At 46.1% G+C, this 144179-nt stretch overlaps 6 protein-coding genes and 2 long non-coding RNA genes across 17 annotated transcripts in view; 2 read left to right on the top strand and 6 right to left on the bottom strand.

The window, feature by feature from the left end:
- cerk (ceramide kinase) overlaps positions 1–18871 on the top strand; it is a 37913-nt gene extending 19042 nt beyond the window's left edge. The window contains exons 7-13 of the mRNA XM_030342266.1: positions 1763–1837; positions 2618–2770; positions 3025–3130; positions 3661–3743; positions 8914–9119; positions 13079–13296; positions 16666–18871. Coding sequence (XP_030198126.1) covers positions 1763–1837; positions 2618–2770; positions 3025–3130; positions 3661–3743; positions 8914–9119; positions 13079–13296; positions 16666–16717 — 893 coding nt within the window. The 3' untranslated portion in view covers positions 16718–18871. The remainder of the gene's footprint in view (positions 1–1762; positions 1838–2617; positions 2771–3024; positions 3131–3660; positions 3744–8913; positions 9120–13078; positions 13297–16665) is intronic.
- Positions 18872–38610: 19739 nt separating this feature from the next.
- On the bottom strand, positions 38611–42825 carry LOC115532471 (selection and upkeep of intraepithelial T-cells protein 3-like). Of its 3 annotated transcripts, none has more exons than XM_030342259.1 (5): positions 42715–42825; positions 40245–40607; positions 40084–40125; positions 39269–39559; positions 38611–39184 (listed from the first exon to the last, which is right to left on the bottom strand). In XM_030342259.1, the coding sequence occupies exons 1-5, from the start codon at positions 42803–42805 to the stop codon at positions 39024–39026; spliced, it is 948 nt and encodes a 315-aa protein (XP_030198119.1). In that variant the 5' UTR covers positions 42806–42825; the 3' UTR covers positions 38611–39023. The 3 variants fall into 3 exon arrangements, with proteins under 3 accessions (XP_030198119.1, XP_030198120.1, XP_030198121.1); XM_030342260.1 differs by having other exon boundaries at positions 40245–40604; XM_030342261.1 differs by lacking the exon at positions 40084–40125.
- A 17982-nt stretch (positions 42826–60807) lies between these two features.
- Positions 60808–111815, bottom strand: LOC115532652 (uncharacterized). The gene is made up of 6 exons (XM_030342524.1): positions 111752–111815; positions 109374–109736; positions 84910–85200; positions 63795–64130; positions 62589–62879; positions 60808–62485 (listed from the first exon to the last, which is right to left on the bottom strand). Exons 1-6 carry the CDS (start codon positions 111813–111815, stop codon positions 62232–62234), a joined length of 1599 nt encoding a protein of 532 aa, XP_030198384.1. The 3' UTR covers positions 60808–62231.
- Positions 67374–82077, bottom strand: LOC115532474 (uncharacterized). 7 transcript variants are annotated; one of them, XR_003974042.1, is made up of 4 exons: positions 81875–82077; positions 75236–75288; positions 69528–69837; positions 67374–68488 (listed from the first exon to the last, which is right to left on the bottom strand). XR_003974042.1 is itself a non-coding variant. In XM_030342265.1 (3 exons), the coding sequence occupies exons 1-3, from the start codon at positions 70072–70074 to the stop codon at positions 68271–68273; spliced, it is 639 nt and encodes a 212-aa protein (XP_030198125.1). In that variant the 5' UTR covers positions 70075–70565; the 3' UTR covers positions 67374–68270. The 7 variants fall into 7 exon arrangements, 1 of the variants encoding a protein (XP_030198125.1); XR_003974043.1 differs by having other exon boundaries at positions 75236–75285; XR_003974044.1 differs by lacking the exons at positions 75236–75288; positions 81875–82077 and adding an exon at positions 72040–72348 and having other exon boundaries at positions 69528–69881.
- LOC115532476 (uncharacterized) lies at positions 93288–94497 on the bottom strand. 2 transcript variants are annotated; one of them, XR_003974051.1, is made up of 4 exons: positions 94276–94497; positions 94105–94198; positions 93944–94018; positions 93288–93868 (listed from the first exon to the last, which is right to left on the bottom strand). It is a non-coding gene; the product is annotated as an uncharacterized LOC115532476 (long non-coding RNA). The 2 variants fall into 2 exon arrangements; XR_003974050.1 differs by having other exon boundaries at positions 93288–93434.
- Positions 111816–114130: 2315 nt separating the features above from the next.
- LOC115532651 (selection and upkeep of intraepithelial T-cells protein 3) lies at positions 114131–117358 on the bottom strand. The gene is made up of 4 exons (XM_030342523.1): positions 117346–117358; positions 115155–115619; positions 114705–114995; positions 114131–114601 (listed from the first exon to the last, which is right to left on the bottom strand). Exons 1-4 carry the CDS (start codon positions 117356–117358, stop codon positions 114348–114350), a joined length of 1023 nt encoding a protein of 340 aa, XP_030198383.1. The 3' UTR covers positions 114131–114347.
- A 2340-nt stretch (positions 117359–119698) lies between these two features.
- Positions 119699–121253, bottom strand: LOC115532472 (uncharacterized). Its single transcript, XM_030342263.1, has 3 exons — positions 120642–121253; positions 120466–120507; positions 119699–119986 (listed from the first exon to the last, which is right to left on the bottom strand). The coding sequence occupies exons 1-3, from the start codon at positions 121159–121161 to the stop codon at positions 119802–119804; spliced, it is 747 nt and encodes a 248-aa protein (XP_030198123.1). The 5' UTR covers positions 121162–121253; the 3' UTR covers positions 119699–119801.
- Positions 121254–121709: 456 nt separating this feature from the next.
- LOC115532478 (uncharacterized) lies at positions 121710–122132 on the top strand. The gene is made up of 2 exons (XR_003974053.1): positions 121710–121774; positions 122030–122132. It is a non-coding gene; the product is annotated as an uncharacterized LOC115532478 (long non-coding RNA).
- Positions 122133–144179: the final 22047 nt, after the last annotated feature.

Here is a 144179-nt window from a genome sequence, read left to right as displayed (position 1 = left end):
CTCTCCATCTCTGTTTGCACATCTGTCTCTCCATGTCTCTCTTTCCTTTCTGTTTATCGGTCAATCTCTAGCCTTCCCCCTCTGGATGAGCATGATAGAGGCTGAGGAGATAAAGAGAGGCTGAGGAGAGAGAGAGAGAGGCTGAGGAGAGAGAGAGAGAGAGAGAGAGAGAGAGAGAGAGAGGCTGAGGAGAGAGAGAGAGAGAGAGAGAGAGAGGCTGAGAGAGAGAGAGGCTGAGAGAGAGAGAGAGAGAGAGAGAGAGAGAGAGAGAGAGAGAGAGAGAGAGAGAGAGAGAGAGAGAGAGAGAGAGAGAGAGAGAGAGAGAGAGAGAGAGAGAGAGAGAGAGAGAGAGAGAGAGAGAGAGAGAGAGAGAGAGAGAGAGATCATTGGATGGACAGATTGATTAATATCTACCTCAGCTTTTTGTTGCAACACCGGACTTACCCAGGAGATTTGTCCCCGTCCTTTTAGGAGATGCAACACCAAAAGAAACCACAAAAGAAAAAACACATAATATCTCCTTCCCTATTCAGTTTTGACTTTCAGAAAGCGTCCAGCTCCATTCACCGCGGAGCCGTCACACTTGAATGGATGTTGTGAGGAGCAGAGATGTGCATTCTGAGAGACACGGCTCTCAGACCGCTCAGCGAGATCACTCACACACTCTCACCCCGCCTGAGGGGTCCTGGCGAATCCATTCTCCCAGCCGCCCGCTGTCGTGCATTCACCGTACACCAGGGGGAGGACGGAGATAATAGAGGCCGTCTCAGGGACCCAAGGACAGAACCGCTCCAACGGAGAAGTTGGGACAATTGTACCTTTTTTCTCTCTGTTTTGGCCTTCTGTCCACACCGATTCGTTCCAAGGGGATTTCTTCACGACTGAAAGTTTTAAGCGGGATTCGCTACAGGACGCTATCGACTAGAGATCCATGTAACTGTGAGTTGCATGGGTTTATAGGGGAGTGGGCGGGACTTTAAGTTACATGGGTTAGAGGTGAGGGAGGGCAGGACTATAAATGACATGGGTTTAGAGGTGAGAGAGAGGGCGGGACTTCTGGTAGTGGAATATCTGTTTCCATTACAAGGATATTTATTTGGGTAATGATTGGTAAATAACTCAACTGCTACTTAACTTTGTCTTCGTTGTTGTTCTTCCTGTCACGTTCCGTTAATTGAGGTCCACAGCTCATAGGAAGTAAGAGAATGGAAAGGACATTGTGGTAGTCTGGGATAACGTCTCTCAGCCCAGTCCACAGTAAAACAGTGTTTTACTCAACACGAAACACAGGTTTTTAAATAGACTCCTCAATGGAAGGATCTGATTCCGCCAGCATCGCTTCGGCTGAACTTTTATTTATTCAAAGAATGATGTGTGATGGTTACGGGTTCCACGCCTCACTGAGCCCCCAGCTCAAGGGCTCTGAGGAAACGACACGCTTCAAACGATTTAGTCTGGATGGAAGGCGGTCACCAAACCCCGGGGAAGACGTCAAAAGAACAAATGGAAAACTCTCAGAACAAAAACATTTGTTTTGTAGCCCTCATCCATCCTCGGTGGCTGTGGCCGTAAAAAAAACCGTCCCGAAACAAATCGCAGGAGCATCCAGCCTTCAGACTCTAAAGCACATGTTTGACCCGGTCAAAGAAAACCCCAGCCGGTTGTTTTACTTTGAATTGAATGAATAAGAGATGAGACGTCTTCAAAGGGTCTTTTAAGGTCTTCTTCTAACCCTAACGCTTTTAAAACGTGTTTGTTGTAGGCTCCACCGACTGCGTCTGCTACAGCACCACGGGCACCAACGACCCCGTGACCTCCGCCCTGCACATCATCCTGGGTGAGCGTCTCCACTCAGTCACAGAGCACTCTGGTTGTGAGGATGCTCGACTCCCAGCCTAAAGGTTCAGGGTTCGATCCCCGATGTACGCATCCTCCAACAGGATCGTCGTCCCCCCTATCTAATGACATGTACTCTCTGGGAATCGCTTTGGATTCAAGCATCAGCTAAATTACCAAGTAGTTTAACAAACTACTGCGTTAGTTCACAGGAACTATCTTCTAGTTTTTGGTGATGAAGTGGACCTCATATTGTCATCCAAAGGGTGTAGCGCATAGAAACACACACACAAATAAACATACACACACAGACGCAAAAACACGGACACTTAACACCAAGACACTTTACATACACACACACACACACACACACACACACACACACACACACACACACACACACACACACACACACACACACACACACACACACACACACACACACACACACACACACACACACACACACACACACGTCCGACCTGTCACCTGTGCTCTCCGAAGCCGTATCCCACCCCACCGGGTAGTGTGTTGAGACTGCCATCCAGTGTCTGATTGGTCGCTCTGACAGTGTTGAGACTCCAGTGTCTGATTGGTCGCTCTGACAGTGTTGAGACTGCCATCCGGTGTCAGATTGGTCGCTCTGACAGTGTTGAGACTCCAGTGTCTGATTGGTCGCTCTGACAGTGTTGAGACTGCCATCCAGTGTCTGATTGGTCGCTCTGACAGTGTTGAGAATGCCATCCGGTGTCTGATTGGTCGCTCTGACGGCGCCCCACAGGAGACTCCCAGCCCATGGACGTGTGCTCCGTCCACAGCGACGCCACCTTCCTGAGATACTCCGTCTCCCTGCTCGGCTACGGTTTCTATGGCGACGTGCTGGCCAACAGCGAGAGGAACCGATGGATGGGCCCGCTGAGATACGACCTGGCAGGTGAGCTTCGGTTTTAGGATTTGTTTCCCGCTGCCGTATCATCGAGCGGCCCTGACCTGTAGTTCACCACCGGGGTCAAAGGTCAAAGGGTCAGCGCATCGCCAGAGACGGAAGGAAAACGTTTTTCTGGAGGCGCTATAAGCCCTTCCCGTGAACCCTCTCTGCCCGCAGGGCTCTAGAGCCGCCTGGTACGATCTGGTACGAACGTCGGGCCCACGGGCGAATTAACACAGGCAGGTGTGTTCTTCTTCCAGGGGTGAGAACCTTCCTGAGCCATCAATACTATGAGGGAAGCGTCTGGTTTGTTCCAGCCCCAGAGACACAGCGACTGCCCGGGGTGCGGGAGCAATGCGTGGCCCGGTAAATACACACTCAATACATGGATCACGTGGAATAGGATTCACACCTGGGGCTCTGATGGGCCGATACAGCAGTGATTCCCGACCTTGGCTTCCCCTGAATGTATGGACCACCATCACTAAGAGCGACCAAAAGTCGAACAACAAAGTCACAACTCACAACTCTGAGTCGCTCACCAGTTACCCGAGACTCAAGACGTACCTGTTCAGAGTTCACCTGGACTCTGCGTAGCCTCACTCCCTTCCCCAACATCGCCCCCGCTCCTCCTTTACCTTCCTAAAGCCACCTCTCTTACGCCCTTATCGTATCGTTGTTCGTCCTGGCACTGAAAGAAACAGTACTGAACATTGTGTAGCATCTTATCCTAGCTATCTTTGTTGCATACAGGGAACCTAACAAATGCACTTCTTGTAAATCGCTTTGGTTGAAAGTGTCTGCTAAATTCCCTAAACGTAATATAGGTAGACATAAGATATGAAGTCTGTGTTGATGCACTTATTAACACCAAGGTGCTTTTGCTGATCTTACAGGTGTCACGTGTGCCAGCAGGGGTCCTGCTCAGAGAAGATGGAACTAAAACATTTATCAGACGATGAGGACAAGTTTATCAAAGGTGAGCTCTACGTTACATCTCTCGGCCTGAAATCAACCGCTTGGTACAGATACTTTTTCCCGTAGATTGAGTTTCTACCTCCTACACGTTTTTTTATGTGCAAGTTAAAAAAAAGGCGCAAAAATCATTGTTGGAATAGCGAGAGAGTGGCTGTGGCCTGGGGATGCCTCACCTATGGCCAACTCATTTACTCTGGGTCGCAGTCGCAGTCATACGTGAAAATTACATTGAAAATACAATTTTGAGGCAACAGTGGCGGAACGGGCCAAGCAATTCCTCCAGTATTGCCGCCCAGATCTTTGACCCGACCACAATCACCCAATCCTAACGCATCTCTCCAACAATACCTTAACTTAACCATATCTACCCTAATACCTTAACTTAACAATCTAAGACCCAACACCTTAACTTAATCTCAGCCCCAACACCTTAACTTAACCATCTCAGACCCAACACCTTAAGTTAACAGTCTCAGCCCCAACACCTTAACTTAACCATCTCAGACCCAACACCCTAACCATCTCAGCCCAAACACCTTAACTTAACCGTCTCAGACCCAACACCTTAACCATCTCAGACCCAACACCTTAACCATCTCAGAACCAACACCTTAACCATCTCAGAACCAACTCCTTAAACGTCTCAGAACCAACTCCTTAAACATCTCAGAACCAACTCCTTAACCATCTCAGACCCAGGACCTTAATTTAACCATCTCAGCCCCAACACCTTAACTTAAACCATCTCAGACCAAACACCTTAACCTAACCATATCTAACCTATTATCTTAACCTAGCAATCTAGGACCCAAAACCTTAACTTAATCTCAGGCCCAACACCTTAACTTAACCATCTCAGACCCAACACCTTAACTTAACCATCTCAGACCAAACACCTTAATTTAACCATTTTAGACCAAAACCTTAACTTAATCTCAGGCCCAACACCTTAATTTAACCATCTCAGACCCAGGACCTTAACTTAACCATCTCAGAGACCCACTCCCTTAACTGTTCTCTGAAGTGGGGGGCGGGCCTCCCTGAGGAGGTGAAGAGGTACACTGCAGGAGGAGGAGCTGAGAGGAGGAGTAGGGAGGAGGAGTAGGGAGGAGGAGTAGGGAGGAGGAGCAGGGAGGAGGAGCAGGTGGGAGGAGTAGGGAGGAGGAGCAGGGGGGAGGAGGTGCAGGGGGAGGAGAAGGGAGGAGGAGGTGCAGGGAGGAGTAGTGAGGAGGAGTCGGGAGGAGGTGCAGGGAGGATGAGGAGGGAGGAGGAGCAGGGAGGAGGAGGAGTAGGGAGGAGGAGTAGGGAGGAGGTGCAGGGAGGAGGAGCAGGGAGGAGGAGTAGGGGGGAGGAGGAGTAGGGGGGAGGAGCAGGGAGGAGGAGTAGGGGGGAGGAGGAGTAGGGGGGAGGAGCAGGGAGGAGGAGTAGGGAGGAGGAGTAGGGAGGAGGAGGAGTAGGGAGGAGGAGGCACAGGGAGGATGAGTAGGGAGGAGGAGGCACAGGGGGGAGGAGCAGGGAGGAGGAGGATTTAATATAACGTAGTGCGGGGCAAGGTTCACAGACTGTACTAAAACCCCACTGGGGGAACCAACTATTAGAAACGGTTCAGGCACAGGAGCTGTCAACAAACACATTAACCGCTGATCCAATATAAATGACTGACAGCGAGGTGCGCACCCAAGTGTCACGCTTTATAGGAACCGTGCGCGCGAGGCACGCGCCGGCGTGGAGAACAACGATATAATCACGTCCCGTTGTGCAGGTTTGCGGTGGAACGCACAACCGAGACACAGAGATAAAAACACAAACGCACTATTCTGGATTCGTGGATGACGAATCGCCAAAAATACTTTCGGCATTTCTGTTATTGGTAAGTGATTCCTATAGTTCTCTAAGGAATTCACAGTTCCCGTTTTGAAGTCGCTGAGAACACCCCCCCTCCTCTGCCAAACCAGCAGGGATGGGGGGGGGGGGGGGGGGATGATTATATCTGCCACCAGAAACCATTTAGCAGCGTCTGGGTGTCGGTTCGTCTCCCAGCAGGGTGGCGGGGGTGAACCCGGGACTGTCTGTGCTCCATCAAAGCGTCCGTCCTTGGGTATTTATCTCGCAGTCCATCTGTTTGTCTGAGCGCTTCTGTCACAGCTAATGAGCAGGATTCAGTGAACTAGAAGTCTCAGAATCATGGATTGTGTATACACGTGTACACATGGTCGTGAATCCTTTATACACGCACGCACACACATATTCAGAAGAGATAGAAATGGCAAGACATAGTTCGAGAGTGGACAGCCTTCCGATAACAATTGTTTTCGTCATCTGTCGTACAGCAACTTGGGGTTAAGGAGAGGTAGTTCCACTTCTGCAGACAGGAAGTTGTTGGGATACAAGGTTGTCTCTATCACTCAAACATAAACCTACTGAAGGATTTTCACTAACTAATGCTGCCGACCCCAGGATGTTTTTATTCTGAAATACGGTTCAGCAAATACACTGTTGAGTGTTCCTTTGAAAATATGTTTTAAAAGGGCATATTTTTGCTTGTTAATTTGTTTGCTTTTTAAATGATTTAACGTGACTTTATAGTGACAGTAGTTCGTTTTTGACCCTTGTACCGAGTGCTTTGTAAAAGGGCCTTCAAGTGTCTACAAAAGCGCAAGTATTGAGGATCCATCGTTTTACAAGCGGGGTTGTGGTTGTGGACGACCTAGTTGTATCCTCAGACTGACCCGTTGTTAACGCACACTACAGTGAGATGCAGAATCACTCTTTCCTCCGCTAGTTTTCTGACGAGCGTTCTCGTTGGATGTTGTTGTTTGTTAAAATGTAGCGTTAAGCTAACATTTTAATATGTCGGGCTGGTACTGTTGACCCAGTTGGGATGACTACCTGTCTTTCCACCTGTCTATCTGCACGTCCACCCGTCTCCCGATCTGTCTACCTGCCAGGTTCATCAGACAATGACAGATTCATGACTCTGACAAACATATTGAATCCACTGACAAGAACGTATGCACACACACACACACACACACACACACACACACACACACACACACACACACACACACACACACACACACACACACACACACACACACACACACACACACACACACACACACACACACACACACAATCAAAAGACCACTGTCAGTACCTCAGAGAGAGTGAACATTTCATTTTGTTTGTGTGTCTCTATGTGTGAGTTTGTGTGTGTGTGTGTCTGTCTGTGCGGTTGTATGTGTGTTTATGTACGTTTGTGTGAGTGTGTGTATTTGTATACTTGTCTCTATTTGTGTGTATACGTGTATCTTTGTGTGTGTGCGTGTGTGTGTGTGTCTGTCTGTCTGTGTCTCTATGAATGTGAGTGTGAGTGTTTGTGTGTATACGTCTCTCTATGTGTGTCTATGCGTGTGTATGTGTGTGTGACTGTGTGTGTCTGTGTGTGTGACGTGTGTGTGTGTGTGACGTGTGTGTGTGTTTATGTGTTTGACGTGTGTGCGCGGGCGCGTTTGACTGTGGTTTGCCGGTGCTTCTGACCGTGCGTCTTGGCCTCAAACGAACCGTTAAGCCGTCGAGGCGCGACGCTCTCCCGCCGCTAACGACCCCGCCGCGCGGCTAATGTACAGCTAGCTGGTCGCCGCTCGCCAATTAGCATGTTGTTGTTTTAAAGTAGCCTCCGTGGGCCCGTTATCATCGCCTCCACTTACCGCCTCCCTGCGTTTGTTTAGCGAGTCGGGGGAGACTGGGGGGAGGGGGGGGGGGGAGACAGGATCATTATAACGCATCCAGAACCTTTTTCCCGCAAGCCCCCCCGTAATCCCGTAATGTTCCCACCGCGGTGCTCACGGGAAACGCGGAGATGCTAATGCCGACCTCCGCGGTCGTGTTCCGTCGCTCATCGTCGTGGCGGCGTTGTCACCCGTGTCGCCGTGGCGACGGGCTCCGCTAGTCGTCGTCGTCGTCGTCCCCCCCCCCCCCCCCCCCCCCGCAGGAGGAGCTGCCATTTTGAAGCGCGGCAGTCGGGGAGAATCAAAACAAACAGCGTCGGCTCGGGGGACCGTCTCAGGCGGCGGGTACGCGACCGCGGAATCGGAAATAGAAGATATTCAGAGGCATTAAAAGCGGGATAAATAAAGCGACAGTCAGGCCTCGTCGCGCTCCAAACCACCGCGCTCGGCCCGGGAATCGCATCCCAAATGTTCCTCATTAGAGGAGCGCTGTTTATGGTAATGCCGTCGTGTGCAGAAGGGTTTTCGTTTACATTAATCCTGGGGTCGGCACGGCGGCGGTTTGTTTCTGGTGAGGGTGTCGTTCTGACGTGCAGGTTGTGGGTTCGATCCCCAGTGTGTGCGGTCTACCATAGGCCTCCTTGGACGAGATGCTCTCACCTCTACCTGCTCGGTACCGACGTGACGTGTGATGGGTTAACGCCCTGTATTTTTCCTTTGTTTATCTGTTGACTGGAGTGACAGGATGTAGAGTGGTAGAGTGGCGCTTGGTAATGAGGTTGTCTGAATGCCAATCAAGCCTTTCACCTGCTGAATAATTTTCACTCAAAATGATTCAGACTTCAGGACGCTTTTATTCTGAAATACGGTTCATTGTAAAACACTGTTGAGTGTTTCTTTGAGAATTTGTTTTAAAAGGCATATTTTTGGCTTATTCATTTGTTGCTTTTTAAATGATTTTGACGTGACTTTCTAATGACGGTAGTCAGTTTTCTACCCTTGTAGTGAGTGCTTTGTAAAAGGGCCTTCAAGTGTCTACAAAAGCGCAATATGAATAAAGGATTGAGGATCCTTCGCGTTACAAGTGTCTTTGTGTGTGTGTGTATATGTGTGTGTGTTTTTCTGAAAAAGTGTCTGCAAAAGCGCAATACGAATAAAGGATTGAGGATCCATCGTGTTACAAGTGTCTGTGTGTGTGTGTGTGTGTGTGTGTGTGTGTGTGTGTGTGTGTGTGTGTGTGTGTGTGTGTGTGTGTGTGTGTGTGTGTGTGTGTGTGTGTGTGTGTGTGTGTGTGTGTGTTTTTCTGAAAAAGTGTCTGCAAAAGCGCAATATGAATAAAAGATTGAGGATCCATCGTCTTACAAGCGGGGAACAGGATGTAGAATGCATCTGAACACTGACATCTCACCGTCTGTCCGTCTGCCCCTCCCCCGACAGGAAGTGGCGGTGAGTGGCGCGTGGTGCAGGGGAAGTTCCTGGCGATCAACATGGCCACCATGAGCTGCGCCTGCCCCAGGAGCCCTCAGGGCCTGTCCCCCTCCGCCCACCTGGCCGACGGCACCGCCGACCTCATCCTGGTCCGTGGGTGCTCGCGCTTCGGCTTCTTCCGCCACCTCCTCCGCCACACCAATGCAGACGACCAGGTAGGGAGACGCCACGCACCGAGGGAAGAGGCAGGGAGGGGAGAGGCAGGGAGGGCAGAGGCACGGAGGGTAGAGGCACGGAGGGTAGAGGCACGGAGGGTAGAGGCAGGGAGGGTAGAGGCAGGGAGGGGAGTGGCAGGGAGGGTAGAGGCAGGGAGGGAAGAGGCACGGAGGGTAGAGGCACGGAGGGTAGAGGCATCCACACGGAGGGTAGGAGAACGCACGGAGGGTAGGATACCTACAGGGAGGGTAGTGGGACTACAAGGAGGGTAGGAACCCTACAAGGAGGGTAGGAACCCTACAAGGAGGGTAGGCGTCAAACACCCTCTCTACCCAACTCTCCTGGCTGGCTTGCGGTGCCATCAAAACACCGAAGATTTTGACACTAAAACAAAAAGTGACCGAATTCCAATTAAAGTTGACTGAAACCCAATGCTGCTCCCAGGTTTTACATCTCAATAGAGTCCATATCCAACTCACCTCTTCCTCCGTCATAACTCAGATCAGATCATGTCCCGTACAGGTAATCACTCCACGGGTAAAAACAATACAAAATGGTTCCCCCAGAGATTGGATGGGAGCGTTGTGTGAACCCAACAGCGGAGATGGCTCCGGAGTGCGTTCTGAATCCTGCTGCGTTGGCACCCAGCTAACTGCTGACTGAGATCTTTCAACCGTCCTGCCGGCGGATTTAAAGTCCTGGCCCGGGAGCCGCCAACACAGGTGTCATAAATCCCTTGTACGCCTCCTCTCTGGGAGCCCACCCGCTCAGATGGATAGGTCAAGGTGAGGCTTTAATAAAGCTAATGGCCGCTAACTTTAACTTCCTCGGTCTGTCCTCACACCTTAATGTATAGCCGGTCTGCGTCGTTGTGCGAGAGGGACGGTTCTCGATTTACTCTCGTCCTAACGCGACTCAGCCACCTTTATGAACAAGTGGTTCGTAAATTAGCGACGGCGAATGAATCGCTCACCCCCTGACCATGGGGTGGTGAGCGCTGCCGTGGTTACGACCCGGCGACACGAGGAAGCGGTCGGCCAACGGCCAAGGTGGAGCGGAGTTTGTTGCATGAGGAGACTTTATGGGGGGGGGGGGGGGGGGGGGGGGGGAGGGAGAGAGAGAGAGAGAGAGAGAGAGAGAGAGAGAGAGAGAGAGAGAGAGAGAGAGAGAGAGAGAGAGAGAGAGAGAATTGATAGTGCTGCCCGGGGCCTGCTGGGCCAGGCAGGAGACGGGCGGCCCGGGGTGAGGAGAGACAAGTAGGAGAGGACAGGAAGGAGAGGACCGGGGGAGAGAAGTGATGGAGAGAGGCAAGGGAGCGGAGGAAAGAGAAAGGGACAACGGAGAGAAAGAGAAAGGGACAACGGAGAGAGAGAGAGAGAGAGAGAGAAAGAGAAAGGGACAACGGAGAGAGAGAGAGAGAGAGAGAGAGAGAGAGAGAGAGAGAGAGAGAGAGAGAGAGAGAGAGAGAGAGAGAGAGAGAGAGAGAGAGAGAGAGAGAGAGAGAGAGAGAGAGAGAGAGAGAGAGAGAGAGAGAGAGAGAGAGAGAGAGCAAAGTAGAGACCTTGAGAGAGAGAGAGTGAGGTGGGAGAGAGAAAGAAAGAGCGATAGAGTGGGGACTCAGGGAGGGAGTAAGAGTAAGAGAGACAGCGTGAGATAGAGAGAGGGAATCCGAACGACAGAGCGAGGCGGTGGACTAGAACAAAGCAGCCTCTGTGACAGTGAGAGCGAGACGAAAGGGGCTTTTGACAAAATCATCTCTTTTCTCCTTTTTCCTCCTCAAACCTCCATCGGCTCTCTGCTACCCCCCCCCCCCCCCCCCCCCCCATCCTCCTCCTCTCATCGCCTCTCCCTCTACCCCCCTTCCTCTTCCTCACTTCCCCTCCTCGTCCTCCTCCATGCTCCCCACTCGTCCTCCCTCTCTCCCCCTCGGCAGCCCCCTCCCCCTCCTCTCCATCGCCCTCCCCCCACCCCCTAATCCTCCCCTCCTCCCCTGCTCTCATCTCCTCTCCCTTTTCTTCCCTCCTCCCCCGAAATCAACCTCTGCTGTGAATGCCTTTCTGCATCTCTGCTCTCTCCTTTGCGACACTGTCCCCCCCCCCTCTCTCTCTCTCCCCCTCCCTCCCTCCTTAACTCCCTAGCCTCAGTAGAGAAAAAGGTAACACCCTGATTTAAATTCAATGGAAAAATAAAAGAAATACAAAATTGAGTTCTCAGTCTTAAGTATTTAGCACTTAGGGTGCGGAGAGGGATGCATGATGGGAAGGGCAGGAGTAAGACAGAGAAAGAGAGAGAGAGCTTGCGATACGACTTCAGAAACATTAAGAAGGGATTTCACTTCAACACCACAGAAGAGGCCACTGTGGTGAAAAAAACCTTAAACTATGACACAAATCTGATGGAAATTGTTCTTGCTCCGTTACCTTCTCCCTTTTTCTCCACTCTCTCTGATTCTCCTTTCACCTCTTCTCTATCTTCTCTCTCCTCCTTTCAAGGAAGAGGTCATGCGAGGCAGTCAGTGTATCTGACCTTCAGCCTGTGAGACGCCGTGTTAGCAATAATGAACATTTAATGCACCGTCTGAAACTCTCTCTATCCTTCTCCTCCTCTCTCCCTTCCTCCCTGCTCTTCATCAATATACTTCAAAATAGCTTTATTGGCATGGAAAATGAACATTTACATTGCCAAAGCATTTTTCTAAATTAAAGCAAAGGGAAAAAACAACAGAGTACCACAGAAACGTTAAGAAGTGAAGTGAAATATCGATTATCCGTGCAGTGCAAAACATGAGGTCATGGTGAGTGAGAGAGTGAAACCCATCCCTGGAGCCGGGCCAAGAATGGGTCCTCCCCCCCTCTCTCCGTAGGCCTGGTGGGGCTTCAGGCGGTAGGTGTTGGGTCTGGTTAGGGTTAGGTGGTCTGTGGGGATAGGGAGTGGGTTAGGGTTAGGTGGTCTGTGGGGTTAGGGAGTGGGTTAGGGTTAGGTGGTCTGTGGGGATAGGGAGTGGGTTAGGGTTAGGTGGTCTGTGGGGATAGGGAGTGGGTTGGGGTTAGGTGGTCTGTGGGGATAGAGAGTGGGTTAGGGTTAGGTGGTCTCTGGGGATAGAGAGTGGGTTAGGGTTAGGTGGTCTGTGGGAATAGGGAGTGGGTTAGGGTTAGGTGGTCGGTGGGGATAGGGAGTGGGTTGGGGTTAGGTGGTCTGTGGGGATAGAGAGTGGGTTAGGGTTAGGTGGTCTCTGGGGATAGAGAGTGTGTTAGGGTTAGGTGGTCTGTGGGGATAGGGAGTGGGTTAGGGTTAGGTGGTCTGTGGGGATAGGGAGTGGGTTAGGGTTAGGTGGTCGGTGGGGATAGCGAGTGGGTTAGGGTTAGGTGGTCTGTGGGGATAGCGAGTGGGTTAGGGTTAGGTGGTCTGTGGGGATAGGGAGTGGGTTAGGGTTAGGTGGTCGGTGGGGATAGCGAGTGGGTTAGGGTTAGGTGGTCTGTGGGGATAGCGAGTGGGTTAGGGCTAGGTGGTCTGTGGGGTTAGAGAGTGGGTTAGGGGGAGAGTTAGGGGGTCCAGTTAGGGTTAGGTGGTCTTTGGGGTTAGGGATTGGGATAGGGCTAGAGTTGATTGGTCTGTGGGGTTAAGGAGTAGGTTAAGAGGAGAGTTGATTGGTCTGTGGGGTTAGGGAGTGGGTTAAGAGGAGAGTTAGTTGGTCTGTGGGGTCTGGTTGGGTTAGGTGGTCCGTGGAGTTAGGGACTGGTTGAGTTAGGGGGTCTTTGGGGTCTGGTTGGGTTAGGGGGTCCGTGGAGTTAGGGACTGGTTGAGTTAGGGGGTCTTTGGGGTCTGGTTGGGTTAGGGGGTCCGTGGAGTTAGGGACTGGTTGAGTTAGGGGGTCTTTGGGGTCTGGTTGGGTTAGGGGGTCTGTGGGGTTGGATGACAGTCTCATCTCCCCTCCCTCCTCCGCCCCCCCCCCCCCCAGTTCGACCACTCCTTCGTGGAGGTCCACCGCGTCAGGAGGTTCCGCTTCCAGCCCAAGAACCAGCAGCTCTGCGTGGCCCCCGAGGACCCGAGTGGCGCGGAGAAGGGGACGAAGACCCATACCTTCAGCCCCATCTGCCGCGCCGGGGACGAGGTCCCGGCCCAGAGCACCTGGACGTGTGACGGCGAGATGCTGCCCCACGCCGCCATCCAAGTCAGGTACGAGTCGGGTACGAGTCGGGTCCGAGTCAGGTCCGAGTCAGGTCCGAGTCAGGTACGAGTCAGGTAGAAGTGAGGTCCAAGTCAGGCCCAAGTCAGGTCCAAGTCAGGTCCGAGTCAAGTCCGAGTCAAGTCCGAGTCAGGTCCGAGTCAGGTCCGAGTCAGGTACGAGTCAGGTCCGAGTCAGGTCCGAGTCAGGTCCGAGTCAGGTACGAGTCAGGCCCGAGTCAGGTAGAAGTCAGGTAGAAGTGAGGTCCAAGTCAGGTCCGAGTCAGGTCCGAGTCAGGTCCGAGTCAGGTACGAGTCAGGTCCGAGTCAGGTCCGAGTCAGGTACGAGTCAGGTCCGAGTCAGGTCCGAGTCAGGTCCGAGTCAGGTCCGAGTCAGGTACGAGTCAGGCCCGAGTCAGGTAGAAGTCAGGTAGAAGTGAGGTCCAAGTCAGGCCCAAGTCAGGTCCAAGTCAGGTCCAAGTCAGGTAGAAGTCAGGTTAGCTCACGGACGCACGCTTGGAGCGTCGCAAGATTATGTTACATTTTGAAATGTGTGAAATGTTTGGCCGCACTAAACGCTTGAATGCTAAATATGAAAATGTATAAAATATATAGTTCTTGCTTTATTCATGAATTTGATTTGTCAGGGGTGTTGTCTTTTTTGTACTTCAGATATTGAATGACATCATCCTACATTACCAAGTCAAACAGACACGTAGATCATCACGGCCGTTACCATGTTGAAGCTGTCAGTGGACCTCAGTATAGGGCTGGGCGATTTCATTGAATTTTTGATCACGATTTCGTTTTTAGAGTCAAACGATCACAAAACTAATATAATCGTGTTTTTCATTTATTTATTTTTTGATGTTTTATAGAAAGGGCAAAACAGCTGGATACATATCTGAACATTATTTTAGATTGGAACATTTTCTTTTGACCATTTTGTGTGAAATTTCCGAGTCCTCAGTTACAAAGTGCTTTTTTGGGAGAGACATGCTGAATAAATGCATCATGTTTTCAAACTCAAAATAACCGTTTGAATAATCGTGAATTCAATATTGACCAAAATAATCGTGATTATGATTTTTTCCATAATTGAGCAGCAATACCTCAGTGTTGATGGAACAACTATCAATTATGGGCTGTTTACACACACAAACAAATACACACACACACAACAGCACAAAGCTATCTGTGCTGTTGACCATATGGGTTTCCTGGTCGAGTTGTTTGTTAGCCCACCATGCTCTTGTAAATGTCCCTTTGCTCATGAAACGGTTTGAGAAAGGAAGCGAAACAAAGCTGTGAAGCAGACGTATCAATTAGAGAAGCAGAAATCCTAAATGCCAGGTCACACGCGAGTATCGTATCACAGCGAATACATAATTCTAGAGAACACAGCCAACTTTCATTCACAATGTCAATTTAATTGTTTTAAAAAGATTCAGTGAAAAACAACTATGTTCAGCTCGATCCAAGAGCATTACGATGAAAAATGGACTTGATTCCAATCGTTCCCTCGTATTTATTCAAACAATTATAGCCACGGCGATCCATTACAGAAACGAGTGCGGCCTCTGAATGCGGGCGAACAGTGGAATACATTATTGGCATTCGATATTGAGTTAGAGTGTGAAATATAAACTCTATCAAAACCTTGTAGGGGGGCAGAGAGAGTCAGTGGCAAGGGTGATCTGACACCCAGCAGAAATAATCTGGGTTCGATCCCCCACGTTCACAGCCTGCTCACTAGTGACACCTAAACCCATTCCCTCCAAGTCATTTGGATACAAGCTCCTGCTAAATGAAAAAACAGACCTAAACCGACGCTATACAACTATTCGATCCCTTTAAGTAAAATGCAGAAACCGACACTTTATATATACATCAAACCATGTCAACCAATTAGAGGCAGTTCAGCATACGCAGCACACGCACGACGTCCGCCGTCGCTCTCCAAACGTCGCTTGGCACACACTTTATTACACGGCCCATTGTACCTTGTCAATGAGCCGTGCCGCTGTAACACTGCTAATTGAATAGGCTCCCTGTGTTAAAGGGCTACTCCCCTTGCATTAAAACACCAGGCCAGCCCCTCCGCGAACCGGCCTCTCGGCTAATCGCTTCTGGAACTCGTCGGACGGCCGCGGGCTCGCTAATGAACAGCCAAGCAGACGCTCTATAAAGAGACTCGGAAGGAGAGGCGCAGGGAGGAGGGGAGGAGAGGACGAGGGGACGAGGGGAGGAGGGGAGGAGGGGAGGAGGAGAGGAGGATGAGTAGGGAGTTGTAGGGAATGAACGGGTGATCGGCGGTATGGAGAGATGCTAATTATGGTGTTTGGGAAAAAACGTCCAGAATGGAGTTACAACCCTTTGCTGACGTTAACTGATCCTTTTAGTTGGATTGAATCATTCAGCAGGTGCTCTACCATTGCCTCCAACCCCATGAACCATCCCAACATATGAATATGAAATGATCCTTTAGCAAACAAAGCCATTATAGCTCTCTAATACTAAATGCTTCACCGTGATTGCCATTGAGGATCTTTTATCCAAAGCGCCGTACGATACAAATGACAATATATGTACACCTGCGTCTATCCTCAGTGGTTCGTGATCATCTAACCCCTGACCTTGTCAGTCTTAGAGGGGCTTAAATGGGTAGATCAAAGAGCTGTCCTTGGAGGGTAATTAGTTTGAAATGCCAAAGACATCCATCAGCGAGGTGTGAAGGCCATGCACCACGAGACCATCCTTTTGGAGTCTTTTTCGATTCAAGACCTCTCCCGTCTCCTTTCTGACCAATCAGGGGATCTCTTCCCCGATTGGTCCGGTGGAATCCAGCCTGCCTGTCAATCAATCCCAGTAGTGTGAAACCCAACGGCTCTGAATGGCGGGGAGAGAGAGGAAGGGAGCAGCATGTGTCTCTCCTCCGCTCTCTCTTTACTACTCCCTCATCTTGCCTTAAGGGCAATAAATAAACATCAAAATGATGAGACTACGGAGAAATAAAATAGTAATGTGCCAGGCTGGAAATTATTTTCAGCTGAGATTGGGGAGAACATTTCTTGGAAAGGCGACGTGCCAGGGAGGTATTTTACTGTACTAGTGCTGTAAAATAATTATTTATCAGCCTGTTTAACTCTAAAGCTATAAAGTGTGCAGTTTATTTCTGTGTTTGTGCGCGTGTGCGCACCACAGTGGGTCTGCCACAGTGAAGCACAGTCATTAACGCAATGGTGTATTAATCACTACTAATGAGGCAGGTGTCTGTGTGTGTACGTGTCTGTGTGTGTGTCTGTGTGTGTGTGTCTCTGTGTGTGTGTGTGTGTGTGTGTGTGTGTGTGGTCTGTATGTGTGTGTTTGTTTTCTCCACAGAGTCCAGGGCAAGTTGATTCGACTATTTGCCCGAGGAATTGAGCACCAGTAGCAGATGTGTGTCTGTCTGTCTGTCTGTGTCTGTCTGTCTGTCTATGTCTGTCTGCAGGACTGAACCAGGGGTCCAGACTGAAACAAACTGAGCCTGAAGATGAACTGTGAACTGGGTTTAATTAATCTATATTGCCATTAGCGGGGCTGAGGTTATGTTCTTAAAATGTGCCCGTGAATGTGAGCTTTAGTATATACATCATACAATTAGAGTTGTTCCGATACCGATGCCAGTATCGGAAATTCCTCCGATACGGAAAACGTTTCTTTGTTCAATATACGTGGTCCATTTTGTTTTGCCTTGCCTTTACCTTTTTGGTTGGGTTCGATGTGTTTATATTGATAATGTTACTTATCATTTCCATTTCCATTAAGGTGTGGAGATTTATTGACCTGTACAGAATCACCCAATTTAAACTCTATTGGAAAATCCTTCCATCAGTAATAATGATCGATGAGAAAAGAGGTGGCTGAATTCTTTACTGTTACAATCACTACATTTGAACTATGACCTCAATGGCTGAGAAAATGCTCTTAATATCGTAACCTTTAGGCCTGCTTGTTTCACCGATACCTACTTTACTACCCATGAGCCTCCTTGATTCTCGACCAGTCACAGTAGAGCACAACGATCGACGTTTGCAACAGCAGACGTTACCGTGGCGATAGCAGCTTCATGGAATGCCGTGGGACTGGCCCGAGCCAATCAGATAAGCTTTGGATTCAGTCCCTAAAAAAAATGCACCCTGGCTACTTCGACTGTCTCGGTGAATCATGGGTTGAATGCTAGGGTAGAAGTGAACTGCACCATGGGAATAGTAGTTTGACGTGATTATGGACACATCCCTGTACATGTTATTTTTCTCTTGTTTTTCCTAGTTTTCAAAAGTCAAATCTAGTTTAATTTCCCTTTACTATGCCCATGTGATATATCAGGTTTGTAATGGTCAATTTGATGCACATTTAGATTAAGGGCATTTAGCAGACATTTAGCAAAGCGACTTAAAATAAGTCGATTTGTCAGAAGAAGAAGGAGGCTCATAGAACAAGGTGCCAAGCACTAACCATCATTAGGTACTACGGTTAATACGGCTATGTTAAGACATTGTGATTCTAGAACCACCGCTTAATTTGAAATAATCTAACGATTTAGAACCGGCCTAATCCGGAATCATGAAGTAGCTTGGGAGAAGGAAGAAGGAGGTATTCGTCAAAGTATTTATTTGAAGAAGACAGCGACTCCGATAACGGCGGGGCCCACATTAAACGGGAATGGTCGTGCTCAGAGCGAGGCGGCGGCCGTTCCGCGGCGATGGAGGTGAGAGATCAGCCCAGCCGGGGGATAACGGGCCGTGATGGCTTCATAATGCACTAACAGGGCCCCAGTGGCTCATGGGTAATGGAGCAAAGTGGTTGCTAAGTGACTCGGCGCCGTCGCACCTGTGACTATGTGCCGGGCTCCGCTCCGTTAAGACCAACCGGCGTGTGGCCGTCCATCCGTCCGGCCACCGGCTGGAACCGGTCAGGAACGCAGCGGTTAAAAGGAGCGCTGTTGACGGTTTAGCAAGAGGCGTCTCGCGGAACAGACTGGGAACGGAGTATGATATTAATAAGTATGTTTTAATCAGTGTATCATATCATACGAGAGTCATAATGTTTCATACAAGCGAGAGAGAGAGAGACATATCATACCTACGACATATCATACGATATTAGGTTTTTATTCGCCGATATTCATAATTTTTCAATTTGATTATTTTTATGAGGTTGACAAGCTGGTCTTGAAAGTTATATTTTCTGAATGATTGATATTGTATAGAATAGTAATACTAATTATTTTATATTATATACATTTATTTTAAATGATTAAGCATACACCGACAATCTATGGCTGGAACTGTGATTTATTTTTGTATGATATGTATATTGTTATGTTATACCAAATTAATAATAAGGATGGCTGATGAACTGGGGATGTTAGCTATTTCTTTAGTCACTTTACTGTCAGGTGTTTTTGTAACAGACTACGTGTAGAAATGTCACGTACCGTAATATCACAAATCAAATCGAATATGATTACATAATGTCACAGGATCTAATCTAACTCAATAAATAAAATAAATATTAATAATGTAATAAAACGATTTTGTTGACGTCTGGATTGTTTAAAATAGCCCAACGTTAAAGGTCATCGGAATTAATTCATTTGTAGAATGCTTGCTTAATCTGATGACAAATCAAGGTATTCTCTCTCTCTCTTTATATCTCTTTCAACTATAAACACACATGGAGATAAAGTCATCGTCCTTTTCATTGCATTCCTCTCTCTATCACTGTCTCTCTTTATGATGAGTGTCTCTCAATTGTTGAGTCTTTCTTTTTAAGTCCCTGTCTCCCTGTCTCTGCCTGGATGGCAGTGTCTCTCTCGGGTCCGAACAAACCCGGATCCGAACAAACCCGGGTCCGAACAAACCCGGGTCCGAACAAACCCTGGTCCGAACAAACCCGGATCCGAACAAACCCGGGTCCGAACAAACCCGGATCCGAACAAACCCGGGTCCGAACAAACCCGGGTCCGAACAAACCCGGGTCCGAACAAACCCGGGTCCGAACAAACCCTGGTCCGAACAAACCCGGGACTGTACAAACATGGGACAAATCTTTAAATAGCGCGGTTTCCATGTGAGAAATATTAGAAAGTAGGCAAATTTTGTTGTAGCATTTGGCCTTCACGACTGCTCAGTTGAATGTCCCAACATAATAACACACACACCCACACACACTGTCTCTCTGACACACACACACACACACACACTTTAACTTGTTAGACAGATACACCCGCACATGCGCACCACACCAACATAATAACGGGTAGAGATGCATGGAGCCACCAGTGCTGTGTGGAGGCCGTCTGTTGTTGTATCGGATGGCAGTGTCTCTCTCTCTCTCTCTCTCTCTCTCTCTCGATGGCAGTGTCTCTCTCTCTCTCTTTCTCTCTCGATGGCAGTGTCTCTCTCTCTCTCTCTCTCTCTCTCTCGATGGCAGTGTCTCTCTCTCTCTCTCTCTCTCTCTCTCTCGATGGCAGTGTCTCTCTCTCTCTCTCTCTCTCTCTCGATGGCAGTGTCTCTCTCTCTCTCTCGATGGCAGTGTCTCTCTCTCTCTCTCTCTCGATGGCAGTGTCTCTCTCTCTCTCTCTCTCTCTCGATGGCTGTGTCTCTCTCTCTCTCTCTCTCTCTCTCTCTCTCTCTCTCTCTCGATGGCAGTGTCTCTCTCTCTCTCTCTCTCTCTCTCTCTCTCTCTCTCGATGGCAGTGTCTCTCTCTCTCTCGATGGCAGTGTCTCTCTCTCTCTCTCTCGATGGCTGTGTCTCTCTCTCTCTCTCTCTCTCTCTCTCTCTCGATGGCAGTGTCTCTCTCTCTCACTCGATGGCAGTGTCTCTCTCTCTCTCTCTCTCTCTCTCTCGATGGCAGTGTCTCTCTCTCTTTCTCATCGATTTACCCTGCAGTTCATTCATTGGCACTCTGCCCGATCCCTCCAAATAAAGTGTATCAAAACACACCACCAAAAAACACGCACACAAATGCACACAGACACACACACACACAATTTAGTTCTCATGTATGTTATGTGGCATCTATCTGGTAGGAATAAAAAAGTTAAAGTTTTTTTACTCTTTTATCTTACATGTACATATAAGTGCCCCAATCAATTTGAATTCTCGTTTTTTTTGCAAGCAAAAAAAATCCCAAAGTCAAAGTCCAGCTCTCTCAACTATAGATCTTGTTTTGCCCTGTATAAAGTAATCCTCTGCTGTACCCTGGGTGGACAGGTCAGTGAGAACACGACACGATGGCCCATGTAGTCCTGCACGCTTAATTCTGACACAGGACAGTGGGTCATCACCTCATATGCCACTGGTTCCTTCGGTTGCCAGGTCAACGACTCGTCAACCTCCGTGTTTGGAACGCATCAGAACCACGAGAGGGGTTTTGGTGAGGAGGAATCACAGCTGGTTTACATCTGGATACAGCAAACCTGGGTCCGAACAAACCCGGGTCCGAACAAACCCGGATCCGAACAAACCCGGGTCCGAACAAACCCGGGTCCGAACAAACCCGGATCCGAACAAACCCGGGTCCGAACAAACCCGGGTCCGAACAAACCCTGGTCCGAACAAACCCGGATCCGAACAAACCCGGATCCGAACAAACCCGGGTCCGAACAAACCCGGGTCCGAACAAACCCGGGTCCGAACAAACCCGGATCCGAACAAACCCGGGTCCGAACAAACCCGGGTCCGAACAAACCCGGGTCCGAACAAACCCTGGTCCGAACAAACCCGGGTCCGAACAAACCCGGGACTGTACAAACATGGGACAAATCTTTAAATAGCGCGGTTTCCATGTGAGAAATATTAGAAAGTAGGCAAATTTTGTTGTAGCATTTGGCCTTCACGACTGCTCAGTTGAATGTCCCAACATAATAACACACACACCCACACACACTGTCTCTCTGACACACACACACACACACACTTTAACTTGTTAGACAGATACACCCGCACATGCGCACCACACCAACATAATAACGGGTAGAGATGCATGGAGCCACCAGTGCTGTGTGGAGGCCGTCTGTTGTTGTATCTATTCTATATCTCACGCTGCACACAGCGAGACGAATGCATCATGTTCAGAGACGCTTCAGCATCCTTCACATGAAGACCATGAGAAGAGATTACTGGGTTACTGATGTGCACAGCAGCAAAACACACACACACACACACACAAAGTCTTGTATTCAAACACACACACACACACACACACACACACACACACAACCAAACCCTTGTTTTCAAACATGAACACACACAAACACCACCCAAATCCTCAACAAATGCGTATCCATCTATGAAACGTGATTGGTTGGGTCTCTGCTGAAGACACAAGGTCATCCATACCCTCCGTCAACACCCTATTACCACAGCGTGCACACACACACACACACTCACACAAGCACACACAAACATTAACTTGTTGGACAGATAAACACGCACATGCACACAGACATGCATTTTGTTCATCTCATAAACCCACACCACACACACACTTTGTCTCTCCAACACGCATACACACACACCCGCACGTACACAATCACACACTTTAACTTGTTAGACAGATTCACGTGCACATGCACACATGCACTTTATCTCTCTCGCAATCACACACAAACTTTGCTTCTCCGAAACACACACACTCACTCCAAGCTTTTCAGCTGATGGTTTTGTGTGGAGTGGCGAGGTTGTTGTGCTGCTAATGGTGCTTGAAGTAATTACATCTGCTAATGTTGGCTCCCCTCCCCCCCCCCCCCACCCCCCGGCCCACCAGCCGAGGAGCCCAGTAGACGCTCCATCAACGAACAAAACACATCTTCTTTGTTTAACTTCACTCCGACGAATGCATGAGGCTTCTTCTCCGTTTAATTGTACTGTGCCGCGAATCTCAGTGGTTCAGAGTATCACACTTACACCCCACGTTAAGAATCTCTTTCTGCCGTTTGCCACGGAAAGCGCCAGAAATAGAGTTTGACTGATGGATGAGCGGGCCGCCGTAACCTTACGAACCACGGAGAGGACCCGCGGTATAATGACAGAACGAAACACGACGCGGCTACGCTAACACGTAGCATGTGATTGGACGCTTCAGTTAGCGATCGGTGATGGATGGTGAGGCCACAGGACCTTCTGCTCATGCATAATGAGCAGCGACGGCGGGGTCAGCGGTGCTTGCTTCTCCGCCCCCCCCGCTTTTATCCAAAGCGACTTACAATAGGTACATAGTCTATGTCAGGAGAAAGAGAAACAATATATCCCTCACGGTACAGTGAGGATGTTCCTAGAAAAAAAATCATCGGCAGCTGTCGGAAATTCCTCCGATACTGCCTAAAATGCAGTATCAGCGAGTCAGCAAGTCTAAGCGCGTTGTTACGCTGCGTTCGTTAACGGTCGGAGATGGAACGTCGGAGTGGGAAAAGCGTCAACTACGAACTACGTGCATTTGAGCTAACAAGTCGGAAAAGCATTGCTTTGCAAGAATAAAGAAATACTATTATAATTATCGATTATATAAATGTAAATGATCCACATTGCCGTCATCCTAAGAGAACCCTTCAATGAGAACAAATGCTATTAGCAGTTACAATGCTAAATGCCGTATCGGTAAATACAAAGTATCGGCTGATAACCGGTATCGTTATCGGGAGGGAAATAAATGGTATCGCTACATCTCCAGTACCGAACGGGTTAACGAGGACCGGAGACTCTGGACGGGTTCCAGGTTGTGGACGGGGTCCAGAGAGAGTCACTGTGTTAGTCAAACAAAGCACTCAGCCGCTCTGAAGACACTCTAAACCGCGTATTTCTGTTGCTTTAAAATTACGAGCTGGGGAGGGACTCCTTCGAATGAGAACCGGGGATTTAACTGCTCTTAAAATGCTAAAACGCAACACTTTCATCATTAATATTAAACACGGGTTTAACTTTTAATCCGCTTATCCGGCAGAGCGCGGATTCAGACTGCATAGCACAATGTTTATTAGATGACAGACATTACTGAATGCATGCTGCACACACAAACATCTCTCCCCACCACCGTGCTCCAGCAACCTCTTAATCCATGTGTACACGTCCCTTCCGTCCTGATCGCATGGTTCAAGAGCAGGATGGGGTTGGATAGAGCTGTGGAGCAGGTCGTTGTCTCCCTGGTTATGAGGTTTGAATCCCGATGTCCAGTGCCGAGTGCAGTACACACACAAACACCCACACACACACAAACACACACACACAGCCTGTTTTCAAACACGAACACGCACGCAGTCTGCGGTCTAGCTGTAGGTATCCTGGTGCGAGGTGCCCTAGCTACTACCTGCTCCTTAAAAATATGTAAAACTATTTACTTTAAGGTGCTTTGGATACAAGATCGGCCAAATAGCAAGAAGCAATCACTTACAAAATATTTCAAACTGGATTGAGGGAAAACAGAATGACAAATGCAGTGCTGGAGGAATGCTAGGTAGATGATTCCACGACAATGTTCAGTGAGTGGCCTCCAGTCTAGGATTCATCCACAGGTGAGGCCTGGGGTTTGAACCCAGGACCATAAGGCTGGGATCCAACACCCTAACCGACTACACTATCCTACCAGACCGGGTGCCTTGTAGACAGCTGAAGTCACCCGACTCAGGTCTCTCTAGTTCAGAAGAGAGTGATGGAGGTGAAGGAGAGGATGAGAAGAGAGAAATGGAGAGAGAGAGGAGGAGGAGGTGAATGTGCGGAGAAGCGAGCGATGGAGAGAAGAAAAAGAAGGAGAGAAAGAGAAGAGAGAGAGGAGAGGAGAACTAACCCAACTCAGGTCTCTCTAGAAGCAGCTGGGAGGACGACAGAGGGCCAACAGCGACCCCCTGTGGACAGTCTGCCGGGCGCCGACTCATTGGACCTTCACTGGTTTGGTTATAAAACGGTGCAGGAGGAGATTAGGTCTTCCCTTGACTCCTCCTACCTGCATGTCAAATACACCACCTTTTCTGTGCTCCTAAACACTGCTGAGCATGCATTTGTGTGAGTGTGTGTATGTGTTTGTGTGTGTGTGTGTTTGCACATGCATGCGTGCACACCTGTGTGTGTGTGTGTGTGTGTGTGTGTGTGTGTGTGTGTGTGTGTGTGTGTGTGTGTGTGTGTGTGTGTGTGTGTGTGTGTGTGTGTGTGTGCGCACACGCATGCGTGGGTACATTTGTGTGTGTGTGTGAGCTCGACATAGAGAAACTGCAGAAAAGACAAAAGGGAAAGAGCAAGAGAGTGAAGAAGGGAGCGAGGAGGGGAAGAGGAGGAGGTGAATGAGAAGCGAGGGATGGAGAGAGAGGAGAGGAGAAGGAGAGGATGAGAGAGCGTTGGACGTGGACGGTCCTTGCGTCCGTCCTTGTGATGGAAGCCTGGGGTCCAGAGAGAGCCCGCCATCCGCAGCCCGGCTGGCCGTGCGGTACACACACACACACGCACACACACGAGCTGGCTGCGCCCGACGGCCTGGTTTGCCCGCCACGACCTAGCGTAAGCACGTGTGTGTGTGTGTGTGTGTGTGTGTGTGTGTGTGTGTGTGTGTGTGTGTGTGTGTGTGTGTGTGTGTGTGTGTGTGTGTGTGTGTGTGTGTGTGTGTGTGTGTGTGTGTGCAGAGAGGGTAATGACTGCATTGATCAGCGGTGTCCCCATTGGGCGGGAGAAAGGGAGAGCGAGGGGGACAGAGGGTAAGGGAGTGAGAGAACAAGTGCGTGATGTCCCGCCTCGTCGCGTTAGCCAATCAGATATCCATCTCACCCGTCGCCTCTCAGCGCTGAGCAGACGATCATAAAAACAAATCTGCCGCCTATCTCTCTCTCCATCATCTCTCTCTTCCTCTCTGTCCATATCTCTCTCTCACACTCTCTCTCCATCGTCTACCACCTCTCCCTCTCTATTGTCCGCCTATGTCTCTCCCTCTCCCCCTCTCTCTCTCTCCCCCACTCTCTCTCTAGTAGTATATACTAGTATAGTACTGTTTAGTCATCGTCTACCAGCTCTCTCTCCCCCCCTCTCTCTCTAGTAGTATATACTAGTATAGTACTGGGTAGTATTGTTTAGTCATCGTCTACCACCTCTCTCTCTCTCTCTCTCTAGTAGTATATACTAGTATAGTACTGGGTAGTATTGTTTAGTCATCGTCTACCAGCTCTCTCTCTCTCTCTCTCTAGTAGTATATACTAGTATAGTACTGGGTAGTATTGTTTAGTCATCGTCTACCACCTCTCTCTCTCTCTCTCTCTCTCTAGTAGTATATACTAGTATAGTACTGGGTAGTATTGTTTAGTCATCGTCTACCAGCTCTCTCTCCCCCCCTCTCTCTCTAGTAGTATATACTAGTATAGTACTGTTTATTCATCGTCTACCACCTCTCTCTCCCCCTCTCTCTCTCTAGTAGTATATACTAGTATAGTACTGGGTAGTATTGTTTATTTCTAATGCAGCAGGCTGTTGAGGGAACGCCTGCTCTTTATTTCCAACCTGCAAAACCTTTACTCTGAAGTCCCACCTGAGCGTGTTTTACTTTGAGGGGCCAAAAAGTGCATCTCTGTGAGACAGGAGGCAGATGAGGGGGTTCCTCAGGGTTTAGGGGGGGGGGTTCTGCGAGAGGTTATCTCAGCTTCTGAGCGTCTGGCCTCGACGGTGCTCCTCTGTTTGGTCTGGAGCGGCGAGTGAAAGTCAAAACGTGTGAAAGGAAACACTCCCACCACCACCACCAACACCACCAGCACCACAGCAGATGGACGTTTCAACGTTGTTCTCTGGGTTCTGGGATACATAACCAAGTTACGTGTTTACCCGGACAGCCGGCTCCCGTACCTCAGGTAGTTGTGGATGTATAAATAAATAAGATGAAGGAAACAAGCTTAGTGGATTGCAGGGGGGGTCTGACAGCTCTGGGCTCCATTAGTAATCCTTGGGAGTTCAGGGAGAGAGGCCGCTGCTCGGAGCGCAAAGACACACACACACACACACACACACACACACACACACACACACGAGATTTAACTGGCAAGTTCTTGTTTGTTTCCTACTCTCACTGTCTGACCAATGACAGCTGGCCGCCTTTCACCAGCGAGTGTGTGGAACTTGAGTGGAATTTTGTGAGGCACAAAACGACATTTTAACATGACACAGACGTAAAGGGAGGTGGAGGTCACTGGGGGGCCACACACACACACACACACACACACACACACACACACACACACACACAGGTTCCTCTCTACCTCTCTTTACTCCTCATGCTCCATCGTTCTCCCCCCGTCTCTATTCCTACCCCACCCCCTCTCTATACTCCTCCACCTCTTGCTCCACCTCTGTACTTATCCATTTCCTTTATACCACTCTTTACTCTGTCCTCAACCTGTCCCTCCACCTCCCTCCTCCACCTCTCTCCTCCTCCTCCTCTCTCCTCCCTCCTCTCTCCAACTCCCACCTCTCTCCTCCCTCCTCCACCTCTCTCCTCCCTCCTCCACCTCTCTCCTCCCTCCTCCTCCTCCACCTCTCTCCTCCACCCTCCTCCTCCTCACCCCTCCTCTCTCCATGGCAGGAATGGAGAACGGCGGGGAGAGAAGGAGGAAGAGGGAGAGGAAGAGAGAGTGTGTGTGTGAGTGTGAGTGTGAGTGTGTGTGTGTGTGTGTGTTCCCAGGACTCTGAGGCCTGCCGCAGGCCGGCGACGTTGTCAACAGCCTGATTCATTGCGTTCCTCTGCTTTCTAATCTGATAATACAATAGATAACAGATAATGATAGATAATACAATAACTAAAGCGCTCACTCATCTTCTTTGGTGAACAGGCTTTACACGTCCCATCACAGGCTCTTCCATCTCTCTCTTCATGTCAATGCGACTCTTACTACCTTCTTCATCTCTCCACCTTCCAGGCTTTCCCTTTTCCACCCTCCTACTGCCTCTCTCTCTGTATCTGTCTTCGCCATCTTTGTTCACCTCGCCTCATTTGCTCTCTCTCTCTCTCTCTCTCCCAATTTCCATCTGCGTCTTCCTCGCTTTTCTCTCTTCCCTATCCTAACTGTTCTCCTCTCTCTCTCTCTCTATATATATATATATGTCCCTCTCTGAGGTTTCTCACACACACACACACACACACACACACACACACACACACACACACACACACACACACACACAGCAGGAAGAGGAGCTGAGCTCTGCCATGACACCCAGAGGTGATGACAGTGGAGGAATTTACACCCTGATTCAGGTGTGTAATCCCTGACGAGCGCGACACACAAACACAGAGTCAGCAGGTGCACGTGCACGCGTGCGTAAGTGCGTGTGCACGTCTGTCTGTGTGTCTTTGAGACTGTGTGTGTGAAAACGTTGCTTTTTCAAAATTGAAAGATTTCAAGCTTGCCTTGAAAAATAATGCAGGAAAAGATTGCAGTTTAGGAAGCGAGCTGTAGAGAATAAGACAAAACAAAAGTGATAAAACAAGGTGACAAACACAACGTTGAAAGTTTCCACTTAATAAAGACACATGCTCTTTTCTTATGCAAAGATCTTAATCATCTTCACTGTATTAGTGTTTTTGATTTGATTACCCAGAGTATTGTGTATATTGTGATACTAATCCAGGGAAACATGAGGTAGGAGATATTTCAACTCATTAGAGAGCTACTTCAGTAGAAGTACTCAATTAGGCGTTTATTTTATAAAACGCTATAATGGTTCATCTTGCAATATCCAAGTTTTGCTCAATAACCCTTCAAAAGTTTTGTTTTGCCGTCTCATGTTGTGCTTTTGGGAGATTTGGGGAGTCGGCCGACTATGAACCGATTGGTTAAACCCAGTCACGTGACCTGACTGTGGTCCAACGACACCAAGAAGAGAGGGGGGTGAACGATGAGGAGAGGTAGAAGAAGAGTAACGGCCACACACCCCCGTTCAGCGAGGGTCTCGCCAAGTTGGCAGCGTCTCTCAAGGTCCGCCGTCGGCTCTGCATCAGAACAAATGTACAGTGTTCCAGACAAACTCTCAGAACTTGCAAAACCACTTAGATGCAATATCCCTTGTCATCGATTTGTTCTCGTTATAGATGTATTACTAATTGTTATCGATCACGCCCTGAACGTGATAAATACAGAATAAAACCTTTCAAATACCTACGATGATGTTTGAGTGTGCTCGACTCATCTTGCAGAAATGTAATTGTATGCAGATGACGCTTGACGCGCACCACAATAAAAGTGCCACACAACATGCATTATATATGCACACACATACAGACACAGATTACCTTATTGATCCCGGGGGAAATTATTTGTTCCGTTTTTTCAGCTCAAGCAGACACATCAAAGTAAACACAAAGTGGAATAAACACAAATAGAAATATAAACACAAAACTCACCATGCACATAGCTGTTCTAATTATGGATCAAATATCCATCTAACAAAACAGCAGGATCAAATAAGCATGTATGTAGCCTCAAAGTATGTAACTGAATCCTACTACAGTAAAGTGTGTCACGTGCATTGCACAGGTCATCAGGATATGATGACTAGTCAAACGAGTTCAAAGGGAGAGCTCAGAGGCCACGCTGAGCCACTCACTGACGGCAGTGTGGAGATGTCTCTAGACTCACGGCGGTAAGTGAGTGGTTAGGAGTCGAGAGTAAGTAGGCGGTGAGGAGTTTGATGGCCTGTATGAATCCCCACAGCAGGGGGGGGGGGGGGGGGGGCTGGGGGTCACCGGACCTTAGCATCCTGGGGCTAATGCGGTCAGAGGCCGCAGCCGGGGATGGATGGAGTCCAGTCAGCCTCCTCAGGACTTGATCAGCCGAGAGGGCGAAGGGGGAGAGGGGAGGGCGAAGGGGGAGAGGGGAGGGCAAAGGGGGAGAGGGGAGGGCAAAGGGGGAGAGGGGAGGGCGAAGGGGGAGAGGGGAGGGCGAAGGGGGAGAGAAGTACAAGGGCGCTGTAAGCCTCCTTAACGTTGGCATACTGCAGCTCCACAGTCTACCCTCTCTGAGGAGGCCACAGACTGGGACAGGATTGGGGGAGGATTGCTGTGCATGTACGCATGGTTGAAGTACCAGAAATGGGCAAAATTAAAAATAATAGAAAGCTAACTAGCTTTTTTTTTTGGACAAGTGATTGAAACTTAAACCTGAAAACAAGGAGAAGGGAGAATCGAGCTGAGGGCCAAGGTGTCCCTGCGAAAGACACCTTCACTTAACTGCTCTCTCTGCCGGTGTCAACCTTGCATGGTGTGTGCCTGAATGGTTGAATGCTAGGCGATATTTTAAAGCGCTCTGAGGGGCCACTGGTTAGAAGCGCTTTATAAATGCAGTCCATTGAGTGCATAATGTATGCAATGGAGACGTCTCTGGATAGAGGATTTCCGGACAGCCAGAATTTCAAAAGGCTTAACCAAACGTTTATCAAACGCGAATGCGCATGTAAGAGAAGAAAAAAACTAAGCAAAAGCAGAGAAATGTTTTGAGGCAGTTGGGGACGACGGAGGCGTTGGGTAGAGGTTCCACAGAAGAGAGGAACGGCTTGTCGGCTTGTTTTGGCGTCACAACGCGTCGGGCAAACCTCTTGTCACGTATCACATCACACATCACAACCCGTCTTGGCAGGAGGATAAATCAACAGTCTTTTGAGTCGACGCAGCCCGTCGGGTGGAATTTAGGACCTGGAAACCTCCCCAGTTTTAGGGAGAGCCTCCATCCTCCCCTGCGTTCCTGTCGGCCCGGGTGACCTTGGGGTTTACCGCGTATTTATTTGTATTTTTTTTTTTTTCATGTCCTGCCAACATGAGCAGACTCACTGAGCCGCAGCACCACAGAACAGTTATGTCCTTTTTACAATCATCAGCTTTTATCTTTAGGGAGATTTGAATGGTTCTCGTGCTTAAATTGTGTACTTTCGTTATTGTTTTGAGCAGAGGCACACACACTCACGCACGCATACACACACACACACACACTAGGGCATAGCGTAGCATGGGGCAGCTGTTGTGTGTAGTTCAGTGCTGTGAGGGACCCAACAGGCTGTGACCATACCGTAATTATGAGCAGTTTTCTAATTATTAAGCACTTTGGAGCACTAAACCCATACACCACTAACCACTAGCCAACAATACCGCTAACGGCTAGCCAACCATACCGCTAACTGCTAGCAAAACGTACCACTAACGGCTAGCCAAGCGTACGGCTAACAGCTAGCCAACAATACCGCTAACGGTTAGCCAACAATACCGCTAACCACTAGCCTCAGACAGACAAAAACACATGGCCGCATTGTAGCATATGTGAACGCACACACACACACACAGAAACCCACACAGTGAGAGATTCAGAGAGATGGAGTTAGTCAAAGAGACAGGTCAGACGCTGAGAGACAGAGAGAAGACAGCATGAAGGCTTACAGTGTCGCAGAAAGACAGCGGGAGAACGACATGACGACAGAGGAGAGAGGAAACAGAGAAAGACGGAGAGGGAGAGGACGTAGGGGTTAAAGAGGAGAGAAGGAGAGAGAAACATACGAGGAGAGATGGACGTAAAGGAGAGACAAACCAAACAGACAGACAGACAGAGACAGAGACAGAGCTCCGGTCCCTGGCCTCTGTGGCGGCGGCGGCGGCGGCAGGATGAAGACGGATGCTAGGCTGCAGGTGAGCCAGCCGCCACTCCCCACACCACCACCACCACCACACCACCACCACTCCCCACACCACCACCACCACCACCACCACCACCACCACCACCACCACTCCCCACACCACCACCACCACCACCACCACCACCACCACCACCACCACTCCCCACACCACCACCACCACCACCCCCACCCCCCAGATCAGCACCACCCCCACCCCCCAGATCAGCACCATCCCCACCCCCCAGATCAGCACCATCACCACCACCCCCACCCCCCAGATCAGCACCACCCCTACCCCCCAGATCAGCACCATCACCACCACCACCAGCTCTGGAGCTCTCTGATGGAGAGGGGTCGCTCTGCTGAGCAGCGCCCCACCTACGTGACCCTGAGACGGGCCACGGCGCAGCGGCCAGCCCCCTCTCTGGATGGGGGTCCAGGGGGGAGGAGGGGGGTTCATGTGGAGGCGGGGGGGTCAGGTGGGAGAAGATGGACTCCAGGAGCGAGTGGAGGAGACTCTCTCTCTCCCTCTCCCCCTCCCTCTCTCTCTCTCTCTCTCCCTCTCCCTCTCTCCCTCTCCCTCCCTCTCTCTCTCTCCCTCTGCCTCTCTCTCTCCCTCTCCCCCTCTCTCTCTCCCTCTCCCCCTCTCTCTCTCCCCCTCTCCCATGAGCCTGGTCCATAGTGACAGACAGCTCTAGAGACAGACAGACAGGCAGATATAGCAACAGACAGGCAGCGATAGATGGAGTCAGATAGACACAGAGAGAGTTGATGACATAACTTGTGGTTCATCCAGAAGAAGATCTGGAATCTCTCCATGGAACACATTCAGTAATTAAAGGTATTGGGCTAGAAACTACAAAAAAATTCACGACGATTAATTGATTTGATTAATGATTAAACAGAACCAAAAGCTTTTCACTAGTTTTTGTCAACCACCTAAATAGTCAATGTGCAATTTATAAATTGAATCTCAAAAGCACTTACTTAGTCAACACTTGATAATCAATACATAGTAATTTACTTGATTAATTACTGAAACGATTATCAAAATGATAGTCAATTAGCGCGCACACACACGATCCCACACTGCCATCTAGTGGCAAACTACAGCACTGAAAAATGACTTCTCAAAAAGTTAGAGTGATGATTGGCTGATTACATAAGCAGACTGTAATTACCAGATGATTAAAGCCGCTGGATGTAAACACGCCTAATGGCTACTCATATTCATAACGCTCTCATCAGAGAATTACACGGTAATGGCTTTAAACCCAAATTCAAATAGAGAAGCTTTCTCCAGGATTCTGTGACTTAAATTAAATGAGAAGAATTGAGCGATGTGGAAATGAGAAGCGTGGAGCGAATAACTGAATAACGAATAACCGAAGAGACCAAAAAAAGATTTTCGCAGCAGGCTGACATTTGTATTTTTTTGGTTTGTTACCCACGATGCATTAAACAGTATGAGGAATCTCAGCACACTTCACATACAGCAGTACAACTTTAACTCTGTTAGATGAGACAAAGGGTAGAGAGAGATGGTTAGAGAGACCCAGAAGAGAGGGATACTGAAATGAGATGGACCAGACATTAACTGGTGTATCAGACCCACAAACAGGCAGCCTTAAGGCACGGACTGCGCCAGACAGTCAAGGGGAACCGACACATGGGCATCCTGGTCAACGTGAGAAGATCCTTAAAGGTTGGGTAGGGAATTCTCTTTTTTTGGCCATTTTTGCAAAATTACTTGAAATCCTTATCATAACCCACTTACAGCCACTGAGTTAGAAGTACTGACGTAAAAAATAAACAAGTCAATCATCTGTGGAAAGGGCAGTGCTCGAAAAACTCCAGCCAATGATTTCCAGAACCACCGAGTGGCATTGGACAGTAAGTACGTCAAACGGTCGTACTGCACTCCCCCTCCACCGCTCCCTGCGCGTGACCCCTTCGTGCACGTACTCAAAGCTCGTCGTGACCCAGAGCAAGCTTCTGTTTGTTGTTATCCTGCGGTAGCTACTGGAGCTAGCTGACTAGCTAATCCACATTTGGACCTAGCACTAGAAGACAACCCTAAACTCGCACATCTGTGTTCGCGCTCGTGCGTGATTGCGCGCCCATGTACTTGGAATGGGAGGAGTCAAAGTCAGCGTTGAAGGAGAGGGGGTAGGACAATTTGAGTTGTGTGTTTTCAAAATCTGCTGGCGTTTCGCAAATCCCATACCCAACCTTTAATAGAAAAACTACAGGCCTAATGACGGCCATCTCCCCTTCCATCCGACCTCTGACCCGGATCAATACAACACCAGACGCAGGCCTGCCCAATCTGAAGAGAACGATGCATTAGACCAGGGAAGAAGACTTTTTGGGCCACACCTGGATCCACAGGAAGTGAGACCGAGGCAGACCCACACCCCTAATGTATGGAAATGTGGAAGTGAGAAGCGTAGAGCTTGATAACGAATGACAGGCCTGACAAACGTAAACAAGAGGAAAATACCAAAACTATACAAATCTCAGCCTCAGGCTGAGATTTGTGTTCATTTCTTGGTTACCCACGATACAATACACCTGTTATAGCCACAATGCCTCATACCAGCGTCATACTTCTGACAAATAACCGGCTGAAGACGGACCGAACGGCGCGGAGAGTGAAATCCGCCGTGCCAAATTGGATCACCACGGCGATCACAGGGAAGAGAGACTCACGGTTACGCTGGCGTCCCCGGTGGCGCCTGGCGACCCCGCTCGGCGTGTTATCATCACAGGAGGCAGGGGGAGGTGGCGGCAACGGCGCTCTGCCTGAACGGGCCGCAGCGATTGGCTGTCCCCAGCGTCTCCCAACATCTGCCAATCAGTCAGCGTTCGCCCACGCTAAACCGAGCGACTGGCAAATAAACATCATTAAAACCCGCCGTCGCTGGCCCCGGCGCTGCGCGCTCCATGCGTGACGGGTAAACACCACTACAGCTCATTAGCATGGCTCTTCTGGTGTGTGTGTGTGTGTGTGTGTGTGTGTGTGTGTGTGTGTGTGTGTGTGTGTGTGTGTGTGTGTGTGTGTGTGTGTGTGTGTGTGTGTGTGTGTGTGTGTGTGTGTGTGTGTGTGTGTGTGTGTGTGTGTGTGTGTGTGTGTGTGTGTGTAAGATAATTTGTGGAGGACGTCTATTTGGTTGAGTCTTCTTGGCCTACAACTCCACGAAGTATTATCCAACAGTGTGTCGGATCAACACACTGTAGGCTATAGGCCTACATAAATATAGGACCATTTGTTAGGCCTAGTAAACGTAAATAGGAAATAACGGTATCCAACTCGGAAGCAAATGTCTCTAAATGATGCGTGCATGAGAAGAGAGGCCTATGGTTTTGTTTCTCATGAACGTCAGGGTTCCCCACAGCACTTTACAGCTTAGGCGGCCCTCTAAGCAACACGCGTATAAAATAATGGAAACTTCATTCACTCTGTGTAAAGATCAGGCTGCACGGCAGCATTCTGACCGCTTGCATGAAAATAAGCATGATACATATATAATGCCACCTGTATAAAAGGGTTGGGCAAACCCCACCACCTTAACTAACACATATTTTCTGCGGGAAACCCTGAGCGTGTTTATGTTTCAAAGGGCTAAGCCTTCTTCTTGGAGAAGTTACATTGCTCACAGGGTAACCACGCACATGCTACTGATGCTAATGGCCATCGGTGTTAATGGTGATGCCAGCACACAATATGGGCTAGGATTTCTCTTGGCCCTGGTTTTCTTCCTCCCTGGGATTCTCCCTGCTTCTCCACTGTGCGGACATCTCCCCCATTAGCATGGACTTCAAAAACAACATCCTCATCGACTTTAGCGTTACTTTTTACTTCCCTTGTTTCATTAGAAACTGTTCACTCATGTCCTGTCCTTCTGTCTCTTCACTTTTTCACAGCTAAAAACAGTTCTTATCCTCAGATATCACAAATAGAACGACGTATTCAAAATCATCCACTCTGAATTTAAACCTGTGAGAGTGAGACAAATGTCTAAGTAGGGGTTGCATATTATGGCAAACTACTTGTCCATGTCCAGCTAGTTCTCTTAACAGTAAATCATCACTGATAAAAGGGGGGAGGTTTTTCACGTTTCGATACAAAACTATCGTCAATAGTGACACAGCGCATGACCCGGACAGACAAGACAGAATATATTTGATCTACAGCTAATATACAACGAAATCTTGCAGTACACTATAGTATCCATACGGTGGTGCTGTCGTCCAATGTGAGTCGGGAAGGTAAAAATAGTTTTCATTGCGATAATAGTCTCAGTGAACTAACTAAGAAAACTTTTATTCCTCGACATTTCAATACAGTCGAATGATTTCTCAAATATAGGCGGTCAACTTTAAAAGCATACTCAAATGTGCAGATATTATCACATTGATGTATTTTTTAAGGAACAATATCTATTGCTCTTTCATGGATTAATTATTCGACTATAGCCGTGGGAAGTGCATGTGAGGGGAGGGGGGGTTGTGGGGATGACGCAAGATGTGCGAGATATAAATGATGCTGAAAAATGTACATTGATGTGCATGTTTTCTTACATGATTGTGGCCTTTAAAAACAAGTTGCATACTTGATGAACAACTCGGCTCCGGGCCCCGTCTTATGTTACTCAACACCTTACAACAGGGATGCCAGGGTGAAATTGGTCAGGGGGCCAGATTTTTTTCAAGTGAGACCTCAGGGGGCCGGATTACACTTTCGGACTGAAAAGGCCAAACACTGACTCAACGCATGGAGAGGTAGGCTATTTTAAATTATGTTTGAAGGCCTGGACATCAAAAATAAATTGCATTGGCCCCAAAATAGCCTCACAATGAGGCTTACAATTATATAGCCTAAAGCAGGAGCCAGCTCCCCTCTAAAAACGTAACATTTTCCTATCCATGCAAGTAGCCTTCATTTATAAATGAGAAATGCAAAAAAATAGACTAGGTGCCAACAAAACACATTTCCTATAAATAACACAAGTGTAAACTGTTAATTACTTTTAATTTATTTATTGAAGGCTTGCATAGGTGAACTAGGCGATCGCCTAGGGCGGCAAATGCGTTGGGGGCAGCAAAAGTGTTGGGGGCTCCCCCTGGTGGCGGCCTTAATTAATTAATACATTTTAATGAAACAAGCGTGTATTCTAAACACGTTTCGAAATGGAATGGAGAATGGGGGGTGAAGTTATTGAATCGTAACAGACCAGCAGCAATAACAGCCAACTGACGGATTGCAAAAAAAAAAAATATAATACATTTCATAACAATTAAATACATATATTCTCCCCTTATCACCCGCGGGCCGGATGTGACATACAGTCGGGCCGTGTCCGGCCCCCCGGCCGTAACCCTGGCATGAGAGATATATATATATATATATATATATATATATATATATATATATATATATATATATATATATATATATATATATATATATATATATATATATATATATATATATATATATATATATATATATATATATATATATATATATATATATATATATATATATATATATATATATATATATATATATATATATATATATATATGAACTATGATCATGACAATGAGAAACCTTAAACAAACAAACCTTCAATGGAAAAATGTATTTGGATAAATTTGTAGTGGTTGCCGGCCGCAGTGATCAGTAGGCCTAGCCCCTCCCATTGTATTCAACTTCCTGTTCTGGGTGGCGGAGGGATACGGGGCCATTGGTGGTAATGATTTGAAGAAAGAATAGGTTTTATTCTAAAGTCCAGCCAGAGCCATCACCTTAAGTGTTATGTAATTGTCAACAGCAGCTGGTCAGTTGATGGGTGGAGCAAGCTGGCTCCGTCTCTCCAAATTGGCAAAATATGCTTGGAGATTATCATCTCCACACAAACTGTTTGTAGGTGGCAGAAGGTATTTGAACTCCTGTAACACTTGGGGATCACCAAGTTGGAATCCACAATCCCTTCAATCAAACCTAAGGCTGGACAGAAAACACCAGTGAACTCATTACGAATAGTATTATTGAAATCTCAAAGGCTAGGGTAAAGGTGTGCAACACCCTGAAAAGTGGAGAAGTAAATAATGACGCTCGACACGGTGCACTGTCGTGGCTTCAACAAGAATGAATTACTATTTCAAAAGTATTTACCTAGGTAGGCCTATAATGTTCCTCAAAAAGGCAGTAAATATATTTCTTCGCATTCAAATAGCCTACTAACTTCGCAGTCTGGTTGTCTTCTTTACATTAATATTTTCTCAGTTATTAAGTAAATTAAATTAAATATTTTACGGTTGTAGTCATTCCACTCATTAAAAACAAGCTCGACACAGCGCTCTCTCCGTCGTGGCTTCGACAAGAATGAAGCATCGTGGCCGATAGCTTCCCGTTCAGGACTGGGTAGGCAAAGCTAACCAATCAAAGGTAGGCTAATCGAAATGGATTAGCGAGTCGATAAGAGATCTAATCTTTTCTGGCAGGCAAGTATATAATAGATTTCTTATAAAAAAAAAAAATCAATCTATTACATAGGCAGTCAATCATGTTGGCTTGGTATCCAATCGCTGTCAAAATCGAGAAACTAGTTTAATCTTTCAGAGAATGATGTGTGAACACAATACTCACCTCGTAGACCGAGTCTGACACCAACAATGCCCCAGTCCGCCTTGCGGTTCCCGTGCTCATGGATGTGTCTTACTTGGCTCAGATGTCCCCATATTTGTAAGGCCGGCCGCCGCCCCCATGAAATGGGATTGGCCACCTCGGGTACGTGGTCATTTCATGGGGGCGGCCCTACAAATGTCTGAAAGCTACACGCGGGAAAAAGGAATAAAACACACACAGTGGCTCCGTCACTGTGTGTTTTTGGGCCACCCTAGACTTAATCCCGGCCACCCCATTGGCCACCCTTGTCGCATTTCCTTTTTTTCAGAGACTTTATACATTTACTCAAAGATCATTGAACCATTCAAAGAGGTTTATGCAAAGGGACCATTGCCATACCTGTGAGTACAGCTACCTGTGAACGAAGCATTTCCACACTCAAACTGGCCAAGACCTACCTTAAATCTACCATGGATGATGTTCGACTCAGCAATCTAGGAATTGTGTAAATGTAAAGTCAAGCCGAACAAAAGCCCTGGATTTGTTATTTTGTGAATTGCTGTGAAAAGCTGAGACCAACTTGTACTTGTGTTAGAAGAATCTGAGTTCGATCTATACGCGAGGCCTTTAGAAGTGTGACTTAAAATGAGTCAGCAATTAAATTCTGATGTTTTTTGTTCAGAAAAAAAATTAACTCATAGGCAACTGCATAAATTGATCAAGTAAAATGTATTTGACAATTACACCACAGTTTGAATTAATATTATGATGTAGAGGTACAGCGTGTACCTGCCTTAAATATTCCCTACATTTCAAGATGCCTCATATTCAGGCCTTGACATTAAGCTTGCCGAAAAGGGCAAGTGGCTGATATGTTTTACTTGCCCAATAGCAAAACACACTTGCCCAATAGCAAAACATACTTGCACAAAATGGAAAATGCAGGCCTATTAAGAAAATGTATGAAACCAACAAGTATTTGTTGAAATATAATTTATTCAAATACAAAACATAACAGTTATGTCTGCAAAGCTGTCAAACCAGCTAAACCAACACGAAGGCCTCAAAATTAATTATAATAATATATTCATATAGGGTCTACTACAGCAATCAGAATGAAAAGATTTTTGATTTTTGGTGAATATTTCAAACTATTAATTGCATCCCGATTCGCTATAATGCAAAATTATCAGCAAATAATCACCTGTAGTAAGTAACAGCCCACCATTGGCAACTACTACAGCAATCAGAATGACAAAATATATTGTCATTCGCAAAATGTATTGTCATCCACTTATTGACTCCAGAGAGATAACTTCCTCAGGGGTCACCCTAGGACCGGCTCTGATCTCAATCAGAAGGTTAGGGGCACCTGCCAGAGCGCTATCAGGAGGTGTCATGAGGTGTCATCCCTTGGAGGCCCTTTGTTGGTTGTATTTTACACTATACCTTCCTTACTGTTTTTCTTTTTGGCACAACATTTGTACATTTTAGCTCCAAATGATAACATAATAGAGAGAATAGACAAAACACAAAGGGCGTTGTTGGTACCATTCCAGAAGACCTCTTCATGATCGCCGGTCAACGACTGCCAATTGACTGAACCAAAGGAGAGAGGAGTGTTATTCTCAGTATGATTCTGATTCAACAGTCCCATCAAAACAGCTGACTGGAAACACTCACCAAACACTTGGATGGTGCCTCTGACCGCAGGGTGGACGCCTTGCTGCCGGGCCAGACAGGTGTAGTTGCCTGGCTCGGTCACCTTCACCGTCTGACTGATGGAGTAGCAGCCGTCGCTGTCTGAGGAGGCGGCCGGCGGTGCTTCTTCTGCAGGGATCACAGTTCCGTTGGGGGTCTGCCACTCCAGACCGCTGGGCTGTTGCTGGCCTCCTCTGGAGAAGCAGGACAGCCGCACCGAGCCGGAGGACGGGGGAGCCTCTACCACCTCCAGCCTCAACCGCGGCTCCACCACTGTGGGCAGGAGGGCGTTAAGTCGTTTACATTCAGGGCGTTTAGCAGATAATTTAATTAATTTTAAGTGCAAGGACATACAACATACATAAATGCATACATGAAGTGCCAGGATGTACATGACATACAGCATACAATAAGTGGGCAAACACGTGTAACATACTGTACTAACCCAACGTTTTCTGAAGCCCAGCTTACTATTCGACCCACCTGGACCCTACCCCTAGACTCTTACCCCTCAGTCTAACTCTACACCCTACCCCTAGACCCTTACCCCTCAGTCCAACCCTACACCCTACCCCTAGACTCTTACCCCTCAGTCTAACTCTACACCCTACCCCTAGACCCTTACCCCTCAGTCCAACCCTACACCCTACCCCTAGACTCTTACCCCTCAGTCTAACTACACCCTACCCCTAGACCCTTACCCCTCAGTCTAACCCTACACCCTACCCCTAGACCCAGCCCTCGACCTCGTGGTACACAGAGGGAGGGGTGCGGTAATCAGCAGAAATCTAACTCACCCGCATTCCTGATATTTGGGGGAGCGTCATCGGGGACGCGCTCTAAAAAGATAAACAGGTCAGTTTCCTTTTTATAATCTTTTTTACAAAGAACTCTTGGTGTCAAATTAAACTTAAAAGGTGCTGCAGGTGAGAGCTGAGAGCTGAGACCATTCACTCACCTACAGTCAGCCGGATCAATCTCGTCGGTCCCAAAGGTGGGAAGATGCACTTATACACTCCGCCGTCGGCCTCGGTCACACTGGACAGGACCACAGAGGCGTTACCGGCCTGCAGGCCCCCTGGGAGAAGGCCCACCCTGCCCCCGAACTGGGGGTCTTGTCCACGCTTGCCGTTGTTGTAGTCCATGCCCTTTTCATAGAAGAACACCTCCTGCTGCTCCTTCTTCCAGTCAAACACCTCATCCTTCAGGTTCACCGGGGAACCCAGACCACACGGTAAGATGGCATCTTCTCCTTCTCTGGTGAACACCTCAGTGTCAGTGTCCTCCAGATTGGTGACCACCTCAGGGATGCCAGCACCTGCTTGAAAACACAATTGATGCAACAAGTGTCTCAATACACCTCTGTATTTAGGCTCAGGGAACACCATCTGGGCACTTTTCGATTCAGCGGTCGTTTCTGGGGCCGGTGATAACATTAAGAACAGTTCATTATCGTACCGTCTTTGATCTGGTTACGATGTTACAAAAAGGACCAACAAAACAAGACTACTTGGTATAGTACGCACTACAGATACACGTGTGTAGGTATGGAAATGAACACTGGACAGACACAGAGTAGCTGGATAGACAGACATGTAGATGGACCAGGGATGGAAATTAACACCCGCCACCCGCCATTTGCGGGTGGATTTGTATGGTGGCGGGTGAATTGTGTCACTTCACCCGCCACTGTGTCGGGTAATACTTTCCAGTAAGGTCAGATCAAATTTTCATATTTAATACATTCGTTATACGGCGCTGTGCAGTTCCACAACCATTACTGTCAACATCCGGCCCCCTTCTTCTTCTACGCCTCTTTTGCTGAACTGCAACTGTCCGGCATCCGGGATAATATACCAGTAACAGGGCTCTCAAGTCTCACGCATTCGGCGTTTGACACACGCAATTCAACCCATGCACACGCTCACACGCCACACTTCGTATTTCTCACGCAGAGAAATTACCAGGATAGCGCCCACCAATTTGGGCCGCTATTAAACAGTGTTACTGGTAGGAATCTAATGGGTTTCCCGTACATAGGGTAACCAGAAGTCGTCTTTTGCCCGGACATGCCCTCCTTTTGAGACACTTTTAAAAAAATGTGTGGCGGAATTTAAAAATCGTCCGGGATTTCATTAAAGCCTCATACATGTTCTCATTGAATTTGCGTTGCGTTGCGTTTCTTTGGGTCGTTCGCAAACTAGTTAGGCTACGTCCTCCCCTACTAAGTTCTGTTCGATTTGCATTGGTGGAAGTGAGTAGGGGGCGTGGTTAAGTAGAGCCTTCAGATTGGACAGTTTGACTTACGCAGTTAGCGTTGTGTATTTATTTTTTTACCATTATTGTTTTCTAGGGACAAACATTAACAAATTTCTCCCACAGGGGATTGATAACTTTCTATCTATTGAACAGAAAGAAACACTTGGTCATACTTTACACATTTAACCACAGCATTGGCCTACTGAATGCCACAGATATATTTCCAGCATGGACTGAATGCCACATAAATATATAATTATGTTTTTGCACGTTTGCAGCGTTTAAAAGTTCAGGGTATAAAGTTCAAGTATATGCCTCTACTTGTATTGTTTAAGCCAATAGCCTTTTGAGGCAGTGTTTTTTCTGAATATTAGTGTTAAGGGCCAATAATGCTTACTATCATACGTTAGTTACCATGTCTGTGGACACATTTGTATTCAGGCACTAATTAGATCGACTTATGAGGGTGTAGCCATGCATGTTGTTTTATTGTTAATATGTAAATTTGTTTTTTATTGAAAATACTTTGTATAGATGCATTATCCCCAAACTTGTCATCGTAACACCTTTGACATTAACATGGCAGATACCTGTGTATTGTTTATCATATGCGGTAAGAGTGTAACATTTTCAACTCAGTTCCTTGGTAGCACCTCCTTACAGTAAGATTCACTTCTGATGGAAAAAGTTATGTGTATGAAAAACACTTTTCTTATCTATTGTTACTATTATATTGTTTAAAATGTGCGCATATATTAATAAAAAATATATAGCGCATAAAAAGTGGCTGGTAAAAAAGATGAGTGGCTGGTAGATTTTTAAATCTACCTGCCACAGTGGCTGGTGGGCAAAAAAGTTAATTTCCATCTCTGAGATGGACCTTGGAAGGCAGTGATGTAAATTATTTTAGTCTATGCTACTTCTGATGACATGTTTCAAGCTAATAACAGTTATGAATAGCTTCTCCACATAATGGACAACAACATATAAAGGTTGTAGGATTTCATCTCACATTTCAGGACATTTCATCTCTTTATCATACAAAACATATCCCAAAACCATTTCACACCGGAATTACCCTTTAAAGAAATCTTGAAGGACCTCTTTCTATTTTAGTTGAATACCCCTGATATAGAGCATGCCATAAACTTAATTAATATGATACTCACAGGACAGCATAACAGAGGAACGAAAAGCCAACAGGACAAGAGTGAGTTTAGTAGAGTAGACCATTGTCGTGGTTTTAGTTGAAATCCACATGAACTACTGCTTATATATGCTCTGGAAGGAAGACACTCCCCTTTCTGTCTGAACTAAAAGGGGAGTGTCTACTGTCTACTTTTTCCCCTTTCAGTTTGACTTTTTGCTCTCTTACTCACACACTGCTCCCTCTCTTACTCACAGCGCACCCATGCTCCCTCTCTTACTCACACACTGCACGGGCACACACTGCTCTCTCTCTCTCTCTCTCTCTCTCTCTCTCTCTCTCTCTCTCTCTCTCTCTCTCTCTCTCTCTCTCTCTCTCTCTCTCTCTCTCTCTCTCTCTCTCTCTCTCTCTCTCTCTCTCTCTCTCTCTCTCTCTCTCTCTCTCCAGCAGGAAAGCCCTGCAGCGCTAGTTAACACAGCTGCAAAAGATCATCGGCGCCCCAGTCCCCTCCATGCAACACACATACAGCACTCGCCTCACCCGCAAAAATCACCCACAGTCTGTTTACCCTCCTGACCTCTGGAAGAAGGTATCGGAGCCTGCATGTCTTTGCACTATTACTAGTTTAAATACACACCATACAGACTGAAATTGCTGCTATTATTTATTTATCTATTTAAAAAATGCACTACTACATGACTTTTTGCTGCCAGTATTGACTGCCTCTTTGCACAAATATGTTTACTTATTTTATTCAGACAGAACTCCTATATTTTATATGTCATTGTCTATCTTGTCTATTTTTAGTGTTGTCTCGTATATTTGTGTTTGTGGCTGTGCACTTTTTATATGTTCACCGCGGGATAGGGGGATAGGGGGAAACGTTTTCTCGATTCCCTCACATGTCTTGTACATGTGAAGTGTTGACAATAAAGCTGACTTTGACTTTGACTTTTGACTAGACGCAGGTCTGTGATCAGCTGGGAGAGACAGTGCACACGCTCTGTGTGGGGGACCAAGTTGCTTACAACAAATCTTTATCAAACCAACTCAGGTTTTGCTATTACTTCCGTGCAAGTGATAATAAAGTATTTATCTTTCAAACCTTGACCCCTCGTATTTTGTTAAAGTTATAGAATGTGTTGTGAATTTAAAAGTTAGTTCGGCAGCCTTTCAACAGAGTCAGAGTATCTGAATTTCATTCAGACTATTCCATAACAGATTAGACACTGGAAAGGGTTTAATATACTACTTAAAAAGAGAGACAGTTCGGACCCGTCCGAGGAGACACAACACAAACGCGGTTAGTAGAGCAAACTAGATTAAACTCAACTTATTAAAATTATACTCAGAACAGCTCAATCGGAATAGAAAAGTATCATATACATACGCCTCAATCGGTTCGGAATACAATACAACAATTGTATGCGGAATAGAATAGGTGGTATAGTCCGCTATAAATACTTCCGATTAGTTTGGGGTTTAACTTGGAGCAGCTGCAGTAGTTCGCAATTGGTCCACTCCGTCTGTACTTTAATGCACACCGAACATTACCTCTGTCAAGGAAATTGGATTTATTGCCTGATTCACGTCTTTGATATTATCACTCCGTAGTAGTTACAGTAGTCCGGTAACTTATCAACCCCAGCGTGTCCGGTTGCTAAGCGACGGGTGACATCGGTGGGTTCATGTGTTAGCATCGTCGCCCTCGCTCCGTGTGTGTGTGTGTGTGTGAATGACAGGGAGAACGAGTGCTATGCAGAGATTTTTAGATTTCCAAATCGCGTTATTGAAAAAAAAAAAAACGTTTTTTTTTTAATAAAAAAAAAAAAAATAAAAAAAATAAAAAGGACAGAATCAATTCGTGGCGCTCGATGTTGATTCTGTGGCGCCGCGCCACACAATGGTCTATTTATGGGAAACACTGAGGGGTGTAAGATTACACTGTAATTCATATAATTGACTAGTGGACAGAACACCTACCGTATAGCTGATAGAGAGAGATAGAGAGCCGGAAGATAGAGAGCCAGAAACCAGACAGAGGACCACCGCGTCCGAATACTAGAAACGCAGCAACGTAATTCTACATTAAGCAACCTTGCTAATTAATCCATATCCTGATCAAACGAAAGGCTTCAACAGCCTACCTGAATGCGAGGTCAACAAGTAGGCTACACGCTCACAATGTTGATGAGCCAACAAGTATAGCCTACGGCTGACCGGCATTAAGTTAGTTTAATATTCAACATTCATTTAACATTCAAAATACAAACCTATAATGCGCTTCAACCATTTGAGTGAATGATGTCAAACAAACTGTGCAACATACTGATTAATGTCCCTCATGTGCCACAAGGCTTATTTTTCAAATATATATTTTCATAGATTTTTTACAATTAATATAAAATTTATAAATAAACGTATCATGCTCCTTGACCTTTTGACCTCAAGATATCAAACCAACTTTATAACACAGATAATAATAACCCCCATGTGCCACAAGGCTTGTTTTTCAAATATATCATTTCAGCATTTTTTTTTACAATTAATATAAAATGTATAAATAAACGTATTATGCTCCTTGACCTTTTGACCTCAAGATATCAAACCAACTGTATAACACAGATAATAATAACCCCATGTGCCACAAGGCTTATTTTTCAAAGTAAAACATATTTTGGATGATGGAGAGGGTGTAAATGTTGTAACTCCGGGAGTGAGCAAGGCGATGGAGAGACTAACGAAAGCTTAGGCACATGGCGAGTGAACTGCTCCATAGGATAAATTGCCGGCGAACCGCTCTATCGGAGCCTTCTCTCGGAGGGACGCTAAAGTGTGTTGCATAGCGACCGTCGATGCATAGCGGCAGCCAGGAGGGACTACTTTTTTGTATTCTTTAATAAAACGGCTACCTTGACTTTCTTGGTTTGTTTTTAAATGTAGTGTGTCTATGACTTTCGTTTCGCCATTACAGTAACCGTTGTATAAAAGCAATAGATCACTTCAGTCAGTGGCATGATGTGCTCATTATACCAGTGTGAAGGGGGTCGCCGGCCCTCCGCTGCGCGTCGGCGCCGGACAACGCCCCTTAACAGTGGTATAATGAGCACTAGGGCTGTAACGATACACAAATTCACGATTCGGTTTGTATCACGATTTTTGACCCACGGTTCGATACATCCCACGATTCTTTTAAATTTAAAAAGCATTTTATTTAAACAACACTTAAATACCAATTATCTTAATGTAACATTTAATAACAAATAATTTGGAACACTGAACAGATTTGAACCGAAAGAATACTATTAAAGTCTAGCTAAATTAATAAAGAAATAACCAAAGATTGCAGTTGGAGGATGCTTTTTGCTGGTAGGCATAATAGGGCCACTTTAACTGTTTGGTTGGTTTATTCAAATATCCTTATTAGCGCTTCTTATTAGGCTATGTAGCTTAAATAATGACATAATCAGGCCGTATAGAATGCAACATGTTTAATAGCCTAACTTTCAATAGATGAGGAAAAACATGAACGTCGCAATAACGAGACATAGTGTTACGAGCATATGTGTGTGCGCGAGAATGGCAGTGTGCGTATGCGTGTGTGAGTGACGTCAGCGAGTGAGTGGACGAGCGAGGAGAGCGAGCGGTAGCGCGTGTGTCTAGTGAAGAAGCGAACGAGTCCGGTAGAATAAAGTAGGCTACCCATCCTGTCAATAATCGGTGGCCGCTTCATTCCGACCTATAAGCAGACAAACTGCCAGTCAAATCACACAAAACAATAGAGACAGGATCACACAGGCAATTTTTTTCGCGCTTGGCCCACTCTGGATAAATGTCGTTCATATCGCATATGAGGACTTCGACGGCTGTGGAGAAATGCAATCCTCCGTAGCCACGGAGAGCTGTGATCACAGAGAGGGCATCTCGTCACATATTTACGGCATCGATAGGAGGGGGCGCTGTCAGCAGACTATTATTTAGACAAATTATTAGCAAATTTCAATCGGACAATTTGACCGAAGAGTTAGAAAGGGCATATCGCGCTTCTGCCTTCTCACACCGCGAGACAGATCGTGGCTTTGAGTATCGCGATTTTCGGTTTGATACGCGTATCGTTACAGCCCTAATGAGCACATACCACAGCCTGGCGTGGTATGTTTGACCTCTCGATGTCAAACCAACTGTATAACACAGATAATAATAACCCCAATGTGCCACAAGGCTTATTTTTCAAATATATCTTTTCACTTGTGTCCTTTGCTACTGTAGAACCAAGAGATGAGTATTGCTCAATCTGTGGACTCAAAGATGTCCCAAAAACTGCAACAACTGAAGCAGTTGTTATTGACTGGGTAACTACTCCTGCTGTCTTTTGTGTAACATCAGGTCACATTATATCAGACACATAATATTAGATGTTTGCACTGACTGAAACATATGTGGATTGCATAGTGCAACTTAAAAACCCAAACATGCCACTCAGTTCAATTGTACTACTCACGCACACAAACATGTACAAAGGCACATAAGCAAACATTATCAGATTGTCTCAAGTTATTTTGGACCCCTAAGGCAGAAATTATTTGACCAAACATACATGCCTTCAAAAAAACTCAATAAACGTAACTGGTGTTCAATGTTTTATTTTCTAGACCCAATGTGAGACATGTAAGCGGTGGTTTCACGATATCTGCATTACCCTAAATAAAAGTAACTCCCCAGACACTGACTTGCCATGGCACTGTCTCTTATGTTAAGACAGAATGAAAAAGGTACGTGAAATAATGAAAATAAAATCTGTGACTACATTATTGTGTTCATTAAAAATTATTTTGAGTCAATCCCAACTTTTTAATGCTTTAAAATGAGTAATTAAAATGTTCTATCTATAGGCACCAGGGCACAAGGACAGTAAGAAGACGGTAAGAAAACTAAATATAGAGTTACGATAGAGATCGTCAATGTTAGTTTTTGATGTGATTTTGAAGAAAATAATAAATTAAGAGAAAGAAATGTCTGATTTCTTAGCCATTTATCGGATCTCAGGACAATCAGCCCAAATAGAAAAGGATACTTTTAAAGCCATGTGAAGAGGATGGATAATCGGTTATTCAACTGCAAGAAATAAGAAAATGCTGGACAAAAATCTTAGGACTGAATTAAAGATTTTAGTAACTCAACCAATGTTTCCAAAAACGTGCTACGCTTAAGATTTCGTGATTTCTGACAAGATCCGCCTTGCAAGCAGTTATACATGAGAAGTGAAAATTTACTGTTTCAACTTGGCATGTTCCATACTACCCACATATTAAAATATATATTTATAAAATATATATTTGAAAAGAAAGCCTTGTGGCACATGGGGGTTATTACTATTATCTGTGTTATACAGTTGGTTTGAGATCTTGAGGTCAAAAGGTCAAGGAGCATAATAAGTTTATGTATTTATTTTATATTAATTGTAGAAAATTGCTAAAATGATATATTTGAAAAATAGGCCTTGTGGCATATGAAGGTTATTATTATCTGTCTTATACAGTTGGTTTGATATCTTGAGGTCAAATGGTCAAGGAGCATAATACGTTTATTAATAAATTGTATATTAATTGTAAAAAATTGCTACAATGATATATATTTTAAAAATAAGCCTTGTCGCACATGGGGGTTATTATTATCTGTGTTATACAGTTGGTTTGATATCTTGAGGTCAAAAGGTCTAGGAGCATAATAAGTTTATGCATTTATTTTATGTTAATTGTTGGAAATTGCTTAAATTATATATTTGAAAAATAAGCCTTGTGGCACATGGAGGTTATTATTATCTGTGTTATACAGTTGGTTTGATATCTTGAGGTCAAAAGGTCAAGGAGCATAATAAGTTTATTTATTATTTTATATTAATTGTAAAAAAAATGCTTAAGTGTTATATTTGAAAAATAAGCCTTGTGGCACATGGGGGTTATTATTATCTGTGTTATACAGTTGGTTTGATATCTTGAGGTCAAAAGGTCAAGGAGCATAATACGTTTATTTATACATTTTATATTAATTGTAAAAAAATGCTGAAAAAATATATTTGAAAAACAAGCCTTGTGGCACATGGGGGTTATTATTGTCTGTATTATACAGTTTGTTTGACATCATTCACTCAAATGGTTGAAGCGCATTATAGGTTTGTATTTTGAATGTTAAATGAATGTTGAATATTAAACTAACTTAATGCCGGTATACGGCCGTGTTACAATCCCGGAAGAGCAGTACGCCACCGTGGCTAGAAGATAAACAGAACATTCTAACTTCTCCAACTCAGAGAACCAACAGCGTTAGTAGAGGAATCAGAGCGCATACCTGTAACGTTCTGCAACACGGTGCAGGGGGGACAAGAGACAAGAAATCCCCACGAGTGGTCCCAGCAAGACAGGCGAGTGCCTCCCGTGAAACCTGTGCCCTATTTATTCAGCACCGCTGCTAATCTCCCACTTAGAGTAGACGGGGCGGAGGAAGGGTCGGTCACCCAGTCGGCGAACGCTCTCCCTGTTACACCCAGTTATGACAGCCAGATTTACTAAATATCTTAATGATAAGAGCATCGACCACCGGCATAGTTCGTATTCAAAGGCAAAGCAAGGGCATGGCCATCAAACCAACAGCTACTAGTAGGCTAATGTGCATTTCAAAAGTGGTCTTACCTGAAGTTGATACTCCCGAGTGTTCTTGCGCTCGGGGTTCAGCCTGATAAAACTTTTCATCATGTCGTGAATATACAATATCTCAGCTTCTCCTCGTCCCAGATAAACGTTAGCTTGAAAACCTGAGCTTGATACACATTTACTTGGGTGCAGTTTGCCCTATAGCCTCATCGTCTCCTGGTCCTCGTCTACCTTTACGTTATCAGTGCGTGTGCTGCTGTCAGTTTATTCGGTTCCTAATGCTTTTTTAACGGGTTAATTCTGCTATTTTTAACGGTTAAATTCTGCACTTGAGGGGTTCATCATGAAATCCGGAATCCGGATTTCAGGAATTCGGCCATTTCTGTCGCGTGCCTGTTGACACAATGTGGGTGGACCGAACGTGGTGCTGTGGACCTGTGGTGATTGACGTGAGAGCTAGACCCTTACCCTTACCCCTGGTCTAACCCTACACCCTACCCCTAGACCCTTACCCCTGGTCTAACCCTACACCCTACCCCTAGACCCTTACCCCTCAGTCTAACTCTACACCCTACCCCTAGACCCAGCCCTCGACCTCGTGGTACACAGAGGGAGGGGTGCGGTAATCAGCAGAAATCTAACTCACCCGCCTTCCTGATTTTTGGGGGAGTGTGATCAGGGACGCGCTCTAAAAAGATAAACAGGTCTGTTTCCTTTTTATAATCTTTTTGACAAAGAACCCATACGGTCAAATTAAACTTAAAGGTGCTGTAGGTGAGAGCTGAGAGCGAGAGACTTGAACGAACCGGAACCATTCACTCACCTACAGTCAGCCGGATCCATCTCGTCAGTTTCCGACGTGGGAAGTAGCAAGAATACACTCCGCCGTCGGCCTGGGTCACACTGGACAGGATCACAGAGGCGTTACCGGCCTGCAGCGCCCCTGGGAGAAGGTGCACCCTGCCCCCGAACTGGAGGTCTTGTCCACGCTTGCCGTTGTCGTAATGCTTGCCCTTTTCATAGAAGAACACCTCCTGCTGCTCCTTCTTCCAGTCAAACACTCATCCTTCAGGTTCACAGGGGCACCCAGACCACACGGTAAGATGGCATCTTCTCCTTCTCTGGTGAACACCTCAGTGTCAGTGTCCCCCAGATTGGTGACCACCTCAGGAATGCCAGCACCTGCTTGAAAACACAATTGATGCAACAAGTGTCTCAATACACCTCTGTATTTAGGCTCAGGGAACGCCATCTGGGCACTGTTATATTCAGTGGTTGTTTCTGAGGCCGGTGGTAACATTAAGAACACAGTTAATCATCGTACCATTTTTGATCTGGTTACGATGCTACAAAAAGGACCAACAAGACCTTACAAGGGCAAACAAGCCGTTTAGGTAAGCTTACTGGGTATAATACACACTACAGATACACGTGTGTATGTATGGAAACATAAACACTGGACAGACAGAGTAGATACGTAGATAGACAGACAGAATGCCTATTTGTAGATGGGCCTGGGCAGGCAGGCAGGTGGGTAGGTACTGTGGCGAGTGGCGACTGTGGATTTTTAGGGTGGTGGGATAAGCAAGCCCTGTGTTGGTTGTGTGTTCTGTGGGGTTCAATAAAGGCAGTTCTCGTGGTCGTGCGGTGTAATCTGACTGCCGTGTGGTTCCTTCGCCGACCCTACAGCACACTGGAGTGCACCATGATGTGGCATATTTTTAGTGGACAAAGCAACAGTGAACCAAATAAAAACCTTTGGGTGGAGGTTTGTCTCTTACTTCCCGGGATCGCAAGGGGTTTATAAAGTCTTTATCTTTCAAACCTTCTCGACGTCTCGTATATTGATAAAGTGTTAGAATGTGTTGTTTAAATCCACAACATCACCAGGCCGTGAACACAGAACTATCATGCGTCTTAATTCAAGACGGGGATCCCAATAAAAACCTTTGGGTGGAGATTTGCCTCTCACTTTCCGGGAATGCATCGGGTTTATAAAGAACTCACTGTAGGCTTACTCACACGAGTCCTCATGGAAAAACACATTGAATCTTTGAGAACCCGCTGAAGAGAGAGCACCAGTGAATTTAAAAGTTCGTTTTGCAGCCTTTCAACAGAGTATTTGCCCGTTTTTCATTCCGACTATTCCATAACAGATTCGACACTGGAAAGGTTTTAAAACACTTAAAAATAGAGACAGTTCGGACCCGTCCGAGAGGGGGACGGAGCGGAGCCGGAGGAGACGCATCACTAACTAGATGTTAACTTAATTAACCTGATACTCACAGGTCAACACAACACAGGTCCAAATAGCACACAGGCCGAGGGACAGATACGCCACAGACATGTTCAGCTACACACTGCTGATAGTACGCGACAACAGTCGCGTACTATCAGCAGTGTGTAGCTGAAGATGTCTGTCTGGGAAGCGCCGCTGGTGCTCGCTCTCTCTGCGCACACGCGCTCTGTCTTTGTGCACACTCTCACTCTCGCCCTTTCTCTCTCTATATGTGCTCTTACTACCCGGGGTCACAACAGGTAAGACCTAAAAAGAGAGACAGTTCGGACCCGTCCGAGGAGACAACACAAACGCGGTTAGTAGAGCAAACTAGATGTTAACTGATTAAAATGATACTCACAGGTCAACAAAACCCAGGTTAAGGGCTGGGTATCACTAGGTACCCCACGATACGATACTATCACGATATTTTACCCACGATAACGATAATATCACGATACAGCGATTCTGCGATTATCGATATATTGCAAGAAATTTCACCCACGATACATCACGATATCTGTGTCACTGAAGAAATTCAGAATTTATTACAAAAATATTTTATGCAAAGTAACAGAAAATTAGAAAACAAAATAACTGCAGAAAACATTTCATTGCTTAGTTTCATTCGCTCTGTTTACAGTGGATGTATCGCAATGGCGAGGCGCACACAGCCTTTAGCCGTGTTCTGTAAATATTCTAGAACACACGGGAGTCCTGGAGCTCTATATCAAAATATTATCATATAGCCTACATAGATATCTATATAATATATATTATATCCGCCAAAAGATGTGTGATCCGATATTATGAATCTCAAACGACCGCGTTGGGTTCTCCGACGTTCCTGGTTCTTCAACGTCCTCATCAATGTGAAGTAGACCGAACCACGACAAGGAGGAGAAAGGGATTGTTCCCGGGCAGCGCTTAGGCACCTCCGCCTCCGGCGGTGGTCCCTCAGCGGGTCTCAAGCTGGAGACATTCGCCGCCAACAATCCCTTTCTCCTCCATGTCGTAGTTCATGTTCTTGAGGGAGTCAAAGCCAAAGTTCCTTCCCCCCAATTCATTCTCAACCTTGGCTGAGATAACCCCCAATACGAGTCTCGTTGTAGAAATACCAGAGACGAGAGTCCGACAGAACGGTTATCCAAATAACAAGGAAGTGTACAACACTTGCGATACAGTCCTGGAGCTATATATCTAAATAATATCATATAATACATAGAAATCTATATCATTTAATACATATTATCACGGCCAAAAGCGGTGTGCGCCTCCAGACGATATAATGAATCACAAACGACTTTGTCGGGTTCTGCGACGTCTCTGGTTCTTCCACTTTCACATCAACCTGAAGTCGACTGAACCGCGCGCTGCCGGCTGCCGGCTGCCCGCTGCCGGGCGATGGTGCCTCGCGGCAACCGGCGGCATGACGCAGTTCATGTACTTCAGCCAGTCAAAGCCAAAGTTCCTTTCTCCCAATTCCTTCTCAACCATGGCTGAGATAACATAACCCCCACAACAGTCTCGTTGTGGAAATACAAGACACGTCAAAGAACCGACAAGAAACACTTGCGTTACAGTGTGTGTAATCACACAAACACACACACATGTGGCGCTCGCACGGTCGAGTCTCATTGGCGGGCCAACGTCTCTGGGCGGGCCAGGCAGAGTAAGGGGAGGAGCTGAGATTCCTGATGACGTCAAGAATACAGACATTCCAAATCAGCGCACTTGAGCCTCCGTTTTTTCAAAGGCGAGCAGAACAGCTAGTGCTCGTTTTACACCAAACGCAAGTTTTAGCAATTGGGGGACCATAGGCAGGCTAGGGGAACTCATATTTATGTTAGAAAACCTCATATTTTCATGTCATGGGACCTTTGAATATCGATATTTGGCGTCAGCATATGATAACGTCCCGCAAGACGAAATATCGCGATATGTCGCAGTATCGATATTTTGGCACACCCCTGGGTATCACTAGGTACCCCACGATACGATACTATCACGATATTTTACCCACGATAACGATAATATCACGATACAGCGATTATCGATATATTGCAAGAAATTTCACCCACGATACATCACGATATCTGTGTCACTGAAGAAATTCAGAATTTATTACAAAAACATTTTATGCAAAGTAACAGAAAATTAGAAAACAAAATAAATGCAGAAAACATTTCATTGCTTAGTTTCATTCGCTCTGTTTACAGTGGATGTATCGCAATGGCGAGGCGCACACAGCCTTTAGCCGTGTTCTGTAAATATTCTAGAACACACGGGAGTCCTGGAGCTCTATATCAAAATATTATCATATAGCCTACATAGATATCTATATCATATAATATATATTATAACCGCCAAAAGATGTGTGAGCCGATATTATGAATCTCAAACGACCGCGTTGGGTTCTCCAACGTTCCTGGTTCTTCAACGTCCTCATCAATGTGAAGTAGACTGAACCACGACAAGGAGGAGAAAGGGATTGTTCCCGGGCAGCGCATAGGCACCTCCGCCTCCGGCGGTGGTCCCTCAGCGCCGCGGGTCTCAAGCTGGAAACATTCGCCGCCAACAATCCCTTTCTCCTCCATGTCGTGGTTCTTGTTCTTGAGGGAGTCAAAGCCAAAGTTCCTTCCCCCCAATTCATTCTCAACCTTGGCTGAGATAACCCCCAATACGAGTCTCGTTGTAGAAATACCAGAGACGAGAGTCCGACAGAACGGTTATCCAAATAACAAGGAAGTGTACAACACTTGCGATACAGTCCTGGAGCTCTATATCTAAATAATATCATATAATACATAGAAATCTATATCATTTAATACATATTATCATGGCCAAAAGCGGTGTGCGCCTCCAGACGATATAATGAATCACAAACGACTTTGTCGGGTTCTGCGACGTCTCTGGTTCTTCCACTTTCACATCAACCTGAAGTCGACTGAACCGCGCGCTGCCTGCTGCCGGCTGCCCGCTGCCGGGCGATGGTGCCTCGCGGCAACCGGCGGCATGACGCAGTTCATGTACTTCAGCCAGTCAAAGCCAAAGTTCCTTTCTCCCAATTCCTTCTCAACCATGGCTGAGATAACATAACCCCCACAACAGTCTCGTTGTGGAAATACAAGACACGTCAAAGAACCGACAAGAAACACTTGCGTTACAGTGTGTGTATTCACACAAACACACACACATGTGGCGCTCGCACGGTCGAGTCTCATTGGTGGGCCAACGTCTCTGGGCGGGCCAGGCAGAGTAAGGGGAGGAGCTGAGATTCCTGATGACGTCAAGAATACAGACATTCCAAATCAGCGCACTTGAGCCTCCGTTTTTTCAAAGGCGAGCAGAACAGCTAGTGCTCGTTTTACACCAAACGCAAGTTTTAGCAATTGGGGGACCATAGGCAGGCTAGGGGAACTCATATTTATGTTAGAAAACCTCATAAAGTGAGATTTTCATGTCATGGGACCTTTAAATATCGATATTTGGCGTCAGCATATCGATAACGTCCCGCAAGACGAAATATCGCGATATGTCGCAGTATCGATATTTTGGCACACCCCTAGTTAACAGAGCACACAGGCCGAGGGGGGAACACGCCGCAGACATCTCCAGCTGAGAAAGAGGCGCCCGACTAGCGCTTTAAAGGAGCGAGAGGCTCCCCGCCCGAGCCGCTGAACCTCTCTCCCCCTCCCACACAACCTGAATCCCTTCTCTCTCTCCCCCTCCCACACAACCTGAATCCTCTCTCTCTCTCTCCCTCTCCCTCCCTCTCCCCCTCCCACACAACCTGAATCCTCCCTCTCCCCCCCTCTCTCTCTCCCCCTCTCTCTCTCCCCCTCCCACACAACCTGAATCCTCTCTCTCTCTCTCTCCCTCTCCCTCCCTCTCCCCCTCCCACACAACCTGAATCCTCCCTCTCCCCCCCTCTCCCTCTCCCCCTCCCACACAACCTGAATCCTCCCTCTCTCCCCCTCTCTCTCTCCCCCTCCCACACAACCTGAATCCTCTCTCTCTCTCCCTCTCCCTCTCTCTCTCCCCCTCCCACACAACCTGAATCCTCTCTCTCTCTCCCTCTCCCTCTCTCTCTCCCCCTCCCACACAACCTGAATCCTCTCTCTCTCTCCCTCTCCCTCTCTCTCTCCCACACAACCTGAATCCTCTCTCCCCCTCCCCCTCCCACACAACCTGAATCCTCCCTCTCTCCCCCTCTCTCTCTCCCCCTCCCACACAACCTGAATCCTCTCTCTCTCTCTCCCTCCCCCCTCTCTCTCTCCCCCTCCCACACAACCTGAATCCTCTCTCTCTCTCCCTCTCCCTCTCCCTCTCCCTCTCCCTCTCCCACACAACCTGAATCCCTTCTCCCTCTCCCCCACCCACACAACCTGAATCCTCTCTCTCTCTCCCCCTCCCACACAACCTGAATCCTCTCTCTCTCTCCCTCTCCCTTCTCTCTCTCCCCCTCCCACACAACCTGAATCCTCTCTCTCTCTCCCTCTCCCTTCTCTCTCTCCCCCTCCCACACAACCTGAATCCTCTCTCTCTCCCTCCTCCCTCTCCCTCTCCCTCTCTCTCTCCCCCTCCCACACAACCTGAATTCTCTCTCTCTCTCTCTCTCTCTCTCTCTCTCTCTCGCTCTCTCGGAGCTCTCGCGGAGCTCCTCTCTCTCTCTCTCTCTCTCTCTCTCTCTCTCTCTCTCTCTCTCTCTCTCTCTCTCTCTCTCTCTCTCTCTCTCTCTCTCTCTCTCTCTCTCTCTCTCTCTCTCTCTCTCTCTCTCTCTCTCTCTCTCTCTCGTCCCTACAGTTTGGCCCAGCTCAAAGGAACTAATACAGTATCAAACATTTAACCCCCAGTTGGTTCAATAAACCCAAAATATTGTAATCACGAACCTACGAAAATGAACGACAATGGAGTTAACCCAACAATGTATTCAAAAATCATCCACTACGACTTTAAACCAGTAAGAGTGAGACACATGTCTAAGTATTGGTCTCAAACAAGGGTTGCCAACTCTCATTCATCTGGCGTGGTGACACTAACGCTTTCAGCATCAATCTCACGGAAGAAATATCACGCCAGAAATAGCCCATCTTTTTAAAGATGATATTAATCAACTTTTGTTTGCCAAATCACTCACTACTAGACCACAGAATATACAGAAAACATGCATGTTAGATCCATCTCCCGATCTATCGATTCGGACCAACCGCATTGACTGTAGTGCAGCATGATCTACAACATCCTCCGTGCACCGTTCTCTGTTGATCGCTGCTCCCTTGCGTCTTTTAGTTGGGCGTGAAAAGTTTAGTGAAATGCACGCGTTTGGGAAGAGGAAAATGAAGTGGTTGCAATGCATTCTTTGTGTCTACACGAGATAAATATTTAGTTTTCTTTTATCACAGACACATATATTGGTAGATGTTATTTTCTTTACCTTAATAATAATAATAATAAATAAAATTGATATAGCGCTTAATATGGTACTCTAAGACGCTTTGCATATTGCCCTATCAAAACTAGCTAACTAACCTTGACATGTTTCGAAGGATATATTTCCGTCTTCACATCAGCTGATAAGAACGCGTCGAAAAATGTCAAGGTAAATAAAATAACATCTACCAATATATGTGTCTGTGATAAAAGAAAACTATAAATATTTAGGAAGATAAAGTTTTGGTTAAGGTCTGACAAAGCAAATAAATACCTCAAACTAGTGCTGTCATTTTAAAATAACGTTACGTTTGTTTTATTACTGTTTCTTTAACGCAATTAATGCAGATACTCCGCTATTTAGTTTCATTGGCTTATTAGAGCTTGTACTGCTCAATACTTAACCTAAAATTACGGCCAGGGTATCAAAATGAACGAGAACATCTAATGTGCATTTGTATGGGATTTTCAACATCTGAACAAGGAGAAAGATGGCGGAAAGATACCTCAACGAGCTTTTCAGAGAACTTCTCTCTTCCATGATCCTTTCCAGAAACTCTTCTAGTCTCTCTCCCTCCTACCATTTGTCTACCGTCTCTCTGCCTCTCTGTGTGGACTGTGGACCTTGTTGGAATCCAACTAGAACTTAGTTAGTTTGGTGTTGCTTAACCTATATTTGATTTATATTACAAGTGCCTTTCAAGCTAAGCACGGCAAGAACCAGTCAATATCAATTTACTGAATCTCTTGGCTTATAGGCTACATAATCCATAGGCTATGTTACAGTTTAAAGTATTTCATTCTGAGTCATTAATATCGTTGTTACTTTAATATCTGTCATTAGGCCAAATAAAATCACATTTGGCATTGAGCGGGGTCCAAGTAAGCTATTCCCGCGATATAGACCCTAAAGGTTTTCTCATGGTTTGGAAGCCATCCTCAAACAAAATTACAAGGTGTCTTATGTAGCCTAGGCTATCAACCAATAACCAAATGACTGAACTAATTAAAGAGTATGACACACTGTTACCTTCTGTTCAATTCCTTCTTTCTGGGTCGGACTTGGAAGAAATTCTGAGGTCTTGGTTAAATACATATCTATGGCAGCAGGTGTCAGTATACAGCTGCGTTCCCATGTCTGGGGTTTCCTGGGAAGCTGGGGTAACTTTTATGTGTCCCTTTTGTTTTTGAGATTTCTCATTGTTTTGTTGTTGTTTTACATGTTTGTTATTTAATCTCATCCGTCTTTATTTTTCCATAAATCAGGTTATTCGAAGTAAAAGAGGACTTTCTTGTAAAAAAAAATTAGCGTTAACCTTTCCTGTTCTTTGACTCAGACCGTAGTCGGCACACTCACTCAACGCGCGCGCGCATACCCAGACCCACACCCACACACACACACACACACACACACACACACGGTGTGTGGGGGGGGGGGGGGGGGAAGAGAGAAATCACGCAAAATGTGCAGATCTGAACATTTTACGTCATCCCCAGCAATATGAAAAAGATACGTATACATTATGCTGAAAAATGTACATTGGATGAGTTTGTCTTCTGCCATGATTGTTGCCTTTAAAAAACAAGTTGCACACTTGATGACCTCGGAACTCGAACCCACTTGTATAGCGCGTGTCCATACACCCATAGTTATGAAAGCCAGATGTATTAAATAACTTCATGATAAGAGCATCGACCACCGACATAGTTCGTATTCAAAGGCAAAGCAAGGGCATGACCATTAAACCAACAGCTACTAGGCTAATGTGCATTTCAAAAGTGGTCTTACCTGAAGTTGATACTCCCGATCGAGTGTTCTTGCGCTCGGGGTTCAGCCTGATTAAACTTTCCATCATGTCATGAATATACAATATCTCAGCTTCTCCTCGTCCCAGATAAACGTTAGCTTGATAAACCTGAGCTTGATACACATTTGCTCCGGTGCAGTTAGGGTGACCATATTTTCATTTGGGAAAACCAGGACACCTTGTCGGGGGGGGGTTGAAGGTGGGGCGGCTGGGGGGTGGGTGGTCATGTGGAGGATGCTGCTGCTTTAATAGTAGGCCTATTTTATTATTATTCAATTATACCGGTATATTATATTATATAGATAGAACAAGATATTTACAGTTGGTTTATTAAAAATGCTTTTCAGTAAAAGCCTCCGCTGCATTCACTGCATCCTCGTTCCCTGGTCTGAGAAAGTACTTTGTGTTCGAGCTAGCACTACCCTCGCCTCGGACAGCTGTTTTGTGCTTCTCGGTGTCCAGGTGGATTTTCAGATCTTTTGCACCTCCATTGGACACCGAGACATATGTGCCTGCTTTGCACACTGTGCACAAGCCTTCCCATTTGTCTCGACCCGGTCTGAAAGCCGGGAAACTCTTTTGTAATTCGTCGGTAAACGAGCACTTGCGCTTCGGCATGTTGCTTGCGTATGACTGACAGTCACGTTGTCTACGTTCTAATTAATAGGGCTGACAGCATTGGGGCGGGGATTAGGCAACGTCGCACGCAGCGCCGTGGGCAGTGCCCTAGTGCATGTAAATGTAATGGTCCAAAGAAGGTAATTTTAAAAACCAGGACATTTCCTCACTTTCTAAAAATAACCCGGGACACCCGGGACAGGACGTGAAATACGGACATGTCCCGGGAAATACGGACGCATGGTCACCCTAAGTTAGCCTAGCCTCCTCGTCTACCTTTCAGTGTTTCCAACTCTTTAGTAAGAAAAGTAGCTATTGGCTCCCCGGCGCTAGAAGTCGCTAGATGACGTCATCACATAATTTACATAACCGGAAGTAAAAAACCCATTCGTTTTCTCCATAGCCATCATAAAACATTATAGCCCTAATTTCATCACCATCCAAGGGAGACTTACACGACTTGATATAAGGCCCTGTACATGACAAAGTTTGCATGGTATCAACCTCGTTTTAAGAAAAACATAGTTTATGGCACAGAAATAGTGACAGTATGCTAGTGTATCGTCTCCAATAAACGGCTTTATCCAGCCCTTAAAAGCAGTGTTTGCTTCCCACTCTTTTCTATATTTGTGTTGGTACAGTTTTGACTGCGACATGGTAAAGAAAGTTTGTGTAGCCTATTTGTCACAGAAAGGCACACACGCACCGAGGACAAGGTGAGGTGAGTAGTGACTGAGCCTGAGGCAGTGCGAGTCAAACTGTAACAGTGATTTATTTAGTGCAGTGATTTATTATTTTATTTAAACAAAGAAAATATGACATTATCCCGCCCTGACTGTAACCAGGGGGCGGGATCAGTCGGCGGCGGCTTGCTGGCCGGGACGCGGATTCATTTGCAGCCCGGATGCCGAGGCGTGAACGTCTCCTGTTAGCTCCTGCTAACAGAGCAGCTGGGAGGGACTGCTGCGCGAGGACTGGGCCGCCTGTAAGTGCTTTGAGACGGGGGAGGGGCCGCGCAGGCACCCGCTGATCGTTGTAAAGAGATAATAGCGATAGGCCTACGTGCTTTCACCTCAAAAAGTCGCCAATAACAGAAAAATAAGCTAGATTTGTCGCTTGTCGCTTAAAAAAAAAAAAAAGTCGCCAAAGGTGTCTGAAAAGTCGCTAAATATAGCGACAAAATCTCTAAGTTGGCCACACTGAACGTGGTGCTTTGGACCTGTGGTGATTGACATGAGGGCAGACTGAACATCTTGAACCTTAAGGTGCACTTTTAACCATGGACTGAAATCAAAGGATGATTTTCAGATGAAAATAACCGACAACGATTGGATAAAACTTTTTTATTAATTGAATTGACCTAATCTCATAAACCTGGTAACAAAACGAGAAAGATATGGCAAACAAACGACCTGTCAGTTAAATTAACGAATCGAAAAACACAACTCAATAATCATGATAAACTTCTTTGTACCCAGTCTCTCACTCAGTCAGCCCCCCCCCTCTAAGGGGTGATCCTCCCCCGCCTCTATGGTCTCCAGCAGCTCCTGGAGATTGTGTGGTGCTTAACAATACAATGAAAATAAACAAAAATAAATGAATAAAATAGAATAAGAGAATGCCGAACTAGTTATGTTTTAAGGTTTCTTTTAAAGTTCCTATGGCATGCTACTTAATTTATGGTTTTACATAGCCGTTAGTGGGCCCCTAATACAGTACTGGAAGACGTTCAAGAAATTCAGCCTTGGTGCAGAATTACAGCCACTACGAGCCAGTCCCGCAATGGGCTTTACACAAGCGTGCCGCTTCTTAGAGGTGGGTCAAGGTGGAGGGTGGGGGTGTGGCTCCTGCCGGAGCACCGCGGCCTCGCGGCGGCAGTGGTGGTGCCTCTCGGCGGGGGGGGGCAGGGGCCGCAGGCAGCGGGGACCCGGCCGGAGACAATCGCGGTCAACAATCCCCTTCTCCATGTCGCGGTTCATGTAGGCGACTTCAGGGAGTCAAAGCCAAAGTTCCTCTCCCCCAAATCTTTCTCAACCATGGCTGAGATAACCCCCACTACGACGTCAGAGAACCAGACGGGTTTTGCGCCATAACACCAACAGCAGTACGGCTATCCAAATAACAAAGAAGTGTACAACACTTGCGTTGCAACACACACACATACACACACACACACATACACACGCACACACACACACACACACACACCATTGTCAGGCCGATCTCTATGGGCGGGCAAGGCAGAGGAAGGGGAAGTAACTTGGCCCCGTATGAAGACACATGGGGCCAAATTCAAAATCTGAGCGTCTGAGCTTTCATCAATCAAAGGCGGAGCACGATACCTAGTGCTCGTTTTACACCAAACGCCATTTCTAGATACTGGGGGACCATAGGAAGGCTAGGGGAACTCATGTTAATGTTAGAAAACCTCATAAAGTGAAGTGATTTTCATGCCATGGGACCTTTAAATGTGTTCACAGATTGTGACATCCTCAGCTCCTCTGGCAGGCTGTTCCAGAGCGGGGGGGGGCCATAGGTAACTAAGAGGCCAGTGCCAGAGGACCTGAGTGATCTAGGTGGAGCACCATGAAAAGATGCTCCCGAGGAACACATAACCCGAAACAGCCATTTGAGGTCGTTTCCATGTTCCATAACTAACATAAATAACTACTCTCTCGTAGAAATGTTGTATCAAAAGTAAACTGTTTCCGATACAACTGCACACCTTCAGATGACCAAAAGTGGATGTCGCTCAACCGAAAGACGGTACGTTCAGCTGTACAGCGGCATCACGATGGGGACAGGACCGATAGGCACCGCTTTGATCCAAACTATCAGAATCAGGTTCTGCTTGTTGACCATGACCATTCCTACAGTTATTAGTTTTGGTAAATTGGTAAATATTAACTACAACTGATAAAATAAAGAGAACAATGAAAGAAACACCTATGGCCTTCCATGGACCATTCCCGAGGACCTCTTCACGATCGCCGGTCAACCAATGGCCTGAACCATAGGAGAGGGGAGAGAGGAGAGTGTTATTCTCAGGACCATTAACATGTTTCTGTGCTCAACAGTCCCATCAAAACAGCTGACTGGAAACACTCACCAAACACTCGGATGGTGTCTCTGACCGCAGGGTGGACGCCTTGCTGCCGGGCCAGACAGGTGTAGCTGCCTGGCTCGGTCACCTTCACCGTCTGACTGATGGAGTCGCGGCCGACGCTGTCTGAGGAGGCGGCCGGCGGTGCTTCTTCTGCAGGGATCACAGTTCCGTTGGGGGTCTGCCACTCCAGACCGCTGGGCTGGGGCTGGCCTCCTCTGGAGACGCAGGACAGCCGCACCGAGCCGGAGGACGGGGAAGCCTCTACCACCTCCAGCCTCAACCGCGGCTCCACCACTGTGGGCAGGAGGGCGTTAAGTCGTTTACATTCATGGCGTATAGCAGACGCTTTTATCCAAAGCAACATACAGTAAGTACATGTGTCAGGATAAAGAGAAACAACAATATATCAGTGGTACAGTAGGGATGTTCATAGAATCGAGTGCCAAGCACTCACAATCGTTAGGTTAACCCATTCCCCGTGCGCAACAAAAGGTAGCTAGGATAAGATGCTACACAATGCTAAGAACGTTTTTTAAGTGCGAGGACATACAACATTCAATAAGTGCGTACATTAAAAGTTGTATCAGCGATTCTACGCCAGAACATAAATGATCACATTCATCTGATCTTTCCTCACAACCCGCTGGTTTTGCGCTGCGTTCATGATAGGTTTTACTGGAAGCCCGAAACGCGGAAGGGAGGGGTGAGCGGGCTCGGTTTGTTTGGGATCTTGCTTCAAATACCAACAGAAGTGACGTCGGCCAACATCGCTGATACAACCTTTAAGTGCCAGGACGTACACAACGTAAAACCTACAATAAGTGCACAACCATGTGTAGCATACTGACCAAACTAAGAGTCGAACTAAACTTATTTAAGTTCTGCCATCTTGTGGCTTCGGAAAATACGATTTCTGAAGCCCGGTGTACCAGCCGACCCACCTGGACCCTGACCCAACACCTACCCCTCTGCCCAGGCCCTAACACGAGACCTACCCCTCTGCCCCGGCCCTAACACGAGACCTACCCCTCTGCCCCGGGCTGGACCCACCTGGACTCTGACTCAACACCTACCCCCCTGCCCAGGACTTGACCCAGCCCTCGTCCGTGTGGTACAAAGACAAAGAACCCTTACGTTCAAATTAAACTTAAGGTGCTGTAGGTGAGAGCTGAGAGCGAGAGACTTGAACAAACCGGACCAATCACTCACCTACAGTCAGCAGGATATCTCTGTTACTTTGTGTCCGTTTTGCAAGAATTACGCACTTATACACTCCACTGTCCGCCTGGGTCACACCGGACAGGACCACAGAGGCGTTACCGGCCTGCAGCCCCCCTGGGAGAAGGTGCACCCTGCCCACATAATGGGGGTCTTGTCCCCCCAGGCCGTCGTTGTAGTCCTTGCCCTGTCTATAGAAGAACACCTCCTGCTTCCCTTTCTTCAAGTCAAACGCCTCATCTGTCAGGTCCACCGGGGAACCCAGAGCACACGGTAGGATGGCATCTTCTCCCTCTCTGGTGAACACCTCAGTGATGTCAGCACCTGCTAGAAAACACAATTGATGCAACAAGTGTCTCAATACACCTCTGTATTGAGGCTCAGGGAACACCATCTGGGCACTTTCGATTCAGCGGTCGTTTCTGAGGCCGGTGATAACATTAAGAACACAGTTCATTATCGTACAGTCTTTGATCTGGTTAAAATGTAATAAAAAGGACCAACAAAACCTTACAAGGAAAACAAGCCTACTTGGTATAGTACGCACTATAGATACACGTGATGGTATGGAAACACTGGACAGACACAGAGTAGCTGGATAGACAGACATGTATATGCATACATGTAGATGGACCTTGGAAGGCAGTGATGTAAATTATTTTAGTCTATGCTACTTGTCAGCATAGACTTAGCTTGAATCATAGCATGACATGTTTCAAGCTAATAACAGTTATGAATAGCTTCTCCACATAATGGACAACATATAAAGGTTGTAGGAATTCATCTCACATTTCATCTCTTTATCATACAAAACATATCCCAAATCCATTTCACACCAGAATTACCCTTTAAAGAAATCTTGAAGGACCTCTTTCTATTGTAGTTGAATACCCCTGATATAGAGCATGCCGTAAACTTAATTAATATGATACTCACAGGTCAGCATAACAGAGGAACAAAAAGCCAACAGGACAAGATTGAGTTTGGTAGAGTAGACCATTGTCATGTTTTATGTTCAACTCCACAACCTACTGCTCATATATATGGGGCCAGCGACATGCCCAACCACCACTTTTTCACAACCCCTCCCTCCCTCCACCAAAGTCGAACATACCTCCCTCCACCAAAGTCGAACATACCTCCCTCCACCAAAGTTGAACATACCTCCCTCCACCAAAGTCGAACATACCTCCCTCCACTAAAGTCGAACATACCTCTCTCTCTCTCTCACACTCTCTCTCCTCAAAATGAACCAATACAGTATCAAAGCAATCATTTAACCCCCATTGTAATCACGAACAAACGATAAGCAAGACTAAAGTATGGCAAAACAGCAGCAGGTGAACCTACAAAAATGAACAACAATGGAGTCAACCCAGCTCACCATGCTGCACACTAACAAAACTCTACTCACACTACTCACCAACACGGGTTTGAGGGAATGAAGCCAAAGTCACTCAACCACAGGGGGCTATCCTAAAGCTAAATAAAACAAATCAAATGAATGGGCAGCCCGTACAAAAGGACACTCCGTCCATCCATCAAAATGCTACTCACCTGGTTGACGCTACACCAGCCACAGCAGGGACACGAGCTATACTATGGCGCAATGGCACACAGCTGCCTTAAATAAGGCCTTAATTAGGGGACTGGACCCATCTCGGGCTGCATTCAAGAGTACCACGCTTGACTAGGGTTTCGGCTACTACACATGCAAGGTGACAGCCAGCTCATCGTGAGCAGTCGGGGTGAGGAGTCTTGCTCAAGGACACCTCAACACTCAGTTAGGAGGAGCCGGGGATCGAGCTAGCAACCTCGTCGTTACCAGCCAACCCGCTCTACCTCCTGAGCTGCGCCGACACCAACTGAGAGAGAATTCCGACCCATCCGAGCGGGGGACGGAGCGGAGGAGACGCAAAGCAAACTATATGTTAAATTAAAAGGATACTCACAGGTCAACACAACGCAGGTCCAAAGAGCCCACAGGCCGAGGGGGAGACACGCAACAGATATATTTCAGTGATAGAGTTAATTGATAAAGTTCTAACACACTCGACAACGCTCTACACTACAGTGTCTCCCAATGGGCGTGGCTAGAGGCGGAGCGGGCGTGAGTCACCGGGGCTTCCGAATGTTGAATCCCGGGACCCAACAGGTCTAGGATGGGGCGACTTGCAACCTGACAACAGGTTGCACACATAACGCTCTGTGGGGGACCAGGTTGCTGACAACATTTATTTGTCAAACCAACTCAGGTTTGGTTATAACTTCTGTGCCAGTGATAATAAAGTCTTTACCTTTCAAACGTATTTTGTTAAAGTCTTAGAGTGGGGGGTTTAATCCACAACACCACCAGGCCATGTCGTGACCAGGGGCGCCGCTAGGGATTTTGGGCCCCATGAAAAGAATAGTATAATAATTTCTGTATTATAATTTCATCATCATTAGGGGCCTCTCTGGGCCCCCCTCCATCATGGGCCCCTAGAATCCGTCTCCTTTACCCCCCCTTTTCGGCGCCCCTGGTCGTGACCACAGAACTATCATGCGTCTTAATTCATGAGTGATCCCAATAAAAACCTTTGGGTGGAGGTTTGTCTCTTACTTCCGGGGGTCACAGAGGGTATTTTAAGACCTCAATGTACACTGTAGGCCTACCACTGTGCTGGAAGGCCTGTGTGGTGGTGTGTGTGCGCTCTCCCTCTCCCTCCCTCCTAATCCAGGCAGCGCATCCCTCCTCTCTGATTGGCTGACAGGTGCAGGTGTTAGGAGCGTCACAAGGTCCTAGCAGAACACTGAGAGTCTTTGGAACAGAACCAGGGGGCTGATCAGTCCTTGTTCTCTGATTCACCTCCCATCCCCTCCTCCTGACACCTCTCTGATGTGTGTGTGTGTTGTATGTTGTATGTGTGTGTGTCTCTCACTCTTGCTCAACCTCTCTTTATCTCCCTCGCTCACTCTCACTCTCGCATCAGAAAGATTGACGGACAGACAGACTGAGCCAAACACAAGAAAGTATCAGTAAAAACGAAAATCAATGGGCTTTGTGCAACACTAGTGTGTGTGAGTGAATGTGCAAGTGTATTTCTTATAATTAATTAAGTTCCTAGGGTTTCTTTGTCGGTGATCTGTGTATTGTAACGCTTAAGATGGGGTTTAATAAGATTCCACGTGTGTGTGTGTGTGTGTGTGTGTGTGTGTGTGTGTGTGTAACTCTCCGCTCTGCCACAGCCCGAACTATGTGCCTGTTTTGTGGTATTTTGGGTTCTTAATAGAAATCCTCATATCTCGTTGAGATGTTGCTGCATTCCTCCTCTTCCTCACTGCATTGATCAGTGTGTGTGTGTGTGTGTGTGTGTGTGTGTGTGTGTGTGTGTGTGTGTGTGTGTGTGTGTGTGTGTGTGTGTGTGTGTGTGGTCTGCCTGCGGAGGGCCGGAGGTGTTTCAGCGCAGTAATAAAGTGCGAGTTCCAACGCTCAGCTGTCTGTCTACCATAACTTGTGTGGCAGTGATGATGTTATAACAGCGAGTGACGAGCTGTGGTTGCAGGAATGTAAGACTCGTGTCTCTCAAATTCCAATAAAAAGAAAGTTTTATTGGCATGAGAAATAAACATTTGCATTGCAAAAGCAGGTGAACAATAAAGTAAACAGGATTATTAAATAAGTTAAAAGGTCAGGTATATAGTATAATATAAAATATAATAAGTATACAACGTTAAATACAAAATATCTATACATATCAAATGTTAGACGATAAAAGTACTATAAAATGTAAAATGTGCACTATTTATAAAAATTACAAAAATCCAAGTATCATGTATATACTTAAATTACAGATACTAAATACACAGTGTTTTCATTATGGAGGATGTGTGCAATAGTGACATTATTGTGTCGGTCGTAGCTCCCATTGGCGGGCCAAATTCTCTGGTTGGGCAAGGCAGAGAAAGGGGAGGTAACTTGGCCCCTTATGAAGACATATGGGGGCCAAAATCTGAGCGTCTGAGCTTTCATTTTTCAATAGGCGGAGCAGAATACCTAGTGCTCGTTTTACACCTAACGCCATTTCTAGATACTGGGGCATACCATAGGCAGGCTAGGGGAACTCATGTTAATGTTAGAAAAATTTTCATGCCATGGGACCTTTAAATGTGTTCACAGATTGTGACGTCCTCAGCTCCTCTGGCAGGCTGTTCCAGAGGGGGGGGGGGGCATAGGTAACTAAGAGGCCAGTGCCAGAGGACCTGAGTGATCTAGGTGGAGCACCATGAAGAGATGCTCCTGAGGAACCCATAACCTGAAACAGCCATTTGAGGTTGTTTCCATGTTCCATAACTAACATAAATAACTGCTCTCTCGTAGAAATGTTGTATCAAAAGTAAACTGTTGAGATACAAATGCACACCTTCAGATGACCAAAAGTGTCCGTCGCTCAACCGAAAGACGGTACGTTCAGCTGTACAGCGGCATCACGATGGGGACAGGACAAATAGGCACTGCTTCGTTTCCAAACTATCAGAATCAGGGACTGCTTGTTGACCATGACCTTTCTTACAGTTATTATTTTTGGTAAATTGGTAAATATTAACTACAACTAATAAAATAAAGAGAACAATAAAAGAAACACCTATGGCCTTCCATGGACCATTCCCGAGGACCTCTTCATGATCGCCGGTCACCCAATTCTCTGAACCATAGGAGAGGGGAGAGAGGAGAGTGTTATTCTCAGGACCATTAACATGTTTCTGTGCTCAACAGTCCTATCAAAACAGCAACCGCGGCTCCACCACTGCGGGCAGGAGGGCGTTAAGTCGTTTAAATTGAGGGCGTTGAGCAGACGCTTTTATCCAAAGCGAGAAAGATAAACAAATAAATATCAGTGGTACAGTAAGGGATGTTCATAGAACCAAATGCCAAGCACTAACAAACGTTAGAGTAACCCTTTCCCCGTATGCAACAAAGCTAACTAGGATAAATCGCTGCGCAATGCTAAGAACTGTTTTTAAGTGCAAGGACATACAACATACAATAAATGCATACATTAAGTGCCAGGACGTACATGACATACAACATACAATAAATGCGCAAACACGTGTAACATACAGTACTAACCCAACTTAGAGTGGAACTGAACGTATTTAAGTTCTGTGATCTTATGGCTTCGGAAAATACGTTTTCTGATGCCGCGCTTACTATTCGACCCACCTGGACCCTGACCTAACACCTACCCCTCTGCCCAGGACTCTGACCCAACACCTACCCCTCTGCCCAGGACTCTGACCCAACACCTACCCCTCTACCCAGGACTCTGACCCAACACCTACCCCTCTGCCCAGGACTCTGACCCAACACCTACCCCTCTGCCCAGGACTCTGACCCAACACCTACCCCTCTACCCAGGAGTCTGACCCAAGACCTACCCCTCTACCCAGGGCTCAACCCGACCCCTAGACCCCTACCCATCAGTCTAACCCTACGCCCTACCCCTAGACCCTTACCCCTCAGTCTAACCCTACACCCTACCCCTAGACCCAGCCCTCGACCTCGTGGTACACAGAGGGAGGGGTGCGGTAATCAGCGGAAATCGAACTCACCCGCCTTCCTGATTTTTGGGCGAGTGTGATCGAGGACGCGCTCTAAAAAGATAAAATGGTCTGTTTCCTTTTTATATAAAGGTGCTGTAGCTGAGAGCGAGAGACTTGAACGAACCGGAACCATTCACTCACCTACAGTCAGCCGGATCCATCTCGTCAGGTTCCGACGTGGGAAGTAGCAAGAATACACTCCGCCGTCGGCCTGGGTCACACTGGACAGGATCACAGAGGCGTCACCGGCCTGCAGCCCCCCTGGGAGAAGGTGCACCCTGCCCACGAACTGGAGGTCTTGTCCACGCTTGCCGTTGTTGTAATGCTTGCCCTTTTCATAGAAGAACACCTCCTGCTGCTTCTTCTTCCAGTCAAACACCTCATCCTTCAGGTTCACCGGGGAACCCAGACCACACGGTAAGATGGCATCTTCTCCTTCTCTTCTGATCACCTCAGTGTCCCCCAGATTGGTGACCACATCAGGGATGCCAGCACCTGCTAGAAAACACAATTGATGCAACAAGTTTCTCAATACTCTGCTGTATTTAGGCTCAGGGAACGCGAGTGTCTCAATAGGCTGTATTGAGGCTCAGGGAACGCCCTCTACAAAAACATTATACTCACAGGTCAAAGCAACGCAGGTCCAAATAGCACACAGCAGTCCGAGGGCGAGACACGCAACTGACATCTTTCAGTGATACAGCTCTAAAGCCCGCGGTCAATTGTTTTCCTTCGCGACTCTGTGTCTTTTTGTATGGTGCGCTGTGGGCGTGGCCACGAGTTTTCTACCGAGTTTTCTGCCGAGTTTTCTGAATCCGGCGGCGGTAGACAGTGGCCTAAACAGGAGGAAGGGGCGGCTTGCCACCTGACGACAAGTTGCACATAGCGCACACACCATAACGCACTATGGCAGCAGACAGTATACAGCTGTGTTCCCATGCCTAGGGTGCTGGGGTAACTTTTATGCGTCCCTTTTGTTTGAGATTTCTCATTGTTTTGATGTTGTTGTTCTACACGTTTGTTATTTAATCGCCTCATTTTTTTTTTTTTTTCAATCGCCTTATTTTTGCATATATCAGGTTATACTAAGTCAAAGGACTGTTTTGTTACACCTTTGTTCTCAGACCGTAGTCGACACACTCACTCAACGCGCGCACACACACACACACACACACACACACACACACACACACACACACACACACACACACACACACACACACACACACACACACACACACACACACACACACACACGGTGGGGCGGGAGATCACGCAAAATGTGCCGATACGAACATGATGTTACGTCATCCCCAGCAATATGAAAAAGATACGTATAAATTATGCTGAAAATTTTACATTGGATGTGCTTGTTTTCTGCCATGATTGTTGCCTTAAAAAAACAAGTTGCAAATTTGATGAACTCGGAACTCGAATCCACGTGCATATAGCGCGTACTGTCCACACACCCAGCGACTCCTAACACTATGGGCTGGTGGATAATTCCAAAGTTTTTTTTTTTTTAATTGCCATGGGCCCCCCCTCTGCCTTGGGCCCCCCCACGACTGCCTCACTTTCCCCCGCAGTCCGTCGGCCCTGCACACACCCACATGTGAAATAGCCAAGTTATACTTAATAGTCTGAAGAATGGAGGAGAGACGCAAGGTTTATCTGATACAAAAGATAATTTATTTGTCCGTCTTCAAATACAAAGAGTATAGCAATTCATGGATCCACAAGTATGCAAGGTGACTTCCTATTCAAGCTACCTTGCTCACCCCGACGAATGCCCTACTTCCTTGGTGAAAAATCCCTGTACAAAATCAAAACATGCTTTTTTCACTGCAAATCACAAGATATAAACTTAACCAAACTATGAAAATAACACTGCACACGCATTAAAAAAAAAAAAAAAAAAGGGAATTACACAACTAGAGCGGGATACATTCAGCCACAAGCAGGGGAGGAAGCCATCGACAGAGCCACCAACGCTTATTCTAGCATACAAACATACAAACAAAACGACAAAACAACGAGAAGCACCCAAACACCACGACATGCACTAGCATTCAAATACACACGCAGGCACCCCGAGCAGAAGCCTCGAGCAAGTAGTCCAACTTGACAGCTAGCAGAGATTGGACGAGCAGGCCGGGGAGACGAGGAGAGAAGCTCACGACAGCTGGGATATTGGGCCGCACAGGCAAGGGGAACCGAACAGCAACCCCACGAAACGCCACAGACCCTGAGAGGAGTGCATAGTCATACAATAAGATTACACTGTAAATGTATATAATTGACTAGTGGACAGAACACCGAACGTATAGCTGATAGAGATATAGAGAGCCGGAAGACAGAGAGCCAGGACCCAGACAGAGGACCACCGCGTCCGAATACTATAAACGCAGCAACGTAATTCTACATTAAGCAACCTTGCTAATTAATCCATATCCTGATCAAACGAAAGGCATCAACAGCTACCTGAATGCGAGGTCAACAAGTATATGCTCACAATGTTGAGGAGCCAACAACTACACGGCTGTGTTACAATCCCGGAAGAGCAGTACGCCACCGGCTAGAAGATAAACAGAACATTCTAACTTCTCCAACTCAAGAGAACCAACAGCGTTAGTAGAGGAATCAGAGCGCATACCTGTAACGTTCTGCAACACGGTGCAGGAGGGACAAGAGACAAGAAATCCCCACGAGTGGTCCCTGCAAGATAGGAGAGTGCCTCCCGTGAAACCTGTGCCCTATTTATTCAGCACCGCTGCTAATCTCCCACTTAGAGTAGACGGGGCGGAGGAAGGGTCGGTCACCCAGTCGGCGAACGCTCTCCCTGTTACACCCAGTTATGACAGCCAGATTTACTAAATATCTTAATGATAAGAGCATCGACCACCGGCATAGTTCGTATTCAAAGGCAAAGCAAGGGCATGGCCATCAAACCAACAGCTACTAGTAGGCTAATGTGCATTTCAAAAGTGGTCTTACCTGAAGTTGATACTCCCGAGTGTTCTTGCGCTCGGGGTTCAGCCTGATGAAACTTTTCATCATGTCGTGAATATACAATATCTCAGCTTCTCCTCGTCCCAGATAAACGTTAGCTTGAAAACCTGAGCTTGATACACATTTACTTGGGTGCAGTTTGCCCTATAGCCTCATCGTCTCCTGGTCCTCGTCTACCTTTACGTTATCAGTGCGTGTGCTGCTGTCAGTTGATTCGGATTCTAATGCTTTTTTAACGGGTTAATTCTGCTATTTTTAACGGTTAAATTCTGCACTTAAGGGGTTCATCATGAAATCCGGAATCCGGATTTCAGGAATTCGGCCATTTCTGTCGCGTGCCTGTTGACACAATGTGGGTGGACCGAACGTGGTGCTGTGGACCTGTGGTGATTGACGTGAGAGCAGACTGAACATCTGGAACCTTAACCATGGACTGAAATCAAAGTATAATTTTCAAATGAAAATAACCGACAACGATTGAATAAAACTTTTTTATTATTTGAATTGACCAAATCTCATTGACATGGAAACAAAACGAGAAATATATGGCAAACAAACTACTTTTCAGTTAAATTAACGAATCGAAAATCGAAAAAACTCAATAAACCTGATCAACTTCTTTGTACACAGTCCGTCCGTCCGTCCCCCCCCCCCCCATTGTGTGGTGCTTAACAATACAATAGAAATAAACAAAACTAAATAAATAAAATAGAATAAGAGAATGCCGAACTAGTTATGTTTTAAGGTTTCTTTTAAAGATCCTATGGCATGCTACTTAATTGATGGTTTTACATAGCCGTTAGTGGGCCCCTAATACAGTACTGGAAGACGTTCAAGAAATTGAGCCTTGGTGCAGAATTACAGCCACTACGAGCCAGTCCCGCAATGGGCTTTACACAAGCGTGCCGCTTCTTAGAGGCGGGTCAAGGTGGAGGGTGGGGGTGTGGCTCCTCCCGGAGCACTGCTGCCGAGGCGCGGCCTCGCGGCGGGGGTGGTGCCTCGCTGTGGTGGTGCCTCGCTGTGGTGGTGCCTCGCGGCGGCGGTGGTGCCTCGCGGCGGGGGGGGTGGGGGCAGCAGGTTCCCAGGGGGAGACAATCGCGGTCAACAATCCCCTTCTCCTCCATGCTGCGGTTCATGTAGGCTACTTCAGGGAGTCAAAGCCAAAGTTCCTCTCCCCCAAATCTTTCTCAACCATGGCTGAGATAACCCCCACTACGATTTTCTTTGTGGAAAAACCAGAGACGTCAGAGAACCAGACGGGTTTTGCGCCATAACACCAACAGCAGTACGGCTATCCAAATAACAAAGAAGTGTACAACACTTGCGTTGCAGTGTGTACACACGCGTACACACACACACACACACACACACAGTATGAGACATATGGGGCCAAATTCAAATGATGCTCCTGAGGAACCCATAACCTGAAACAGCCATTTGAGGTTGTTTCCATTTTCCATAACTAACATAAATAACTGCTCTCTCATAGAAATTTTGTATCAAAAGTAAACTGTTGAGACACAACTGCCCCCCTTCAGATGACCAAAAGTGTCTGTCGCTCAACCGAAAGACGGTACGTTCAGCTGTACAGCGGCATCACGATGGGGACAGGACCAAAAGGCACCGCTTCAATCAGAACATCAGAATCAGGGACTGCTTGTTGACCATGACCTTTCCTACAGTTATTATTTTTGGTAAATTGGTAAATATTAACTACAACTGATAAAATAAAGAGAACAATGAAAGAAACACCTATGGCCTTCCATGGACCATTCCCGAGGACCTCTTCATGATCGCCGGTCAACCAATGGCCTGAACCATAGGAGAGGGGAGAGAGGAGAGTGTTATTCTCAGGACCATTAACATGTTTCTGTGCTCAACAGTCCCATCAAAACAGCTGACTGGAAACACTGACATACAACATACAATAAGTGAGCAAACACGTGTAACATACTGTATTAACCCAACGTTTTCTGATGCCCAGCTTACTATTCGACCCACCTGGACCCTACCCCTAGACTCTTACCCCTCAGTCTAACCCTACACCCTACCCCTAGACCCTTACCCCTCAGTCTAACCCTACACCCTACCCCTAGACTCTTACCCCTCAGTCTAACCCTACACCCTACCCCTAGACCCTTACCCCTCAGTCTAACCCTACACCCTACCCCTAGACCCTTACCCCTGGTCTAACCCTACACCCTACCCCTAGACCCTTACCCCTGGTCTAACCCTACACCCTACCCCTAGACCCTTACCCCTCAGTCTAACTCTACACCCTACCCCTAGACCCAGCCCTCGACCTCGTGGTACACAGAGGGAGGGGTGCGGTAATCAGCAGAAATCTAACTCACCCGCCTTCCTGATTTTTGGGGGAGTGTGATCGGGGACGCGCTCTAAAAAGATAAACAGGTCTGTTTCCTTTTTATAATCTTTTTGACAAAGAACCAATACGGTCAAATTAAACTTAAAGGTGCTGTAGGTGAGAGCTGAGAGCGAGAGACTTGAACGAACCGGAACCATTCACTCACCTACAGTCAGCCGGATCCATCTCGTCAGTTTCCGACGTGGGAAGTAGCAAGAATACACTCCGCCGTCGGCCTGGGTCACACTGGACAGGATCACAGAGGCGTTACCGGCCTGCAGCGCCCCTGGGAGAAGGTGCACCCTGCCCCCGAACTGGAGGTCTTGTCCACGCTTGCCGTTGTCGTAATGCTTGCCCTTTTCATAGAAGAACACCTCCTGCTGCTCCTTCTTCCAGTCAAACACTCATCCTTCAGGTTCACAGGGGCACCCAGACCACACGGTAAGATGGCATCTTCTCCTTCTCTGGTGAACACCTCAGTGTCAGTGTCCCCCAGATTGGTGACCACCTCAGGAATGCCAGCACCTGCTTGAAAACACAATTGATGCAACAAGTGTCTCAATACACCTCTGTATTTAGGCTCAGGGAACGCCATCTGGGCACTGTTATATTCAGTGGTTGTTTCTGAGGCCGGTGCTAACATTAAGAACACAGTTAATCATCGTACCATTTTTGATCTGGTTACGATGCTACAAAAAGGACCAACAAGACCTTACAAGGGCAAACAAGCCGTTTAGGTAAGCTTACTGGGTATAATACACACTACAGATACACATGTGTATGTATGGAAACATAAACACTCGACAGACAGAGTAGATACGTAGATAGACAGACAGAATGCCTATTTGTAGATGGGCCTGGGCAGGCAGGCAGGTGGGTAGGTACTGTGGCGACTGTGGATTTTTAGGGTGGTGGGATAAGCAAGCCCTGTGTTGGTTGTGTGTTCTGTGGGGTTCAATAAAGGCAGTTCTCGTGGTCGTGCGGTGTAATCTGACTGCCGTGTGGTTCCTTCGCCGACCCTACAGCACACTGGAGTGCACCATGATGTGGCATATTTTTAGTGGACAAAGCAACAGTGAACCAAATAAAAACCTTTGGGTGGAGGTTTGTCTCTTACTTCCCGGGATCGCAAGGGGTTTATAAAGTCTTTATCTTTCAAACCTTCTCGACGTCTCGTATATTGATAAAGTGTTAGAATGTGTTGTTTAAATCCACAACATCACCAGGCCGTGAACACAGAACCATCATGCGTCTTAATTCAAGACGGGGATCCCAATAAAAACCTTTGGGTGGAGATTTGCATCTCACTTTCCGGGATCGCATCGGGTTTATAAAGAACTCACTGTAGGCTTACTCACACGAGTCCTCATGGAAAAACACATTGAATCTTTGAGAACCCGCTGAAGAGAGAGCACCAGTGAATTTAAAAGTTCGTTTTGCAGCCTTTCAACAGAGTATTTGCCCGTTTTTCATTCCGACTATTCCATAACAGATTCGACACTGGAAAGGTTTTAAAACACTTAAAAATAGAGACAGTTCGGACCCGTCCGAGAGGGGGACGGAGCGGAGCCGGAGGAGACGCATCACTAACTAGATGTTAACTTAATTAACCTGATACTCACAGGTCAACACAACACAGGTCCAAATAGCACACAGGCCGAGGGACAGATACGCCACAGACATGTTCAGCTACACACTGCTGATAGTACGCGACAACCGTCGCGTACTATCAGCAGTGTGTAGCTGAAGATGTCTGTCTGGGAAGCGCCGCTGGTGCTCGCTCTCTCTGCGCACACGCGCTCTGTCTTTGTGCACACTCTCACTCTCGCCCTTTCTCTCTCTATATGTGCTCTTACTACCCGGGGTCACAACAGGTAAGACCTAAAAAGAGAGACAGTTCGGACCCGTCCGAGGAGACAACACAAACGCGGTTAGTAGAGCAAACTAGATGTTAACTGATTAAAATGATACTCACAGGTCAACAAAACCCAGGTTAACAGTAGGGCTGGGTATCACTAGGTACCCCACGATACGATACTATCACGATATTTTACCCACGATAACGATAATATCACGATACAGCGATTATCGATATATTGCAAGAAATTTCACCCACGATACATCACGATATCTGTGTCACTGAAGAAATTCAGAATTTATTACAAAAACATTTTATGCAAAGTAACAGAAAATTAGAAAACAAAATAAATGCAGAAAACATTTCATTGCTTAGTTTCATTCGCTCTGTTTACAGTGGATGTATCGCAATGGCGAGGCGCACACAGCCTTTAGCCGTGTTCTGTAAATATTCTAGAACACACGGGAGTCCTGGAGCTCTATATCAAAATATTATCATATAGCCTACATAGATATCTATATCATATAATATATATTATAACCGCCAAAAGATGTGTGAGCCGATATTATGAATCTCAAACGACCGCGTTGGGTTCTCCGACGTTCCTGGTTCTTCAACGTCCTCATCAATGTGAAGTAGACTGAACCACGACAAGGAGGAGAAAGGGATTGTTCCCGGGCAGCGCATAGGCACCTCCGCCTCCGGCGGTGGTCCCTCAGCGGGTCTCAAGCTGGAAACATTCGCCGCCAACAATCCCTTTCTCCTCCATGTCGTGGTTCTTGTTCTTGAGGGAGTCAAAGCCAAAGTTCCTTCCCCCCAATTCATTCTCAACCTTGGCTGAGATAACCCCCAATACGAGTCTCGTTGTAGAAATACCAGAGACGAGAGTCCGACAGAACGGTTATCCAAATAACAAGGAAGTGTACAACACTTGCGATACAGTCCTGGAGCTCTATATCTAAATAATATCATATAATACATAGAAATCTATATCATTTAATACATATTATCATGGCCAAAAGCGGTGTGCGCCTCCAGACGATATAATGAATCACAAACGACTTTGTCGGGTTCTGCGACGTCTCTGGTTCTTCCACTTTCACATCAACCTGAAGTCGACTGAACCGCGCGCTGCCTGCTGCCGGCTGCCCGCTGCCGGGCGATGGTGCCTCGCGGCAACCGGCGGCATGACGCAGTTCATGTACTTCAGCCAGTCAAAGCCAAAGTTCCTTTCTCCCAATTCCTTCTCAACCATGGCTGAGATAACATAACCCCCACAACAGTCTCGTTGTGGAAATACAAGACACATCAAAGAACCGACAAGAAACACTTGCGTTACATTGTGTGTATTCACACAAACACACACACATGTGGCGCTCGCACGGTCGAGTCTCATTGGTGGGCCAACGTCTCTGGGCGGGCCAGGCAGAGTAAGGGGAGGAGCTGAGATTCCTGATGACGTCAAGAATACAGACATTCCAAATCAGCGCACTTGAGCCTCCGTTTTTTCAAAGGCGAGCAGAACAGCTAGTGCTCGTTTTACACCAAACGCAAGTTTTAGCAATTGGGGGACCATAGGCAGGCTAGGGGAACTCATATTTATGTTAGAAAACCTCATAAAGTGAGATTTTCATGTCATGGGACCTTTAAATATCGATATTTGGCGTCAGCATATCGATAACGTCCCGCAAGACGAAATATCGCGATATGTCGCAGTATCGATATTTTGGCACACCCCTAGTTAACAGAGCACACAGGCCGAGGGGGGAACACGCCGCAGACATCTCCAGCTGAGAAAGAGGCGCCCGACTAGCGCTTTAAAGGAGCGAGAGGCTCCCCGCCCGAGCCGCTGAACCTCTCTACCCCTCCCACACAACCTGAATCCCTTCTCTCTCTCTCTCTCCCTCCCCCTCCCACACAACCTGAATCCCTTCTCTCTCTCCCCCTCCCACACAACCTGAATCCTCTCTCTCTCTCCCTCTCCCTCTCTCTCCCCCTCCCACACAACCTGAATCCTCCCTCTCCCCCCCTCTCCCTCTCCCCCTCCCACACAACCTGAATCCTCCCTCTCTCCCCCTCTCTCTCTCCCCCTCCCACACAACCTGAATCCTCTCTCTCTCTCTCCCTCCCCCTCCCTCTCTCCCCCTCCCACACAACCTGAATCCTCTCTCTCTCTCCCTCTCCCTCTCTCTCTCCCCCTCCCACACAACCTGAATCCTCTCTCCCTCTCCCCCTCCCACACAACCTGAATCCTCTCTCTCTCTCTCTCTCTCTCTCCCTCCCCCTCTCTCTCTCCCCCTCCCACACAACCTGAATCCTCTCTCTCTCTCCCTCTCCCTCTCTCTCTCCCCCTCCCACACAACCTGAATCCCTTCTCTCTCTCCCCCTCCCACACAACCTGAATCCTCTCTCTCTCTCCCTCTCCCTCTCTCTCTCCCCCTCCCACACAAACTGAATCCTCCCTCTCTCTCCCTCTCCCTCTCTCTCTCCCACACAACCTGAATCCTCCCTCTCTCTCCCTCTCCCTCTCTCCCTCCCCCTCCCACACAACCTGAATCCTCTCTCCCTCTCCCCCTCCCACACAACCTGAATCCTCTCTCTCTCTCCCTCTCCCTTCTCTCTCTCCCCCTCCCACACAACCTGAATCCTCTCTCTCTCCCTCCTCCCTCTCTCTCTCCCTCTCCCTCTATCTCTCCCCCTCCCACACAACCTGAATTCTCTCTCTCTCTCTCTCTCTCTCTCTCTCTCTCTCTCTCTCTCTCTCTCTCTCTCTCTCTCTCTCTCTCTCTCTCTCTCTCTCTCTCTCTCTCTCTCTCTCTCTCTCTCTCTCTCTCTCTCTCTCTCTCTCTCTCGTCCCTACAGTTTGGCCCAGCTCAAAGGAACTAATACAGTATCAAACATTTAACCCCCAGTTGGTTCAATAAACCCAAAATATTGTAATCACGAACCTACGAAAATGAACGACAATGGAGTTAACCCAACAATGTATTCAAAAATCATCCACTACGACTTTAAACCAGTAAGAGTGAGACACATGTCTAAGTATTGGTCTCAAACAAGGGTTGCCAACTCTCATTCATCTGGCGTGGTGACACTAACGCTTTCAGCATCAATCTCACTGAAGAAATATCACGCCAGAAATAGCCCATCTTTTTAAAGATGATATTAATCAACTTTTGTTTGCCAAATCACTCACTACTAGACCACAGAATATACAGAAAACATGCATGTTAGATCCATCTCCCGATCTATCGATTCGGACCAACCGCATTGACTGTAGTGCAGCATTATCTACAACATCCTCCGTGCACCGTTCTCTGTTGATCGCTGCTCCCTTGCGTCTTTTAGTTGGCCGTGAAAAGTTTAGTGAAATGCACGCGTTTGGGAAGAGGAAAATGAAGTGGTTGCAATGCATTCTTTGTGTCTACACGAGATAAATATTTAGTTTTCTTTTATCACAGACACATATATTGGTAGATGTTATTTTCTTTACCTTAATAATAATAATAATAAATAAAATTGATATAGCGCTTAATATGGTACTCTAAGACGCTTTACATATTGCCCTATCAAAACTAGCTAACTAACCTTGACATGTTTCGAAGGATATATTTCCGTCTTCACATCAGCTGATAAGAACGCGTCGAAAAATGTCAAGGTAAATAAAATAACATCTACCAATATATGTGTCTGTGATAAAAGAAAACTATAAATATTTAGGAAGATAAAGTTTTGGTTAAGGTCTGACTAAGCAAATAAATACCTCAAACTAGTGCTGTCATTTTAAAATAACGTTACGTTTGTTTTATTACTGTTTCTTTAACGCAATTAATGCAGATACTCCGCTATTTAGTTTCATTGGCTTATTAGAGCTTGTACTGCTCAATACTTAACCTAAAATTACGGCCAGGGTATCAAAATGAACGAGAACATCTAATGTGCATTTGTATGGGATTTTCAACATCTGAACAAGGAGAAAGATGGCGGAAAGATACCTCAACGAGCTTTTCAGAGAACTTCCCTCTTCCATGATCCTTTCCAGAAACTCTTCTAGTCTCTCTCCCTCCTCCCATGTCTACCGTCTCTCTGCCTCTCTGTGTGGACTGTGGACCTTGTTGGAATCCAACTAGAACTTAGTTAGTTTGGTGTTGCTTAACCTATATTTGATTTATATTACAAGTGCCTTTCAAGCTAAGCACGGCAAGAACCAGTCAATATCAATTTACTGAATCTCTTGGCTTATAGGCTACATAATCCATAGGCTATGTTACAGTTTAAAGTATTTCATTCTGAGTCATTAATATCGTTGTTACTTTAATATCTGTCATTAGGCCAAATAAAATCACATTTGGCATTGAGCGGGGTCCAAGTAAGCTATTCCCGCGATATAGACCCTAAAGGTTTTCTTATGGTTTGGAAGCCATCCTCAAACAAAATTACAAGGTGTCTTATGTAGCCTAGGCTATCAACCAATAACCAAATTACTGAACTAATTAAAGAGTATGACACACTGTTACCTTCTGTTCAATTCCTTCTTTCTGGGTCAGACTTGGAAGAAATTCTGAGGTCTTGGTTAAATACATATCTATGGCAGCAGGTGTCAGTATACAGCTGCGTTCCCATGTCTGGGGTTTCCTGGGAAGCTGGGGTAACTTTTATGTGTCCGTTTTGTTTTTGAGATTTCTCATTGTTTTGTTGTTGTTTTACATGTTTGTTATTTAATATCATCTGTCTTTATTTTTACATAAATCAGGTTATACGAAGTAAAAGAGGACTTTCTTGTAAAAAAAAAATTAGCGTCAACCTTTCCTGTTCTTTGACACAGACCGTAGTCGGCACACTCACTCAACGCGCGCGCGCATACCCAGACCCACCACACCCACACACACACACACACACGGTGTGGGGGGGGAGAGAGAAATCACGCAAAATGTGCAGATCTGAACATTTTACGTCATCCCCAGCAATAGGAAAAAGATACGTATACATTATGCTGAAAAATGTACATTGGATGAGTTTGTTTTCTGCCATGATTGTTGCCTTTAAAAAACAAGTTGCACACTTGATGAACTCGGAACTCGAATCCACTTGTATAGCGCGTGTCCATACACCCATAGTTATGAAAGCCAGATGTATTAAATAACTTCATGATAAGAGCATCGACCACCGACATAGTTCGTATTCAAAGGCAAAGCAAGGGCATGACCATTAAACCAACAGCTACTAGGCTAATGTGCATTTCAAAAGTGGTCTTACCTGAAGTTGATACTCCCGAGTTTTCTTGCGCTCGGGGTTCAGCCTGATTAAACTTTCCATCATGTCATGAATATACAATATCTCAGCTTCTCCTCGTCCCAGATAAACGTTAGCTTGATAAACCTGAGCTTGATACACATTTGCTCCGGTGCAGTTAGCCTAGCCTCCTCGTCTACCTTTTAGTGTTTCCAACTCTTTAGTAAGAAAAGTAGCTATTGGCTCCCCGGCGCTAGATGACGTCATCACATAATTTACATAACCGGAAGTAAAAAACCCATTCGTTTTCTCCATAGCATAGCCATCATAAAACATTATAGCCCTAATTTCATCACCATCCAAGGGAGACTTACACGACTTGATATAAGGCCCCTGTACATGACAAAGTTGGCATGGTATCAACCTCGTTTTAAGAAAAACATAGTTTATGGCACAGAAATAGTGACAGTATGCTAGTGTATCGTCTCCAATAAACGGCTTTATCCAGCCCTTAAAAGCAGTGTTTGCTTCCCACTCTTTTCTATATTTGTGTTGGTACAGTTTTGACTGCGACATGGTAAAGAAAGTTTGTGTAGCCTATTTGTCACAGAAAGGCACACACGCACCGAGGACAAGGTGAGGTGAGTAGTGACTGAGCCTGAGGCAGTGCGAGTCAAACTCTAACAGTGATTTATTCAGTGCAGTGATTTATTATTTTATTTAAACAAAGAAAATATGACATTATCCCGCCCTGACTGTAACCAGGGGGCGGGATCAGTCGGCGGCGGCTTGCTGGCCGGGACGCGGATTCATTTGCAGCCCGGATGCCGAGGCGTGAACGTCTCCTGTTAGCTCCTGCTAACAGAGCAGCTGGGAGGGACTGCTGCGCGAGGACTGGGCCGCCTGTAAGTGCTTTGAGACGGGGGAGGGGCCGCGCAGGCACCCGCTGCTCGTTGTAAAGAGATAATAGCGATAGGTCTACGTCGTGCTTTCACCTCAAAAAGTCGCCAAGTCACCAATAACAGAAAAAGAAGCTAGATTTGTCGCTTGTCGCTTAAAAAAAAAAAGAAGTCGCCAAAGGTGTCTGAAAAGTCGCTAAATATAGCGACAAAATCGCTAAGTTGGCCACACTGAACGTGGTGCTGTGGACCTGTGGTGATTGACGTGAGGGCAGACTGAACATCTGGAACCTTAAGGTGCACTTTTAACCATGGACTGAAATCAAAGGATGATTTTCAGATGAAAATAACCGACACAACGATTGGATAAAACTTTTTTATTAATTGAACTGACCAAATCTCATTAACCTGGTAACAAAACGAGAAAGATATGGCAAACAAACGACTTGTCAGTTAAATTAACGAATCGAAAAACACAACTCAATAATCATGATCAACTTCTTTGTACGCAGTCTCTCACTCAGTCAGCCCCCCCCCCGTCTAAGGGGTGAAACTCCCCCGCCTCTATGGTCTCCAGCAGCCCCTGGCTATTGTGTGGTGCTTAACAATACAATATAAATAAACAAAACTAAATAAATAAAATAGAATAAGAGAATGCCGAACTAGTTATGTTTTAAGGTTTCTTTTAAAGTTCCTATGGCATGCTACTTTCTTGATGGTTTTATGTAGCCGTTAGTGGGGCCCTAATACAGTACTGGAAGACGTTCAAGAAATTCAGCCTTGGTGCAGAATTACAGCCACTACGAGCCAGTCCCACAATGGGCTTTACACAAGCGTGCCGCTTCTTAGCGGCGGGTCAAGGGGGAGGGTGGGGGTGTGGCTCCTGCCGGAGCACCGCGGCCTCGCGGCGGCAGTGGTGGTGCCTCTCGGCGGGGGGGGGCAGGGGCCGCAGGCAGCGGGGACCCGGCCGGAGACAATCGCGGTCAACAATCCCCTTCTCCATGTCGCGGTTCATGTAGGCGACTTCAGGGAGTCAAAGCCAAAGTTCCTCTCCCCCAAATCTTTCTCAACCATGGCTGAGATAACCCCCACTACGACGTCAGAGAACCAGACGGGTTTTGCGCCATAACACCAACAGCAGTACGGCTATCCAAATAACAAAGAAGTGTACAACACTTGCGTTGCAACACACACACATACACACACACACACACACACGCACACACACACACACACACACACACACACACACACACACACACACCATTGTCAGGCCGATCTCTATGGGCGGGCAAGGCAGAGGAAGGGGAAGTAACTTGGCCCCGTATGAAGACACATGGGGCCAAATTCAAAATCTGAGCGTCTGAGCTTTCATCAATCAAAGGCGGAGCACGATACCTAGTGCTCGTTTTACACCAAACGCCATTTCTAGATACTGGGGGACCATAGGAAGGCTAGGGGAACTCATGTTAATGTTAGAAAACCTCATAAAGTGAAGTGATTTTCATGCCATGGGACCTTTAAATGTGTTCACAGATTGTGACATCCTCAGCTCCTCTGGCAGGCTGTTCCAGAGCGGGGGGGGGCCATAGGTAACTAAGAGGCCAGTGCCAGAGGACCTGAGTGATCTAGGTGGAGCACCATGAAAAGATGCTCCCGAGGAACACATAACCCGAAACAGCCATTTGAGGTCGTTTCCATGTTCCATAACTAACATAAATAACTACTCTCTCGTAGAAATGTTGTATCAAAAGTAAACTGTTTCCGATACAACTGCACACCTTCAGATGACCAAAAGTGGATGTCGCTCAACCGAAAGACGGTACGTTCAGCTGTACAGCGGCATCACGATGGGGACAGGACCGATAGGCACCGCTTTGATCCAAACTATCAGAATCAGGTTCTGCTTGTTGACCATGACCATTCCTACAGTTATTAGTTTTGGTAAATTGGTAAATATTAACTACAACTGATAAAATAAAGAGAACAATGAAAGAAACACCTATGGCCTTCCATGGACCATTCCCGAGGACCTCTTCACGATCGCCGGTCAACCAATGGCCTGAACCATAGGAGAGGGGAGAGAGGAGAGTGTTATTCTCAGGACCATTAACATGTTTCTGTGCAGTCCCATCAAAACAGCTGACTGGAAACACTCACCAAACACTCGGATGGTGTCTCTGACCGCAGGGTGGACGCCTTGCTGCCGGGCCAGACAGGTGTAGCTGCCTGGCTCGGTCACCTTCACCGTCTGACTGATGGAGTCGCGGCCGTCGCTGTCTGAGGAGGCGGCCGGCGGTGCTTCTTCTGCAGGGATCACAGTTCCGTTGGGGGTCTGCCACTCCAGACCGCTGGGCTGGGGCTGGCCTCCTCTGGAGACGCAGGACAGCCGCACCGAGCCGGAGGACGGGGAAGCCTCTACCACCTCCAGCCTCAACCGCGGCTCCACCACTGTGGGCAGGAGGGCGTTAAGTCGTTTACATTCATGGCGTATAGCAGACGCTTTTATCCAAAGCAACATACAGTTAGTACATGTGTCAGGATAAAGAGAAACAACAATATATCAGTGGTACAGTAGGGATGTTCATAGAATCGAGTGCCAAGCACTCACAATCGTTAGGCTAACACATTCCCCGTGCACAACAAAAGGTAGCTAGGATAAGATGCTACACAATGCTAAGAACGTTTTTTAAGTGCGAGGACACACAACATTCAATAAGTGCGTACATTAAAAGTTGTATCAGCGATTCTACGCCAGAACATAAATGATCACCTTCATCTGATCTTTCCTCACAACCCGCTGGTTTTGCGCTGCGTTCATGATAGGTTTTACTGGAAGCACGAAACGCGGAAGGGAGGGGTGAGCGGGCTCTGTTTGTTTGGGATCTTGCTTCAAATACCAACAGAAGTGACGTCGCCCAACATCGCTGATACAACCTTTAAGTGCCAGGACGTACACAACGTAAAACATACAATAAGTGCACAAAAATGTGTAGCATACTGACCAAACTAAGAGTCAAACTAAACTTATTTAAGTTCAGCTTATTTAATCTGAAGCCCAGTGTACCAGCCGACCCACCTGGACCCTGACCCAACACCTACCGCTCTGCCCCGGCCCTAACACGAGACCTACCGCTCTGCCCCGGCCCTAACACGAGACCTACCGCTCTGCCCCGGCCCTAACACGAGACCTACCGCTCTGCCCCGGCCCTAACACGAGACCTACCCCCCTGCCCCGGCCCTGACCCACCTGGACTCTGACCCAACACCTACCCCCCTGCCCAGGACTTGACCCAGCCCTCGTCCGTGTGGTACAAAGACAAAGAACCCTTACGGTCAAATTAAACTTAAAAGGTGCTGTAGGTGAGAGCTGAGAGCGAGAGACTTGAACAAACCGGACCAATCACTCACCTACAGTCAGCCGGATATATCTGTGACTGTGTGTCCGTCTCGTAAGAATTACGAAATTATACACTCCACTGTCCGCCTGGGTCACACTGGACAGGACCACAGAGGCGTCACCGGCCTGCAGCCCCCCTTGCAGAAGGCGCACCCTGCCCACGAACTGGGGGTCTTGTCCCTCCCGGCCGTCGTTGTAGTCCTTGCCCTGTATATAGAAGAACACCTCCTGCTTCCCCTTCTTCAAGTCAAACGCCTCATCTGTCAGGTCCACCGGGGAATCCAGAGCACACGGTAGGATGGCATCGTCTCCCTCTCTGGTGAACACCTCAGTGATGTCAGCACCTGCTAGAAAACACAATTGATGCAACAAGTGTCTCAATACACCGCTGTATTTAGACTCAGGGCACGCGAGTGTCTCAATAACTAGGCTGTATTGAGGCTCAGGGAACGACATCTGGGCACTGTTAGATTCAGCGGTCGTTTCTTAGGCCGGTGAGAACATTAAGAACACAGTTCATTATCGTACCGTCTTTGATCTGGTTACGATGCTACAAAAAGGACCAATAAGACAGGGCACACAAGCCGTTTGGCTAAGCGTACTGGGTATAATACGCACTACAGATACACGTGTGTAGGTATGGAAATAAACACTGGACAGACACAGAGAAGATGGATAGACAGACAGAGTGCATATTTGTAGATGGGCCTGGGCAGGCAGACAGGTGGGTAGGTGCTGTGGCGACTGTGGGCGTGGACGATGGTCCCTAGTACCACAAAGCACCCTGGGAGGGTTCAGACCATTATTAGTTGGACCTTCCCGCGCCCTCCCGGGTCCTTGGCGGTACTGACATTAGGTGGTTGCAGTGGTGCAGTTATAAGTGTACACTTAGGTGAGGATGGAGTTAGGGAAAACGGTGCACCGTCCACCACCAAGTTGTTTATGTTGTTGGGATAAGCCCTGTATTGGTTGTGTGTTCTGTGGTGTTCAATAAAGGCAGTTCTCGTGGTCGTGCGGTGTAATCTGACTGCTGTGTGGTTCCTTCGCCGACGCTACAGCACACTGGAATGCACCATGATGTGGCCTATTTTTAGTGGACAAAGCGACAGCGAACCAAATAAAAAACTTTGGGTGGAGCAGGTTTGTAACTTAAAAAGAGAGACAATTCGGCCCCGTCCCCCGTTAACTAGGCGTTAACTTATTAAAATGATACTCACAGATCAACAAAACCCAGGTTAACAGAGTAAACAGGCCGAGAGGGAAACATACCGCGCCGCAGACATATACAGCCACACACTACAGCTGAGAACGAGGCGCAACAACGCTCTGACGGGGAACTGCTGTGGGCGCGGCTAGACGCAGGTCTGTGATCAGCCGGGAGAGACAGTGCACATGCTCTGTGTGGGGGACCAAGTTGCTTACAACAAATCTTTATCAAACCAACTCAGGTTTGGCTATTACTTCCGTGCAAATGATAATAAAGTCTTTATCTTTCAAACCTTCGCGACCTCTCGTATATTGACAAAGTGTTAGAATGTGTTGTTTAAATCCATAACACCACCAGTCCGTGACCACAGAACCATCATGCGTCTTAATTCATGACGGTGATCCCAATAAAAACCTTTGGGTGGAGGTTTGTCTATCACATTCCGGGATCGCAACGGGTTTATAAAGAACTCACTGTAGGCTTATACTCACACGAGTCCGCATGGAAAAACACATTGAATCTTTGAGAATCCGCTGAAGAGAGAGCACCAGTGGATTTAAAAGTTTGTTTTGCAGCCTTTCAACAGAGTATTTGCCCGTTTTTCATTCCGACTATTCCATAACAGATTCGACACTGGAAAGGTTTTAAAATACTTAAAAAGAAAGACAGTTCGGACCCGTCCGAGAGGGGGACGGACAGAGCGGAGCCGCTATCAGCTATGTCTGATATACTCACAGATCAACAAAACCCAGGTTAACAGAGCACACAGGCCGAGGGGGAAACAGGCCGTAGACATCTCCAGCGACACACTACAGCTGAGAAAGAGGCACCCGACAGCGCTCTGACAGAGAGCTCATATAAAGCACAGCTTTATATTTATTTATTTTTTCGCCCCTTTGGCGCTCTCTCTCTCGCCCCTTTGGCGCTCTCTCGCTCTCTCGCTCTCTCGCTCTCTCGCTCTCTCGCTCTCTCCGTCCGTCCGTCCGTCCGTCCGTCCGTCCGTCCGTCCGTCCGTCCCTCTCTCTCTCTCTCTCTCTCTCGCTCTCTCGCTGTCTCTCTGTGTCTCTCTGTCCCTCTCTCCCTCTCTCGCTGTCTCTCTGTCTGTCTGTCTCTGTCTCTCTCTCTCCCTCTCTCGCTGTCTCTCTGTGTCTCTCTCCCTCTCTCGCTGTCTCTCTGTCTGTCTGTCTGTCTGTCTCTCTCTGTCTCTCTGCGTCTCTCTCTCCCACTCTCGATGTCTCTCTCTGTCTGTCTGTCTGTCTGTCTGTCTGTCTGTCTGTCTGTCTGTCTGTCTGTGTCTGTCTCTCTGTCTGTCTGTCTGTGTCTCTTTGTGTCTCTCTCTGTCTCTCTGTCTCTCTCTCCCTGTCTGTCTGTCTCTCTCTCTGTCTCTCTCTCTCTCCCTCTCTCGCTGTCTCTCTGTGTCTCTCTCTCCCTCTCTCGCTGTCTCTCTGTCTGTCTCTGTCTCTCTTTGTGTGTCTCTCTCTCTCTCTGTCTCTCTCTCTCCCTCTCTCCCTCTCTCCCTGTCTGTCTGTCTGTCTGTCTGTCTGTCTGTCTGTCTGTCTGTCTGTCTGTCTGTCTGTCTGTCAGACAATTCCATAACAGATCGACACTGGAAAGGGTTTGAAAGACTTAAAAAGAGACAGTTCGGACCCGTCCGAGCGGCGGTCGGAGCGGAGGAGACGCAACACAAACTAGATGTTGACTTAATAAACATTATACTCACAGGTCAACACAACGCAGGTCCAAATAGCACACAGCAGTCCGAGGGCGAGACACGCAACTGACATCTTTCAGTGATACAGCTCTAAAGCACGCGTCGACTGTTTTCCCTCCCGACTCTGGGGGTTAATTTATATAGTGCGCTAGTGGGCGTGGCCACCGAGTTTTCTGAATAGTGACTCCGGCGGCGGTAGACAGTGGACTAAACAGGAGGAAGGGGCGGCTTGCCACCTGAGGACAAGTTGCACATAGCGCACACAACATAACGCCCTGTGGCAGACCAAGTTGCTGATAAAATTGCTTTGTCAAACCGAACTCATGTTTGGTTAATACTGTGTGAGTGATAATAAAGTCTTTACCTTTCAACCGTATTTTGTTTACGTGTTAAAGTGTGGGGTTTAATCCACAACATCACCAGGCCATGTCGTGACCACAGAAGTTGAAGCACCCTGCATCTTAGATCCCAATAAAGACCTTTGGGTGGAGGTTTGTCCCTCTCTTCCCGGGGTCACAACAGTAAGACCTCAATGTACACTGTAGCCTACCACAGTGCTCCACGAGTTCTAATGAGTAGCCTGTCCGTTTTTCATTCAGACTACTCGGCTCAAACCATTACAGTAGGTCGGCTCTGACCTGTACTGTACTGGTCGGCTCACACCAATACGGTAGGTCGGCTCTCACCAGTACTGTACTGGTCGGCTCTCACCAGTACTGTACTGGTCGGCTCTCACATGGTACCAGGTAGGCCTACAGGTACCTCGTCGGTTGTTTGCCTCCCACTTGGAGGGCAGCACACGTGAATTTAAAAGTTAGTTCGGCAGCCTTTCAACAGAGTATCTGTCTGTTTTTCATTCAGACTATTCCATAACAGAGGGCCGACCAGTACAGTACTGGTCGGCCCTCACCTGACCAGTAGGCTACTGGTGGGCTCTCACCAGGACATCGTCGGTTGTACCTCGCTGCTTGGAGGGCATCAGACGTGAATTTAAACGCTTATTTTGCAGCATTTCAACAGAGTATCCGTCCGTTTTCCATTCAGAATATTCAGACTAATCCATAACAGATTCGACACTGGAAAGACTTAAAAGAGAGAAAGTTCGGCCCCGTCCGAGCGGAGGAGACACAACACAAATGCGGTTAGTAGAGCAAACAAGGTGTTACCTTATTAAAATGATACTCACAGATCAACACAACCCAGGTTAACAGAGAAAACAGGCCGAGGGGGAAAAATGCCGCGCCGCAGACATATCCAGCCACACACTACAGCTGAGAACGAGGCGCAACAACGCTCTGACGGGGAACTGCTGTGGGCGCGGCTAGACGAAGGAGCCCCACACACACGCTCTGTGTGGGGCGCACGCTCTGTGTGGGGGACCAAGTTGCTTACAACAAATCTTTATCGAACCAACTCAGGTTTTGCTATTACTTCCGTGCAAGTGATAATAGCCTAAAGTCTTTATCTTTCAAACCTTAACGACCTCTTATTTTGTTAAAGTGTTAGAATGTGTTGTTTAAATCCACAACATCACCAGGCCATGTCGTGACCACAGAAGTTGAACCACCCTGCGTCTTAAGATCCCAATAAAAACCTTTGGAGGTAAGCCCTCAATGTACACTGTACCACAGTGCTCCACCAGTACTAATGAGTATCTGTCCGTTTTTCATTCAGACTACTCGGCTCAAACCAGGTCGGCTCTCGCCTGTACTGTAGGACTACTGGTCGGCTCTTACCTGTACTGTACTGGTCGGCTGTCACCAGTACTGTACTGTTCGGCTGACATCAGTACTGTACTGTTTGGCTCTCACCAGCACTGTAGGCTTACTCACACGAGTCCGCATGGAAAAACACATTGAATCTTTGAGAACCCGCTGAAGAGGGAGCACCAGTGAATTTAAAAGTTTGTTTTGCAGCCTTTCAACAGAGTATTTGCCCGTTTTTCATTCCGACTATTCCATAACAGATTCGACACTGGAAAGGGTTTGAAAGACTTAAAAAGAGATACAGTTCGGACCCGTCCGAGCGGCGGTCGGAGCGGAGGAGACGCAACACAAACTAGATGTTAACTTAATAAACATTATACTCACAGGTCAAAGCAACGCAGGTCCAAATAGCACACAGCAGTCCGAGGGCGAGACACGCAACTGACATCTTTCAGTGATACAGCTCTAAAGCCCGCAGTCAATTGTTTTCCTTCGCGTCTCGATCCTTTTTATATAGTGCGCTGTGGGCGTGGCCACGAGTTTTCTGCCGAGTTTTCTGCCGAGTTTTCTGAATCCGGCGGCGGTAGACAGTGGACTAAACAGGAGGAAGGGGCGGCTTGCCACCTGACGACAAGTTGCACATAGCGCACACACCATAACGCACTATGGCAGCAGACAGTATACAGCTGTGTTCCCATGCCTAGGGTGCTGGGGTAACTTTTATGCGTCCCTTACTTCCGTGCAAGTGATAATAAAGTCTTTATCTTTCAAACCTTCTCGACCTCTCGTATATTGATAAAGTGTTAGAATGTGTTGTTTAAATCCACAACATCACCAGGACGTGACCACAGAACTATCATGCGTCTTAATTCAAGACGGGGATCCCAATAAAAACCTTTGGGTGGAGATTTGCCTCTCACTTTCCGGGATCGTAACGGGTTTATAAAGAACTCACTGTAGGCTTACTCACACGAGTCCTCATGGAAAAACACATTGAATCTTTGAGAACCCGCTGAAGAGAGAGCACCAGTGAATTTAAAAGTTCGTTTTGCAGCCTTTCAACAGAGTAGCCTATTTGCCCGTTTTTCATTCCGACTATTCCATAACAGATTCGACCCTGGAAAGGTTTTAAAACACTTAAAAAGAGAGACAGTTCGGACCCGTCCGAGAGGGGGACGGAGCGGAGCCGGAGGAGACGCATCACTAACTAGATGTTAACTTAATTAACCTGATACTCACAGGTCAACGTTGTGTTGACCTGTGAGTCAGGTGTGCTATTTGGACAGGTCCAAATAGCACACAGGCCGAGGGACAGATTCGCCAAAGACATGTTCAGCTACACACTGCTGATAGTACGCGACAACAGTCGCGTACTATCAGCAGTGTGTGTCTGTCTTTGTGCACACTCTCACTCTTTCTCTCTCTCTATATGTGCCCTTACTACCCGGGGTCACAACAGGTAAGACCTAAAAAGAGAGACAGTTCGGACCCGTCCGAGGAGACACAACACAACCGCGGTTAGTAGAGCAAACTAGATGTTAACTTATTAAAATGATACTCACAGGTCAACAAAACCCAGGTTAACAGAGCACACAGGCCGAGGGGGAAACACGCCGCAGACATCTCCAGCTGAGAAAGAGGCGCCCGACTAGCGCTTTAAAGGAGCGAGAGCTCTTATATATGGCGATATTGGCGAGCGGCGTATATTGCAAGGCCCGCCCCGTCGCGTTAGCCAATCAGATATCCATCGCACCCGTCGCCTCTCAGCGCGGGACACACACACTCAGGCACACTCACTCACTCACTCACAGGCACACTCACTCACTCACTCACAGGCACACTCACTCACTCACAGGCACACTCACTCACTCACAGGCACACTCACTCACTCACAGGCACACTCACACACAGGCACACTCACACACAGGCTCACTCACACACAGGCTCACTCACACACAGGCTCACTCACACACAGGCACACACACACACACACACACACACACACACACACACACACACACACACACACACACACACACACACACACACACACACACACACACACACACACACACACACACACACACACACACACACACACACACACACAGGGGCGGGAGATCACGCAAAATGTGCCGATACGAACATGATGTTACGTCATCCCCAGCAATATGAAAAAGATACGTATAAATTATGCTGAAAATTTTACATTGGATGTGCTTGTTTTCTGCCATGATTGTTGCCTTAAAAAAACAAGTTGCAAATTTGATGAACTCGGAACTCGAATCCACGTGCATATAGCGCGTACTGTCCACACACCCAGCGACTCCTAACACTATGGGCTGGTGGATAATTCAAAAGTTTTTTTTTTTAATTGCCATGGGCCCCCCCTCTGCCTTGGGCACCCCCACGACTGCCTCACTTTCCCCCGCAGTCCGTCGGCCCTGCACACACCCACATGTGAAATAGCCAAGTTATACTTAATAGTCTGAAGAATGGAGGAGAGACGCAAGGTTTATCTGATACAAAAGATAATTTATTTGTCCGTCTTCAAATACACAGAGTATAGCAATTCATGGATCCACAAGTATGCAAGGTGACTTCCTATTCAAGCTACCTTGCTGACCCCGACGAATGCCCTACTTCCTTGGTGAAAAATCCCTGTACAAAAACAAAACATGCTTTTTTCACTGCAAATCACAAGATATAAACTTAACCAAACTATGAAAATAACACTGCACACGCATTAAAAAAAAAAAAAGAAGGGAATTACACAACTAGAGCGGGATACATTTAGCCACAAGCAGGGGAGGAAGCCAGCAAGCGACGGAGCCACCAACGCTTATTCTAGCATACAAACATACAAACAAAACGACAAAACAACGAGAAGCACCCAAACACCACGACATGCACTAGCATTCAAATACACACGCAGGCACCCCGAGCAGAAGCCTCGAGCAAGTAGTCCAACTTGACAGCTAGCAGAAATAGGACGAGCAGGCCAGGAAGACGAGGAGAGAAGCTCACGACAACTGGGATATTGGGCCGCACAGGCAAGGGGAACAGAACAGCAACCCCACGAAACGCCACAGACCCTGAGAGGAGTGCATAGTCATACAATAAGATTACACTGTAAATGTATATAATTGACTAGTGGACAGAACACCGACCGTATAGCTGCAGAGATATAGAGAGCCGGAAGATAGAGAGCCAGGACCCAGACAGAGGACCACCGCGTCCGAATACTAGAAACGCAGCAACGTAATTCTACATTAAGCAACCTTGCTAATTAATCCATATCCTGATCAAACGAAAGGCTTCAACAGCCTACCTGAATGCGAGGTCAACAAGTACACGCTCACAATGTTGAGGAGCCAACAACCACACGGCTGTGTTACAATCCCGGAAGAGCAGTACGCCACCGGCTAGAAGATAAACAGAACATTCTAACTTCTCCAACTCAGAGAACCAACAGCGTTAGTAGAGGAATCAGAGCGCATACCTGTAACGTTCTGCAACACGGTGCAGGAGGGACAAGAGACAAGAAATCCCCACGAGTGGTCCCAGCAAGACAGGAGAGTGCCTCCCGTGAAACCTGTGCCCTATTTATTCAGCACCGCTGCTAATCTCCCACTTAGAGTAGACGGGGCGGAGGAAGGGTCGGTCACCCAGTCGGCGAACGCTCTCCCTGTTACACCCAGTTATGACAGCCAGATTTACTAAATATCTTAAAGGGACTCTCACCTTTGTTGCATTTGAGAATTACAGCACATTCAAATCATCCCGCCTTCCTCCAATGCCCCACCCCCTAAGCGTTATTTTTTAGAGTACAAAACTAAGCGTTATTTTTTAGAGTACTGTAACGACCTCGCCGGTGACATAATGATGTCGAGTCATTAGTAGTTGAAGGTAGTTTTAATGAACCAAAACCAGGTCACTGAAACCCGTAACATTGTAACCAACGGCAGAAAACCGACACAAAACAAACCCCGGTTACCCCGGCAACCCCCAACACGGTCTCACTCGCGTGCAGGCCCCCACCCTCCTGTTCTTCCAAGGCCCTCCCCCAGCTGACCTAATGATTCGCCCCCACGCTGATTGACAAGAATAACATTACAATACATGCACATAGAACAACTGGCATAGCGGACAACGAAATATAATGTAACACATAACACACAAACTATTTAACTGTCCCAGGGTCGCTACAGTACAAAAGTTCTAGACTCCCATGGGTTATGTTTAGACTCCCATGGGTTATGTTTAGACTCCCAGGGGTCATAATATCTACCAGGGGTCTAGTAAACAAGAAATTTAGCAGGTGGCTCACTGTAATTTTATGGGCTTCGTGTGATACCGTTTTGAGGCCCCATGTTGAAGGACAGTGGTCCCACTGAGTATAAGAAAGGTGTATGAGCATTACAAACAGAGTAGCGGGACAACGTAGCGTCTGAGGCCGAAATGGGTCCCCTAATCGGACTGAATGGTGCGGTTGGGTGCCAACGGTCTGGAGGTCTTCCTGTAGCTCCAGAGTAGCGGGACAACGTCGCGTCTGAGTCCGAAATGGGTCCCGTAATCGGACTGAGTGGTGCGGTTGGGTGCCAACGGTCTGGAGGTCTTCCTGTAGCTCCAGAGTAGCGGGACAACGTCGCGTCTGAGTCCGAAATGGGTCCCGTAATCGGACTGAGTGGTGCGGTTGGGTGCCAACGGTCTGGAGGTCTTCCCGGAGCTCCAGAGTAGCGGGACAACTTTGCGTCTGAGTCCGAAACGGGTCCCCTAATCGGACTGAGTGGTGCGGTTGGTTGCCAACGGTCTGGAGGTCCTGAGAATCATCCAGGGGAGCGGGACCACTTGGCTTCTGAGGCCGAATCGGGTTCCCTTGTCGGACTGAATGGTGCAGTTGGTGGCCAACAGTCTGGAGGTCTTCCTGAGGCTCCAGAGGAGGGTAACTCTGTGAGTCTGAGTCCGAGATGAGTCCCCTAATCGGACTGAATGGTGCAGTTTCAGTACGCCGTGGACCACTTTGGTCTGCCATCGTCAGTCGCTACGGTCGCTACTCGCTACTGTCTGCCGTGGAATCAAAACAAACCCTCTAGTTGAGGACGCGCCTTGATGACGCGGGCCCGAATGCGCCACAAGAAGCAGACGGAAAACCTTATATATCCATGCAGCAAACAGACAGGTCTGTCGGCCAATAAGGTCATTCGGTCCGAAGAATTTTATTGGTTGAAGTTTTCACTAAATATTATGAGAGTAAAATAATTGTTTGTTTTTACTCCTGGTTGGTCTGTCTTGCATATTAGAGTGTTATTACCTTATTAATACCAATTTAACCTTATCCAAAAAAAGTGTAAAAATGCAACAAAGGTAAGAGTCCCTTTAATGATAAGAGCATCGACCACCGGCATAGTTCGTATTCAAAGGCAAAGCAAGGGCATGGCCATCAAACCAACAGCTACTAGTAGGCTAATGTGCATTTCAAAAGTGGTCTTACCTGAAGTTGATACTCCCGAGTGTTCTTGCGCTCGGGGTTTAGCCTTATTAAACTTTTCATCATGTCGCTAATATACAATATCTCAGCTTCTCCTCGTCCCAGATAAACGTTAGCTTGAAAACCTGAGCTTGATACACATTTACTTGGGTGCAGTTTGCCCTATAGCCTCATCGTCTCCTGGTCCTCGTCTACCTTTACGTTATCAGTGCGTGTGCTGCTGTCAGTTTATTCGGTTTCTAATGCTTTTTTAACGGGTTAATTCTGCTATTTTTAACGGTTAAATTCTGCACTTAAGGGGTTCATCATGAAATCCGGAATCCGCTTTCGGCCATTTCTGTCGCGTGCCTGTTGACACAATGTGGGTGGACCGAACGTGGTGCTGTGGACCTGTGGTGATTGACGTGAGAGCAGACTGAACATCTGGAACCTTAACCATGGACTGAAATCAAAGTATAATTTTCAAATGAAAATAACCGACAACGATTGAATAAAACTTTTTTATTATTTGAATTGACCAAATCTCATTGACATGGAAACAAAACGAGAAATATATGGCAAACAAACTACTTTTCAGTTAAATTAACGAATCGAAAAAACTCAATAAACATGATCAACTTCTTTGTACACAGTCTCCCCCCCCCCCCCCCATTGTGTGGTGCTTAGCAATACAATAGAAATAAACAAAACTAAATAAATAAAATAGAATAAGAGAATGCCGAACTAGTTATGTTTTAAGGTTTCTTTTAAAGATCCTATGGCATGCTACTTTCTTGATGGTTTTATGTAGCCGTTTGTGGGCCCCTAATACAGTACTGGAAGACGTTCAAGAAACTGAGCCTTGGTGCAGAATTACAGCCACTACGAGCCAGTCCCACAATGGGCTTTACACAAGCGTGCCGCTTCTTAGAGGCGGGTCAAGGTGGAGGGTGGGGGTGTGGCTCCTGCCGGAGCACTGCTGCCGAGGCGCGGCCTCGCGGCAGGGGTGGTGCCTCGCTGTGGTGGTGCCTCGCCGCGGCGGTGGTGCCTCGCGGCGGGGGGGGCGGGGGCAGCAGGATCCCAGGGGGAGACAATCGCGGTCAACAATCCCCTTCTCCTCCATGCTGCGGTTCATGTAGGCTACTTCAGGGAGTCAAAGCCAAAGTTCCTCTCCCCCAAATCTTTCTCAACCATGGCTGAGATAACCCCCACTACGATTTTCTTTGTGGAAAAACCAGAGACGTCAGAGAACCAGACGGGTTTTGCGCCATAACACCAACAGCAGTACGGCTATCCAAATAACAAAGAAGTGTACAACACTTGCGTTGCAGTGTGTACACACGCGTACACACACACACACACACACACACACACAGTATGAGACATATGGGGCCAAATTCAAATGATGCTCCTGAGGAACCCATAACCTGAAACAGCCATTTGAGGTTGTTCCCATTTTCCATAACTAACATAAATAACTGCTCTCTCATAGAAATTTTGTATCAAAAGTAAACTGTTGAGACACAACTGTCCACCTTCAGATGACCAAAAGTGTCTGTCACTCAACCGAAAGACGGTACGTTCAGCTGTACAGCGGCATCACGACGGGGACAGGACCAATAGGCTCCGCTTCAATCAGAACTATCAGAATCAGGGACTGCTTGTTGACCATGACCTTTCCTACAGTTATTAGTTTTGGCAAATTGGCAAATATTAACTACAACTGATAAAATCAAGAGAACAAAAACAATAATAAAAGAAACACCAATGGCCGTCCATAGACCATTCCCGAGGACCTCTTCATGATCGCCGGTCAACCAATGGCCTGAACCATAGGAGAGGGGAGAGAGGAGAGTGTTATTCTCAGGACCATTAACATGTTTCTGTGCTCAACAGTCCCATCAAAACAGCTGACTGGAAACACTCACCAAACACTCGGATGGTGTCTCTGACGTCAGGGTGGACGCCTTGCTGCCGGGCCAGACAGGTGTAGCTGCCTGGCTCGGTCACCTTCACCGTCTGACTGATGGAGTCGCGGCCGTCGCTGTCTGAGGAGGCGGCCGGCGGTGCTTCTTCTGCAGGGATCACAGTTCCGTTGGGGGTCTGCCACTCCAGACCGCTGGGCTGGGGCTGGCCTACTCTGGAGACGCAGGACAGCCGCATCCAGCCGGAGGACGGGGGAGCCTCTACCACCTCCACCCTCAACAGAGACTTTACCACTGTGGGCAGGAGGGCGTTAAGTCGTTTAAATTGAGGGCGTTGAGCAGACGCTTTTATCCAAAGCGACTTACAGTAAGTACATTTGTCAGGATAAAGAGAAACAACAATCTATCAGTGGTACAGTAGGGATGTTCATAGAATCGAGTGCCAAGCACTCACAATCGTTAGGCTAACACATTCCCCGTGCACAACAAAAGGTAGCTAGGATAAGATGCTACACAATGCTAAGAACGTTTTTTAAGTACAAGGACATACAACATTCAATAAGTGCGTACATTAAAAGTTGTATCAGCGATTCTACGCCAGAACATAAATGATCACCTTCATCTGATCTTTCCTGACAACCCGCTGGTTTTGCGCTGCGTTCATGATAGGTTTTACTGGAAGCACGAAACGCGGAAGGGAGGGGTGAGCGGGCTCTGTTTGTTTGGGATCTTGCTTCAAATACCAACAGAAGTGACGTCGCCCAACATCGCTGATACAACCTTTAAGTGCCAGGACGTACACAACGTAAAACATACAATAAGTGCACAACCATGTGTAGCATACTGACCAAACTAAGAGTCAAACTAAACTTATTTAAGTTCTGCCATCTTGTGGCTTCGGAAAATAGGATTTTTGAAGCCCGGTGTACCAGCCGACACACCTGGACCCTGACCCAACACCTACCCCTCTGCCCAGGACTCTGACCCAACACCTACCCCCCTGCCCAGGCCCTAAAACGAGACCTACCCCAGCCCTCGTCCGTGTGGTACAAAGACAAAGAACCCTTACGGTCAAATTAAACTTAAGGTGCTGTAGGTGAGAGCTGAGAGCGAGAGACTTGAACAAACCAGACCAATCACTCACCTACAGTCAGCCGGATCCATCTGTGTGTCTGTCTCGTAAGAATTAGGCACTTATACACTCCACTGTCTGCCTGGGTCACACTGGACAGGACCACAGAGGCGTTGCCGGCCTGCAGCCCCCCTTGGGTAAGGCCCACCCTGTTCACGAACTGGGGGTCTTGTCCCTCCCGGCCGTTGTTGTAGTCCTTGCCCTTTATATAGAAGAACACCTCCTGCGGCTCCTTCTTCCAGTCAAACGCCTCATCTTTCAGGTTCACCGGGGAATCCAGAGCACACGGTAGGATGGCATCGTCTCCCTCTCTGGTGGACACCTCAGTGATGTCAGCACCTGCTAGAAAACAGAATTGATGCAAAGAGTGTCTCAATACACCTCTTTATTGAGGCTCAGGGAACACCATCTGGGCACTTTTCGATTCAGCGGTCGTTTCTGAGGCCGGTGATAACATTAACAACAGTTCATTATCGTACCGTCTTTGATATGGTTACGATGTTACAAAAAGGACCAACAAAACAAGACTACTTGGTATAGTACGCACTACAGATACACGTGTGTAGGTGTGGAAATAAACACTGGACAGACACCGAGTAGCTGGATAGACAGACATGTATATGCATACATGTAGATGGATGGACCTTGGAAGGCAGTGATGTAAATTATTTTAGTCTATGCTACTTCTGATGACATGTTTCAAGCTAATAACAGTTATGAATAGCTTCTCCACATAATGGACAACAACATATAAAGGTTGTAGGATTTCATCTCACATTTCAGGACATTTCATCTCTTTATCATACAAAACATATCCCAAAACCATTTCACACCGGAATTACCCTTTAAAGAAATCTTGAAGGACCTCTTTCTATTTTAGTTGAACACCCCTGATATAGAGCATGCTGTAAACTTAATTAATATGATACTCACAGGTCAGCATAACAGAGGAACAAAAAGCCAACAGGACAAGAGTGAGTTTAGTAGAGTAGACCATTGTCGTGGTTTTAGTTGAAATCCACATGAACTACTGATTATATATGCCCTCTCTCTGGTCCCTCCCCCCCTCCGCTCTTTCTCTCTCTGGTCCCTCCCCCCCTCCGCTCTTTCTCTCTCTGGTCCCTCCCCCCCTCCGCTTTTCTCTCTCTCTCTCTCTCTCTCTCTCTCTCTCTCTCTCTCTCTCTCTCTCTCTCTCTCTCTCTCTCTCTCTCTCTCTCTCTCTCTCTCTCTCTCTCTCTCTCTCTCTCTCTCTCTCTCTCTCTCTCTCTCTCTCTCTCTCTCTCTCTCTCTCTCTCTCTCTCTCTCTCTCTCTCTCTCTCTCTCTCTCTCTCTCTCTCTCTCTCTCTCTCTCTCTCTCTCTCCTAGTCCCTACAGTTTGGCCCAGCTCAAAGGAACTAATACAGTATCATGATAATACAGTATCATGGTTCCCATGATAATACAGTATCATGGTTCAATAGTTGGTTCAATAGGTTGTAATCACGAACCTACGAAAATGAACGACAATGGAGTTAACCCAACAATGTATTCAAAAATCATCCACTACGACTGTAAACCAGTAAGAGTGAGACACATGTCTAAGTATTGGTCTCAAACAAGGGTTGCCAACTCTCATTCATCTGGCGTGGTGACACTAACGCTTTCAGCATCAATCTCACACTCTCACGGAAGAAATATCACGCCAGAAATAGCCCATCTTTTTAAAGATGATATTAATCAACTTTTGTTTGCCAAATCACTCACTACTAGACCACAGAATATACAGAAAACATGCATGTTAGATCTATCTCCCGATCTATCGATTCGGACCAACCGCATTGACTGTAGTGCAGCATGATCTACAACATCCTCCGTGCACCGTTCTCTGTTGATCGCTGCTCCCTTGCGTCTTTTAGTTGGGGGTGAAAAGTTTAGTGAAATGCACGCGTTTGGGAAGAGGAAAATGAAGTGGTTGCAATGCATTCTTTGTGTCTACACAAGATAAATATTTAGTTTTCTTTTATCACAGACACATATATTGGTAGATGTTATTTTCTTTACCTTAATAATAATAATAATAAATAAAATTGATATAGCGCTTAATATGGTACTCTAAGACGCTTTACATATTGCCCTATCAAAACTAGCTAACTAACCTTGACATGTTTCGAAGGATATATTTCCGTCTTCACATCAGCTGATAAGAACGCGTCGAAAAATGTCAAGGTAAATAAAATAACATCTACCAATATATGTGTCTGTGATAAAAGAAAACTATAAATATTTAGGAAAATAAAGTTTTGGTTAAGGTCTGACAAAGCAAATAAATACCTCAAACTAGGGCTGTCATTTTAAAATAACGTTACGTTTTTTTTATTACTGTTTCTTTAACGCAATTAATGCAGATACTCCGCTATTTAGTTTCATTGGCTTATTAGAGCTTGTACTAGGGCTGTCAAAATTGCTCAAAAATGACATTTGAATGTTCGTTTGGAAAAAAATCACGAATTCGAACTATTCGAATATCTGGTTGCCTATTTTACGCAGTTGCCGTCAATATGTCAATAATGCGACAAAACCAGTGCTTAATTTGAGGGGGAGCAAGGGGGAGCGCGCTCCGGAAGCTCTGACGTGCACTCCGCCAGCTCCGCCACGAGCAGTATAAAAAAAAAAATGCGTTGCGTAGCGGTTATCAATGAAGTACGACATAACATTGTGTGGGGAATAGGTACTTTGGCGCCCCGTGCTGCAGGCGTACAAATTAAGCACTGGACAAAACCATGGTTCAAATTAGTGGGATATACAGGTGCTGGTCAAATTATTAGAATATCATGAAAAAGTTGATTTATTTCAGTAATTATATTCAGAACGTGAAACTTACATATTATATCAATTCATTACACACAGAGTGATATATTTGAAATGTTTATTTCTTTTAATTTGGATGATTAGTACTGACAATTACTGAAAATCCCAAATTCAGTATCTCAGAAAATTAGAATATTAGTTACGACTAGTACAAAAAATGATTTTTTAGAAATGTGGGCCAACTGAAAAGTATGAACATGGAAAGTTTCAGCATGTATGGCAATCAATACTTAGTTGCAGCTCCTTTTGCCTGAATTGCTGCAGCAATACGGCGTGGCATGGAGTCGACCAGTCTGTTGCACTCCTCAGGTGTTATGAGAGCCCAGGTTGCTTTAATAGTGGCCTTCAGCTCTTCAGCATTGTTGGGTCTGGCATCTCGCATCTTCCGCTTCACAATACCCCATAGGTTTTCTATGGGGTTAAGGTCAGGTGAGTTTGCAGGCCAATCAAGAAGAGGGATACCATGGTCCTTAAACCAGGTACTGGTAGATTTGGCACTGTGTGCAGGTGCCAAGTCATGTTGGAAAATGAAATCGTCACCTCCATAAAGTTGGTCCGCGGCAGGCAGCATAAAGTGTTCTAAAACTTCCTGGTAGACTGCTGCATTGACCCTGGACCTCAGGAAACGCAGTGGACCAACAGCAGCAGATGACATGGCACCCCAGACCATTACTGACTGTGGAAATTTTACACTGGACTTCAGGCAACGTGGATTCTGTGCCTCTCCTGTCTTCCTCCAGACTCTGGGACCTTGATTTCCAAAGGAGATACAAAATTTACTTTCATCTGAAAACATAACTTTGGACCACTCAGCAGCAGTCCAGTCCTTTTTGTCTTGAGCCCAGGCGAGACGCTTTTGACGTTGTCTCTTATTCAAGAGTGGCTTTACACGAGGAATGCGACAGCTGAAGCCCATATCTTGCATACGTCGGTGTGTGGTGCTTCTTGAAGCACTGACTCCAGCTACAGTCCACTCTTTGTGGATCTCCCCCACATTTTTGAATCGGTTTTGTTTGACAATCCTCTCCAGGGCGCGTTTATCCCTCTTGCTTGTACACTCTTTTCTACCACATCTTTTTCTTCCCTTCGCCTCTCTATTAATGTGCTTGGACACAGAGCTCTGGGAACATCCAACCTCTTTGGCAATGACCTTTTGTGTCTTGCCCTCCTTCTTTAAAGTATCAATGGTCATCTTTTGGACAGTTGTCAAGTCAGCAGTCTTCCCCATGATTGTGTGTCATACAGAATCAAAACGAGAGACCATTTAAAGGCTTTTCCAGGTGTTTTGAGTTAGTTAGCTAATTAGAGTGTGGCACCAGGTGTCTTCAATATCTGACCTTTTCACCATATTCTAATTTTCTGAGATGTTGAATTTAGGGTTTTCATTGGTTGTCAGCTATAATCATCTTCTTTTTGGCAAAAAACACTTATAATGCATTAGTCTGTTTGGAATGAATGTATACATTCTACAGGTTTGACTTTCTAAATGGAATTAATGAAATAAATCAACTTTTTCATGATATTCTAATAATATGACCAGCACCTGTATATATATCCTATAAACAGCCCAGTAACGTGGAGGCCTAATCATGAAAAGCCACAACTTTGTATCGCTTGCATTTCACCACCACACCTGCAAGCTTCTGAATGTTACAAAGTATGCTAGTGGTAACGTTCCTTGCTTTGCTTACCATTTATCGAGAAGGCCTATTAAAATCGATAAAGAAAAAAATGCATGTCGCCTACGTCTTTCACCATGCCAGCGAAAGGGCCAGCACTACGCACCGTTCGGATTCATGAAAAAAAAGCTGTCTCGGACTTTGCCGAGAACATTGCGTTATAGCAGCTTTCACCAGCCAGACTACTAGCTCCCTGAGCTCTACTTCGGATGCTTATTGAATGGCATAGCCGAGCTGGAATACCTATATCGAAGTACGGAAACCCCGAGGGGATAAAATACATTCGCGCTTCACAATACTAGTCTGTTCCACTTGTACCGCGGGAGTGTTTTTTCACATTCGAATATTATGAGGGACATCGCGAACAGACAGAGGCTCATTCACAAAGCAGATAGAGGCGTTTGTACCGCGGGAGTGTTTTTTCACATTCGAATATTAACTTTCACGTTCGAATTCGCGTTTTTGGATACATTTCGAACGAATATTCGAACTTCGAATATTCGTTGACAGCCCTAGCTTGTACTGCTCAATACTTAACCTAAAATTACGGCCAGGGTATCAAAATGAACGAGAACATCTAATGTGCATTTGTATGGGATTTTCAACATCTGAACAAGGAGAAAGATGGCGGAAAGATACCTCAACGAGCTTTTCAGAGAACTTCTCTCTTCCATGATCCTTTCCAGAAACTCTTCTAGTCTCTCTCCCTCCTCCCATGTCTACCGTCTCTCTGCCTCTCTGTGTGGACTGTGGACCTTGTTGGAATCCAACTAGAACTTAGTTAGTTTGGTGTTGCTTAACCTATATTTGATTTATATTACAAGTGCCTTTCAAGCTAAGCACGGCAAGAACCAGTCAATATCAATTTACTGAATCTCTTGGCTTATAGGCTACATAATCCATAGGCTATGTTACAGTTTAAAGTATTTCATTCTGAGTCATTAATATCGTTGTTACTTTAATATCTGTCATTAGGCCAAATAAAATCACATTTGGCATTGAGCGGGGTCCAAGTAAGCTATTCCCGCGATATAGACCCTAAAGGTTTTCTTATGGTTTGGAAGCCATCCTCAAACAAAATTACAAGGTGTCTTATGTAGCCTAGGCTATCAACCAATAACCAAATTACTGAACTAATTAAAGAGTATGACACACTGTTACCTTCTGTTCAATTCCTTCTTTCTGGGTCAGACTTGGAAGAAATTCTGAGGTCTTGGTTAAATACATATCTATGGCAGCAGGTGTCAGTATACAGCTGCGTTCCCATGTCTGGGGTTTCCTGGGAAGCTGGGGTAACTTTTATGTGTCCCTTTTGTTTTTGAGATTTCTCATTGTTTTGTTGTTGTTTTACATGTTTGTTATTTAATCTCATCCGTCTTTATTTTTGCATAAATCAGGTTATACGAAGTAAAAGAGGACTTTCTTGTAAAAAAAAAATTAGCGTTAACCTTTCCTGTTCTTTGACTCAGACCGTAGTCGGCACACTCACTCAACGCGCGCGCGCATACCCAGACCCACCACACCCACACCCACACCCACACACACACACGGTGTGGGGGGGGAGAGAGAAATCACGCAAAATGTGCAGATCTGAACATTTTACGTCATCCCCAGCAATAGGAAAAAGATACGTATACATTATGCTGAAAAATGTACATTGGATGAGTTTGTTTTCTGCCATGATTGTTGCCTTTAAAAAACAAGTTGCACACTTGATGAACTCGGAACTCGAATCCACTTGTATAGCGCGTGTCCATACACCCATAGTTATGAAAGCCAGATGTATTAAATAACTTCATGATAAGAGCATCGAACACCGACATAGTTCTTATTCAAAGGCAAAGCAAGGGCATGACCATTAAACCAACAGCTACTAGGCTAATGTGCATTTCAAAAGTGGTCTTACCTGAAGTTGATACTCCCGAGTTTTCTTGCGCTCGGGGTTCAGCCTGATTAAACTTTCCATCATGTCATGAATATACAATATCTCAGCTTCTCCTCGTCCCAGATAAACGTTAGCTTGATAAACCTGAGCTTGATACACATTTGCTCCGTTGCAGTTAGCCTAGCCTCCTCGTCTACCTTTTAGTTTTTCCAACTCTTTAGTAAGAAAAGTAGCTATTGGCTCCCCGGCGCTAGAAGTCGCTAGATGACGTCATCACATAATTTACATAACCGGAAGTAAAAAACCCATTCGTTTTCTCCATAGCATAGCCATCATAAAACATTATAGCCCTAATTTCATCACCATCCAAGGGAGACTTACACGACTTGATATAAGGCCCCTGTACATGACAAAGTTGGCATGGTATCAACCTCGTTTTAAGAAAAACATAGTTTATGGCACAGAAATAGTGACAGTATGCTAGTGTATCGTCTCCAATAAACGGCTTTATCCAGCCCTTAAAAGCAGTGTTTGCTTCCCACTCTTTTCTATATTTGTGTTGGTACAGTTTTGACTGCGACATGGTAAAGAAAGTTTGTGTAGCCTATTTGTCACAGAAAGGCACACACGCACCGAGGACAAGGTGAGGTGAGTAGTGACTGAGCCTGAGGCAGTGCGAGTCAAACTCTAACAGTGATTTATTTAGTGCAGTGATTTATTATTTTATTTAAACAAAGAAAATATGACATTATCCCGCCCTGACTGTAACCAGGGGGCGGGATCAGTCGGCGGCGGCTTGCTGGCCGGGACGCGGATTCATTTGCAGCCCGGATGCCGAGGCGTGAACGTCTCCTGTTAGCTCCTGCTAACAGAGCAGCTGGGAGGGACTGCTGCGCGAGGACTGGGCCGCCTGTAAGTGCTTTGAGACGGGGGAGGGGCCGCGCAGGCACCCGCTGCTCGTTGTAAAGAGATAATAGCGATAGGTCTACGTCGTGCTTTCACCTCAAAAAGTCGCCAAGTCACCAATAACAGAAAAAGAAGCTAGATTTGTCGCTTGTCGCTTAAAAAAAAAAAAAGAAGTCGCCAAAGGTGTCTGAAAAGTCGCTAAATATAGCGACAAAATCGCTAAGTTGGCCACACTGAACGTGGTGCTGTGGACCTGTGGTGATTGACGTGAGGGCAGACTGAACATCTGGAACCTTAAGGTGCACTTTTAACCATGGACTGAAATCAAAGGATGATTTTCAGATGAAAATAACCGACACAACGATTGGATAAAACTTTTTTATTAATTGAACTGACCAAATCTCATTAACCTGGTAACAAAACGAGAAAGATATGGCAAACAAACGACTTGTCAGTTAAATTAACGAATCGAAAAACACAACTCAATAATCCCCCCCCCCCCGTCTAAGGGGTGAAACTCCCCCGCCTCTATGGTCTCCAGCAGCCCCTGGCTATTGTGTGGTGCTTAACAATACAATATAAATAAACAAAACTAAATAAATAAAATAGAATAAGAGAATGCCGAACTAGTTATGTTTTAAGGTTTCTTTTAAAGTTCCTATGGCATGCTACTTTCTTGATGGTTTTATGTAGCCGTTAGTGGGGCCCTAATACAGTACTGGAAGACGTTCAAGAAATTCAGCCTTGGTGCAGAATTACAGCCACTACGAGCCAGTCCCACAATGGGCTTTACACAAGCGTGCCGCTTCTTAGCGGCGGGTCAAGGGGGAGGGTGGGGGTGTGGCTCCTGCCGGAGCACCGCTGCCCGCTGCCTCGCGGCGGCAGTGGAGGTGCCTCTCGGCGGGGGGGGGGGCAGGGGCAGCAGGCAGCGGAGCCCCGGCCGGAGACAATCGCGGTCAACAATCCCCATCTCCCCCATGTCGCGGTTCATGTAGGCGACTTCAGGGAGTCAAAGCCAAAGTTCCTCTCCCCAAAATCTTTCTCAAAGATGGATGACATAGCCCCCACTACGACGTCAGAGAACCAGACGGGTTTTGCGCCATAACACCAACAGCAGTGCAGCTATCCAAATAACAAAGAAGTGTACAACACTTGCGTTGCAGCACACACACACACACACACACAGTCTCATTGGCGGGCCAAATTCTCTGGGCGGGCAAGGCAGAGGAAGGGGAGGTAACTTGGCCCCTTATGAAGAGATATGGGGCCAAATATAAAATCTGAGCGTCTGAGCTTTCATTTTTTCAAAGGCGGAGCAGGATACCTAGTGCTCGTTTTACACCTAACGCCATTTCTAGCTACTGGGGGACCACAGGCAGGCTAAGGGAACTCATGTTAATGTTAGAAAACCTCATAAAGTGAAGTGATTTTCATGCCATGGGACCTTTAAATGTGTTCACAGATTGTGACGTCCTCAGCTCCTCTGGCAGGCTGTTCCAGAGGGGGGGGCCATGGGTAACTAAGAGGCCAGTGCCAGAGGACCTGAGTGATCCAGGTGGAGCACCATGAAATGATGCTCCTGAGGAACCCATAACCTGAAACAGACATTTGAGGTCGTTTCCATGTTCCATAACCAACATAAATAACTGCTCTCTCGTAGAAATGTTGTATCAAAAGTAAACTGTTGCGATACAAATGCACACCTTCAGATGACCAAAGTGTCCGTCGCTCAACCGAAGACGGTACGTTCAGCAGTACAGCGGCATCACGATGGGGACAGGACAAATAGGCACTGCTTCGTTTCCAAACTATCAGAATCAGGTTCTGCTTGTTGACCATGACCTTTCTTACAGTTATTATTTTTGGTAAATTGGTAAATATTAACTCCAAATGATAACATAAAGAGAACAATGAAAGAAACACCTATGGCCTTCCATGGACCATTCCCGAAGACCTCTTCACGATCGCCGGTCAACCAATGGCCTGAAACATAGGAGAGGGGAGAGAGGAGAGTGTTATTCTCAGGACCATTAACATGTTTCTGTGCATCAAAACAGCTGACTGGAAACACTCACTAAACACTCGGATGGTGACATGACATACGACATACAATAAGTGAGCAAACACGTGTAACATACTGTATTAACCCAACGTTTTCTGATGCCCAGCTTACTATTCGATCCACATGGACCCTACCCCTAGACCCTTACCCCTCAGTCTAACTCTACACCCTACCCCTAGACCCTTACCCCTCAGTCTAACCCTACACCCTACCCCTAGACCCCTACCCCTCAGTCTAACTCTACACCCTACCCCTAGACCATTACCCCTCAGTCTAACTCTACACCCTACCCCTAGACCCTTACCCATCAGTCTAACCCTACACCCTACCCCTAGACCCTTACCCCTCAGTCTAACTCTATACCCTACCCCTAGACCCTTACCCCTCAGTCTAACCCTACACCCTACCCCTAGACCCTTACCCCTCAGTCTAACCCTACACCCTACCCCTAGACCCAGCCCTCGACCTCGTGGTACACAGAGGGAGGGGTGCGGTAATCAGCAGAAATCGAACTCACCCGCCTTCCTGATTTTTGGGGGAGTGTGATCGGGGACGCGCTCTAAAAAGATAAACAGGTCAGTTTCCTTTTTATAATCTTTTTGACAAAGAACCGATACGGTCAAATTAAACTTGAAGGTGCTGTAGGTGAGAGCTGAGAGCGAGAGACTTGAACGAACCGGAACCATTCACTCACCTACAGTCAGCCGGATCCATCTCGTCAGGTTCCGACGTGGGAAGTAGCAAGAATACACTCCGCCGTCGGCCTGGGTCACACTGGTCAGGTTCACAGAGGCGTTACCGGCCTGCAGCCCCCCTGGGAGAAGGTGCACCCTGCGCCAGAACTGGGGGTCTTGTCCACGCTTGCCGTTGATGTAATGCTTGCCCTTTACATAGAAGAACACCTCCTGCTGCTTCTCCTTCTTCCAGTCAAACACCTCATCCTTCAGGTTCACCGGGGAACCCAGACCACACGGTAAGATGGCATCTTCTCCTTCTCTTCTGAACACCTCAGTCTCAGTGTCCCCCAGATTGGTGACCACCTCAGGGATGCCAGCACCTGCTTGAAAACACAATTATGCAACAAGTGTCTCAATACACCGCTGTATTTAGGCTCAGGGAACGACATCTGGATACTGTTCGATTCAGCGGTCGTTTCTGAGGCCGGTGATAACATTAAGAACACAGTTCATTATCGTACCGTCTTTGATCTGGTTACGATGTTACAAAAGGACCAACAAAACCTATCCCAAATCCATTTCACACCGGAATTACCCTTTAAAGAAATCTTGAAGGACCTCTTTCTATTTTAGTTGAATACCTGCCGCGCCGCAGACATATCCAGCCGCACACTACAGCTGAGAACGAGGCGCAACAACGCTCTGACGGGGAACTGTTGTGGGCGTGGCTAGACGCAGGTCTGTGATCAGCCGGGAGAGACAGTGCACGCTCTGTGTGGGGGACCAAGTTGCTTACAACAAATCTTTATCAAACCAACTCAGGTTTGGCTTATACTTCCGTGCAAGTGATAATAAAGTCTTTGTCTTTCAAACCTTCTTGACCTCTCGTATATTGATGAAGTGTTAGAATGTGTTGTTTAAATCCACAACATCACTAGGCCGTGACCACAGAACTATCATGCGTCTTAATTCAAGACGGGGATCCCAATAAAAAACCTTTGGGGGGAGATTTGCCTCTCACTTTCCGGGATCGCAACGGGTTTATAAAGACCTCACTGTACTCACACTAGTCCGCATGGAAAAACGCAATGAATCTTTGAGGACCCGCTGAGAGAGTGTCGCCGATCTCTCACCAATACAGTACTGGTCGGCTCTCACCAGTACAGTACTGGTCGGCCCTCACCTGACCAGTAGTCTACTGGTTGGCTCTCACCAGGACATCGTCGGTTGTACCTCGCTGCTTGGAGGGTATCACACGTGAATTTAAACGCTTGTTTTGCAGCATTTCAACAGAGTATCCGTCGGTTTTCCATTCAGAATATTCAGACTATTCCATAACAGATTCGACATTGGAAAGACTTAAAAGAGAGAAAGTTCGACCCGTCCGAGCGGAGGAGACACAGCACAAATGCGGTTAGTAGAGCAAACAAGGTGTTACCTTATTAAAATGATGCTCACAGATCAACACAACCCAGGTTAACAGAGAAAACAGGCCGAGGGGGAAACATGCCGCGCCGCAGACATATCCAGCCACACACTACAGCTGAGAACGAGGCGCAACAACGCTCTGACTGGGAACTGCTGTGGGCGCGGCTAGACGCAGGTCTGTGATCAGCCGGGAGAGACAGTGCACGCACGCTCTGTGTGGGGCGCACGCTCTATGTGGGGGACCAAGTTGCTTGCAACAAATCTTTATCAAACCAACTCAGGTTTGGCTATTACTTCCTTGCAAGTGATAATAAAGTCTTTATCTTTCAAACCTTCTCGACGTCTCGTATATTGATAAAGTGTTAGAATGTGTTGTTTAAATCCACAACATCACCAGGCCGTGACCACAGAACTATCATGCGTCTTAATTCAAGACGGGATCCCAATAAAAACCTTTGGGTGGAGATTTGCCTCTCACTTTCCGGGATCGCAACGGGTTTATAAAGAACTCACTGTAGGCTTACTCACACGAGTCCTCATGTAAAAACACATTGAATATTTGAGAACCCGCTGAAGAGAGCACCAGTGAATTTAAAAGTTCGTTTTGCAGCCTTTCAACAGAGCATTTGCCCGTTTTTCATTCCGACTATTCCATAACAGATTCGACACTGGAAAGGTTTTAAAACACTTAAAAAGAGAGACAGTTCGAACCCGTCCGAGAGTATTGTGTTGACCTGATACTCACAGGTCAACACAACACAGGTCCAAATAGCACACAGGCCGAGGGACAGATACGCCACACAGACATCTTCAGACATCTTCAGCTACACACTGCTATATGTCCCCTTACTACCCGGGGTCACAACAAGACCTAAGAAGAGAGACAGTTCGGACCCGTCCGAGGAGACACAACACAAACGCGGTTAGTAGAGCAAACTAGATGTTAACTTATTAAAATGATACTCACAGCAGGTCAACAAAACCCAGGTTAACAGAGCACACAGGCCGAGGGCGAAACACGCCGCAGACATCTCCAGCGACACACTGCAGCTGAGAAAGAGGCGCCCGACTAGCGCTTTAAAGGAGCGAGAGACCACACTCTTTCGATGTGGTCTCACACACACTTCCTTTCGGTGTGGTCTCACACACACACTTCCTCTTTCTTTCGGGGTGTGCGAGACCTCCCCCCTCTCTCTCTCTCTCTCTCTCTCTCTCTCTCTCTCTCTCTCTCTCTCTCGTTACATCGATCAAAAACCCTGCATTGGTAAGTCACCCTGAGTCTTCCCTCCCTTCCCTCTCCCATCTCGGTGTCCCTCTCACCAAACTAAAACTGGTGGAAAAATATATTGTATCCCGATTGCGAATGTTGAATCCCGGGACCCCAACAGGTCTAGGATGGGGCGACTTGCAACCTGACAGAACACTGAGAGTCTTTGGAACAGAACCAGGGGGCTGATCAGTCCTTCACCTCTCTGATTCACCTCCCATCCCCTCCTCCTGACACCTCTCTGACGAGTGTGTGTGTGTTGTATGTGTGTGTGTGTTGCATGTGTGTGTGTGTGTTGTATGTTGTATGTGTGCGTGTCTCTCACTCTTGCTCAACCTCCCTTTATCTCCCTGGCTCACTCTCACTCTCGCATCAGAAAGATTGACGGACAGACAGACAGAGCCAAACACAAGAAAGTATCAGTAAAAACGAAAATCGATGGGCTTTGTGCCACACTTTAGTGTGTGCGAGTGTGCAAGTGTAATTCTTAATTAATTAAGTTCCTAGGGTTTCTTTGTCGGTGATCTGTGTATTGTAACGCTTAAGATGGGGTTTAATAAGCTTCCACGTGTGTGTGTGTGTGTGTGTGTGTGTGTGTGTGTGTAACTCTCCGCTCTGCCACAGCCCGAACTATGTGCTTGTTTTGTGGTATTTTGGGTTCTTAATAGAAATCCTCATATCTCGTTAAGATGTCGCTGCATTCCTCCTCTTCCTCACTGCAGTGATCTGTGTGTGTGTGTGTGTGTGTGTGTGTGTGGTCTGCCTGCGGAGGGCCAGAGGGGTTTCAGCATAGTAATAAAGTGCGAGTTCCAACGCTCAGCTGTCTGTCTACCATAACTTGTGTGGCAGTGATGATGTTATAACAGCGAGTGACGAGCTGTGATTGCAGGAATGTTAGACTCGTGTCTCTCTCAAATTCCAATAAAAAAAAAAGCTTTATTGGCATGAGAAATAAACATTTGCATGCAAAAGCAGGTGAACAATAAAGTAAACAGCATTATTAAGTAAGTAAAAAGGTCAGGTATATAGTATAATATATAATATAATAAGTATACAACGTTAAATACAAAATATCTATACATATCAAATGTTAGACGATAAAAGTACTATAAAATGTAAAATGTGCACTATTTATAAAAATTACAAAAATCCAAGTATCATGTATATACTTAAATTACAGATACTCTAAATACACAGTGTTTTCATTATGGAGGATGTGTGCAATAGTGACATTATTGTGTCGGTCGTAGCTCTCATTGACGGGCCAAATTCTCTGGTTGGGCAAGGCAGAGAAAGGGGAGGTAACTTGGCCCCTTATGAAGACATATGGGGCCAAAATCTGAGCGTCTGAGCTTTTATTTTTCAATAGTCGGAGCAGAATACCTAGTGCTCGTTTTACACCTAACGCCATTTCTAGATACTGGGGCACCATAGGCAGGCTAGGGGAACTCATGTTAATGTTAGAACAATTTTCATGCCATGGGACCTTTAAATGTGTAAACAGATTGTGACGTCCTCAGCTCCTCTGGCAGGCTGTTCCAGAGGGGGGGGGGCATAGGTAACTAATGCCGCTTTTCCACCGCACATGTAGCTCGACTTGACACGACACGACACGACTCGACACGGTAGCAGCACGGGTCGTTTTCCACCGCAAATAGTACCTCCTGGACGTGGGCGGGGTCGGCTGCGCGAAAGGGCCGTGACGTATTTTTGTACGCGACGCAAACAACACCTACGCAACCCACACATGGACAGAACCCACATAACAACAATGGAGGACATCGATGCGATGGTATTCGTGTTCGCATTTTTAGCTGGCATGTTGAAGAGTTGAAGAAGTGGAATATGTTGGCTGCGGCGCTGCTATGGCTGTTGCCAGCATGGTTGCCATGTCGCTCTCGTGACTTTGTCACACTCTCTGGCCAATCAGTGGCCGGCCGTCTGCCGACGTAACCTTTTAGCATCCGCTCAGCTCGCTTGGAACCTAGAGCGAGGCGGTACTAGAAAAAGCAGCCACTTCAGGTACCAGATACCATGTTTTCGCGGTGGAAACGCAAAAAATGCGAGCTGAGTCGAGTCCTGTCGAGCTGGTACCATGCAGTGGAAAAGTGTGATCTAGGTGGAGCACCATGAAGAGATGCTCCTGGGGAACCCATAACCTGAAACAGCCATTTGAGGTTGTTTCCATGTTCCATAACTAACATAAATAACTCATGCTCTCTCGTAGAAATGTTGTATCAAAAGTAAACTGTTGCGATACAAATGCACACCTTCAGATGACCAAAGTGTCCGTCGCTCAACCGAAAGATGGTACGTTCAGCTGTACAGCGGCATCACGATGGGGACAGGACAAATAGGCACCGCTTCGATCCAAACAATCAGAATCAGGGACTGCTTGTTGACCATGACCTTTCCTACGGTTATTATTTTTGGTAAATTGGTAAATATTAACTACAACTGATAAAATCAAGAGAACAATAATAGAAACACATATGGCCGTCCATGGACCATTACCGAGGACCTCTTCATGATCGCCGGTCAACCGATGGCCTGAACCATAGGAGAGGGGAGAGAGGAGAGTGTTATTCTCAGGACCATTAACATGTTTCTGTGCTCAACAGTCCCATCAAAACAGCTGACTGGAAACACTCACCAACCACTTGGATGGTGTCTCTGACCGCAGGGTGGACGCCTTGCTGCCGGGCCAGACAGGTGTAGCTGCCTGGCTCGGTCACCTTCACCGTCTGACTGATGGAGTAGCGGCCATCGCTGTCTGAGGAGGCGGCCGGCGGTGCTTCTTCTGCGGGGATCACAGTTCCGTTGGGGGTCTGCCACTCCAGACCGCTGGGCTGGGGCTGGCCTCCTCTGGAGACGCAGGACAGCCGCACCGAGCCGGAGGACGGGGAAGCCTCTACCACCTCCAGCCTCAACCGCGGCTCCACCACTGTGGGCAGGAGGGCGTTAAGTCGTTTACATTCAGGGCGTTGAGCAGACGCTTTTATCCAAAGCGACTTACAGTAAGTAGATTTGTCAGGATAAAGAGAAACAACAATATATCAGTGGTACAGTAGGGATGTTCATAGAATCCGGACCAATCACTCACCTACAGTCAGCCGGATCCATCTGTTTGTCCGTCTCGTAAGAATTACGCACTTATACACTCCACTGTCCGCCTGGGTCACACTGGACAGGACCACAGAGGCGTTGCCGGCCTGCAGCCCCCCTTGGGTAAGGCCCACCCTGCCCACGAACTGGGGGTCTTGTCCCTCCCGGCCGTTGTTGTAGTCCTTGCCCTGTATATAGAAGAACACCTCCTGCGGCTCCTTCTTCCAGTCAAACGCCTCATCTGTCAGGTCCACCGGGGAATCCAGAGCACACGGTAGGATGGCATTGTCTCCCTCTCTGGTGAACACCTCAGTGATGTCAGCACCTGCTAGAAAACACAATTGATGCAGCAAGTGTCTCAATACTCCGCTGTATTTAGGCTCAGGGAACGCGAGTGTCTCAATAACAAGGCTGTATTGAGGCTCAGGGAACGCAAGTGTCTCAATAACAAGGCTGTATGAGGCTCAGGGAACGCCATCTGGGCACTGTTAGATTCAGCGGTCGTTTCTGAGGCCGTGATAACATAAAGAACACAGTCAATAATCGGACCGTATTTGATCTGATTCTGATGCTACAAAAAGGACCAACAAAACCTTACAAGAGCAAACAAGCCGTTTAGGTAGGCCTACTGGGTATAGTACACACTACAGATACACGTGTGAAGGTATGGATATAAACACTGGACAGACACAGAGGAGCTGTATAGACAGACATGTATAATGCATATATGTAGATGGACCTTGGAAGGCAGTGATGTAAATTATTTTAGTCTATGCTATTTCAGATGACATGTTTCAAGCTAATAACAATTATGAATAGCTTCTCCACATAATGGACAACATATAAAGGTTGTAGGATTTCATCTCACATTTCAGGACATTTCATCTCGTTATCATACAAAACATATCCCAAATCCATTTCACACTGGAATTACCCTTTAAAGAAATCTTGATGGACCTCTTTCTATTTTAGTTGAATACCCCTGATATAGAGCATGCTGTAAACTTAATTAATATGATACTCACGGGTCAGCATAACAGAGGAATTAAAAACCAACAGGACAAGAGTGAGTTTAGTACAGTACACCATTGTCGTGTTTTATGTTCAACTCCACAACCATATATATACTCAACTCACTGCCCCAACTCCCGCCCCAACTCCCGGTCCGGTCCGATCGCAGGAGGAAGAAGAGGGCGGTCTCGGTCTCTCTCTCTCTCTCTCTCTCTCTCTCTCTCTCTCTCTCTCTCTCTCTCTCTCTCTCTCTCTCTCTCTCTCTCTCTCTCTCTCTCTCTCTCTCTCTCTCTCTCTCTCTCTCTCTCTCTCTCTCTCTCTCTCTCTCTCTCTCTCTCTCTCTCTCTCTCTCTCTCTCTCACATAGATCCCTCCCTCTCAAAGTCGAACATAGATCCCTCCCTCTCAAAGTCGAACATAGATCCCTCCCTCTCAAAGTCCAACATAGATCCCTCCCTCTCAAAGTCGAACATAGATCCCTCCCTCTCAAAGTCGAACATAGATCTCTCTCTCTCTCTCTCTCTCTCTCTCTCTCTCTCAACCTCCCTTTATCTCCCTCGCTCACTCTCACGCTCGCATCAGAAAGATTGACGGACAGACAGACGGAGCCAAACACAAGAAAGTCTCTGTAAAAACGAAAATCGTAGGGCTTTGTGCAACACTTGTGTGCGAGTGTATTTCTTAATTAATTAAGTTCCAAGTGTTTCTTTGTCGGTGATCTGTGTATTGTAACGCGTAAGATGGGGTGTAATAAGCTTCCACGTGTTGTGTGTGTGTGTGTGTGTGTGTGTGTGTGTGTGTGTGTGTGTGTGTGTGTGTGTGTGTGTGTGTGTGTGTGTGTGTGTGTGTGTGTGTGTGTGTGTGTGTGTGTGTGTGTGTGCGTGTGTGAAAGCCGTACTGCCACAACCCGAACTATAGTGCTTGTTTTGTGGTATTTTGGGTTCATGAGCACACACTCAGCGGTGGTGGTGATGAGACTGCGTCAGCGTGCTCAACAGGCTGTGTGTGTGCGCGTGCGAGTGCGGGTCTATAATGGTTTTTTTTCACCGAAGGGGCTTTTACTTCAGTAGGTCTGCACGTTTGGTGCGTTTCTTTTATCCCAGGGGCAACCATAATTCACAACTTTGTGGCTCAACATATTCAAAAAGTACCGCACAGAGAATTATTTATTGTGCTTACCTTTCGTATTCATTTGTCTCGAATCCACTTGTATAGCGCGTGTCCATACACCCATAGTTATGAAAGCCAGATGTATTAAATAACTTCATGACAGGAGCATCGACCACCGACATAGTTCGTATTCAAAGGCAAAGCAAGGGCATGACCATTAAACCAACAGCTACTAGGCTAATGTGCATTTCAAAAGTGGTCTTACCTGAAGTTGATACTCCCGAGTTTTCTTGCGCTCGGGGTTCAGCCTGATTAAACTTTCCATCATGTCATGAATATACAATATCTCAGCTTCTCCTCGTCCCAGATAAACGTTAGCTTGATAAACCTGAGCTTGATACACATTTGCTCCGGTGCAGTTAGCCCAGCCTCCTCGTCTACCTTTCAGTGTTTCCAACTCTTTAGTAAGAAAAGTAGCTATTGGCTCCCCGGCGCTAGAAGTCGCTAGATGACGTCATCACATAATTTACATAACCGGAAGTAAAAAAAACCATTCGTTTTCTCCATAGCATAGCCATCATAAAACATTATAGCCCTAATTTCATCACCATCCAAGGGAGACTTACACGACTTGATATAAGGCCCCTGTACATGACAAAGTTGGCATGGTATCAACCTCGTTTTAAGAAAAACATAGTTTATGGCACAGAAATAGTGACAGTATGCTAGTGTATCGTCTCCAATAAACGGCTTTATCCAGCCCTTAAAAGCAGTGTTTGCTTCCCACTCTTTTCTATATTTGTGTTGGTACAGTTTTGACTGCGACATGGTAAAGAAAGTTTGTGTAGCCTATTTGTCACAGAAAGGCACACACGCACCGAGGACAAGGTGAGGTGAGGAGTGACTGAGCCTGAGGCAGTGCGAGTCAAACTGTAACAGTGATTAAGTGCAGCGATTTATTATTTTATTTAAACAAAGAAAATATGACATTATCCCGCCCTGACTGTACGTCAGGGGGCGGGATCAGTCGGCGGCAGCTTGCTGGACGGGAAGCGGATTCATTTGCAGCCCGGATGCCGAGGCGTGAACGTCTCCTGTTAGCTCCTGCTAACAGAGCAGCTGCGAGGGACTGCTGCGCGAGGACTGGGCCGCCTGTAAGTGCTTTGAGACGGGGGAGGGGCCGCGCAGGCACCCGCCCGCTGCTCGTTGTAAAGAGATAATAGCGATAGGCCTACGTGCTTTCACCTCAAAAAGTCGCCAATAACAGAAAAATAAGCTAGATTTGGTGTCTGAAAAGTCGCTAAATATAGCGACAAAATCTCTAAGTTGGTCACACTAAACGTGGTGCTGTGGACCTGTGGTGATTGACGTGAGGGCAGACTGAACATCTGGAACCTTAAGGTGCACTTTTAACCATGGACTGAAATTAAAGGATGATTTTCAGATGAAAATAACCGACAACGATTGGATAAAACTTTTTTATTAATTGAATTGACCAAATCTCATTAACCTGGTAACAAAACGAGAAAGATATGGCAAACAAACGACTTGTCAGTTAAATTAACGAATCGAAAAACACAACTCAATAATAATCATGATAAAGTTCTTTGTACCCAGTCTCTCACTCAGTCAGCCCCCCCCCCCCCCGTCTAAGGGGTGATCCTCCCCCGCCTCTATGGTCTCCAGCAGCCCCTGGAGATTGTGTGGTGCTTCACAATACAATGAAAATAAACAAAAATAAATTAATAAAATAGAATAAGAGAATGCCGAACTAGTTATGTTTTAAGGTTTCTTTTAAAGATCCTATGGCATGCTACTTAATTTATGGTTTTACATAGCCGTTAGTGGGCCCCTAATACAGTACTGGAAGACGTTCAAGAAATTCAGCCTTGGTGCAGAATTACAGCCACTACGAGCCAGTCCCGCAATGGGCTTTACACAAGCGTGCCGCTTCTTAGAGGCGGGTGGGGGTGTGGCTCCTGCCGGAGCACCGCAGCCTCGCGGCGGGGGTGGTGCCTCTCGGCGGGGGGGGGGGGGGGGCGGGGGCCGCAGGCAGCGGGGCCCCGGCCGGAGACAATCCCCTTCTCCTCCATGTCGCGGTTCATGTAGGCGACTTCAGGGAGTCAAAGCCAAAGTTCCTCTCCCCCAAATCTTTCTCAACCATGGCTGAGATAACCCCCACTACGACGTCAGAGAACCAGACGGGTTTTGCGCCATAACAGCAACAGCAGTACGGCTATCCAAATAACAAAGAAGTGTGCCACACACACACACACACACACACACACACACACACACGATGCTCCTGAGGAACCCATAACCTGAAACAGCCATTTGAGGTTGTTTCCATGTTCCATAACTAACATAAATATCTGCTCTCTCGTAGAAATGTTGTATCAAAAGTAAACTGTTGAGATACAAATGCACACCTTCAGATGACCAAAAGTGTCCATCGCTCAACCGAAAGACGGTATGTTCAGCTGTACAGCGGCATCACGACGGGGACAGGACCAAAAGGCACCGCTTCAATCAGAACTATCAGAATCAGGGACTGCTTGTGGACCATGACCTTTCCTACAGTTATTAGTTTTGGTAAATTGGTAAATATTAACTACAACTGATAAAATAAAGAGAACAATAAAAGAAACACCTATGGCCTTCCATGGACCATTCCTGAGGACCTCTTCATGATCGCCGGTCAACCGATGGCCTGAACCATAGGAGAGGGGAGAGAGGAGAGTGTTATTCTCAGGACCATTAACATGTTTCTGTGCATCAAAACAGCTGACTGGAAAGACTCACTAAACACTCGGATGGTGACATGACATACAACATACAATAAGTGAGCAAACACGTGTAACATACTGTATTAACCCAACGTTTTCTGATGCCCAGCTTACTATTCGATCCACCTGGACCCTACCCCTAGACCCTTACCCCTCAGTCTAACTCTACACCCTACCCCTAGACCCTTACCCCTCAGTCTAACCCTACACCCTACCCCTAGACCCTTACCCATCAGTCTAACCCTACACCCTACCCCTAGACCCTTACCCCTCAGTCTAACTCTACACCCTACCCCTAGACCCTTACCCCTCAGTCTAACCCTACAGCCGACCCCTAGACCCAGCCCTCGACTTCGTGGTACACAGAGGGAGGGGTGAGGTAATCAGCAGAAATCGAACTCACCCGCCTTCCTGATTTTTGGGGGAGTGTGATCGGGGACGCGCTCTAAAAAGATAAACAGGTCAGTTTCCTTTTCATAATCTTTTTGACAAAGAACCCATACGGTCAAATTAAACTTAAGGTGCTGTAGGTGAGAGCTGAGAGCGAGAGACTTGAACGAACCGGAACCATTCACTCACCTACAGTCAGCCGGATCCATCTCGTCAGTTTCCGACGTGGGAAGTAGCAAGAATACACTCCGCCGTCGGCCTGGGTCACACTGGTCAGGTTCACAGAGGCGTTACCGGCCTGCAGCCCCCCTGGGAGAAGGTGCACCCTGCGCCAGAAATGGGGGTCTTGTCCACGCTTGCCGTGGTTGTAGTCCTTGCCCTTTTCATAGAAGAACACCTCCTGCTGCTTCTTCTTCCAGTCAAACACCTCATCCTTCAGGTTCACCGGGGAACCCAGACCACACGGTAAGATGGCATCTTCTCCTTCTCTGGTGAACACCTCAGTGTCAGTGTCCCCCAGATTGGTGACGACCTCAGGGATGCCAGCACCTGCTTGAAAACACAATTGATGCAACAAGTGTCTCAATACACCTCTGTATTTAGGCTCAGGGCACGCGAGTGTCTCAATAACAAGGCTGTATTGAGGCTCAGGGAACGCCATCTGGGCACTGTTAGATTCAGTGGTTGTTTCTGAGGCCGGTGATAACATTAAGAACACAGTTAATCATCGTACCATTTTAGATCTGGTTACGATGCTACAAAAAGGACCAACAAGACCTTACAAGGGCAAACAAGCCGTTTAGGTAAGCTTACTGGGTATAATACACACTACAGATACACGTGTGTATGTATTGAAACATAAACACTGGACAGACACAGAGTAGATAGATACAGACAGAATGCATATTTGTAGATGGGCCTGGGCAGGCAGGCAGGTGGGTAGGTACATAGGCGTCGATTACGCCGGGGACGCCGGGGACGCGTCCCCACCAGTTTTCGTAAAGACTAATTTTGTCCCCACCAGAAAAAAAAAAAAAAAAAAAAATGAAAAAAAAAATATGTATCGTTTTTTAAAAATGAATGTTTATAGCGCGAGACAGATGCGAACCAATCCACAAAAAAACGATCTGCATACGGCACACAAGCCAGCCGTCAACAATTATAACATTTGGATGAGTAGTTCTAGAATGGGGGAGGGGTGGGTGGTACGGTGGGCGGCTCCTTCTCTGTGTAATCTGAACCTGACTGCTTGCTGTGCACTTCCATGGACAATCTGCTGCGGTTGCAGCTTCATGCATTTGAGGAAAGGAGGTCCGGAGGAGGTAACGTAACGTATCTATATTTATTCATGATGATGACAATCTGTACAAACTCCTTTGTCGTAGTTTGACCGAGGGCAGCGAACGATTTATCTTGATAGTTTCTATCATTGAAGCTATAGCCAACATTAGCTTCACTAAGTTCTGATTGACTTAGTTCCTCTCCCTGATCAAATGTAAACAAAGACAGAAGATTGATAACTTAATTGATTTAGCTCTGTCTTATTTATTTTAAAATGCAGTGTTTTCTCCTTTTAGGAACTTGTTTCTGCCAACTCACCTCTTCATTGCCATCTACCAGTTCCTGCCTTTCATTAAGCTCTGATGTTCCTTATAAATAAATAAAAATGTGTTAACTCAATTGATTATGCCCTCTATTTTATGAGATTTATGTGGTGTGCAAACAAAAGTCTTGTAACCTTTATTGTAATGATTTGACCACTATGTAGGTATGTTGGTTGTGGTATATGTTATCAATATTGTAATTGGTTTTTGACAAAATATTGGTTTGGAGTGTGCGGTTGCCTGGTACCATGGTTGTTACTTGGTACAAATAATATGGAAGATTTACGACCATCTAGTGGGGAGTCTGAAAACTGCTAACGAAACGTCATTGAAGTGAAAATAAAATAAATCATTCGTACTGTTGTAAATTCAAAATGAATTTAAATAGGAAAGCTAAACGTTGAAGCACATAGGGCAAAACACTCCAGTAGCACTAGGCATGCTAGCCAACAGTGTGTCGCGCTGGTAGAGGCTAGCTAGCTAAAAAAAAAACTCAAGAATTACAATATATTTCTAGAATAAATATTAATTTAGCTGAGCTCATAAGACACTAGCACACTTACTGTGCATGTCAGCTTAAATTGCTTGGCTTTAAAAAAAAGCTCTGATGTCCTGTCCACTCCTTTTTGACATTTTGCTGTATAATTAACTAGGTAGGATCAGAGAATGTCTTTTTTCAGTTGTGACTAGATGTGCCCTCTGCGGCACCGTAGTTGTGGATTATTTTCGTATGAGGTGCCAGCCTGACTTGGACAATGCATGAGATATTAATACCAATACTCTATGGCTGGTATGCAATGATGAGGCATCAGACAGTCAATTAATTTTAGCCTGAATACATAGGTAAAAAGCACCAGACCGCTAGTACCATGGATGGACAGTGTCAGAGCGAAAACCTGTTGAACTTAATGGATGTGGTTAGGCAGCAGGCACGCAGGCTACACCGCGGGATACATCTGCAGACCACTGGCACGTTAATAAAGGTAAGATGCGATATTTATTGCTTAAGATTTGCTGGTACTTTGGCGAGATCTTTTGTGTTTTTTGCCCTCATGTGGTCAGCTGTTTTAACTTGAAATAGTACTACTAGCCATAGCCTCCAAGTAGCCTAACTTAAATTATCCAGTGTTAGCGTTCTTACGCTGTTGGGTATAGACTAGTGGAGATTACGATAGTGGAGTCGGTGGAGTCAGTCTCTTGTTGACTCAAAGTGACTTTTGGTCATTCGCTTTGCTTGAATTATGGAATGATTGTGTGTGTGTGTGTGGGGGGGGGAGTGCATGGGTTTTGGTCAGAATGCCATGTAGATTGGATGGATGTGTGTTGTGAATTGAGAACAGCCAGCTCATGATGTGATATAAAGCGTTCAGATATAATTATTTTTAGCTTTTTCGATCTTGACATTTGTAGTGCTGTGTGTATACGTTTGCCCCTTCTGAACTTAAACAAGTAGGTAATAAGCCCCTCTTTGTTTATTTTGGTATAGCTCATGTCATGTCGCGTCAACATTGAGTGCATCATGGAGCAGAACATTGTGGGTCATCATGTCCAATGCTTTTTGAAAACGCTTTCTTCATAAAACGTGTCAGACATATTTTTTTTGTAAAAATCTTACTAATTAGTAAGCTACACAGGTATCCCGTCTTCAGAACCTTTTATGACCTGCGCTAAAGAAAAATAAGGTGCATCCCCAGCACTTCTAAAAATGCATTCCAGATTGCGTCTCTGTCCCCACCACATTTCAAACCAAACTGACGCCAATGGGTAGGTACTGTGGCGAGTGGCGACTGTGGATTTTTAGGGTGGTGGGATAAGCCCCGTGTTGGTTGTGTGTTCTGTGGCGTTCAACAAAGGTAGTTCTCGTGCGGTGTAATCTGACTACCGTGTGGTTCCTTCGCAGACGCTACAGCACACTGGAGTGCACCATGATGTGGCATATTTTTAGTGGACAAAGCGACAGTGAACCAAATAAAAACCTTTGGGTGGAGGTTTGACTCTTACTTCCCGGGGTTGCAACGGGTTTATAAAGACCTGACTGTACTCACACGAGTCCGCATGGATCTTTGAGGACCCGCTGAGAGATATGGGGTCAGAACAGTCTCATTAATAATGAATGCACAGAGAAGGACTCACAAATGTATTTTGTGATTTATATATAAATTACTCTCTTCTCACAAATACATTTCAATGCACACACACAAATGGATATCGGTTTGTATAATTGTAAAATGTATCCATAAACAAAAATAAGTTTCACAAACACACCTTGTTTTAAATAAATGTAATATAAATCCATAAATATATGAATTAAAAAATATTTGCAAGAGAAAGTTCGGCCCCGTCCGAGCGGAGGAGACACAACACAAATGCGGTTAGTAGGCTACAGCAAACAAGGTGTTACCTTATTAAAATGATACTCACAGATCAACACAACCCAGGTTAACAGAGCACACAGGCCGAGGGGGAAACACGCCGCAGACATCTCCAGCGACACACTACAGCTGAGAAAGAGTCACCCGACAGCGCTTTTATAAAGCGCAGCGTGTCTGACTGTCACACCCCCTCTCTCCGTCACACACACACAATCGGTCACACCCACACAATCGGTCCCAATCTGTCCCAATCGGTCCCAATCGGTCACAACCGGTCACATTCTTTCTCTGTCACATACTTTCTCTGTCACATTCTTTTTCTCTCTCTCTCTCTCTCTCTCTCTCTCTCTCTCTCTCTCTCTCTCTCTCTCTCTCTCTCTCTCTCTCTGTCTCTCTGTCTCTCTGTCTCTCTGTCTCTCTGTCTCTCTCATTGTAATCACAATCAAAAGATAAGCAAGACGAAAGTATGGCAAAACTACGGAAGCCGAGAACGGCCATCGATTATTTATTTTTTTATGCACTGTTATCTCGTGATAACGACTTATTATCTCGTTTTCTCGATATAACAAAGTTCGTTTTCTCGTGATAACGAATTAATTATCTCGTTTTCTCGATATAACAAGGGTCGTTTTCTCGACGCGGCTGCGCGCTCTTTATATCGTCCATCTTCACTTGAACCTCGTTGCTCATATCAAATCCAACTTTACAAGCTGTGTCACAACTAAGGATAAATAAATCAAATCAAAATGTCGATGAATCATCAGCATTACGTTTATAAATGCGCTTTTGATTTACAGTTTACAGATATCTATCCTAGGAGTGTCAATCCTGATATCCTGGAGTGCACTTCTTATTATAGATCACACTTAAAATGCAACATCATTTTATTTTTTAACTATAAGGGGGTCCCCCAAGGGGTTGAAGACCATGCGTAGTGGCACAACAGCCTTCTTCAGGGTGTAACCCACAGCACACAGATTCCCCTTAAGTAGACAGGTTTTCCCCTTCGAGAAAACGAAGGGGAAAAAATATCTCGTTATCACGAGAAAACGATCTTTGTTATATCGAGATAACGAGATAATAAGTCGTTATCACGAGATAACAGTGCATAAAAAAATAAAATAATCGATGGCCGTTCTCGGCTTCCGTACAAAACAGCAGCAGGTGAACCTACGAAAATGAACGACAATGGAGTTAACCCAGCTCTTACTTCCCGGGGTCGCAACGGGTTTATAAAGACCTCACTGTACTCACACGGGTCCGTACGGAAGCCGAGAACGGCCATCGATTATTTTTTTTTTTATGCACTGTTATCTCGTGATAACGACTTATTATCTCGTTTTCTCGATATAACAACGGTCGTTTTCTCGTGATAACGAATTAATTATCTCGTTTTCTCGATATAACAAAGGTCGTTTTCTCGTGATAACGAATTAATTATCTCGTTTTCTCGATATAACAAAGGTCGTTTTCTCGTGATAACGAATTAATTATCTCGTTATCTCGATATAACAGACAGACTTTTGGCGCTGGTTAATGTGATCGTGCTGATTTCAGCCTACGAGAGCTTCCACTGTCTGATCCAGGTGTTCAGGGAGGTGAAAATGGCAGATCACATTATTGATCAACGCATCAGGACCTACTTCAACCTAGGTCTAACACAGGCAGAAATTGCATTGTGCCTTTCTGTAAGAGATGGCTTTCAGATTAGAAAAAATATCTCGTTATCACGAGAAAACGATCTTTGTTATATCGAGATAACGAGATAATAAGTCTTTATCACGAGATAACAATGCATAAAAAAATAAAATAATCGATGGCCGTTCTCGGCTTCCGTAGGTCCGCAAGGAGAAAAAACAAAAACATTCAGATTCGACACCGGAAAGGGGTTAAAAGACTTAAAGAGAGGTTTAGGGGGCGTTTAGCAGACGCTTTTATCCAAAGCTTTTATCCAAACCGACAACGCCACAACCAGAGGAGGCAAGTAGATTCGTTTTACTGAACGGACAGCCATAAATGTACATTGGATGTGTTCGTTTTATAACGCGTTTCCACACACCCACAGTTATGAAAGCCAGATTTACTAAATATCTTCATGATAAGAAAATCGACCACCGACATAGTTCGTATTCAAAGGCAAAGCAAGGGCATGACCATCAAACCAACAGCCACTAGGCTAATGTGCATTTCAAAAGTGGTCTTACCTTAAGTTGATACTCAAGAGTGTTCTTGCGCTCGGGGTTTAGCCTGATTAAACTTTATCATGTCGTGAATATACAATATCTCAGCGTCTCCTTTTCCCAGATAAACGTTAGCGTGAAAAAGCTGAGATTGATACACATTTGATTGGGTGCAGTTAGCCCTAGCCTCCTCGTCAACCTTTACGTTATCATTGCGTGTGCTGCCGTCAGTTGATTCGGACTCTAATGCTTTTTTAACGGGTTAATTCTGCTATTTGTAACGGTTAAATTCTGCTCTTAAGGGGTTCATCGTGAAATCCGGAATCCGCTTTCGGCACTTTCTGTCGCGTGCCTGTTGACACAATGTGGGTGGACCGAACGTGGTGCTGTGGACCTGTGGTGATTGACGTGAGAGCAGACTGAACATCTGGAACCTTAACCATGGACTGAAATCAAAGTATAATTCTCAGATGAAAATAACCGACCACGATTGAATACAACTTTTTTATTATTTGAATTGACCAAATCTCATTGACATGGAAACAAAACGAGAAAGATATGTCAAACAAACGACTTTTTAGTTAAATTAACGAATCGAAAAACTCAATAAACATGATCAACTTCTTTGTACACAGTCTCTCACTCAGTCAGCCATCCCCCCCACCCCCCGTCTAAGGGTGGATCCTCCCCCACCTCTATGGTCTCCAGCAGCCCCTGGCTATTGTGTGGTGCTTAACAATACAATAGAAATAAACAAAATTAAACAAATAAAATAGAATAAGAGAATGCCAAACTAATTATGTTTGAAGGTTTCTTTTAAAGATCCTATGGCATGCTACTTAATTGATGGTTTTATGTAGCCGTTAGTGGGCCCCTAATAGGCTTACAGTACTGGAAGACGTTCAAGAAATTCAGCCTTGGTGCAGAATTACAGCCACTACGAGCCAGTCCCGCAATGGGCTTTACACAAGTGTGCCGCTTCTTAGAGGCGGGTCAAGGTGGAGGGTGGGGGTGTGGCTCCCGCCGGAGCACCGCTGCCCGCTGCCGAGGCGCGGCCTCGCGGCGGGGGTTGTGCCTCGCTGTGGTGGTCTCTCACGGCGGGGGTGGTGCCTCGCGGCGGGGGTGGTGCCTCGCGGCGGGGGTGGTGCCTCGCGGCGGGGGGGGCGGGGGCAGCAGGCAGCGGGTTCCCGGTGGGAGACAATCGCGGTCAACAATCCCCTTCTCCTCCATGTCGCGGTTCATGTAGGCTACTTCAGGGAGTCAAAGCCAAAGTTCCTCTCCCCCAAATCTTTCTCAACCATGGCTGAGATAACCCCCACTACGATTTTCTTTGTGGAAAAACCACGAGAGACGTCAGAGAACCAGACGGGTTTTGCGCCATAACACCAACAGCAGTACGGCTATCCAAATAACAAAGAAGTGTACAACACTTGCGTTGCAGTGCGTACACACACACACACACACACACACACACACAATGAAGACATATGGGGCCAAATTCAAATGATGCTCCTGAGGAACCCATAACCTGAAACAGACATTTGAGGTTGTTTCCATGTTCCATAACTAACATAAATAACTGCTCTCTCGTAGAAATGTATCAAAAGTAAACTGTTGCGATACAACTGCACACCTTCAGATGACCAAAAGTGTCCGTCGCTCAACCGAAAGACGGTACGTTCAGCTGTACAGCGGCATCACGACGGGGACAGGACCAATAGGCACCGCTTCAATCAGAACTATCAGAATCCGGGACTGCTTGATCGGGGACGCGCTCTGAAAAAGATAAAAAGGTCAGTTTCCTTTTTATAATCTTTTTGACAAAGAACCGATGCGGTCAAATTAAACTTAAGGTGCTGTAGGTGAGAGCTGAGAGCGAGAGACTTGAACGAACCGGAACCATTCACTCACCTACAGTCAGCCGGATCCATCTCGTCAGTTTCCGACGTGGGAAGTAGCAAGAATACACTCCGTCGTCGGCCTGGGTCACACTGGACAGGATCACAGAGGCGTTACCGACCTGCAGCGCCCCTGGGAGAAGGTGCACCCTGCCCCCAAACTGGGGATCTTGTCCACGCTTGCCGTGGTTGTAGTCCTTGCCCTTTTCATAGAAGAACACCTCCTGCTGCTCCTTCTTCCAGTCAAACACCTCATCCTTCAGGTTCACCGGGGAACCCAGACCACACGGTAAGATGGCATCTTCTTCTTCTCTGGTGATCACCTCAGTGTCAGTGTCCCCCAGATTGTTGACCACCTCAGGGATGCCAGCACCTGCTTGAAAACACAATTGATGCAACAAGTGTCTCAATACTCCGCTGTATTTAGGCTCAGGGAACGCGAGTGTCTCAATAACAAGGCTGTATTGAGGCTCAGGGAATGCCCTCTGGGCACTGTTAGATTCAGTGGTTGTTACGGAGGCCGGTGATAACATTAAGAACACAGTTAATCATCGTACCATTTTTGATCCGGTTACGATGTTACAAAAAGGACCAACAAAACAAGTCTACTTGGTATAGTACACACTACAGATACATTGTGAAGGTATGGATATAAACCCTGGACAGACAGAGTAGCTGGATAGACAGACATGTATATGCATACATGTAGATGGACCTTGGAAGGCAGTGATGTAAATTATTTTAGTCTATGCTACTTCTGATGACATTTTTTCAAGCTAATAAGTTATAAATAGCTTCTCCACATAATGGACAACATATAAAGGCTTGTAGGATTTCATCTCACATTTCAGGACATTTCATCTCGTTATCATACAAAACATATCCCAAAACCATTTCACACCGGAATTACCCTTTAAAGAAATCTTGAAGGACCTCTTTCTATTGTAGTTGAATACCCCTGATATAGAGCACGCTGTAAACTTAATTAATATGATACTCACAGGCAGGCCCGGTTCTACGGGGGTGCATAAGCATGCATTGCACCCCCCAAAAAAATGTTTGCACCCTCAATTAAAAAAAAAAAAGATTTTTTTTTATATAAATATGATAAAAATAATAAAATACTTGCTCACAAAACAAATTGTAATGAAACTTTTGACAATTTCCATTAAATACCGTTGAGATATGAGCATCCAACATCACTCTGACCGCTCAGTGGTGATCTATTTTTGTTGCCGGAAGCAATTTCATTCGTTTATATGATTAAAAAGACAAACAAATCACAATCTATTGTCAATTATTATTATTAACAGTACATTTTACTAGTATAACCGTTGTATAAAGCAATATCACACTCGAGGTTGCAATGTTGTCGGTTTGTCGCTCTATATCAGCGCTGCTGTGATTGGCCGCCGGCTGGCATCGTGTGTCATGCCGGCGTCGTGTGCAAAATGCACGCACCCATATAGTATATCTTTGGTGCGCACGGTAGTGACGTTGAACTTCTTCGGCAGCAACAGTTATATATCTGTTGGATATCCAATACATGTATTAAATGTATTATGTTCATAAGAACCCATATTTATTTTTATTGTATTTATTTACAATCGTGTTAACTTTAAGAGTATTATACTGATTACTTTTGTTCAAAGTTCAAAGTCTGAAAGTGTTCTTTCCTTGTTCAGCTAAAATCTGTTTTATTTTTAAGTGGCAATGTACAATTATTTGTTACGTCAAATATCCTGCCACAATTTATAAAAAATAAACGTTATTTTTGAATTGCAGTCACATGTTTTTTTTTTAGTGTAGAATTCTGTTCTTTTTTACAACTCACACATCACACATATCAAAAACCTATCTCATATTCAAAGCTATCCAAGATATCAATAAGCTAATGTTGCAGCTGAAATGTTCCAACATGTCAGTAGAACTACGCAGAAGTGTTTGTCTATGGTAGGAAAGGCCTGTGTGTAAAAAAGCGAAGTCTGAACTGAAGCTGGGTAGCTGGTTTTAGTAGGCCTATAGTACTGGTGCACCCCCTGTAATCTCAGATGCACCCCAAGGCATTCTGTTCTGGAACCGGGCCTGCTCACAGGTCAGCATAACAGAGGAACGAAAAGCCAACAGGACAAGAGTGAGTTTAGTAGAGTACACCATTCTCGTTGTTTAAGTTGAACTCCACTTGATGACCTACTGCTTATACAGGTGCTGGTCAAATTATTAGAATATCATGAAAAAGTTGATTTATTTCAGTAATTATATTCAGAACGTGAAACTTACATATTATATCAATTCATTACACACAGTGATATATTTGAAATGTTTATTTCTTTTAATTTGGATGATTAGTACTGACAATTACTGAAAATCCCAAATTCAGTATCTCAGAAAATTAGAATATTAGTTACGACTAGTACAAAAAATGATTTTTTAGAAATGTGGGCCAACTGAAAAGTATGAACATGGAAAGTTTCAGCATGTATGGCAATCAATACTTAGTTGCAGCTCCTTTTGCCTGAATTGCTGCAGCAATACGGCGTGGCATGGAGTCGACCAGTCTGTTGCACTCCTCAGGTGTTATGAGAGCCCAGGTTGCTTTAATAGTGGCCTTCAGCTCTTCAGCATTGTTGGGTCTGGCATCTCGCATCTTCCGCTTCACAATACCCCATAGGTTTTCTATGGGGTTAAGGTCAGGTGAGTTTGCAGGCCAATCAAGAAGAGGGATACCATGGTCCTTAAACCAGGTACTGGTAGATTTGGCACTGTGTGCAGGTGCCAAGTCATGTTGGAAAATGAAATCGTCACCTCCATAAAGTTGGTCCGCGGCAGGCAGCATAAAGTGTTCTAAAACTTCCTGGTAGACTGCTGCATTGACCCTGGACCTCAGGAAACACAGTGGACCAACAGCAGCAGATGACATGGCACCCCAGACCATTACTGACTGTGGAAATTTTACACTGGACTTCAGGCAACGTGGATTCTGTGCCTCTCCTGTCTTCCTCCAGACTCTGGGACCTTGATTTCCAAAGGAGATACAAAATTTACTTTCATCTGAAAACATAACTTTGGACCACTCAGCAGCAGTCCAGTCCTTTTTGTCTTGAGCCCAGGCGAGACGCTTTTGACGTTGTCTCTTATTCAAGAGTGGCTTTACACGAGGAATGCGACAGCTGAAGCCCATATCTTGCATACGTCGGTGTGTGGTGCTTCTTGAAGCACTGACTCCAGCTACAGTCCACTCTTTGTGGATCTCCCCCACATTTTTGAATCGGTTTTGTTTGACAATCCTCTCCAGGGCGCGTTTATCCCTCTTGCTTGTACACTCTTTTCTACCACATCTTTTTCGCCTCTCTATTAATGTGCTTGGACACAGAGCTCTGGGAACATCCAACCTCTTTGGCAATGACCTTTTGTGTCTTGCCCTCCTTCTTTAAAGTATCAATGGTCATCTTTTGGACAGTTTTCAAGTCAGCAATCTTCCCCATGATTGTGTGTCATACAGAATCAAAACGAGAGACCATTTAAAGGCTTTTCCAGGTGTTTTGAGTTAGTTAGCTAATTAGAGTGTGGCACCAGGTGTCTTCAATATCTGACCTTTTCACCATATTCTAATTTTCTGTGATGTTGAATTTAGGGTTTTCATTGGCTGTCAGCTATAATCATCTTCTTTTTGGCAAAAAACACTTATAATGTATCAGTCTGTTTGGAATGAATGTATACATTCTACAGGTTTGACTTTCTAAATGGAATTAATGAAATAAATCAACTTTTTCATGATATTCTAATAATATGACCAGAACCTGTATATGGAGCCAGCAACAGGCCCGCCCACTACATGAGTGGCAAACTCACTTCCACCACGAGGTGCTCTCCCTCTCGCCCTCTCGCCCTCTCTCCCCCTCCCTACCGAGGTGTGCTCTCTTTGTGTCTCTCTCTCTCTCTTTGCGTCTCTATGTGTGTGTGTGTGTGTGTCTCTCTCTCTGTGTGTGTCTCTCTCTGTGCGTGTCTCTCTCGTATAACTATAAATATGTGTAGCGTTTCACCCCTGATGAACACATGAACACGTTTTCTCGTGCGTCTTCCATTTCGTCTCTAGGTGTCTGTGGGGGCTGCTGCGGTGGGCCGGTGTGTGTGTTGGTGTGCCTGCATGTGTGTGAAAATGTGTGTGCATAATAAGCATATCAAACGTGCACTCTGCTTTTCTGTCCTAATGGTAATTACACTGTCCACAATTGGCGCGCACCATTTGGATCACAACAAGACAAAAAAGGAGAGAGGAGGAGGAGGTGGGGACGAGGGGAGTGTATTATAGGGTCCGTCCGTCCGTCTGGAGGGCCGGAGGTGTTTCAGCGCAGTAATAAAGTGCGAGTTCCAACGCTCAGCTGTTGGTCTACCATAACTTGTGTGGCAGTGATGATGATATAACAACGAGTGACGAGCTGTGGTTGCAGGAATGCAAGACTCTTCTCTCAAATTCCAATAAAAAAAAAGCTTTATTGGCATGAGAAATAAACATTTGCATTGCAAAAGCAGGTGAACAATAAAGTAAACAGCATTATTAAGTAAGTAAAAAGGTCAGGTATAATATATAATAAGTATAAAACGTTAAATACAAAATATCTACACTGTGTGTGTGTGTGTGTGTGTGTGTGTGTGTGTGTGTGTGTGTGTGTGTGTGTGTGTGTGTGTGTGTGTGTGTGTGTGTGTGTGTGTGTGCGCGCGTGTGTGTGCGCGCGCGTCACACAGAGTCTAAAAATATGTTGGTCAACGACCTTTTTTCCGTGACTAAGACGAGAAGTTGATGAGCTAAAAATAGATCTGTGATAATAAAAACAATGACGAAATGTCTTTTTTTTTCGTTGACGAGACGAGACAGGACGAAAATGCTATTGGTGTGCTATTTGGACATTCAAAATGCACGATATTTTCCAATCAGTACACTCCCGTAAGGTTCTTATGCAACTGTTCACTCCTCCAGTAAATAGGACGGACCTTAGCTCCGACTTGATTTTGTATGGTCCACTCAGCTATGAGCTAACGTTATGCATTGTACATGATTCGAAATCTTCCCAGCTTTTATTCCACAGATACTAGGGTCTATAGCATATAACCGCGTTGTCTGATTACAGTTCAATTCATTTTTCACAATTTACAGGCTCTCGTTTTGAAGAAAATCACCGCGCCATTCGTTTCAATGGGAATCGCCACGGTCTATACTTCAACATAAGGTGGACTTTGAAATTCGTCCCAGCCTTTATACCCAAGATACTATAGGGTTTATAGAATATAACCGCGTTTTCTGATTAGTTTAATGCATTTTTCACAATTTACCAGCTATCGTTTTGAAGGCTGAACAGACAAGAGTAGGCTACTAAAGTGTGACGTCACGTTTCGAGAGCAACAGATTTTCGGTTCTACACAAACCAAATTAACAAGGGGAAATCCTATGCCACACAAACCTTTTATAGAAAAAGGAACAATCTTTTTGCGAATTGATTTGTGAGTTTGCTTTACCAATGATGCAAGTAATATTGAGAATAGATTGTCTTCATATTAAAAAAAAAAAACTAAAATAACGTTTACAAACTTTTCCTTTTAAAGGCCCACTATGCAACTTTTTTAGCCAAAATTACATTAAGTATGCAGGTTGAGAGTTATGCTGATGGTTCTGCATCCATTTCTGGGTCGATTGGTGGGTGTGTCATTTACCCATGTCGCCTCTCCGGTGAAAAAGCGCATATGCAACTTGCTCTGTTCGGACCGACACAATCCGGATGTGACGCAACGGAAGTATCCTCGAAAATGTAGTCAGATTGTAGTTTCGAAAATGCTTTACGGCACAGACACACACCCAAACATGGCACCGGCTAGATATAAACAGCCAGTTGCGAGGCAATTGTTGCATTCATCATGGATCAATCGACTATGGTACGGCCACACCAACCGCGTTACGGTGCGGCCACACCAAACGCGTTACTCGCGTTCGATAACGCGAGTAACCTGACGCTTGATCATCGTGTGGTGGTTACTCGGTTCAACGCTTCCAACGCGTCAACGCAGCAAGATGAGTCCATGTCCATGCAAGTGAACGGAGCGTTCCCTCTTCGTCATAACTATCAAACCAAACATCCTTCACATTCACCGAGCGAGTATTATGAAAGTAAAATGCACATTTCTCGCTAAAAATGTTTCCATAAACGCATTTAATGGCATAACTATGTTACTATTTCCACCCTGAATAAAGATAGTTGTCGGCCGTGGCTGCGCTGGAGTCCGAGGTAGGAAACACAAACGCCGCCGTGTTTGGGTGATAGATCTTAGATCGGGTTAGATTAAATAATCTCTTATATAAATAACAATAATCGGGTTGAATAACTTCACATGGTGTGTCTGGTGTGTTTCCAGCATTCGTAGTGTTGATCAGGAGAGAAATAGTCCGCCAAGACGTTGAGGTTGCTTAGCATCCAGAGACTCTGTCCATGCAAGTGAACGGAGCGTTCCCTCTCCGTCATAACTATCAAACCAAACATCCTTCACATTCACCGAGCGAACATAATGAAAGTAAAATGCACATTTCTCGCTAAAAATGTTTCCATAAACGCATTTAATGGCGTAACTATGTTACTATTTCCACCCCCAGAATAAAGAAAGATGTCGGCCGTATGCTTCTGTGCAAGGGTCACTACTCTCTGTCGGTGATGTCGGGTCAAGCTCCACGCTGATTGGCTATCGTGGCTAAGCGTCACGCGTTGGAGCGTTGAAAGTTCTGAACTCCGGGCGTTGGTGCTTTACGGCACAGACCCCCAAACGCGGAACCGGCTCGATATAAACACAAGTAACTAAGGGATTGTTATATTCATCATAGATCAGCCGACTAAAAAGAGACAGAGAAACCCAATGTCGGAGGAACAGAAGAAGAGAAAAGGGAGACTGACCGACAGAGAGGCCAGACACGAGTAAACGTTGAGCAAGCTTTTCAGGAATAGCGTGAACTGAAAGAAAAAGAAGACTGCAAATCAGACGCCGACTCGGCCGTGTTGCTTTTGAAATTGAAAGTACCTTTGGGTGATCTTTGTCTTCGTGGTATTCTTGATGTTGATAGTCTCTGTACAAATGTGTTTGCTCAACCATTTTGTTGTGAGCCCTGTAAAAATTGTTTTCTCGACCGCTTTGTTGAGCCCTGTATGTTTCTAGCTTGCTTGGTTGCAACCATATAAACACCTTTGTTTCCATGGGTGTTTTGCTGTTCGTCCGTCTCGTCCCCCAGATACAGACTGAATCCCCGAATCCAGGTTCTTGTTTATTTAGATTATTATGTTGGCCAAACCTCTTACACTGATTGTTCTGTTCAACCTAAGATATAACAATTATAATCTAGGATATACATTCTCCCCGTCAACTATAAAAAAGGATGGATTTATGTTTATTGCAATACAAATACACCTTTTTAAAAATGTATAACCTTGCCTACACTTTATGAACATCTACTTCGGACATGGCTCCACGCATTCGCCGGCTTCTTTGAAAACAAATGCACATGGCTCGCGTAGAAGTGCATGGGGAAGGGTCGTCAACGAGTTGTTACGACAGTGTTGTGAAATATCTACTACGAAGCTGTAGGGGGCGCTGTGTAGAGAAATGTGCGTGCCAAAACCAAGAAAACAGCCAAGAAATGCCCGAAGTTGCATAGTGGGCCTTTAATACCCCAGGAGAATACATGAACGCCTCGACATTTTTCGATTGGTAGTGATTTTCACCTCTTGAAATTGATTTATTTTAATTTTGAAAGAAACAACACATGGAAGCAATGGAGAACGCCATCTCTCGTTCAGTTGTTTAGAACTGAAAATCCGGTTGCCAGGACAAGGTAACGTTTTCACTTTAGTACTCTATTTGAGTGGAACAACTTAGCAGGTGTCCATATAGCCTATATAGGGTTAGCCTAATTGAACTAGTTTAAAAAGAGAAAACATTTTGACTAAAAGTAATGACTAAAAGTTAAAATCTCTTACATTTTAAAAGACTAAAATGTAAGGACTTTTCGTCAAAAGACTAAATCTAAAATAGCTGACAAAATGAACACACCCCCCAAAATGAACCCAACTCCTCTGGAGTTAACCCAGCTCACCATGCTGCACACTGACAAAACTTGGTGTGGCCCAAACTTATCACCAACACGGTTTGAGGGAATGAAGCCAAAGTCACTCAACCACAGGGGGCTATCCTTAAGCTAAATAAAAAGAATCAAATGAATGGGCAGCCCGTACAAAAGGACACTCCGTCCATCCATCCAAAATGCTACTCACCTGGTTGACGCTACACCAGCCACAGCAGGGACACGAGCTATACCATGGCGCAATGGCACACAGCTGCCTTAAATAAGGCCTTAATTAGGGGACTGGACCAATCTCGGGCTGCATTCAAGAGTACCATGCTTGACTAGGGTTTCTAGGCTACTACACATGCAAGGTGACAGCCAGCTCATCGTGAGCAGTCGGGGTGGAGTCTTGCTCAAGGACACCTCAACACTCAGTTAGGAGGAGCCGGGGATCGAGCTAGCAACCTCGGTCGTTACCAGCCAACCCGCTCTACCTCCTGAGCTGCGCCGACACCAACTGAGAGAGAATTCCGACCCATCCGAGCGGGGGACGGAGCGGAGGAGACGCAACACAAACTATATGTTAAATTAAAAGGATACTCACACAGGTCAACACAACGCAGGTCCAAAGAGCCCACAGGCCGAGGGGGAGACACGCAACAGACATCTTTCAGTGATAGAGTTCATTGATAAAGTTCAGTGTCTCCCAATGGGCGTGGCTAGCGGCGGAGCGGGCGTGAGTCACCGGGGCTTCCGAATGTTGAATCCCGGGACCCAACAGGTCTAGGATGGGGCGACTTGCAACCTGACAACAGGTTGCACACATAACGCTCTGTGGGGGACCAGGTTGCTGACAACATTTATTTGTCAAACCAACTCAGGTTTGGTTATAACTTCTGTGCCAGTGATAATAAAGTCTTTATCTTTCAAACGTATTTTGTTAAAGTCTTAGAGTGTGGGGTTTAATCCACAACACCACCAGACCATGTCGTGACCACAGAACTATCATGCGTCTTAATTCATGACAGTGATCCCAATAAAAACCTTTGGGTGGAGGTTTGTCTCTTACTTCCGGGGGTCACAGAGGGTATTTTAAGACCTCAATGTACACTGTAGGCCTACCACTGTGCTGGAAGGACTGTGTGGTGGTGTGTGTGCGCTCTCCCTCTCCCTCTCTCCTAATCCAGGCAGTGCATCCCTCCTCTCTGATTGGCTGACAGGTGCAGGTGTTAGGAGCGTCACAAGGTCCTAGCAGAACACTGAGCGTCTTTGGAACAGAACCAGGGGGCTGATCAGTCCTTGTTCTCTGATTCACCTCCCATCCCCTCCTCCTGACACCTCTCTGACGAGTGTGTGTGTGTGTGTGTGTGTGTGTGTGTGTGTGTGTGTGTGTGTGTAAGATAGTTTGTGGAGGACGTCTATTTGGTTGAGTCTTCTTGGCCTACAACTCCACGAAGTATTATCCAACAGTGTGTCGGATCAACACACTGTAGGCTATAGGCCTACATAAATATAGGACCATTTGTTAGGCCTAGTAAACGTAAATAGGAAATAACGGTATCCAACTCGGAAGCAAATGTCTCTAAATGATGCGTGCATGAGAAGAGAGGCCTATGGTTTTGTTTCTCATGAACGTCAGGGTTCCCCACAGCACTTTACAGCTTAGGCGGCCCTCTAAGCAACACGCGTATAAAATAATGGAAACTTCATTCACTCTGTGTAAAGATCAGGCTGCACGGCAGCAGTCTGGCCGCTTGCATGAAAATAAGCATGATACATATATAATGCCACCTGTATTAAAGGGTTGGGCAAACCCCACCACCTTAACTAACACATATTTTCTGCGGGAAACCCTGAGCGTGTTTATGTTTCAAAGGGCTAAGCCTTCTTCTTGGAGAAGTTACATTGCTCACAGGGTAACCACGCACATGCTACTGATGCTAATGGCCATCGGTGTTAATGGTGATGCCAGCACACAATATGGGCTAGGATTTCTCTTGGCCCTGGTTTTCTTCCTCCCTGGGATTCTCCCTGCTTCTCCACTGTGCGGACATCTCCCCCATTAGCATGGACTTCAAAAACAACATCCTCATCGACTTTAGCGTTACTTTCTACGTCACTCGTTTCATAAGAAACTGTTCACTCATGTCCTGTCCTTCCGTCTCTTCACTTTTTCACAGCTAAAAAAAGTTATTATCCTCAGATATCACAAATAAAACGACGTATTCAAAATCATCCACTCTGAATTTAAACCTGTGAGTGAGACAAATGTCTAAGTAGGGGTTGCATGTTATGGCAAACTACTTGTCCATGTCCAGCTATTTCTCTTAACAGTAAATGATCACTGATAAAAGGGGGGAGGTTTTTCACGTTTCGATACAAAACTATCGTCAATAGTGACACAGCGCATGACCAGGACAGATCTACAGCTAATATACAACGAAATCTTGCAGTACACTATAGTATCCATACGGTGGTGCTGTCGTCCAATGTGAGGCGGGAAGGTAAAAATAGTCTTCATTGCGATAATAGTCTCAGTGAACTAACTGTAAGAAAACTTTTATTCCTCGACATTTCAATACAGTCGAATGATTTCTCAAATATAGGCGGTCAACTTTAAAAGCATACTCAAATGTGCAGATATTATCACATTGATGTATTTTTTAAGGAACAATATCTATTGCTCTTTCATGGATTAATTATTCGACTATAGCCGTGGGAAGTGTATGTGAGGGGAGGGGGGGTTGTGGGGATGACGCAAGATGTGCGAGATATAAATGATGCTGAAAAATGTACATTGATGTGCATGTTTTCTTACATGATTGTGGCCTTTAAAAACAAGTAGCATACTTGATGAACAACTCGGCTCCGGGACCCGTCTTATGTTACTCACAACACCTTAGAAGGTCCTGGGTTGACTGGCGAACAATCAGACCCTGATGTGTTGCCCTCTGTAGTGAACGACAACAGTGTATTTCTCACTTCACTTAGATTATAGGTACAAGTAAGGTTAACTTTAAGTATAAAGCATACAAGATAAGTATTGTTCCAAAGTTTAAACACTATCGATATTACCTGTCTTTCCTCGGTCAACAAGTGCCTGCACTCTGAGGGATTCACTCATTGCTGATCGATATGTGACCATTTATTTAATGATTGATAACATTTTTCGTAAATAGTTGGATGGAATCTGTTTCTTAAGCATAACATTGAACTGTATTGTTTTCTAGGCCAACATACATTTACTATGTTGTTGGTATTATATGTTATATGGAGCAATCTTTCATATTTCTGAAGTTAACTTATACTTCCATTGTCGGTAAACAATGCGACTATGATCGCTCAGACCTCTCGCTTATGATGCTACAATGCTAAAAAAAAAACAGGGTATTTCTGCATCCGGTACGTCATGAACTAGGGCGTGGCTAGGCTCCCATGTTGCGGAAGCATATCCCTCCTTGATGTTGCCCGGTGTGAGCGCATACACATATACACACACACACACACACATATATACATATACAGGTGCTGGTCATATTATTAGAATATCATGAAAAAGTTGATTTATTTCATTAATTCCATTTAGAAAGTCAAACCTGTAGAATGTATACATTCATTCCAAACAGACTGATACATTATAAGTGTTTTTTGCCAAAAAGAAGATGATTATAGCTGACAACCAATGAAAACCCTAAATTCAACATCTCAGAAAATTAGAATATGGTGAAAAGGTCAGATATTGAAGACACCTGGTGCCACACTCTAATTAGCTAACTAACTCAAAACACCTGGAAAAGCCTTTAAATGGTCTCTCGTTTTGATTCTGTATGACACACAATCATGGGGAAGACTGCTGACTTGACAACTGTCCAAAAGATGACCATTGATACTTTAAAGAAGGAGGGCAAGACACAAAAGGTCATTGCCAAAGAGGTTGGATGTTCCCAGAGCTCTGTGTCCAAGCACATTAATAGAGAGGCGAAGGGAAGAAAAAGATGTGGTAGAAAAGAGTGTACAAGCAAGAGGGATAAACGCGCCCTGGAGAGGATTGTCAAACAAAACCGATTCAAAAATGTGGGGGAGATCCACAAAGAGTGGACTGTAGCTGGAGTCAGTGCTTCAAGAAGCACCACACACCGACGTATGCAAGATATGGGCTTCAGCTGTCGCATTCCTCGTGTAAAGCCACTCTTGAATAAGAGACAACGTCAAAAGCGTCTCGCCTGGGCTCAAGACAAAAAGGACTGGACTGCTGCTGAGTGGTCCAAAGTTATGTTTTCACATGAAAGTAAATTGTGTATCTCCTTTGGAAATCAAGGTCCCAGAGTCTGGAGGAAGACAGGAGAGGCACAGAATCCACGTTGCCTGAAGTCCAGTGTAAAATTTCCACAGTCAGTAATGGTCTGGGGTGCCATGTCATCTGCTGCTGTTGGTCCACTGTGTTTCCTGAGGTCCAGGGTCAATGCAGCAGTCTACCAGGAAGTTTTAGAACACTTTATGCTGCCTGCCGCGGACCAACTTTATGGAGGTGACGATTTCATTTTCCAACATGACTTGGCACCTGCACACAGTGCCAAATCTACCAGTACCTGGTTTAAGGACCATGGTATCCCTCTTCTTGATTGGCCTGCAAACTCACCTGACCTTAACCCCATAGAAAACCTATGGGGTATTGTGAAGCGGAAGATGCGAGATGCCAGACCCAACAATGCTGAAGAGCTGAAGGCCACTATTAAAGCAACCTGGGCTCTCATAACACCTGAGGAGTGCAACAGACTGGTCGACTCCATGCCACGCCGTATTGCTGCAGCAATTCAGGCAAAAGGAGCTGCAACTAAGTATTGATTGCCATACATGCTGAAACTTTCCATGTTCATACTTTTCAGTTGGCCCACATTTCTAAAAAATCATTTTTTGTACTAGTCGTAACTAATATTCTAATTTTCTGAGATACTGAATTTGGGATTTTCAGTAATTGTCAGTACTAATCATCCAAATTAAAAGAAATAAACATTTCAAATATATCACTGTGTGTAATGAATTGATATAATATGTAAGTTTCACGTTCTGAATATAATTACTGAAATAAATCAACTTTTTCATGATATTCTAATAATATGACCAGCACCTGTATGTATGTATATATATATATATATATATATATATATATATATATATATATATATATATATATATATATATATATATATATATATATATATATATATATATATATATATACATATACATATATATACATATATATATACATATACATATATATACATATATATATATACATACATATACATATACATATACACACACACACACACACACACACACACACACACACACACACACACACACACACACACACACACATATATATATATATATACACACATATACATATATATATATGTAGCGCCCCCATGCCATGGCTATGAACATGATATTCTAATTAACCCAAAAGTTAATTGGGACGCTCCCAAGTTCACACTAAACTGACCACACGCTATATGTGGTAATCTACCCGATTTTATGTTTAGTTGTATTGTAGTGTCTTGTAGAAATAAACCCCTAATGTATCGGAATCACTGCATGGTAATGACAATAAAAACACATAAGTTACTATGAAAGATGGTTTCATTCGATTAACACGTTAACAAGAATCATTCAGTGCATCGACCCACAGGTAAATCAATTCACACAAGAAACAGGTAAATCAATTGACAGATGAAATCACATGCATTTTGGAAATGTTGAAATCAAAATGCAGTCCTATGCCGGCACGAACTATTTATCCCCACGTTGCAGGCCTGTGTCGTCGCTTGGGTACGTGGAGGCCAAAAACAGAACGGCCGCTTCACTCACAGGAGCAAACAAACAAACAATCAAATGTACCTTTCACCTCACTTGGCGGAGTGTGTGTGCGTGCGTGTGGAAGCGAGCGGAAAGTCGCGGTCCTCGTGCCGATTGGTCCACGCTGGCGTTTTATCCAAAACGACCGGCAAGATCCTTATGCTGGCGTCTTATCCAAACGACCGGCAAGATCCTTATTTGGGCACACATCCCACTTAACCGCACTCAGGCTTCGCCGCGTCCACGTCTGGATGCAGGTTCAGCATCTCCTGTATACCTCAGAAAGAACATCAATACACACGATCACTGATGTGGTGGTTATCTATCCGACAACCTAAACAGTATACCTCTAGTCTATATCCTAGACAGAGTATTATTGCATGCATAGATCTAAGCCGGTATAAATGGTTCACGAGTTCGCACTAGCCGTCTGTCCTCTTCCTGGTTCACCCTTCCTCAGCTGCCGAGCTTCCAACCTTTTAACCCTCCGGTTCAAAGGTCACATTAAGAAAACAACCAAAACGTACATACTCAAATGAAAATAAAATACAGGCCATAGGAAAATGAAACATTCTGCATAATGCATTCAAAATCATTAAACATTTATTAACACCTTTTAACTTAAAGAAAATTAAAGGAAAATATAGCACAGGGCTACACTCTCCCCCCCCCCCTTAAATGTCCTCATGCCCTCATGAGACCCAACTCTGGCATGAAAAATTAGTTTATTAACCAATTTTTATGACTACACCCCTATGAACTATAGTCAAAGGCTGGTCCTTAGATCTTCCTGCCTCATCATATGTTAACCTAATAACCGGCTTAATTGACCTCTTCCCTCGTCGAGGAGAATTTCTCTGAGGTTCAACTTCCTCAGCTGATACAACTGGATCTTTATCAGATACAGTTCTACCTCGTTGTCCAACAGGGGTATCTGCATCGTTACCAATATTAACAATATCATCACTCTCATTAGCAAGGACATGTTCAGGCTCTGATATCACCTCAGACTCAACCTCACTCTCCTCTGGATCAGATGCAGTTTGTTGTTCATCAGCAGTGTCCACTACTGGCATGACATCGTCCCTGCTTCTCTGAAAACCACGAGTACAGGAATCAGGAGGTTCAGATCTCCATCTGTAAACGGGTCTAATTTCACATTCAGAATCACTAGTGTCCTCATCAACTAAGTAGCGGTCTGGTTGTCTCAAACTAGGACTCTTAGGTGAAACAGATTTTCTTTGAGTCCTAGTCACAGGTCTTGCGACCGGCAATGGAGCATCCTGCTCCTCATCAGCTATCCGGACCAGCTCACCAATAGGCAAAATATTGTCTCTGTGTAGGGTTCTAAGTTTCCCCATTCCACTATCAGGCTTGACTCTGTACGCAGGCAAGTCAGGTAGCTTTTCAACCACCACATAAGGTAGAGCGTTCCAACGGCTCTGTAACTTATGCTTTCCCTTCAAGGCCAAATTTTTCAAGAGTACTCTGTCCCCCTTGGCTAAAACTTGGTTGCGCATGACCTTTTCGTAGTTCCTTTTGTTTCGCAAATGAACTTGTGTAGCTGACTTGGCAGAAAGTTCATATGCACTCTGTAAGTCCTCTTTCAACTCTTCTACATAACGTGAATGACTGACCGATCCCTGCTTATCAGTGCCAAAACACACATCAATTGGCAATCTAGCCTCTCTTCCAAACATAATGTAATAG

The sequence above is a fragment of the Gadus morhua genome, chromosome 19, assembly GCF_902167405.1.
Source record: "Gadus morhua chromosome 19, gadMor3.0, whole genome shotgun sequence".
NCBI lineage: Eukaryota > Metazoa > Chordata > Actinopteri > Gadiformes > Gadidae > Gadus > Gadus morhua.
This window is presented reverse-complemented; position numbering and strand designations above follow the sequence as displayed.

Bases quoted from the DNA above. Each gene is read 5' to 3' on its own strand.
- LOC115532471 (XM_030342259.1), bottom strand. From the start codon at position 42,805: ATGTGGATTTCAACTAAAACCACGACAATGGTCTACTCTACTAAACTC. The intron at 40,608-42,714 runs GTGAGTATCATA...TGTGTTTTCAAG, and splicing joins TTCCTCTGTTATGCTGTCCT to CAGGTGCTGGCATCCCTGAG. The intron at 39,185-39,268 runs GTGAGTGTTTCC...CCTTTGGTTCAG, and splicing joins AGGCACCATCCAAGTGTTTG to TCAATTGGCAGTCGTTGACC.
- LOC115532474 (XM_030342265.1), bottom strand. From the start codon at position 70,074: ATGTCAGTTGCGTGTCTCGCCCTCGGACTGCTGTGTGCTATTTGGACC. The intron at 69,885-70,010 runs GTGAGTATAATG...TGTGTTTTCTAG, and splicing joins GACCTGCGTTGCTTTGACCT to CAGGTGCTGGCATCCCTGAT. The intron at 68,489-69,527 runs GTGAGTGAATGG...CCTATGGTTCAG, and splicing joins ATGGATCCGGCTGACTGTAG to AGAATTGGGTGACCGGCGAT.
- LOC115532652 (XM_030342524.1), bottom strand. From the start codon at position 111,815: ATGTCTGCGGCGTGTTTCGCCCTCGGCCTGTGTGCTCTGTTAACCTGG. The intron at 64,131-84,909 runs GTGAGTGTTTCC...TGTGTTTTCTAG, and splicing joins AGACACCATCCGAGTGTTTG to CAGGTGCTGACATCACTGAG. The intron at 62,486-62,588 runs GTGAGTGTTTCC...CCTATGGTTCAG, and splicing joins AGACACCATCCGAGTGTTTG to GCCATTGGTTGACCGGCGAT.
- LOC115532651 (XM_030342523.1), bottom strand. The intron at 114,996-115,154 runs GTGAGTGATTGG...TCCTGCCCACAG, and splicing joins ATGGATCCGGCTGACTGTAG to TGGTGGAGCCGCGGTTGAGG. The intron at 114,602-114,704 runs GTGAGTGTTTCC...CCTATGGTTCAG, and splicing joins AGACACCATCCAAGTGGTTG to GCCATCGGTTGACCGGCGAT.
- LOC115532472 (XM_030342263.1), bottom strand. From the start codon at position 121,161: ATGTTATCACCGGCCTCAGAAACAACCACTGAATCTAACAGTGCCCAG. The intron at 120,508-120,641 runs GTGAGTGAATGG...TTATCTTTTTAG, and splicing joins ATGGATCCGGCTGACTGTAG to AGCGCGTCCCCGATCACACT. The intron at 119,987-120,465 runs GTGAGTTCGATT...CCTATGGTTCAG, and splicing joins CCCAAAAATCAGGAAGGCGG to GCCATCGGTTGACCGGCGAT.